Here is a 122,544-nt window from a genome sequence, read left to right on the forward strand (position 1 = left end):
ACTTCTTACCTCTACGACCAGAGAAAAGATCTCAAAGATCAAAGATCTCATTAAATCTTAATACCTGTTTGCTGAGGATGTAAAACTTTAAAGGACACCATGCATTCAACTCTTAATGGTCCAGCACACCAACTCGAACAATGCATTTTTGATTTGGTTCTTCAAATAAGCTACACAAATGCACATATAAGCCCATATACGTCTGATCTGACAGGCTAACATCAAGCCAGCATCTGATCAGACACTTGAAAGACTCAGTTGGGTTACAATCAAAGTTCATCTTCATATGTGTCTGTGATTGCTTTTAGATCCTCAGAGGTGAAGCAACTAGAGGTGGTGGAGGTATACGAGGTCTGGCTACCTCTGTGTAGGCTGCTGCCCTGGACCCTGATAAGCAGTAGAGAATTAATAGATGGATTGAGGGTAGACTTATCTGCTCCGACAATATATATAATATTCATTCATTACATTAAAGCAAACACACCAATGCAAGTTGCAGACAGATACAATCTTATATCTTATAAAAGATCTTTCCTTTTTGGTCACTTTGAAAAATAGAATTGATGCATTTTACTCACCATAACATTGGTAGAGGCACCCCATTTACAAGAAATGTGTGCTACATGTTCAGAATTCCACTCCAACAGCGCTGGGCAGCAAGATAAATAAATTACAGCCCTAATGTGCTAAGTCTACACATATGCTATCAGTGTCATTTATCACCCTCGCTACTAAATCATTGTGGAGTGTATGAGAACACAAACTCTGTGTAGAAAGATTAATTTGCACAGTACAGTAAATTATTCATCTAAATCTACCAGAAACAATAACATTGCAAATCCATATTTGTGTATTTTACAAATGCATCAATCCGTTACTATGCCACAAAATGACAGTGAGGAATCATTATTTTTACCCTCTGGATTTGCATGGGGGTGGGGGTGGGGGGTCCCACATAAGGGAGAAATTACTTCTTTAAAATGCAATGAAAGCAGAGCGATGCATTTTTAAAATTAGGTTATATTAAAAGTATGACATCTTTTGTATGAATATGGTCTGGAAGGAATAGAGATCTTGAGACATGTCAGATATTGAACAGCGATATGAAAATTGCTTGTAAGAGGCAAATCAAAGGAGGCAACTTGGGACTCGTGGGGTCAAGTTGGAACAACAGCCCATAGCTATTAGGGCCTGGCAGCGAGGGAGCCTCTCGCGCAACAGGCCTGACATCAGAACAGAGGCCCAGTGGTGTATCACTGCTGAAGCCCATTAGTAAGACACTGTGAGAACATATTCATCACTGTAAACATGAAGCCCTTCTACACGGGCTCATCTGCAAGGATTCAACCTCAGTGAGCCTTTACTGGACAAACAGGCTCCGCACAGACTTCTGACCACTGTGCTCAGACTCAAGCACCCTCTAAGCCCCTGCTGTCACGTTTTGAGGCTGGGTAAGCATAGAAGTGGGCCTAAATCATGTCAAACATGGCATAGCGCCCACTAATTCGCTGTCCACAGGAACACAAACTGGACGTGCAAATGTATACATGTGCAATCTGTGCGCTGCACTACTGTTAATATCACAGCCAAGCCTTAAGTTGACGTGGATAACAATCACTTTATACAAAAGGGTTTGCATCTGTTGTTTGTCCTGCAGAGTGGAGATGGGTCTGTGTGTGTGCGTGTGTGATGAGGTCAACTTCAGTTCAACTCATTAAACAGAATCCAAACAGAAGGTCACATTTCACTCTGACGGCCGCTGATAGTTTCTGGTAGGACCAGAGAGCACAGCGAGGCCTCGCACTACCTGAGCCTTTCGCCTAATAAGCCACTCATCTCAGTGCATTGCACACAAACATAACTCTCCCACGTGTAACTTCCAGCGGGACAAATTCCCAGGAATCTGTGTTTGTGAAATTGAAAGCAAAGGTAGGAAACTATTCATACATACACCGAAAAGGAAAAGGACAACTAGGAACTTCAAATCGTCAAAGGAAAAAACAACGGACCCTCCTAAAATATTCCTAGGTCCGTCTATATAAATAAACAATAATAAAGTGTAGTGTACTTTAGAGGTCATGTGCCCCCCCCCCCTTGCCCGCTCAGGAAGTGGAGGAAGAACAGTAGATAAGAGATCATTAAGTCTCTTGATAATTAAACCAGAACCACAGACCCTTATCACACAAGATCACAGCATCTAACAGCGTGGCATGCCAAGGTGAAATTACCAGACGCTAATCACGCTGATGGTGTTCAGTGATTACTGAGAATTTCCCCTACGGTGACACTGAGGCCAAAACTCTTGCATCTTTGAAGATTAATATTGCCAATTACTTTGATGGCAGTTTCCCGATTCTCAAAGCACAGTAACTTCAGTGAAATGTGTTTAATAAGAACCATTAAAAAGCTTGTACTGCACAGAACATTAAGGTTAATGCACCTGTTCTCGCCTACCCAATAATAATGAGGTTAGTGTGTGAATTGTGGGACACCAATTCATACTCTGTCTGGTGTCCCCGATTGGCTCGCTCTTGTGGTTTTAACAACCCTCTTCACACCAGCACGTTCTTCCCTCACATCCATTTATCTCTTTCCTCTTCCTGCTGTGCGGTTTTGGCTTGCGTAAAGCAATTATGCTTTGACTTTGGGAAAGGAGGATTTCCTCAAGGCTACAGTAGCTTCTTCCACGCAAACAACTATCCTTGCACTGGCAATCATGCAACAACTGCCTGGACACAAAAACATGTTTGGCTTTCATGCCGTGTCCTTTTCATATTTATTGTCTGTTTGAGGACAATGGTTAAAAAATACAGCAGCAGAAGGGAAATGCATCTGCTAAAAATGCAGCAGGATGTGACACTGCTAAGCTCACATTGACAGATGCGGTGATTATCCAGCATCTCTGCACGTGTCAAAGGCGGAGCTGTTCTGTTGAGATCAATACTGAACATTGAGGGGGTGGTTGGAATAATCACAGACCCTCATGGTGGGAGAGCGGAGTGTGCTATGCCGTTTTTTGGGGGGGCATACTAGCACACAGACAGCTGTTACACACATGATCTGGTCCATTTTAAGCGCTTCAAACTGAGCGGAACCTGTTGAAAAGGCGTGGCCCTGAGTCATAAATCATACACTGAAGGCATGCAGGATGCCTTTTAGCTAACAGACATCTTTTCAGCAAAGCAAAAACCTTTATTGACACCTCCATGGTTCACGACATGGTGCCAGTGACCACATAGTGTTGATTGTTGTGGTGCAAGTGTGGGGGATGGTTTTGTTTTGTCAACAGCTTCGAAGATGGTAGCTGGAAAGTTCCACAACAGCCCCTCGGGCTCTTATTAAACCGGCAACCACAATGTCAGGAGCTTTAAATTAAAGCTGAAGTTTTAAACTGAGTAAAAACAGACATGCAGAGCAATATTTAACATGGTAATTTAGGCCATATGTTCAAAAACTTGCAAACATATGCAGAAGCTGATCAGTAATGACTCTCAGGTCCAAAAGTGTCACATAAATCATGCTGATTTATATTTCATCATGCTAGACATGCACAATCATGCTTTCTTCTCTACAGCTAGAAGCATTTAATCTTTGGCGTAAGCACATAAAATCTCTCTAGAAATTTTTTTTAAGTCTCCCAGACTTACAGTAACGTTTGAACAATTTGGGTTTGTATCCTTAAGGGGGTATTTTCTGTATGTTTAGCGTAAAAATAAGAGCTGCTTAGGCTGTGGATGGTGCTGTGAGAGAATGGAACCACCCCTTGTTTTTCTAATTGCAACAGCAGGTGATTTCTCCTCCCAGCGCGGCATGCTTAGAAGCCTCAGATCCACTGGCAGCGCACATCAAAAGCCCCATTGATTGGCCGGACAGATTGGGGCATAGAGATCAAATGTGCTGTAAAGAAGTGTTAAACTGCTGCGCATTAAACAGGCCAGATATCTGAACTAAAAGGGGGCCATCTGTTAGCTTTGTAACTTTCTACTGCACTTTACTAGATTGTTGATACTACTGGAACAATGGCCAAGACTGTGGTATAATGAGACAAAATAATGTAATGAAAAGAAAAAAAAAATGCTTCCAACTGGATCTAAAACTGACACATGACCCCACTGAGCTTAATGTTTTCATATCAGTCAAGTGGATTTTCACTTAGGTATAAGGTTCATTGTCCAGTGCAAATTTACAGTAAATACTTAGTGACATTTAGCGAATGAAAAATTAATTTAAGAAAGTCTTTGATCTCTGTTAACTTCATGAGGGACACAATAGGCTCGATGTGTTTTGTAAATAACAAGTACAACAGTGTATTGACAGTGGTCGCATACTTTTGAGTAAGCATGCTCCGACTCGTATCCTCACACGTATTTAATAAAAACAAACAAACAAGCAAACCTGCTCTATAAACGTACAAACAGTGCACACCTGATTGGATGGCCGGCCTCTTAAAACCTATAACGTATGAGCAAGGTTTCCTGGGACAAAATGAATAAATAATTGAGACTTCCGATGATCTAAATAATTGCATCAAGCAGTTTCTCACCAATAGCAGCTTGCCAATAAGTCCAAAATGAGTCAGCAGCCGCTTTCATATCTCTTCATTTTCCAGTCAAAATGTTATTTTTAGGATTTGGATGCCAGCTAAATATATACATAGAACAATCACGAGTCGGCTTTACAAAATACTGTCACAAAGAAAAATGATGTCCCAGGCAAGGCCGCAGATGAAACTGCGGTGGGCCGATGTCTGTTTCCATGGTTGTGTTTATTCTAGAGCAGCACAGCAGAAAAGACTCTGTTATCCTATTGTTTGCATTGGCCAGGAGTAAATAACTCATAGAGCTAAGGACTAAAATGTCCGTATTAATCGAGGTCAGGGTTTCTCCCCATTTAGATAATAGTAACAATAATAATATAACGACAGTGATAAAATCACAATTTGTAAATATTAACAAAGTCTGGTGAGTGCATCACCCCAAAGGCACTTCCCCGTATTTCAACCAAGCCAGCGTTTTCACTTGCGTTGCACCAAGACGTTCCAATCCAAGCATCGCTGCGTGTTTAGCACAGTCCAATTACTTTACAAGGAATTGAAACCTGAGCTGTGCTTGAGAAACCTTAGCCAGACTCCATCAAATATTAAAGTGTACGGGTGTTTTGATGTGTATGAAGGGAAGGCAGGCACACCATTACACATGTCTTAAGAGATTGATGAGGCTCTAGAGTCTGTGGAAGCCATATATACCAGCGAGATGCCCTGTAGATAAGCAAATTCGGGTCCTTTTTGACACAAAGCAGAGCAAGAGTGCATGGTTGAAAGCAGGCACTGTACGAGGCTGCACTGATGCACCACTGCAGGATCTGTGTGATTCAGTCAATGGTGGGAACGCCAAATGCTTCAATACAAGAGAAGTATGAGATGTCTGGGTCTATTACTCACACTCCTCCAAACTCAATAGTCCATTGTCTCTGCCCAAAAGTGGAACCTCAAACCTATAAGTCAAAGGTGGGGGGGGGGGGGTTAAAGATGATGTCATCTCTGCAGGAGAGCCGTTCAGCCACACACCTTCATGGCCAGGGAACGGTTACTAAATCCTGTTCCCTCACTGTAAATCCTCCCAGACAAGTTGGCCTGCTGCAGGGGTGATAAAGGTAACAATGCCTGCGCTCAGCGTGAGTTTTCATGAGATAAAATTGCATATGGCGTGTGAATTTATTTGCTCTGCCGCCTTCATATACTGCTTTGAGTTCATTTTTCTTTTCCCTCTTGGAACAATTATGCACACACTTGAAAGAAGAAGACTGTTTTTCAGCTGCCATGTGGATGTTAGTTCAACAAACAGTGCTCAGCTAGAGGACAATCTCAGCTTTGTGTTTGTCCACACATAAGCGTTTCACATGATAACTGCCCATTTATAGAAATGGACTTAATATTTTACTTTATATGAGGGTCTTGGTCTCAAAAATCGTGGGTTCCTCATCTGATTTATGAGTGACACCACGTGTTTAACATTTAAATCCATTTTGGGGAGGGCTGTCTCCTGCTCCATCTTCTAAAATAAACACAGGGGAAAAGAAAGAGACACAAGCAGTGACCCCTGAAGACAGCAACAGTGAATCTAGAAATTCTGGATGCCTGAAAGCTTCATCTATATTAACACTATGAAACCCCCCTCCCCCCTCCCCCAGAAAAAAACCCCAACAACCTACTATTGAATTTTAGTTTACGCATAAACAGCGTATGAAAGCACAGAAAATCGCTTATTTTAAGCAACAAACTCCTCTAAAAATCATTATACATGTTAATGACACTCCATGTGTGAGAGAGAAAGAGAAACACACACACACCAAAAAAAAAAAAAGTGGAGAGGGGAGTGGGCGGTGTTTACCCACTGACATTGTCTGTAACGGCGTATAAAAACTGAGGAGGGACGTCAAGCATCCTTCACTGGGAGTCACTATGCGCTGATGCTCCGCCACATGCCCGCATCACTGTTGGCAAAACAAGGCTCACATCAGCACAGCAAACTCAAACAACAACTAACCGGCACGATGGATGGGCAACATAAAGACCGCAGAATGAGTCACTTGTGGATATTGACGTTACTGATATTTGTCTAACCTCAAGCACACGGATAACTCGGTCTTTTCCCAACTTCTTCTTCTGGATACTGATTGTGGAGCTGGATCTTGTCCTACAGGCTTTGGAGGAAAAGAAAAGGATTCTATTTATTCTGATCACTTTATTTTATCATCACTGCATTTTTGGAATAGGAGCGTCTTTTTGTGGGAGGACAAACTGTTTTTTAAGGATACGCACATAAAACTAAAGGATGGCCGTTTGGTTCACATCTGTCCTCGCAATAGTTATTACAGTATCTACTCAGGTATTTTTGTTTTTTAAATCTTTGCGTTTATATTTTGGGAAAAATGTATTTTTCTGTGCTCACTCTTCATTTCCTTCTAGGTTTTCGGAACGGGTGTGTTCGAGATAGAGCTGAATCATTTTCAGAACACGAAAGGTTTGCTGGCAAATGGGCTTAGCTGCGGCATGAGTGGCTGCAGGACTTATTTCAAGGTTTGTTTGAAGAATTTCCAGAAGGAGGTGTCTCCTGGAAACTGCATATTTGCCAACGCCAGCACACCTATTCTGGGCACCGACTCCTTCAGCATCCGGCCGGACGCCAGGCTACGCCTGCCGCTCAACTTCACCTGGCCGGTAAGAGCACCTGTCCTGTCGGGCGCACTCGTCTGACGCTTTTACGCAGAAACCAAACCAAATCTACACGTTTAAAAATGCGCTCTTCACAGCTGATAAGTGCTGAAAAATGCTTCTACCAAACAACACTCTGAAATGTATTTTGCATATAGTACTTAGCTTTTGTCACACCAATTAAATGCAACGTTTTTGTGCCATTTAAACTACGCTTAAGGGTCAGAGGACTTGTTTTATCCTTTGCCTAAAACTGAGTCTGCGTTCAACTATGTGAACTCATGTAGGACACAATCCAGTCCCTATATCTGTTGCCGGGATCATTTGAATTAAGTGCAACTGCTTTCTTTTATATATATGTAAAGTGTTGTGCCCCAAACCCCGTTTCATCCAAACAAAGCTAAAGATATGAGATCTTCAGGTTGTTTTGTGACCATTGTTTCCCTCATTTGTCCCCACAGGGTGCTTTCTCCTTAGTTATTGAAGCCTGGAATTCTCCTGCAGCGGAGCAGCCCGGAGGTGAGGAGATGTTTATTGGGTTTTCGCCACTAGAGGGAGGCATTGTGGGTGTAACTTGCTTTACTTGTTACTGAAAAGTCCGCTTTTATCAGAAACGTGATGAACGTATGAAGTGCTGGCAAACGCATCTGGTGTTTCAGCGTCATGGGTTCGTGTTTGTTAGGATGTCATGAGTCACACGACAATCCTTTGCAATCAAATCTCGCCAAACACAATCGTACTTCCCTTGATTTATTTTTGGCAGGCATGGGAAAGTGTACATCGCTTAAATGAGAATTTGAACCCTTGCCAAAAGTCCCATGACAGGCTTTTCCTGGATTTTACACCTTTTTTTTTCTTTTTTCTTTTCTTTTTAATCTCTGTAAACGCAGCGCGTAATGGCGAGAAGTGACGGCAAGGGGAATTTGAGGAGGCCTTTTAAGTATGCCTCTTAAATTGTGTATCGTGTTAAAATTTATAATTGTTAGATGTGTTAACGTCATAGAGCAGCCTAAATTTTAAACAGTCTCTCATGTGAGCCAGTTTGTGGCCTAAATAGGATTAAATGTTTTTTTTCTGTTTTATTCACAGATACCACCAACCCCGAATTCTTGATTAGTTATTTTACCATCCAAAGGCAGTTGGGAATAGGGCGTGAGTGGTCCAAGGATGTGCTCAGCGGGAGGCAGACGGAGCTACGTTACTCATACCGGTTCATCTGCAATGAAAATTACTACGGGGCCACTTGTTCCAAAAGATGCGCTCCAAGAGACGACCGTTTTGGCCACTTCACCTGCAAGCCTGATGGGGAAGAAGCCTGTCTGCCGGGATGGAGGGGAGAATACTGCCAAGAACGTAAGCAAGAGTGAAGACACCATATGGGCACTTTTCTTTGTTTGTATAAAAGGTCATGAGTCAGATTTCAGGAAGGCTGCTTGCGCATTAGTCCTAAATGGAGCAAAAAACACAGGCCATTAACAGCTTTATATTAGGTAGTTACAAAGGAAGATAAGGGAGGTTCTGTACATTTGTTTTTTCTCTCAATCCTTCCAATTTTTCTTTTTCTTGACTTCATTTGGCCCATATTAAATGACCTGTTAAGCCACATGATCACAGGTGTGCGTGGGACGCGAGGAAGCAGGGCACAATTTGCGCACAAGTGAGGTTCAGGTGAAATCTGACGACAACTAACTTGATGCTGCTTTCTTTCTGGGCGCGTGAGATTTAATCCAGGGCGGTGGTCGCTCGGCAGCACGCGTCGGGGTTAATCGCGGCATTATCGCCCGCCACGCGCCACTAAATTGCAGGCCCTATTGTGGAGGCGGTGTGGGGCGGCAGCTGCACACGGGGCTCGAACAGTGCGCCCGTAACAATGGGGCAGCTGTCCTGCTCCCCCCCCCCCCCCCCCCCCCTTTTCTTTCTTTTTTTTTAGAGCAAACATCTGCTCCGCTCTAACCAACAGTGCAAAAAATAAATTAATGAAAAATTAAAAATCATGCAAAGTCAGTGTGCCTCGCGACACTCAACAGGAAATCGTTTTTATTGATACACCAGCGAGTAAAATAAATAAATACTGTTTTAATAATTGCCTAATAAGTTAATAACACTAAATTATCCCCCCCCCCCCCCTCTCTCTCAGCAATCTGTCTTGAAGGCTGCAATGAAAGGAACGGAAACTGCACATTACCTGGAGAGTGCAAGTGAGTATTCACTTTGGTTTGGTGTCCCTCCACAATTAGCCAACGAAAAGGGTAAATAAAAGTCAACCCTAGTCATGAGAAATATAAAGTATTCAAAGCACAAGGGGACCTTTTTTCACTATTGTTCCCCTTTTGTCAGGCTTGTTGTAGCTCTTGTATGTGAGTGAGCAGATGAAAGTTGATTTGTGTGTGATCCAGCTATTATATTTTGTGTGAACAGATGCAGACAGGGCTGGCAGGGTCTCTTTTGTGATGTGTGTAAAATCCACCCGTCCTGTAAACACGGTACCTGTAAAGAGGCTTGGCAGTGCAATTGCAAAGAAGGCTGGGGGGGCATCTTCTGTGACCAAGGTGAGTGAATTAGAAAGCGACTCCAGACGTCTTTGTCTCAAAGGATAATGCAAAAAGCAGAAAATGTCTGGCTCATTTGATGCAATCCCTCCTTTTGGTTCCAGTAATCACGTTTTCTCCTGTTTGTTTACAGACCTGAACTACTGCACCCACCATAAACCCTGCGCAAACGGGGCCACGTGCTTGAACACAGGCCAGGGCAGCTACACCTGCACCTGCCTGCCAGGCTTCACCGGGGTTAACTGCGACTCGGAGGTCAGGGAATGTGACAGGCAGACCTGCCACAACGGAGGTCGCTGCCTGGTGAGTCCGGAAGTCTCTCTCTCTCCTTTCCCACAACACAGGCTTTCCTGTTTTTGTTTTTGCCTCCGTCTATCTGCTTGTCCAGGAGGATGCTATCGATTGTCAAGTCAGTGGGTGACCCAGTTCACAGACGATGTACTGTAAATAGAATTTGGTCTAAGGATAATGGGGTTTGTTGGGGCAGTCGTGAACAGGATGTGATAAAAAACGTCTGACACGGAGGGTTTTTAAAAAAAAAACCTTATATCTTTTCTCCTGCAGGACTCTGAGGATGGGTATAGGTGTGAGTGTCCGCAGGGATTCGAAGGACAACACTGTGAACACAGGGTGCTCACTTGTGCAGACAAACCATGCTTCCAAGGTGGCACATGCCAAGAGAAAGATAATGGCCGTAGTTACACATGCGAGTGTCCACCAGGATACACTGGACTTAACTGTGAGAAGAAAGTGGACAAATGTACCTCACTGCAATGCACCAATGGTAAGAGACCAGACGCACATCACTGCAAAAGCATGTATGGTGCTGTATTTCTACATCAGCAGTAATCAATAATGATGGTGTTTTTTGCACAGGTGGACACTGCGTGGTCCGCGGTAACCTCCGAGTGTGCAGCTGTCGCTCAGGTTTCACGGGACCGCGCTGCGAGATCAATGTTGACGAGTGCGCCGCAAACCCCTGCGCAAACGGCTCCACCTGCATAGATCGCATCAACGACTACACCTGCACCTGTCCCCTAGGGTATACAGGCCGCCACTGCGACAAGCCCACAGACTACTGTGCTTCTCAACCCTGCCTCAATGGAGGGACTTGCACCACAGGAGCCAAAGGCCAGTCCACCTGCATCTGCCCGGCCCATTACAGCGGCCCTCAGTGCCAGTTCAACAGTGAGCATCAAGCCAACACCCCCAGCCCCACAATAAGCTGGGAGTCCAGTGAGAAGCAAAAGTTGGTAGCCATCGTTTTGGGTGTGGGCGTAGTGGCTGCTCTGTTGCTTTTGTGCATGGCAGTGGCAGTGATGGGGCACATCAAGAAGCAGAAGGATAAGGAGCAGGACTCGGACACCATGAACAACCTCTCCAAGGTTGACCTTCAGAAGGAGAACCTCATCTCTACTCTAGAGCTCAAGAACACCAATAAAAAGTTTGAATTGGAGGTGGACTGTCCCAGGGAAAAGTCTAATCACAAATGCATCAACCACTACCACCTGGACTATAAACCCTCCGCGAGGTACAAGGATGAACTGTCCCTTGTGGACAAAGATGAAAACTGTGAAAAGTCAATAGAAGACACGAAACATTTAAGTAGAATGTACAGGTAGGTGGATGAGAAGAGATGCATATGTTGACTTATACCACCATGCACTGTTTTTGTGCCGTGTGCCTGACATGTTGTGTCTTTACAGTGAGAGACCAGAGTGTAGAATATCTACAATAAGTTCTTCTGGAGATTCAATGTACCAGTCTGTCTTTGTAATAGCAGAAGAGAAAAATGAATGCATCATTGCAACTGAGGTAAATCTATTTACTTGTTCCAGCCCTTTAATAACTGGTCATTTAGATCTTGCAGGTGTTGCTGTGATTGTCACTAAATGTTTGGACTCTGTCTCTTTCAGGTATAATAAATTGAATATATTATTCATCGTCAACATTGGATTTCTTGTGGACTGTTTACAAGTGTGGAAAGACTGGGATTTATTTAAACGCAAGTTGCTGCTCTTGAAAACTTGATAACTGGATAGAGCTTGTGTGCTCTCTGAATGCAATAGAAGTAAAGCTACTAATCTATGTGCGAATGTAAAGACTGGGATTTCTTTTTTTTTAAAAAAAGGGGAAATAATGAGCCAATCAGGCTTGCTCTCGCAACCTCGTCCGCTCTGTTCAAGTTCCTCCGAGGGCAACGGGCCAAGATGCGTGTGCCCGCATGCTGAGTGGAAGAAGCGGGCTATCCCGATGGACGCTTTCCATCTTATTGCAGTAATCGGCAATCAAACAAATCAACTCACCGCCAACGGGAATGTGGATGGAGCCGGCTTTTTTTTCCATTTCATCTGACCTGCGACGCGCTATGCAAACAAAAACCAGCATTGTGCTAAAGAAGAAAAGAAAAAGGGACTGAAAAAAAGAAAACTACTGAAAACGGTTCATTTTTGAGAGATGTTTAGGATTATCGTTTTAAAATTCAATCCGTTTTATAAAGAATGTATTCAGCCTTGATCACAAAGCCTTATACCCCCTTTTTTAAAGGGAATTGTTGTGCCCTGCTTATCTTGATTTCTTTGTGTGAAAGATCAAATGATGCAATATGCTAAAGCGCCGTGCAGGGAAAACTCATAATAAGGCCTTGTTTTACTTTATGCAAAATCCCCCTTAAATCAAGACAAAGAAATACATGTTGTGACTATCGTACCGAGAACGCCTTTAATGGAAATTACTGAATCAATAATGTTATTTTGTAAGATTAGTATTTCATTAGTAATTTAAGTATATGAAGCACTGATTTTTCTCTTTCTATGTTTTATAAGATTATTTTGTATATAGTGTATATTTATATGTTGAGATTAGAAGTATGACTTGTACATCTGTTTTTAAGTTGATGCCTCGCAAAGGTGAATATATTTTTAAAGTGTTTTTGTTTTGGTGTTTTTATTGTATTGTTATTATTTTTGCTATGAAAAGAAACAAGAACTACATATCTGGTACACTGTTTGTTTGTCGGTCTTCGTCGGTTGAGTGTCCATCTGGTCGAATAGAGATCCTAAATTAAATGTTGGAATCATCTAGAAGCTTTATTTGTGTCGCCTGGTGTGAAAGTGACGTCATTGTCTATAGATGCAGTAATATTTGGCCTGGTAGCTTCTTCTGATGATACTATGTGAGATCTGTGTCTGCGTGATATGAAATCATTGTGCTAGCAATCATTCAGTGGGCAGCATTGTAATTGGCAGGAAATGTAAGAAAATACTCATATATATATATATATATATATATATATATATATATATGTTTATATATATATATATATATATATATATATATATATATATATATATATATATATATATATATATATATTTAAAAGTCTGTATGTCATAATAAAGAGTCCTTGTTGTCTTTTCTGCTTAAATGGATCTTGGAACTGCTGCATCTCTTGATATCTGCGTCTATAATGATCAATAATTGATTCTTGTAGCTGACTGAAAGGTGAAAGGTGTGAGAAACACAGCAAAACTAGTGCGCGGAGAAAATCTATATGTCCTCGAACTAATGGCGCATGATCACAGCAAACAAAGGGCCCCGCAGCCAAGGCTCCATGATGCACACAGGGACTAATAACAATTGCACCCTCTCTTTGGAGATCTAACACTTTACTTACTTAACCCAGCCTTCAGCCAATATCAAAGCACCAGGCTGATGTTTCTCTCAAGTAAAGAGCCATGTCTTTCACAACCACCTGGTGGCAGTAGGTTTTATGTGAAGTAACAAGAAAGTAGTTCTCTCCTTTCTTAACCCATCAAATATCATCCTCACCGACTTACAGAGGACAAACTGATCTCAGTTATCAGCCACTGCGGTGTTAAGCTCGTCTATAGAGAACACAGACACCTAATGAGCTTAAGAGAGCACAGATATAACAGTCCCGGCTATTTATAGGTAATGTGATTACCTCTGCACTATGAGTTTGACCCTATGCTGTATATTGAAAGTGCTCATAAAGATTAAAACGTTAGAAACAAAGACAGTTTCTTTCTTCTTTTCTTTAAAATATATCTGCTTATTCTTCTTATTTCCCTGCCCCGGGTGCTTGCGTGTTCTCATGCGCAACGACTCAAAACTTAGGCGAGGCGTCGCCACAAAAGAGCCCCGCCCCTTCTATTTAATTGGCCAAGGTCGTGTCTCTCTGACGTACTTTGATCAACAAATACACATGTGTGCACGTCGGTATACTAAGGAGGAATGGACAGTATTTGCATTTTGATGACACTGACTAATTACTGATGTAATGATCATTGTGACGTGAAAGATGGTTCCTCCTTTCAGCGCTTTATTTATCTATATATCTATATATAGGAGCAGCCTGATGTATGAGACTCTATGAGGTCGTAGAAGACTGGAAATAACATCGAGCAGCTACTTGTGGACTTTTGTTTTTTCTCTTCCCAAACGAAGTTAAGTGCCTACAATGAAACCTCAGGACATTATAAAGGAAAAGAGCAGCCTGTGGATATTTGGCTATGGCTCCCTAGTGTGGAAACCCGATTTTGAACACAAGAGAAGAAAAATAGGGTACATTAGAGGATACAAGAGACGGTTCTGGCACGGAGATGACTTTCATCGAGGGGACAAGGAAAAGGTGAGATTTGCAGCCACACCTGGAACACAAGTATTTCCTGCTGATTCTGATCCTTTAGGAGTTCGCTCGTGCATTTTTAGATGTAGGCTACAGTATGTTGTTGTGAAGTATGAAGCATTTTCTTGTTGGTTGTTGAGTTCTCACTGTCGGTGTTTTTGCTCTCTACAGCCAGCCAGAGTTGTCACACTAATAGCAGATGAGGAGGTGAGTGAACCACTTAAATATTGAATGTGTAAGTAAAGCAGTGGATTCAGAAATTCTATAACCCTTAAAAAGCAAAACTAAAACTAAAATATCTTAAAAATATCTTCTTCTTCTTCTTTTTTTTTTAAATGTCAGCACAACAAGCCCGATGAGGCTGTGTTGTTTACTCAGACTGGAATGTCTGACTGTGAGTCACTGGTCTTCTCAGATGTATTGCAATACAAGTGACAAATAAAAACAAATAACAAGTAATAACTCTGCTCAGAAAATAATTAGCTAACCGGCCAATCACACTAAAAGAACAACTTTGCTATTTTAAACTTTCCACCTTTCTGATTATGAGTTTTTGTGTGATGTGTTGCAATAAACTGTAACTGTGGCGTGATAAACAGGGAAAATGTTAAACCCATTATTTACTGGTTGTCTACTGTTTGTTCTACTGTTTAATGTTCTAATTTCTATTAAATTCTGGCACTGGGTCAAGTAAAAACTGGACTTTAAATAACATCCTATAGGCTCAATCAATGTTGTTTGACAAACCAAAACACTGTAGTTTTATTTTTAGGTTTTTCTCTCTGAATATGTTCACAAAGTCAAGTCTTGCAAGTGTTGCAAGTGTGTCAACCTCCACCTGTTTGTACTCTGCAGGCTTGCACGTGGGGCGTGGCCTATGAAGTGACTGAGTGCCAGGTCGAAGCGTCTCTTCAGTATTTAAACATGAGAGAGGTTGTCCAGGGCGGGTACATAACAGAGATGGTGGAATTCATTCCTAAAGACGGTCACGGTTCAGTGTTGTCCCTTGTTTACATCGCCACACCTGACAACCCCATCTACCTCGGGCCGGCCTCGGACGGGGAGATTGCCGCCCAGATTGCCATCTGCAGAGGCAACACCGGCCACAACATTGAGTACCTGGTCCGCCTTGCAGAATTTATGAGGCACCACTGTCCGGAGGTGGAGGATGAGCACCTTTTCTCTATCGAGACAGCTGTTTTGAACATTTTCAGCAACTGCAGAGAGCTCAGATCCAACGACAGGAAATCCCTGCTGCTGGAAGTTATATAAAGAGTAAACTCCGCTTTTTATGAAAATAATTTTCATTTTAGTGGAAAAACAAATGAAGTCTTGGTAAATATTTCAAGGGTAAATGGTGCTTTAAAAGGAAATACTTTATTTGGTTTCAACTAAAGGGGAGAAAACTATCTCATGTCACTCGGAAATCTATGACATTCTCATCTCATCTCATTTTTCAACTGTTCACTTTAATATGCAGGCGACTCTCATTGTATTTCATATTGCACACAAAAATCAGCACGTCATGTTTTTAAGATTCCACACTATCCACAGAGAAGGTCTGACATTTTTATGATATGTTATGATATTGTAACCTTGTTAATATTATGAAATGTTAATGCACATTTTTTAAAATAAAGTTTTTGAATAAAAACATACAAATCTGTATGAGAAAATTGTGTTCGGGATTTCCTTCCCTGTTTATCTAGTCTCATATACATCTCTTATATTTTGTCCGTGCATACAGACCCTCCTGATTCATATTCCCACATCATATCGCCAAAGAAAGCCACCTCTGGCATTATGAAAGTGCTTAGTTTTCCTCAGAGAGCTGTTAAAAGCATGGGCCAAGAATCTTTAAGACACTCTTTTGTGAATTTATATTAAATTGGATGTAAGAAACTTCAAAGCCTCTCTATGCATATTCTTGTGACTTATAGAATGCTTTAAAACTATTTTCCTTGCTGCTCCCAGTTTTATGCCTCTTAAATTGTTCCAAGCACAGTGGTTGGTCCAGCTTTAAAGGGTCATTTTTTAATTCAAGGCATTCCTCAAACACACAAAATGCATTAGCATCTCATTTTGTAAAACCTCATAAAGTCTTTTAACCATCGTAAAGAAAACTGACGGTGAAAAATAGCAAAATACTGATAAACATGGTGCAATGTTCAGTGGTGTTGGCGTTGGGAATAATCTGTTTACCAGAGTGCACATAAGCTATTATAGAGGACCCACAGTCCTTACAGTATAGAGGGAGCGTTAGGGGCTCTGCGGGCAGGTGGGGTGCAGATAGGGTTTCTTTCCCTGTCTGGGCTCCTTCCACACAGCAAATCCAGCATGTCCAAATTAACACTGTCGGATTTGATTTCAACACTATTAAAGTGTCTATATGGGTCCACACCAGAGAGTGTTAATTTAACTCTTTTTGGAGAGTTGGTACGTTAACTCTGATTTAGTGTTAAACACCAAATCTGTCTGGAGTTGATAATTTAACACTTGGTGTTAAGAGTTTATATATTAACTCTCAAAGAGTATTTTAGTTTAACTACGTAAGAGTTATCTTCTAATTCATTCTAAAAAGCGGGAATTTTACTGTTCTGAACTTCTAGAAATTTCTTTTGGAAATAAACATTTACTAAAAAGATGCAATGGTTTTTGAAAAACATTTATTCTGAACTGTGCACCACAATTTCAAAACATTTTCTGAAAGATGTAACAGTATACATGTTCTCACTTTCATTAGAATTTTGTTTATCAAAAGGTCTGACATGGTAAATGCAAATAACAGCATCTCATCACTTATTTCTTCAATACAATATGCATGTCCTTCATTCATCCCTCTGTGGAACTTCAACGCACTTCTGCTCTCCCCCATATTCCATCTTCACAAGCATATCCTGTGCGGAGATCGAATAAAAATTAGTTGACACTAATTAATGGCACAAATAATCCAGTAAACAATTGCAGCACAGTAAAAAAAAAAAAAAAGGAATCCTCTTTGAGCCATTAGTTGTGTAAAGTATTTTCCCAAAAGACAAGGACACAGGCAACAGGTAATACTGAACTAAATGTAAAACCTCAACCTTTTTAATTTTTACCTAAACCGTGTGCACAAAACTCTGGAGGGATCGATGCTAACGTAGAATCCAGTCAGGACGTCTGCTACTGCTGTTTGCTCGCTTTTTTTATTTTTTTTTTTTATGGGCGATCGTTTTCAGGCTTCAAGTAGCACCATTATACCAACATTTCACATTCTACACATTGTTTTAGGTGTATTTGACCAAAAGTTTGACTGAAAATTCACATGCAAGCTTTTTTCAAGGCTGTGGTATTTGCCCGCAAACAATACCTTTCAGCTAGCTAAAACAGAATATTATGCTATCACCGAGCAACATGGCTAATGCCTTTCACACAGCTTTGTCTCAACTCCAAAGAGCCACAGAAGTAAAAGCTAATAATAATTGAAACAATCTTTGAAAAAATGACTTACCAAGCAGGGCAAACAACTCAAATATGTAGAGCAAAATGTTCTGAAACGGCTTCACTTCAGCTTCGATTGGAGCCGTGCTGGGGGCGGAGTCTGTGAATTTACTCTGTTGGTGTCATAGCCCCTGTAGGAGTTCAGAGTTAAGAGGTCAAGAGTTAATGTTTCCATTGTAACACCTCCAGATTTGAAATAGAAACACTCATTTTTAACACTCGATTTTAACTACTATCATTTTACACCTCAGAGTTACATTAAAAGAATGTGACTCTGCTTAGAGTAAAATTAACTCTACTTTTGCAAGAAGACTATTAACACCAAAACATTTAACACTTTTGAATTTGCTGTGCATGGATAAACAAGCCACAGTTCTGTCGCACTGCTCTGCTTTCCTAGAACTCAGTCCCAAACTAGGTCAAAGGTTTAGAGCCATGAAAACAGCAGAGCAAAGAGATCTCACATGCACAAAACATGTAAAACAGACAGAATATCCTCTCAGGTAGAAAAATCTGTAGAACTCATTACATAACTCTGTTCTCAGAGATAAAGGTTTCAGTGAAAGTACATTTCTGTCAATACAAGTGCAAGCTCTCCCTCGGACGAATTACTGAACCGTAAATTATGTTTTCCAAGTGCCAAAAAAGGTACATAACAAAGCAGTAAAGGCTGCATATTTTCACAGTTTGTTCAAGACTTTTAAGGTGTCATGTCAGCTGCTAGTCAGAATTTAGTCCTACAGAAAAGGAGATTAGGTACAAATAATAATAATGAATAAGTCTTCAACTTATAAATGAACATATTTAGTGTATTCTGACATATCTGATTCTGTATCTGTCTTATTACGGTCACACGGGATGAAGTTCTGGGTCCAAATCTTTGTGTGCCATTTATTCTCACCGAGCTTGGTCTGATTCTTTGGTTTCTTTGTTTCTGTTTCTAAGTGATTACCCCTGCGCCCAGCATGCACTTTCTATTGTTGTTACTATGCTTAATTTTTCCAGCATTACATTAAAGAACAAAAGTGTTCCTCGAGATTCAGCGCTGGTCTCTGTTAGGTACAAACCACTGTCCAAGGTACAACGATAGTACCTGAAAGAGCATCACCCAAATGATAAGCCGGGGTTGACCATACAGTGACCCAATAAGATACTGTTTGCAGAAAAACAGTAAAGTTTTCATTAAAACTAATGAGATTATCCAGATAAACAAGACAGAGTCATGTGTTTGTTAGTGGTTTTCTACACCCCATGTGGTCACATGTGGTACACAGAAACCTGGTGCTGTGCAGTCCTGGTACAAGCTGTTCATGACAAAAATGTCAGATGACCGTGATGACTCAGAAAATATGAGTACTCGTTTCCCTTCAGTCCACGCCCAACATGCTTTTAATTTTTACTATTCGTGAGTTTACTAAAGAAAGAGACGCTAAATGAATCGAGAGTTTCTGTTTGCACAGCATTCAGTTTCTTCTTTTTTTGATGAGATTTTATTCTTCTTCCAGTCTATTCTTCAACGTATAAGTAAGGCTGCACCTCTACTTCTTGCCATGTTAGGATTTGAAGACACTAATACCTGTTGGGTGCATCCTTCTCCAGCTGGCACAGCAGGCCTTTATCATAAAGTTCTTTCATTCTTGAGTTTTTATTCATTTTTGTGCTTGGTTAGGTTTAAGCATCAAAACTACTTGGGAAAAGTAGTTATTGTAGTATGTTGTAGGAGGGTTGTTTTCACAGTTAAGCTAAGGAAATAATGACACTGACATGGATCTGAGGTCTATTACAGGCTTTGGTCTAACGCTGGGCTGTACACCACCTGATCAGTTTTTCCATGCATTTAATTACAAAAACTCAAGACAGCCTGAGTCACACGAATCATCGGCAATCACACGCTGTGTGCTCAATCTAAAGTATAATTATGGGAGCTACGACGACTGGTAACAGATAACATTTAATGGACTGATAGCATTCAAAGCAGATGACTGCATGATTTACCGCTTACTGTGGCTATAACAATAAAGATAAGTCAGTCAATAAAACCTCTTTACCATACCAGTGTTTGGCAAAGTGCAGAGGAAATGTGAGACCTGGGATCAATATTCTTAGGAGGTAATTCTTCACCAACATATGTGCAAACATCTCCATATGTCTGACATTTTGCATTCTTTTTTTACTCTTAATTGCATTGCTATTTAAGCCCACAGAATTGGTTCTATGAAGCTTTTTCTTTTAATAAGTAAATTAAAAAGTAAAGTGCATATTTTGTGCTCCATGTGCATTGTGAACCACAATTTTAGGAAATTATATTGTTAAAAAAGAGCCCTAGTTGTAAAGAACATTGACAATAACACAAAGAGACTGAGGTCATGTGCTCAGCATGTTCAAGCTGTTCTATCCACCACTACACAGAACAGTTGTCACGTCCCTAAAAAACACTGTTTCTTGTGTTTGGAGCCTCCACCTGCATGCTAATGTGTACTCAATCTGAACTCTTGACCTTGGTTTGGTCAGTCAATGGCTGATGGTCATCTTGGAAATATGTTAAAGAGAAAGTGATTAGGCCGCTAATGGAGTCCATCCACTTTAGAGCCCTTGCCCTCTTACACTGGATGGTCAGCTCTGTCTCCTGAGGGTCACCTCACCCCTCTATGAGAGGACCTGAGTGTTTTTTTGATTGGGAAGGCAACTTCATCGAAACAGGAAGACCATCTATTAATAAGACACAAATAATGTTTCAATCGTCTAATAGACGCAGAAGCTCGTACTTCACGTAGTAAGTGCATTATACGAAATATAAAGCTTTCAGGTTACTCAGATCAAAAGCGTAAATCTGACTTCTGGTTTGGGCCTGAGCTGCGTCTGATCTGGTTACATGTGGCAGAAGAGAAAGATCACAGTTGGTATTCATCCATCATTGTGCGGCAATCAACACAACTCATTCATTATCACTAGCAGTTTGCATGAAAAGTGTTTCTTCTCGTCAAAGCAGAACATGACTCATGTGGGCTGGATCTCTTAATTCAATCTGCACAGAGCAGGAACGGGGACCTGCTGCCTCGATCCCTGAGGAACGTCACTTTTGCACCACTTAATTTCATTTCCCTAATCTCATTTACACCCAAACTCACCGCGGTGTCACTGGTCTGGCCGAGGGGTGTTGTGCACTGAGGTGAGAGTTTCTAAATGTACGCAATCTGACTTTAAATCCAAAACACCACAATAACTGTTAAAATTACTCTACGCTGCTTTGTGTGATGTATAATCATGAATCGGGATGCCAGTGGTAGCAGGGCCAGTCTATTTGCCATCCTAATAACGAGCAATGAACACACACAGCACAGCTGCTCTTGAGTAATTACTGAGGAAATGAAAAAGAAAGAAATGTCACAGATGTTTGCACTCTGTTCTGAGTGACACTGTGAATACAACTTTTCATATTTCCTCTACTCTTTGGCAAAGAGTGTGGCAGGGAGCAGTTATTGAATGTCCTATCTTTATTGTTGTAGCTATAATGAGAGCTGCTGGAGGCAGTCGTAAATTATCAGTGCTCTAATGTGGCTCGATCGAGCTCTTACTCCAAATAAAACAGTCTTTATGAACTGGCAGATGCTCTGGGCAGCTTCAGTCAGTCACACCCAGAATGTACTGTCCCTGACACACATCACACCAAAAAAGTATCGGTGGAGTGTGATACTTGGCATTGACAACAAAGAACAGAACTGGTTTTGAAGGAACAAATTGATTATAGGGTGTACTCTTACAGACAAATACTACATAAACAACGCCTGAGTCATCGGAATTTTTTGGTTGGAACATTTTGTAGCAGGTTTGGCATCTGGTCACTGCATCGTAACACTGGAAAGCAAAACAAACAAACAAGAAAACCAAAAACGAAGTTCACCCACACAGCAAAATCTCCAGTGTTAAATTAACACTGGAGAGTGTCTATATGGGTCCACACCTCTGAGTGTTAAATACAACACTGTTGAGTGTTAAATTAACACTTTTGACAGTGTTATATGTTTAAAAGTAACCTAGTCAGTTTTGAAGATCAACAATGGCTAACACTGAGCAGTGCTGATTTTCTAACACTGGAAAATAACTCAAAATGTTAGAAATATTTTAATTGATGAAATATGTTCATCTACTGGCTCATTTCAGACACTACGAGGTCTCCAAGCTCTCAGGTAGCTTGACTTGATTTCTCAGAGTGAATCAAAAGGCCCTGGAGGTTTCCGGCCATTTTTCTCTTGAGTGTTTTCTCTCAAAGAACAGGAAAGGCTGCTCTGTTTCCCACACACTCACAGAGGTTCCATATCAGTGCTATTTTACAGGACAGCAGTTAATAATCAAGCAGCTGCAGGGTCACTGTAACTTTGTCTTTAATCTGAAAGACTGTGCTTAACCAAAAATGCTGGTCTGAAGTTTTCTAGAGGGAATACTATCTTTAAACCCAACCAACCATCCACCCATTATCTTCCAATAAATCCATTCAGGGTTTCAGGGGGCTGGGGCAGAACTCTACGAGTTAGGTACTCATGGATTTATAAGGGACTTATTTAGCGCTGTTTAATAAAAGCCAACTGTGTAGTTCATATGATAGTGCGAGCATTTCACTCACTTTGCTGTGATATTTGACATGATATTTAAGTGTGTAATCTTAGAAGTGAAATCCACAAATGATACTCTGTGTTTGTCTGTGATGTTGTGTCCATTTGGAAAGTTCATGTTCTCATGTTAGTCAGCCAATTACAGCAGAGCTTCCTGTTTGAAGAGATTGTAATCAGGCCTTGGGAGAACATATGCTGTGTGGATTGATGCGGAGCCAGTTGAAACTAAAATAAGGAGAAAGCACAGATGCTTCCAAAGGCCAAAGGGTGAAACCTCTGTTGATGTTGTTATCAATTTCATAAATGAATTATTGTGATTTGCAGGCCTTTCTGACAACAGGGTTCCTGAATATTATGGCAAAAGTAAGACTGAGATGATGCCATCAGTGACTCACCTGGAAACTAAAAGGTTCAGGTTTTCCATTTCTATAAATGAGAGCAGTCAACAATCCAGATTAAAGCTGTCAGCTATGTGACGTAACCATAAAAAATACATGGGAATATCCAGCAGCTGGTTTTGTATTTGCATTGTGTAGCAGCTGGAAACTTTTCCTAACAAGTGTCTGAGAGAGTCTGCCAGAAAACATTTTGTTTGCAGGTAAAGATAACTACAAAATGGCAAAACAAAGTAACCGAACTACTGCAAATGTTCACAATGTTCCTCACACGAGTTTCTGCAAATTTAGTCAACCTGCGAGTTTTATTACATGTTCACAGTGTGAGGATGATCATGTGAATGTGCCCATTCACAGGCAGCTGGGGGCTTCCCTGCAGTATGTTGAACATGGACATGTATGGTTCATCATGGTGACGCTAAAACACACCTGTGAATCTGAGGTTTGTTCAGATCTGATCCGTTCTTCATCCTTCTCTCGTGGAAGTGTGTGAAAACTAGAATATATACCAGCATCTTTAAAAAAATCAGAAACCTGTGTAAACCCACATTTGTACTTTAGGAAAAACATATATTAGCTCAGCTTATATTTTTGTTACGGAGCCAGGTCACCTGCTGGCCGTACCTTTATACGTACTGCATAAATGTAAGTTCAGTATCAGTATTCTCAACTAAGTTCCGAGGAATTTCAAAACTATACCATGGAGTCCACTGTGTGGAAATATCAGCATTAGCTGACTGATTTTTAGAACTTCATTCAATATTTTTTTTCATTCATATCTACAAAGCTAGTAAATGTGTAACTGCCAGGCTGCACATGAGCTAGTTTAAACTAAACGTTTCTCTGCAAATATCGATATAACATCCATAAATATTGATTAAATGCATGTGAATCAACATAAAAGAAAGCTATTATTTATCCTTCTTAGAGTGATCTAATTCTTATTTTTAATTCAGACAACAAAATCTTCTCATAGTTTTAATATTGCTCAGTTGTGACTCATGTAAAGTCCCAGCAGGCGTAACATGTCGACGTTTTGTCTCGTCCCGCAGCGTTCCTGAGGAACGCGAAAGGAGACCTTCGGCGTTCTTATGGTACGCGGCGGGTTATGGCTGGAATCCAGTGCAATGACGCTCCCGCGGTAATGGACGTTCCAGCCCTAACCATAACCTTATTCCTGATCTTAACCAGGACTATAATGATGTTAAATAGCGTGTTTCGAAGCGATTTGAAGAAAAAGAGCGAACATGTGTAGACGGAGTCCAGACGGTTCTCATGTCCTCTTTTTTCCGAGGTCGTCATTTAGGAACGTGGTGGGTGGCCGAAAGCGTAATATGTTGACGATTTGTCACCTAGCGTAAAATGTTACGCTTTGGGAGCGAGAACGTGTTGCAGAAAGAAGATCAATCGATATCTACAGAAATTCATCAACTTGTCCTAAAGCCACTTTGCATAGAGGATGATTTAGAAAACATTTTTCAGGGCTTTTAAATGTGTGTTAATAATCCACATTCCCATGGTGCAGACAAATAAATATTTTTTTTAGTTTTTGAACAGGTTCATGGGAGAGCAGCTCTTTTTTCACTGAGGGCAGAGGACAGACCCCTTACGATGCTCTCTGGAGGGTAAAGTGGGATTAGTCTGCTGCTTCTGGACCCCAGCAAGGATTTAATGGAGCAGAGGTAACTAAATTGGCATGGGTTCTTGCTGGCTAACAAAAGCCCCCAAAATCATTAAGCTTTACTTAAAAATTGGGGCAGGATGACTTACCATAAGCTGGCTCAGATCCAAATGGCTACAATGTCAATCCAGATTAACTGAAAATGCACTGATACCACAGTGCATCTCAATAACTGGCAACAAGGCAAGAATACAAGCAAGGGTCATGTGCAGAACAGACGAAATCCACACAAGTCTCAACGTGAATCACTTTGTGTGGTGAGCATAAGGTGCGAGAATTTGAGATTCACTGAGAAGAGGGCCGCAAAAAAACTGAAGCGGTATCATCACACTAACCCAGCTCCCTACTATCCCTGCACTACTAAAAACAAGTCCAGGTCTGAAACTCATTTATAAACTGGAAGGTCACTCCTACTATATGAACAGTGCCTGGCACAGACTTCCTTCGTCATTTTTGTCTAGCACTAATAAAAAGTTGAAAGTTTTGAGATGGTGTCAACAACATCAGGACGAAATCTTCCTTTCACTCCCTTGAGCTGGTACGTGTGAGTTCCTCAAGCTTCGCTCTTCTGGACAGAGACCTCGAGGTTGTGTTTTTTATACTAATATGCTGAAGCAATAGAGTAAGTTATGTCAAAAATGTACCTCCTTAACTTAGCATGTTAGTTTTTATGATTGTCTGGCATATCTGCTTTGGGAGTTAGCATTTATTAAAGTATTTAGTACAGCTGCTAGATTAGGTTTTCTCATAGATTCAGAGTGGAGCATGTTAGTGAGGGCCGCACGGAGAAGACTGAACACACAAAGCACTGTTTTGTGAGTGTTTGTAATTGGACTTTTCAGAGAACAGTGGTTTTTACTAGAACAACTTAAGTTTAATGACGTATAAGGTAAAGTGTTCCTGTTATGTGGAGTGTGATGGATGCACCCCTCCTGCTCTAATCCTCATCTACTTAAAATGAGATACAGGAAATGTTATGCAAATGGCTTGTTTATCAATCCATGTCGGCATCAGCCACTTGTTTTGTGGCCTGAGAGTGCCATGCTGAGCTCCGGCTTAGGGGGCAGCATAATCTTTTAACACCTATCTGGCAGAGATTCCCTATTGTTGTCAGATTTGATATGAGACAGGAAGTGCAGGCAGATGTTGAGTTTATTTTTAAAATACTGGGCTAATAGTTTGGGTCGAGACGGATGCGTTTGTGCTGATCTCAAACTATGCCTTTAAATAAATAGACTGCAGTCAGAGCACACTGACAAGATTTATCACTACATATTGAAGGTGTGGAATTTGAAGTGAGCTCTATGCATGCCAGAGGGCTCTCCTAAGCCACACACACAGAGAGTCTCTTCCTAAGCAGATTACCTAAATAAATCTATGTCGGTATTCACTTCTGCATGTCTAGTTATACAAAAATAGACCGTGGGAATGCATAGACTAAACATGTTTATAGCAACGTATGCATCCCAGGACACTGAGCCATTAACACTCTGCTGACATCTGCTGCACGAGTTAAGGGTGATGCAAGCCTTTCACAGACATTTGCTTCTATTTGAAAAGCTCTGTGACAGATCTGAGATGATAAAAGAAAGTTACAGAAAAACAATCTTTGGATGCAAGGGTATTTAAAGACGACTTCCTGCATTTGACATTTACCTTGGATTAAGGAACAGCACATTGTGACTCACAGCTGTCAAAGGTGTAGCATGGGAGTTGAGCAAGCAGAATGATTTGTATGGAGAGGAGGTGGGGTGGGGACCAGATGTTGTCCTCCTACCACGGGGAATAAACTCTATCACTCGCACCGCAGGTGGTGGGAAAAGGGGGGAGAGAAAGGGAGAAGAGAAAGAGTAAGTGAGAAACAACGGCAAACAGGAAGCAGAGACCTTACAACACAATGCTCGCAGAGTTTCCTGCAGGTTCAGACAGATAAGGAGCAACACTTTGTTTAAAGCTGCAGTTTCAACCCCCCAAACGTTTCCCGGGCTCTAAAATATGTTGCGCCGCTTGCTGGTACAATTCTTCTGCAGTACAGCTGTGATATGTTGGAGTGCAAAATTTGGATTGTTTGCGAGGGAAACAAGCTCAAGGCTCAGTGCAAATGTTGCAACAAGACATGACTGCAATAGCAAGTTCAATTAAGGAAAAGTACAGTAAGATAATAACCAATTATTTTTGCAGACATTACTAATATTACCATAATGGCTTTTTTGTAAGGTCAGAGACTGGCCTTAAAAGTGTGGCGTAATGTAATCTAGATGCTGGATCATAAGAAAATGACTCCAGCTGCATTATAAACCAATTATAAATCAGTTGTGCAGAAGAGGTTTTCCAAGCCAAAGTTTTATTAATTTATGATTTTTTGTATTTGGTCAAAACTTCCATAACGTCAGGCTTAAAATGCTTTAAATAACTTATTTAATGCATTTGGTATTTCTGCCTAGAAACACAAATCAAATGCATGATGGGAATTCAGACAAACTACAGACTTCACAATTAAGCAGTTTCCCCTGAACTAAGGCCAGCATGTGATCAAAGAATTATCAGTGTGAGCTCCTTTAACGTACTGTGATTAGTTATACTAGCAGAGTAATATGCTGAGTTTCTGCAGATGTGGAAGTCGCTGAATTGCAGATGCAGTCTGTATGAGTGTGTTTGCAACAGAGGAAATGTAAATATGAGATTTAAAAAATATATATTTGGGATTTGTGTGTGTGTGTGTGTGTGTGTGTGTGTGTGTGTGTGTGTGTGTGTGTGTGTGTGTGTGTGTGTGTGTGTATTTATGAACCCAGTCACCCTGAAAAAAAAAAGACAGATGGGACCTGACGTCACTACTATGAACTGGACTTGATGACAAACAATGACCTCCACTACTTCCCTTCAGCTCTGCTCTTTGCTCTTTGCGTGGAAGAGTAAAGCTGGTATTGAAATGTAATGTATATACCCAATGAAAACAAACCGGCCTGAGAAATGTTGTTTGGAGCTTCTGGGTGCTGAATATTTCGCTGTGTACTGATTAAAGGAATATTAAAATGAAAAAAAAAAACGGTAAGCTTGTTTTCTGTCACTTCAGAAAATAAAAAATAATTTTCTGAAAGTTGTGAATGAGTCAGAATAATTACCTTTTCTGGTTCGTTTCACGAAATCAAGAAACTGCACCTGAGTGAAGCACCGTGAAGTACCCGCTCCATGCTGGAGCAACACTGCCCTCTAGTGGCCGGCGATGGTATTACATCACTGTCGCGCGAACATAATGCATCTCCGCACAGAAGAGAATTTAGGAGTTCGTAAATCTACTCTCGCGATAATATCGACGTTATTACTACAGCTGTTCACGTTAGTATATTCAGAATTGGGCATGTATAGAGTTTGTAAAGTCTTCCACAAATTTGTGTGTGTTAAGTTTACACATTTACAAACAAGCACTCTGCGAAATAAAATTAATTATCCTCTTATGCCGTCTTTAACGTCCAGTTAAGTGACCTTTATTGGATGAGTCACATCGAGTGTTTGGTGGGAGTGACTATGTAAATCTGCATCAAACGGAAACAGTCAAAGTGTTGAGAAGAGGTCACTCATCTGATTGGGCGCCTTTGTTCTTTCAAATCGAGGTGGCCTTCTCCCTTTATTGCCACTAACAGGCCCCCGGGGTGGAAGAAGACATGTTTTACATTAGTGCTGCACTCCTGCATAGACTTTCGCACTGCTGGGATTCTATGATAGTGCAGTGATAATATAAGGGAAGATGGCCTGTCATAGAACTGATAAAGCAAACAGAATGAGAGAAGAAGTGAGCTGCATGCTGGTTGGTGATGGAGCAGTGGGAAAAACCAGCATGGTTATCAGTTACATCTTCAATGGATACAACACTGAGTACAGGCAAACTGCATTTGATGTTTTCACAGGTAAGTGAAGGAGCTCTTTTATTTAAAGGTCAGATATTTCACCCAGCAATAAAGCCTGCTTGTCTCTACCTAACGTCCAGGATTAGTTCATGTGAATGGAATCCCAACCCACATTAAGCTGATAGATACTGCTGGACAGGTAATTATCACATATCACAGTTTTTTTTTTCTAAACAGACAAGTGGGTCCAGTGCTTCTCATCTCTCAATGTTTGATCTATCAGGAGATGTTTGGCCATCTGCGCTCTCTGTGCTATGCCCATGTGGACGTCTTCATCCTCTGCTTCAGCCTCGTCAACCCCATCTCATTTGACAATATCACCTCCAAATGGATCCCACAGATTCGAGCCGCCAACCCAATCTCCCCCATCGTTCTGGTTGGAACTCAGTCAGACCTTCGACACAGTGTGGACGTCCTCATTCATCTGAACCAGCGGGGCACCAGACCGGTGCTCTTTAACAAGGCCAGACGGCTCGCGAGCAGGATCAGAGCTCATGACTACGTGGAGTGCTCGGCTCTCACACAGCACAACCTTAAAGACGCCTTTGACTGTGCTGTATTTGCTGCCATTAAGCACAAGCACGGTGGCACTAAATACAAAAAGCTCAATTTGCTTAACAGTTTAAAGTCTCTTTATGATGGTGGATGGAGGAAAATCTTTAGATTCTTGTGATCTGAAATCCAAAGTGCAGAGCGGGTATCCTCACTCGACCGTAACAAACCATGATTTTTGTTTTTTTAAACAAAGTGTCTGTCTACAAATTGTGGGCTGTGGATTTAAAGAACTGATCTCAAAATCTCCATCTTTGTGTGAAATGTGACAAACCGGACAAACGGTGACTTCAGCCAGCTACACTTCCTCTCTTTATACCTTTGTGTTTCTTGTTTCATATTTTGGCTGTTGTTGTTATTATTTATATTTCTGTGTGCTAGGTAAGTTTTGTAATAAATGGATTAAGAAATGCAGTGGTTGTGATTTGCTTGCTTTCAAAAAGACAACATCAAATTTAAGGATTTGCCTTTAGAAGTTACTGTCAGTGAAGAAACGGAGGGAAAGCGCAGACTGGCATTTAGGACAAATGGTCCCCTGCTGCTGCTTTGAAGTGCTACTTTACAAGATAAAAGCCATTTAAATCCATCCTGAGCCTGAAGCCTGATGATGGGACTTGTTTCCCAAACCTACTTTTAAAACACCCACCCACATTTTCCTAGCTATGGCGATGATTGGTAATGGAGTTTTAATTTCAGTGATTAGATTAAGGATAAGATTTGGCCAACTAGAAGCAACAGGTAGATTTGGATTAGATATTAATTTAAAGAGATATTTAGAGCTTTTCACAATGTTGTGCTTAACAGGACATTATCGTAGACCATGGGCTAGACCAACTGGTTGTTCTGTCAGTGTACGGTAATTTAAATGCACTTTTAAGATAAGAGAGAGATAAGATAAGATAAAACTTTATTAATCCCTCGGGTGGGTTCCTCTGGGAAATTCGGTTTCCAAAAAAGCACAGCACCGACAGAAGTTACAGAGTTACAGAATATTATATATATATATATACACATATATAAATACAGAGACATATATACATAAAATATACACTGATTCTCTCCTCTCTTCTGGACTTTTTTTTTTAAACTTTGTTTATATTATATTATCAGAATCAGAATCAGAATACTTTATTGATCCCTGGGGGAAATTATTTTTTGTTACAGTGCTCCATTTTAAACCAACATTAAGACAAGACAGACAATACACTAACTATGAATAGTACAATATATACATATATATACATACATACATACATAAGTCACTCATAAATAAATAGTTGGAAAAGAAACATGTGTAGCTGTAGCAGCAAACAGTGTGTTAAGTGGATGCGTTGTACAGGGAGATGGCCACAGGCAGGAATGATTTCCTGTGTCGTTCAGTGGTGCTTTTCGGTAATCTCAGTCTCTCACTGAACGAGCTCCTGTGACTGACCAGCATGTCATGGAGTGGGTGGGAGGTGTTATCCAACATTGTCTTTATCTTGGACAGCATCCGCCTCTCCGACACCACCTTGAGGGAGTCCAGCTCCATCCCCACAACATTGCTGGCCTTACGGATCAGTTTATTAAGTCTGTTGGCATCTGCGACCCTCAGCCTGCTCCCCCAGCATGCAACAGCATAGAGGATCGCACTGGCCACCACAGACTCATAGAAAATCCTCAGCATTTTCTGGCAGATGTTGAAGGACCTCAGTCGCCTCAAAAAATAGAGACGACTCTGGCCCTTCCTGTAAAGTGCTGTGGTGTTTTTAGCCCAGTCCAGTTTATTGTCAATGTGTACTCCAAGGTATTTATAGTCCTCCACAATGTCAACACTGACCCCCTGGATTGAAACAGGGGTCAAGTGTTTCCTGGTCTTCCTGAAGTCCACGATCAGTTCCTTGGTCTTTGCCACGTTGAGCTGCAGATGATTCTGCTCACACCACGTGACAAAGGAGTCGACCACAGCCCGGTACTCTGTCTCATCATCCCTGCTGATGCATCCAACCACCGCAGAGTCATCAGAAAACTTCTGAAGATGGCAGGTCTCTGTGCAGTGGCTGAAGTCTGTGGTGTAGAGGGTGAAGAGGAAGGGGGAGAGGACAGTCCCCTGTGGTGCCCCTGTGTTGCTAATCACCTTGTCAGACACACACTGTGGGAGACGTACATATTGTGGTCTTCCTGTCAGGTAATCAACAATCCAGGACACCAGAGAAGCATCCACCTGCATCGCTGCTAACTTATCACCCAGGAGGGTCGGCCTGATGGTGTTGAAAGCACTGGAAAAGTCAAAAAACATGACCCTCACAGTGTTCGCCGGCTATATTATATTATATTATATTATATTATATTATATTATACAAAAAATTCAAAAAGAAACGTTTTAATATGTGAGCTTTTAGGAGTTGCACAGAATGTAAACAGAGCAAACTATTAGCAAGAACTACGTTTCCCATGATGCAACGTGGCGTCACCCTGCTCTGACCCTGTGACTGAAAATAATCTGATCAGCTGATCTGACCTGGCAACAAAATAACGTAGCTAGAGCAATCTATCAGGGAGGGGGGCTGAAGAGCAAAACAATGACACTGCTTGGAAGAATTTAAATACAGTAACTCTTCTAAAGACTTTTAAAACCGAATCGCGCCGATTTCCCTCCCGGTGTTTAGTGAAAGAGCCCACAGATATTCGAGCTTTTGACATCGACTAGCTGTTGTTTGTTGATATGTTGTTGCTGTTTAGTTGACAGACTGGAGGCTAGCTGCTTGCTTGGACGGCTGTGAGCTGTGGTGGTTTGCTGGCTCGCTAATTGCAGCTTTTGTTTGAGGTGGGGGGGAAAAGTTGAAATTGTCCGGCTAAAGTAGCTAGCTCTAAGCTAGCTGTTCACATTTGGTTGCCAAGTAATTTACTGAATTTGCAAGGTATAGACCCACAGAGGGTCAGCTTGCTAGTTAGCCTGTTGTTAGCATTAACATTTGCTCATTTTTGTTTTGGTATTTTTTTTCCCCAAGGAGGGTTCTTTGTGTCGTTAGGTACTGGTTACCTGTACACACTTATGTGTTACCTAACTGTTTCTTTCTTGCCTTAGATATATATTTTAGGTAATATTGCTGCTAAATGCTAACTTTAATGCATGAACAAGCTAACAGGATCAAAGGATATTAAACGTTACTGAAGAAGACGACGGTTTTTACTTCACTGCCTTTGTTAGGTGCACTAAATGGCATTAGATCAACCCGTTTAGGTGTCTGAATTTCATACCGCTAAAACTAATTTGATCACTTACATCAGTGTTTAAACTTTGTATTAAATCAGTGTGATAGCTGCCCTGTTATCATGCAGCTGTCTTAAGTTTATTTCATTGTATTTGAGTTTTTCAGTATTACTGCACTGTGCATTTTTCATTAACTGCTATTGGAAGTAGCTGGTGCTGTTGTCAAAGCTGTTCCAATAAGCGCCAGTCTGTATTCAAGCTCACTCCTTAAGAAACGATGAATGGGTATGGCTCATCTTCAGAAAAGGGAGTCAATACTAGTCTGATATGTCAGGAGAGTTATTCCTGTGGTGGCTCTGAGGAGGCGGCATTTGAGTGTGTTGATTGCAAAAGCCTGCAGTGTGTTCGCTGTGAGCTCGACCTCCATAGTCATGACCGGCTAAAGAACCACAAGCGGGTCCAGCTAGGTCCTGGACATGTCCCATACTGTGACAACTGTAAAGGAGGTAGTGGGGATAGTGGCACGCGCCATCGGTCTGTGGTCCGTTGCCAGAACTGCAAAGTTAACCTGTGTCAGGACTGTCAGAAACGTACCCACAGTGGAGGCAACAAGAAGAAACACCAGCTTACACATTATCCTCCACCACCCAAACCTGCAGAAGGCAACTCTGTCCAAACATCTGCCCAGCCTGCTGTCTGTATAGCCGATGAGACCAAATCTCAGAAGGCTATACTTCTGGAGAAGGTATCAAGCTTTCTTCTGGTTGATGAGAATGAGGAAATGCAGGTAAGTTGTGCAAGTGGGCATTAAATAGGACTGTATTCCATTTTCTTTGTTTATGCTTTAAAGTTTTTACACTTGTTGTTTGTCCTAAGATAAAAGATGAAGCTTCCTTCATGAAGAGCCTCAGCTGCTCGCCCGACCAGCTGCTGAAGGTGGTGTCCATCTTTGGTAACACTGGAGAGGGCAAATCTCACACCTTAAACCACACGTTCTTCATGGGCAGAGAGGTGTTCAAGACTTCTCCTGCACAAGAGTCATGCACAGTGGGAGTGTGGGCAGCATTTGATCCCATCCATAAATTAGTGGTCATTGATACAGAGGGGCTGCTTGGGAACAGTTCCAAACAAGGCCAGAGAACACGTCTCTTACTCAAGGTGCTCGCCATCTCTGACCTCATCATCTACCGCACCCATGCTGACCGTCTCCACGATGACCTCTTCAAGTTCCTCGGAGATGCTTCAGACGCATATTTGAAGCATTTCACCAAGGAACTGAAGGCAACGACAGCACGCTGTGGCCTGGATGTTCCACTGTCCACCCTGGGTCCCGCTGTAGTCATCTTCCATGAAACAGTCCACACTAAGTTGCTGGGTTCAGGTAAAACACCTCCTCCTGTTAAAGGGTGCAATGCAATAACTTAAACCTTTTTAAAAATAACTTTATTTAACATTTTCACTCTGACACTCTGAATATACAGTAGTTATGGATCATTGCGTCAAAGGACTACAAGTGGCCCCTTTAAAGTCAACTGAGGGTTAAGCATTGCATATAATTTGGGGTTTAGCAAATATTAGCCTTCTATCCCTGTTATCTGGAGGTCGAAATCAGCTTTCCAACTTTAGTTAAATCTGGAAATGATAAAGAAATGTACATTTATAGCTGTAGTCACACCAGTTTTTACACATTTACATCTAGTTTTAACACCAGGTATTGTACATTATTGGGAATCATTATTTGAATTTGTCTAAACTCTAATAGTGTGATGTGTTTTCCAGTCCTCAGTATCTACTGGTTTGTGTTCCTCTCGCTCTGGTATAATAATCAGCTTGCAGAGACTTGCAATTTGCTCAAGTTAGATAAGCCCTTTTACTGAGGAAGACTGCCTGTTTTTACCATAGTCTCATATCTTTCATACTCTTTCTTTAAAAAAAAAAATCCTGTTTGTCTGGCAGCTTTTGCATTCAGAATTGTGATTTGAATTCACCGTTGTGCCAAACACATTTTGCTTTTCCAAGATGAGCTCTAAAAAATCTCCACAGGTTCCTCCTGTTCAGGGTTTATTTCTTCATTTCTATTCGTGTTTATTTCAGGTATTACATTATATGTGGTATACCTTGCTTACCATATATTGCTCTTTGGTAGATGCAGGCCATTTTATTACCCACTCTGTTTTTTTGGAATGAAAGGCACATTTGTATTTCTTATAAGGCAAATATTGTCTATTTCCCCTCACATGTCACATGCATTCTTTCAAGCACACTATTTTAAGAACTGTCGATAAATGCTAAATATATCTGCAGTATATTTTAGCTGATGTTAATAATCATTAAATTTTTGTCCTGTTGTAGATAAGTCATTCGAGTCAGTAGATCGGCTGCTGTTGGAGCGCTTCAGGAAGCTTTCACGCTTTCCAGAGGCCTTTAGTTCTGTCCACTACTGGGGTACGCAGACTCTCAGTCCTCCTACTGACTTTCGCGGCCTACAGAATAAACTGGAGCAGCTCCTGGATAACAACGCCACCCGTTCTCCACGCACACCTGTGGTCATCTTCAAAGCCCTGCAGGTAGGGCTGCATTTAGAAGTCTGCTTGTTTCTGCATCACATGGAAATGTATTTTTGAATTGGTCTGACAGCAGTTTATGGATTAATATCTGCTGATCTTTAATTTCCCTGCAGGCACTGAGCGAGCGCTTCAGTGGGGAAATCGCAGGTGAGCTGGTAGCACACAGTTGCTTCTTTCCTGATGAATACTTCACCTGCTCTAGCCTGTGCCTCAGTTGTGGGTAAGTATTTCTTGCCAGTCTTTTTTTTTTTAATCATTTTTGCTTCAGTCTTTTTCTGTTTTTGCTGTTTTACATTCTGTGTTAATACGATTACCTCAGCTCTGGCTGCAAGAACAGCATGAACCACTTAGGAGAGGGAGTGCGCCACGAGGCGAAGCATCGCTGTCGTTATTCTGCTCAGTATGATAATCGCATTTACACCTGTAAAGTAAGTGTGGTGACTCAGCTTTGACTTTTAGCTTTCTCTGTTTTGACCATAACACTGTAATTACTTCTGTGTCATTGCCAAAGAGCCTTAAATTGAAATCATTTATGTTGTGCATCAAATCAGGCTTGCTATGAAGGAGGAAAAGAAGTGATAGTAGTCCCAAAGACCTCAGCCTCCTCGGATTCTCCATGGATGGGCCTCGCAAAGTATGCCTGGTCTGGGTAAGTAGTAAGGAAATGACCTGCGAGGGCATCTGTACCTAGGCTTTGGTTAACATCATTTTAAAGCTCTGGCCTAAAATTAAATTCTTCTTGTCACTCCAACATGCATGCTCCACATCAGATTACATACCAGATTATTGTCACAAAAAATGAGTTTCATTTTTTTAAATATATGTTCAGGTATGTTATTGAATGTCCCAACTGTGGAGTGATCTATCGAAGCCGACAGTACTGGTATGGAAATCAGGATCCTGTTGATACAGTTGTCCGCACCGAGATCCAACATGTTTGGCCGGGAGTAAGTGATGCCAAGTATTTAATTTATTTATCAGATGCAGACTATATTTCACTGATTTGCATAGACCTTAATTATGGCTACAGATAACCTGTCTGTTTCTTGCAGTCGGATGGCTTTTTAAAGGACAACAGCAATGCTGCACAGCGGCTTCTGGATGGAGTCAACCTAGTGGCCCAGTCTGTGTCAGAGCTCAGTGTCAAACCCGCCAAGGCCGTCACCTCTTGGCTGACAGATCAGATCGCCCCAGCCTACTGGAAACCCAACTCCCTCATCTTGGTGAGTGACACACACAGCCCCATCCTTTGCCACCAGCTACCAACGGCCAAGTCAACACTTTCATGTTCACAAGGATGTTTACTGTCTGCGGTGTGCCTATTACACAATCTACATTTGCACGTCTCATGATGAAACTTGGATTCGTGTTGCATCCGCACTCTTTTAGCTCTTGCTCAATACAACACGGACTGTGATTATTTTTCTCTCATGCAAGGTGTGCCACAAGTGTCACACAGTCTTCCAGGATAACGACACCAAGCATCACTGCCGTGCCTGCGGGGAGGGCTTCTGTGATGGCTGCTCTTCCAAAGCTGCACCCGTCCCCGAGAGAGGCTGGGGTCTTGCCCCTGTCAGAGTGTGTGATGTCTGCTTTGAGCAGAGATCTTCATATGCAGGTACACACACTCTAAATAATGTCAGATCTCCTCTGTTTTTCTCAAACCTCTGTTATGCTGCCATTTAACATCTATGAGCATGGCTTTAGTAAGGGTCTTTTTTTTTTTAAAATTTATCCAGAACTACTTGAAGCAGAGCAAGAAGAGGAAGAAGGTGGAACGCTTGCTAGGAAGGTTGGAGAAGCTGTCACCAACACATTCGGAGTCGTGGTCACTGCTATTGACATCCCACTAGGTGAATGTTTCCCCGAAACAAAACCTAAAGGGGAAGGGTTATGCAACCTAAACAAATGACCCAGTAAATGGTAGTACACCAGAGCGATGCCCTCTTGTGGCGGAGGCCCATTCTGCTTAATTTCAGTTAAAAAGAAATGAAGTCTTTTCCCTTTATTTATGTCATACTGGAGTCTCGCCAGGAATATGAGATGCCCTAATGGCCTAGTTTTAACATAACATGTACTGCTATGAAAAGCAGGTCTCTATGCCGCAAATCAAGGAAACAGTTGAGCCATCTGAAGTGTTTTAAGTTAATGGCAGTAAAATGATTACATTTATATGGAGATTGCATTTTCCTGTAACTAGTTCCTCTTGCCAGCAAAAAATATTTATAAGCTAAAAAACTGAAACCCTCCCACACACACTGGCCACCGAACCTAAAAACGCCTTGGACACTCTGTTCAGGACATATCTGTGGCAACACCTCCATGCAGAAGTGCTCTCCCATCTAATGTTTAACACTGCCAGTGTTTCAGTTCTTGTATCTACCAGATGTCTTTAGTGCAGCGATGTGATCGATGACCAGTTATATTGTTCTTTTTGTTTATGAGACTTTGCCAGGCTTGTGAGTCTCCTTTGCTTTGTACTTGTTTAATATTGATGTTAGGTTGCCTACACAGCATACATCTGTGAGAATTCCTCAGTGATCGTTTAACTACTCGGGATCAATCATTTCTGTACCCTTTGAACTAACCTCCAGGATGCACTTTGGCCAGTGGATATGAGAAAAAGCTTTTGTTAAGTGTGTTTGTTAAGCCAGTGTGACAGGATTCTGCCAGGATTATCCAACAGAAAGAACAAGTTCTGCTTTATAAGAAGAGAGTGTCAACTTTTGTACTTTTTCAGTTAGGCCACAAACTTATTCAGATTTCTTTATTAGCATTCAAAACCAAAGTATTTGTGTAATCCAAACACAAGTTAAATATTTATAGATGTGAAGATACTATATATATACCTGCAGGTCTAAATTTACTGGTAAAGGGCATAGATAATTATGCTTTGGACCACATGATATCTCGCTGAAGATATCTCCATATCTGTGACTACCCCAAAAATACCACAGAGTGACGTCCTCTCCAATCACAACAAAATTAGCCAACTTACTTTTAAACCCAGCTCTTGTTTCTGTGTTCCCGTCACAACTTGAAACAGGGCTGCACTTCAGGTAGTACTGGGGAAAGCTAAACATGGGGAAAGCTCAAAAGATTTAAGCCGTTTTAAATTTACAGGACTGAAAGGAATAATTTAAAGGAGATTAATGTGAGTGTTTACTGACCACTTGCTCATCACCCAACAGAAATTCAGGGAAAACATTAAAAGAAGGCGACTGGGACTAACCCCATATAAAACATTATGTTTTACTAAAATTTTTGTATGAATTAATCATGGGTATAATTAGATCAAATTAGAGAGCATTCATCAGCTGGATCTGTTGACATAGTTTATGGGGAACTTCCAGTGTTGCCAACAGATATCCAGGCCAGGACTGCTCAGTCAGCTCTGACCAGCTGTTCAGTGTTGGAGAATGCAAAAAAATAATGGATAACGATTGGATGAATGTTTTCAAGAATGCAGACTGCATGTAGCCTAGATCTGACATTGGTCAGTATTACTATAACAAGACTACAAGTGAAAATTTGAAAGAATTTGGTCCCACAGTTTTTGTCCCTTGCCTACATATTCATATGCAGATATCGTTTTACAGACAATTATTGCGTGACAGAGATTTTATTAGGTTATATTGCAGTATAAACTTAAGCGAACAGGATGTGGTGTCATATAAAGTTTCCAGACCTGTGAGTGTGGCGCATTTATTTTCCACCCTCCTTTTAGGCCTAGTGAAAGACGCAGCTCGTCCTGCCTACTGGGTTCCTGACCAGGACATCCTGTCGTGCCACAACTGCCAGCGCGAGTTCACTGCCAAGCTGTCCAAGCACCACTGCCGCGCCTGTGGCCAAGGAGTGTGCGACGACTGCTCCCCCGAGCGCCGAGCCGTTCCATCGCATGGCTGGGACCACCCTGTGCGCGTGTGCACCAGCTGCAACCAGAAACCCGGAGAACTTTAACAGGGACTGCTTTCCTTCCTCAGAACACCGTATTGAACCGCTCACTAACTCAGCAGCCTGTCTCTGCTAAAGTATACCTCTCTTGCTCTACCGATTCTGTCTCGTATCAGTGGAAGGGAAATTTTTAGGCATATATGTAGGACATTTAGCAGATTTGGGATTTCAGCGTTCCCGTGGCCTTTGTAGAACAGCCAGAACGTGTGAGCTACTCGACTCGAGTGTGAAACCTGCGTTTCTACTCTGATCATCCGCGGTGTCAATGTTTTGATTCTTATTGACACGAATCCCTAATTTTACATGTAATAAGGCTGTCGAGCTATTTTTCTACTGTCAGAAAATATAACGAAAAACATAATTTAAATAATAATAATAGCTAGTTGAGAATGCTGGATGGGTTGGTGTGATTAGTTTCCAGCAATTCCTGTTATTGAGCATTTTCTCTGATGTCATACACGTAATGGCAAAGAGATATTTTAAACATATGCAGCTGACTGCAGGTTCCTTTGCATGCATGTACTGCAACATTTTAGTTTTTGCACTACGCCTTGTTCAGCTGTTATAGGCTGTTGCTTACCATGGCCAAAAAGCCAGATATCCAGGTGACAAAGCGGTCGCTGCAAACTCAGTTGAAATCTACCGCAGGAGGTCTTGAGTTTGGATATCTGGCGTGCCAAAAATCATTCAGGTCACTGTGTCTGTGCTGGTATTTTATCATGTAATATGTGGTCGTATGAAGACGTAGAACTATGTTAGAGGAAATGTTGAAAGTTATTTAAGTATCGACAATTGAAAAAAATATATATATTAGCACTCTGGCATGCATGACAGTGTGAGAGATCATGGCCTTTAATTTGTTCAGAGGACGGTCTCTGAATAAACCTCACTATCTCTTTTACTTAGCGGCATTTCAGTGTTCTTATGTTACAACATGTACTTCATGTTCAAAATGTTTTTATTGACAACTTTTGTTTGAATTATTATATAAATATTTAATATTTGCAGTTCCTGCCTGCGTTGCATATGGATGTTGTCTTTCAGAACTCAAAGATACACAAATAGTCTTCAAACTGGTTTTACTTATTCCACTCATGCCTCCAGGTCGCTGTAGATGCAGTCTGTCATGATAAAGCCTCTTGACAAAGCACAATGGTATTTTTGTTCTGCTTATAATGACTTGTTTTTTCTGTTACTTTACATCCGTTATTGAAAACTGTTTGCTTTAGCTTTTTTTTGGTTGACATCATTCACTGTATGTATATTTATAGACTTTGTAGTGACACTTTGTGAACCACCCTTTTTCTGTCTTGTTTGTTTTTGTGTTTCAGCGTTACGCAGAAATACTAATGCTCGAATGTGTCGAAGGCGAGACGTCGGCCCATATGTAGCGACTGAGAGCTTTAATTGTGTCTTTCATCATTAACTAGTTTTGTTTTATTGAGTATTGAGACCATTATCATATAAAGCACATGGCGATGCCTTTTAGACGTATGCTAATATTTCATTGTCAAAAAAAAGCAACAAGGAAAAAAAGGGGTTTGTCGATTGTATGCTTTGTAGATAAAGTTAATTCTCCCTGTTGGAAACTAACTTGAAGAAATGGTGGAAGATTTGCATAAGATTAAAGTTGTATCAGCTCCCGTCTGTTAAAACATAATCTGCAACTGCCTCCATGTCTTAAGTGTGTGTGTGTGTGTGGGGTTTAAATCTCCCTGTGTCAAACCACTTACTGTACTGTATGTGGGAGGAATAGATCGTGTGCAACATCCTTGTGTTATGAGCCTTGCTTTCATTCCCTCCAGCACTGCAGTTTCAGATAAACGAGAGAAAAAAATCAAGTAATACTTGCTTGGTGCTTATTGATAATAATAAATGATTTATAATTATTTTAATAAATAATTAAACCCAAGCTTCCATGTTGATATTCTGTGCCAATACACTGCATGGTATCAGTGAGCCAATAGAGGAAGTTGCATGTGATATCTATCCAAAGCTACAGTAAGGGTCTCTTTAAAAGTGCTGTTATTCAGTTGTGTACAATATAAATACAAGGGAAAACCCTTTAAAATAATTTTGACAGTTTACCCCATTAAGCCACGCCCTATCCGCTCATGCTGCAGATGTATTGGTCCACGAATTCACCCTGAGCTCCGATTGGTCAATTTCCGTAGGTTTCCCTCAGAACTGCAAGACGCCGATATTGCGTTACATTGTAGCAAAATGGCGGCTGTCATTCAGAATCCACTAAAAGCGTAAGTAATTTAGACATTGAGGAAATTGTGAATATCTACTTTGTTGCCAAGTCGTACATTTAAACTGAGCGCTAGCGCATGCCATTTCCAGCCGTGTGCATATGAGCTATTAAGCTGTCCAAATTCATTTTGTGTACTTCTTGCATGGCAAAGTAACCTCGTATAGTTTCTTTTTTATTTTTTTAATTCCGCTACATTTCAACATTTGGTTTTAAACAACGTGCGTTCGGCTGCTTGACATTTTCGCTGTACTAGCGGGGCTTTTCCTCTACGGCTTTGCATACAACACGGGAGAGTGTCGTCTTTTTCTGGGCTGTAAATTTATTTGGAAAAAAAAACTGTCCACAACGTGCCTTTGCGCCGTTACGAATAATTAAAAAGCCGAATTTCTTCCTTCGCTCGGTGGGGCATAGCGGCGGAATATCATCGGACATTCCGAAAGTCCTTTATAGTTGGTGTGAATTGTCGACATGTCAACTTTGGCTCCTCCGAGCGCAGACGTGGTCAGGACCCGGTAAAGCAAGGGAGGAGGCATTTTGTATTTGCATGCTTGCTGGCGAAATCGACAAAAGTGACAGCAGTTGACTCCGCCGCTGAAAATAGGCTGTCACCCTGCGCTCAAATAGTGCATGCACGGCCGTTTTTTGTCCCTCAACTTCAAAGAAATACTCCACCTTTCCCTCCCATTTTCTCCTTTGTTCTTCTGTATTGTTTTACCAGTTCCTACTGGTAGACGTATCACTGCAAGTTAGACACACTTGGCCTCTCGCTCCTTGTCATTTTTGTACTGCACATTGTGGTCTGTTAAATCTTTAAATGCATGTTAAGTTGCGCGGCTGTCACCAAGCAGTCCGCCTGTATTGATGTGTTATAATCACGGGACTGTGGAGGTATAGTGCAGGCTGTCTCCACTGTGGCTTTAAGTGGAGGAGTGCTGGAGATTAGCTTGGTCCAGGATCCTGGGCCCATCTGTCAGAGAGATGCTCCGACAGAGAGGAAGTGTTGGGCACAAGCAGGAGAACCATCTGCTCCTTCACAGAGGTACCCTGCCACCTCAGTGGACTGTGAGCACAAGGAGTGGACCTCACAGCACCTTGCACATCCATGCACCCCATGCTGCCATTGTTATTGAGGCATTATTACACCTAGGAAAGGATGCTGTAAAGGATGGTGTTTTTTGCACCATCTAGGGAGAAGTTAATTTTAAGCATCCAGAGTATATATGTATATGTATTTGTGATGATCCAGTAAAGTGGCCTCCTAATAAGATAACCTCCCTGCACACAAAAAAAAAGAAATTGGGGGGGCATGTTGAATCGTTATGTACTCCTCAGTCGACTGCGCATGCTCTCAATTTTCGCTCAAACTGCTCAACAGTTTTACTCACCGGGGAATTGCCCGGTGCAATCACAGCCTCCTCCTGCTGGCACCTGAGCAGCTCAGCGAACACACTCGATGTTCATTGCAAATGTTCAATAAATAATTCCCTCCCCATCTAAACTGCTGCTGTTCTCGTACCTCACGCCTTTTCACGAGAGCACGCAGAGGTGCATTTCATGACTACCGGTGTTGGGCCATTTCTCTTGTGTCCCAGCAAGCCTCGGTATCTGTCTGCTGTCAAGCCGCTGCTTCATCTCACTGACGTTTTAGCATTCTGATGTGGAATGTCTCCTTGCTATAAGCTGTGCTTAATGAAGTGTTTCAATCTGCTATAATTAGCCTCTGTCTCGGGTTTCTGACTTCATTTCACACGTTTGTCAGATTATAATTAGTCACACTTGACACTAATTGGATGTCGCTCCCGTAGACCAGTTTGACCTTTTTTTGTATTAAGATGATTCACTTCAGGGAAATGGAACTGCTAGTTTGACTTTGTGAGGATGAGGCTGATGGAGCAGGAGCATGCAGGCCCGCGCACGCCTGGTTGAGGTCTGTCCCCTTCTCTGAGCTCTGTTGGACGACAGTAATCTCCAGAATCTGCTGATTAAAATGGAGGCTGGAATATTTAATTAATAAGGGGAGCGCATAAAGCTGCTCATTAAAATTTGAGCCACAGCTGGAGTTTATCTGCCGCCTGGACACATCTTCCATCCGCAGCTCTCCTGACGTTCCACCCGCCGGATTCGTGTTGTCAGCTTTCTTGTCATTTGCTGTTGAGTAGACTTTGAGTGAGTCAGGCTTGCTGTTTATTGGTACTGCAGTGTGGAGGTGTATGGTCTGTTTTTTTTTTACCCCTGCCCTCAGCCAGACTGTGTTGTTCTGATTGGTGTAATCAGAGGTTGCTATCAGGATGCAGTCACTCTGTAGGCCCTCCCCCTACCCTTGTTATGTGGTAGCTCTTGCTTCCTGTGGAGCAGCAGTGCACCTGCAAGTTTGAGATACCTTCTAAATAGAGCACACGAGACAGAAGTTGTTTTATATCAGATTTTTGTTGTTGTTTTGTTTTTGCTCTTACATATTCTCCTTACAAGCCGGGCTATTGTAAAGCACTAGCTTTTTGTCATGACTGCAGCTCACTCGTAGCTCTCCTGCTCTCTCAGTTTGTCGTTAGATATGCAAAACGTGAGTTGACACACGCTTACATTACGGACGCAGCCATGTGACACGGTGAACCGTTGACAGGAACACGCTGATAGCGGAGGCCCCACTGGCCACAAGATTTGCTTTTGTTCTTCACCCTCATGCGCACACTCACCTTCTCTGCTCAGCTGGAAGACATCGGGGATGTGTTGTACATACCTCTGAGGCTGTGGCATGCACACAAGTCTCAAGTGTTTATGGCTAATTCTAACAGCTAAATCTGGTTTAGTGCAAATTTGAGCTCATTTTTGTGTATTTTTCTTCTGTGTCTTGTAATAGAAAACAGACAAGCTAAAAATGTAGCCAGATTGTCTAAACCAGTGGATTGCACACCTCTCTAAGGCTCCAGAGATACATTTTAGTTGTCTGTAGTTGGTCAGAACATAATTGTATTATTCAGCTGCATACTTGAAAGCTTTATCCAATCATCTAACTGCGCATGTGTGATCAGTTCTTCTTCAAACTGTTGCTTCATTCTCTGATCTTAACTCGATTATGAAAATAATGTCCAAAAATATAAAGTTGAAGTTATCTTTCAGCCAAGTCAACAGACTAGTCTCTCAGAACAAGGCGGAAGGTTGTGAATACTGAGTTGGAGGTGGTGTCTGTATGTGTGCGCGCCCCCCCACCCCCCTCCTGAGTCACTGGACATGTGGGTCTTGTCACTCATTACAGGTGTCAGAAAGTTCTCTCACCTAAGCTGGAACACCTGCTGCTGGGGGAGGCAGGGCTCTGATGCAGCTCGTGCTGTTGCGCACACAGCTAGCAACCACCAGAAGTCTTTCACCCACTTACATGTTCAGATGCTCCACCATCCTCCCTCCTCAAACCCCCTTGCACTCCAGGATTCACTTGAGACCAACCGGCATCCTCTCCCGCCTTCATTCAACTCGAGTAATCGCAGGGGTTTCTTGGCACTAGCGTGCGCCCGTAGCTGACTTCGGGGAGCACTCGCAGCCGATCTGCTTTTAGTAAACTGATATGTCACACTATGCCCCATCGCAGCTGTGTGTTGATATCAAGGAATGCCACTGAAGCACACAGGTTAGGTTGACAGGGATTTACTGTTGGAAACGAGACACTCCGCACATGGTACACATTTGACAAATCTAATTTATGCGTTTTATTAGCAAGCCGCATGCTATTATTTTTTTTCATGAGCTAAACATTTCTCTTAAATCCTCGATGAAGCTACTAGCAAGCATGTCAAACCGCTGATCCTGTGTGGTCATGCTTTGTGGCAAATCTGTTTTGAGTCTATCCCTGTGTGAATACGCTTGTAAAAATTCCTGCACCTTAAAGCCAGAGAAAGCCCTGCTACATGTGAGAAATTTATGTTGTTTTTGGCTTTGTATGCAACGCAAATCAATCAGCTACGTCTTTATTAGGCAGGGAGCAGTAGTAATGCAATTATTCATTAGAATAAAGTCCTGTGTTTATTAGTCATGATCTGCTTGTTAGCTTTTCCTTCCCTCTCCCTTTTCATCTCCCTCACACTTTTCCACCCCTCCCTGCGCAAGCTCTGTACCTGCGACTGTTTACTCTTCTCAATCACACTGACACGAAGCCTGTCCTTCCCGGAAACTTCACACACACACACAATCTGGTTTTGTCTCAAATGCATAGCTGGACGTTGTCTCAAGGGTGGTGGCAAAGACGGAGGTAAAGGAGGAGTGTGGGATCCGAGCAGCACTGACAAATCAGCCTTCCAGCACCTCTACCTCCGCTTTAAAATTCCAGCCTCGACTCACAACCCGCAGCTCATTAGTTTCACTTCAAAATGGCCGTCCTTCTAATGCTGTAATTGAGAACACATGGAGGAACTTCATTATTTGGATGTGGGGATGTTTATACCAGAAGAACCAGTAGCTATTATTGGGCCCTCTTGGCCCTGTGATATAATAGCAAACTGTAGAAAACGCATCCAAAGTACCGTGTCATGATTTCAGAGTTGAAGCAGTTACCTTCGTCTTTGATATAGTCAAATTAGAACCTGCCCTTGTGCTAGGCACTCTGCTGAGATTAATTAAGTAGGCTAATTACCATACCAGGCGTGTGGCAGCGATTGAGGGCTTGAATGTGAAATTTCCTCCCCCATTTCACTCTGAATATTAACATTGAAACCCTCGGGGAGTGCCAAAATCTCAGCAGCACTAAGAAAAGTGGAACTAAAGTGCGAGAGTCTTGGCTGCTTGCTGGTCGGAGGAGTGACTTTATATCAGACCCCAGATTCAGTGTTTGCGTGATAATCTAACACAGTCAGCGTCAGTGTAGCTCACAGCCTGTCTTGAATCAGATCAAACAAAGAGCCCACAGAGGTAATAATATGTTTAACCTCAGGAGTGGGAGCAGCAGAGTGGTCGAACTGTTGTAAATGGGATGCATTGTTTTTTTTCTCTTTCCACAAATTCCCCCTGTTGGCAAGGTGGAGACAGCAGTGAGAAGCTCAGCTGTCAGTTTGATCCCTAAATTGAACAGGGTTTGATGCTAACAGCATTGCTGGGTTCTTGGGGACTTGAATATACAGGAAACAGATAGTGTGAAAGATGCACTTTATCTTTGCGGTCTTTTTTTTTTTTAAAGAAGCAACGTGTTTCTTCCCTTGTTTTGTTTTGATCTGGCTTTCTATCAGCTTATAGCTGCTTCAGCTAAGTGATCTGCAGCCAGCAAAGCAACAGGCCTTTATCGTAGCATTTGTACATGATGAACATCTTGGATGTCAGATGCTGCGTATGTATAGTCGCCCTTATTGTTAGCAGCACAGCACTTCTTGACCGGTTCTTCAAAGAAGCTTCCACATCAGTGTCCCAGCTGTGTCAACAGTGGTGAGAACTACAAGAGTAGATTTACTCAAGTCTGATTAGTAGTTGCACTTTAAAAGAGCATCCCCATTTTCTACAGTCTGTTTCTACTCCACTATAGTGCAAAGGCAAATATTGCATGTTTACCGGATATATCATTATTAAATTCAGTCCCACTGGTGCTAGCTGTAATATGAATTGCTAATAAACCGATCTGTTCTGTAAGAGTTGTTAAGCTTTTTTAACTTTTGAGTATTTTTAATATAGACTGTTTTCTTGACTTTTCTGTGCTCCTTTTTTGTTCTTCCACTACTCTACATAGACTGTATATAAAAGATGGATGTAGCTTGTGGGTCTTGTGGGTTGTGGCCAGCAGAGAGCGACTCCACCGATTGTAAAAAAAGTATTCTGGAAGAAATACTTTGATGTTGAAATTAGGGCTGGGCCATATTATACCGTTCACGGTAATACCGGTATAATGTTAGGCAACGATAGGAAAATGAAATATCGCGATAGAATGGGAGTAAAACGCGCATGCGCAGTGCCTTTGTTTTCATACGCACATGGCCGATTGTTGAGTGAAACAAATGAACCAGAATTGGTTTGTAAAAATGGTGCAACTTCAGTGATGTGGAACTGGTTTGGCGTTTGTCCGTCAGATACACAACAAAGCACATTTTTTGCAGAACATGCAAGCGGCCGTCGTTATTGTCGTATTTGTCGGACTAAGATGCTCTTAAATCTGGGAGTAATCTGGGTCCTAAACTCCGTACCTTCAGGTCAAACGAACACTGCATCACCACTGAGAGTTTAAAAACTGTCTAAATTCTTTCATCTTTAATAAAACGATCAGCATTGCTGCTTTACCAGGTGTAACTATGAAGTTTAACTTCCAGGCATCCATGAAAACAAAATTTATTACATTTAACGGAGTTAGAAGTTAGCAGGAAGCTAGCGGAAGTTAGCTCGCTAGTTTCGCTAGTTACCCAAGCATGATATAGCATGTTCTGACTGAGAGATTTCTGAATAAATTCAAACGTACAGCTCTGCTATCACTTCCAACATAAATGAAGACAGGAAACTAAACAGCAGTGACGTTTGTAGGGTTACTGAAGTTGGGCTAGCTGCTATATAATGATGTGCTACGTGATCGCTAGCGACACAGCTATGTTAGCATGACATAAACAGTGAAGCTGGAGGACGAACACTAACACTTTTCCACTTATAAAAGTTAACGTGCCTGATAGTTAGAGACAAATGCAATCGCATGGCAGGATGCTGTAAACGGACCAAACTTCAGTCAGGAGAACAACTGAGATAATCCATCCACAATACGAGGTTAGTCATTAATATACTGCAACAACATGGGAATAGAGCAGCTGCCAGAGAATTCAACATTAATGAATCAATGGTACAGAAGTGGAGGAAGCAAGAAGAATGAGTTTAATAAAGTTTGATTTATCTGACTGCTTTGTTTCGCTTAATGTGCCTTATAATCCCGTGCACCTTATGGTCCGAAAAATACGTACTGCACACTGCAGTTTAATGTTGCAAAGCACCTCTTTTTAACTTCAGTGGATATTATACATGGTTATGCTCAGGATATGTCAGCCCATTTCTACTGGAAATGCCTTTTGGTTAAACTTTCAGCAAGGAATTTGTATTCGCACTGTTAAATTTTTATAAAGCTTTAATGTACATAAAAACCAGCTTCTTGTTTAAGTGAAAATAAAAGGAAGGTTGTCTTTTTGCACTAGTAATGTTGTGGAGTTGTATTTTGTCTTGCATCAATTATATCGTCAGTTATATCGTTATCGCAAATTTTCAAATATATATCGTGATAAATATTTTTGGCCATATCGCCCTGCTCTAGTTGAAATTATACTTCAGCAGTGGTAGCACAAAGGCAGTCCGTGGGCAGTCGTAGAGTGCCCGTCTACCTGCAGAGAGTGTTCTGTTGTCCATAGAGGCAGTGTGCAAAGTATGTGGTGCAACCGGTCTGTGGGCTACTCTTGATGTACTTTTGTTGGTCCATCGGCCAGCTGTGGAGAAGTTAACATACAAAGAACTGAAGTGAAACCTAGACTGTTAAAAGCAATGAAGTGTCCACTGCAGCCACAGTATGTACTTTTCATATTGTATTTTTGGCTCTGTGATGGAGTTTTTTAGACTGCCTTTCCCCGGTGAACTCCACTGTCACTCCCTTCCCTGTCTGGGTCCACTTGTCATTCATTCAGCATTCAACCAACACACAGGTCACCCACATCCAGCGATGTGCAGTTGAGTTTTTTTTCTGTGTGGAAATTCATATGCAAAAGGACACATTTGCTCTACCATATTCATGTACAGGAAACACTTTACTGCTGGGGCTATGGTCTCAATCCCTAGTTTTTGTTGAATACAATATGTTTTTATTGGCTGATTTAAATTTCTAAAAAAAAATGTAACATTAATAGTAGGGATGGGCGATATATACGATAGAAACGATATAAATTTGGCCAACGATATAGAGATTTTGACTATACCGCTCTACCGCGATAGCGCATGTTGATGATGTCATCAAGCTGTGCCTGTTTTGGTCGAAAGCAGGGGTGCCCAATCCCAGTCCTCGAGAGCTACCGTCCTGCAGCTTTTAGACGCATCCTTCTTCTGACACACCTGAATCAACTGAATGGCTTGTTATCAGGCCTTTGCCAAACTTGATGGCATGCTAAAGAGTAGGGCTGAACGATTATGGAAAATAATCTAATTGCGATTTTTTGCCCCAATATTGCGATTGCGATGCGATATGCGATTATTTTTTAAGGTCTTTGTCTTCTGTATTATTAAACAAAGACAAGCAATACATCATATAGTATGGCCAATACTATATTACATTAATTTTAAACTGTTCTTTCCTGGAAGACAGACCTCTGTTATGATGACATGAGGTGATGCATGAATTGATGACTGACATTTTTATTTAACTTCTTCAATCACAACAGTATATTTGAACATACACAATAGTTTATTTTTAGCTTACAAACATCTGAGCATAAAGTGCTGACAAGGAACCCTGGTGTAAACATTAAAATGAAAGTCAGTACAATGTGCAGATTGCAGAAATATACATAAAAAAAATCAGTGGCTTTACCACACTCAGTTTTTCGACATCTGTGAACTACTAGACAGTCATTCAATTAAAAAATAATATTAAATAAATAAAACTAATAAATAAAAAATACACACATCTTACTGATCTCTGCAGTCAGTAACATTACACATAAAGTGCAAACATAATAGCAATTGTATAAACACACACACAAACACGCCTTTAAAATTTAAAGGCGTGAAATTGGACGGTCTAGTTCTGATTAGCGTCACCGCTGTCTCGGTGGAGTTTAATAAACTCGGCCGTCTGCTTCTTGCTATCTAAAATATAACCAGACACTGGTGTAAATTCTCGACTGTCTCATACTTCTGTTTAATAAGTTTTCTGTTTGACGTTTAGTCAGCTGTGTGAAAACCAAGGAGGAACCCACCCGGGGGATTAATAAAGTTTTATTTTATCTAATCTAATAACTTTAATCTCAGCCAAACCGATTTACTCACGAACAAACAAAACACTGAAAAAAGCCCAACAATAACATTTTTAGGTTGTCTAAGTGACTTATATATTACGTTTAACCCGAGCAGCGAAACTCCACGGTGATCTGAAAATGATGTGCCGGGAGTTGTGCCGCTCTCGGCCGCATCAGTAACCCTCGAGCTCCCGGCTAGCTGTCGAGCTGGTGGGTAGCAGACGCCTCTGAAAACGTCGAAGCACTTTTGCAAATATGGGATATCTTGATAAACCGAGCAGATATTTGATGTTTACACAACTACTTTCTCGCCTGAAAATATGTTAAAAGTTTATTTTGTGACCCAGAAAGATTAGTATGAGTAATTTTAAAACTTAGTAGCGGCCGCCATTGCTGGAAACTGGAGTTTGGCTGGGCCGCGCTATGAATTCTGGGATATGGTAGTAATTTGGACAGCCTTCGGCACGTCGCTGTGACGTAATCGGTCTACAAATGCGGCCTCAGGAGGATGCAGCCCATGAATTTGGACATGTCCAGAGTATAATCGCAGCCTTTGCGGTTAGAAAATTGCACTTGATCATGTCGCGATATTATCGCAAATGCGATATATCGTTCAGCCCTACTAAAGAGGTAATCACACCATTTGATTCAGCTGTGTTGGAGTAGGGATGCATCTAAAAGCTGCAGGATAGTAGATCTCGAGGACTGGGATTGGGCACCCCTGGTTGAAAGCATCGCAGCGGCTACAACCATTAATCACGTAGCACAACATTATATAGCAGGTAGTCCAACTTCAGTAACCCTGCAAACGTCACTGCTGTTTAGTTTTCTGTCTTCATTTATGTTGGAAGTTGTAGCAGAGCTGTACGTTTTAATTAGCTTCAAAAATCTCTCAGTTAGAACATGGTATGAAATGTTTAGGTGGAAACTAGCGAGCTAACTTCCTGCTAACTTCTAACTCCGTTAAATTTAATAACTTCTGTTTTCATGGATGCCTGGATGTTAAACTTAATTGTTGCACCTGGTAAAGCAGCAACGCTGATGATTTTATTAAAGATGAAATAATTTTGACAGTTTTTTTTTTTTTTTTCCCTTTTTCCCTTTTATTTTCACAAATAGTACATAATTACATAACATAATACAGTGTACAATTCAAAACCAAAAAAATAAACAAACAGACAAACAAACATAAAACAAACAAACTGATAACTAAACACACAAAAAAAAACCAAAAAAAAAAAACAGCTCAGTTCCATTACAGTTTAAACACTCAAGAGAATCCTTGTAACATAATATTAGAAACATCAGGTTCCACATAGTTCAAGTATGGTTCCCACACCTTAAAGAATTGATCTGTTTTTGAATGCAATATACATGTAAGATATTCCAGTGGCACTAAATCCAACACTACTCTTTTCCAACCTTTAATAGTTGGTACTTTTTCATAAATCCATTGGAGTAGTATATTCTTCCTTGCCGCATAGGTGAGAACACAGTACAATCTCCTATTATTCTTGGATATTAATCGCCGGCTGGGGAGGCCCAGTATGAGAGACAGAGGGTCCATCTCCAATTCACAACCGAAAATCTTCTCCATTTCAAATAGCACATTAGACCAATATTCTTGCAATTTCAAACATGACCAGAAGCTGTGAGTTAGGGTACCAATTACTGTCTTACATTTAAGGCACATGGGTGAAAGGGTAGGATTATATTGATGTCTGCGAAACATAGATATGTGCATTCTATGTATAATTTTTAACTGTATTGCTTTGGTACGATTACAAACTGATATTGATTTGGCGTAACTCCAGACATCTTCCCACTCCTCATCATCAATTACTATACCTAATTCCTTTTCCCATTTGCCTTTAAGCCTCTGTGACGTCCCTGAGAGTACAGAATATAAAGCCTTATAAAATATCTTCACAGGTACCTCTTTGTCTGTTAAAAATAATAATTTTTCAACAGGAGAGACTTCATGACTCTCACTAAAGTTAGTACTATGCAAAATATAATGCCTTATCTGTAAGTAACGGAAAAAGTCATGCTTGGGGAGAGAATATTTCTCAACCATTTGGTCAAATGGCATAACTACATTATCGGAGAATAAGTCCCTCAGTCTCTGAATTCCTTTGTTCTTCCATTCCTTAAATCCTATATCAAACATCCCCGGTTGAAAGTCAAGATTATTCACAATAGGAGTAAACATAGATGTTAGCTTCAACCTTCCCTCAATTCGACATACTGACCGCCAGGCCTTAAGTGTATTAAGTGTGACTGGATTATCACAGCTCAATCTAATATCTTTAAAGTTCTTGAAAAACAATAGGTCCCTTAATGGATACTTTGAAAGAGAGGTTTCAATCCCCAACCAGATAGAGTGTGAATTATTTGTGACCCAGTCATGAATATAACTCATGTGAGTACTCAATTGATATGTTCTAATATTTGGTAAATCTAGACCTCCTACTGAACCTGGGAGCTGCAGTGTAGCCATCTTAAGTTTTGGTCTACGTTTGCTCCATATAAAAGAGCTTAGCCAACTATTCAGATCCTTCATCACTCTATTTGAAAATATAACCGGAATCATTTGGACAGGATATAACAATCGAGGTAAAATATTCATCTTAATCAAAGCTATACGTCCTAGCCAAGAAACAGGTAGGGAATTCCATCTCTCCAAATCTTGCTTTACCTTCTCGAACAGAGGGGAAAAATTTGCTTTATACATTTCTTTAAATTCTGGAGTTATAAATATCCCTAAGTATACAAAACCTGTGGGGGACCATTTGAAGGGGAAAGAAAACGGTCTAGTTGGCACTGAATTAAAGCTCCCAATTGGCATAGCCTCTGACTTAGTCAAATTTACTTTATAGCCAGAAAATTGACTAAATGTATCAATAATGTTAAGTAAAGCCGGTACTGATGTCTCTGGATCAGAAATAAATATTAAAACATCGTCTGCATATAAACTGATCTTATGCTCATAATCGATTTGCAAACCCCGTACATCAGATGCCGTCCTTATAGCCTCAGCTAATGGTTCGATAGCCATGGCAAACAAAAGAGGTGACAGTGGGCAGCCTTGCCTCGTTCCTCTATACAATGGGAAACTATCTGATTTCAATCCATTAGACAAGATGGACGCCTGGGGATTATCATACAAAATTTTTACCCACTTAATGAAATTATCACCAAGACTGAATTTATTTAAAGTATAAAATAAGTAGGTCCATTCTATCCGGTCGAAAGCCTTTTCAGCATCCAGAGAGAGCACCAAACCGCCTATGTTCCTTTGCTGAGCAGCCTGAATTAGATTGAGAAGGCGTCTGACATTATTACGAGAATTACGGCCTTTTATAAAGCCTGTTTGATCTTCTTTAATAATTACAGGCAAAAGAATTTCGAGTCGAGTAGCTAATATTTTAGAAAGTATCTTCCGGTCCACATTTAGAAGAGCTATCGGTCTATAAGAGGAGCAAGACTCTGCGCACTTCCCCTTCTTCAAAATAAGAGAGATATTAGCTTCCCTTAGAGTCTGAGGTAATCTATTATGCAAGAACGAGTAATTAAACATATTAAGTAACGGGTCTATTAACAGCTCACTAAATTCTTTATAGAATTCACTACAAAAACCATCAGGTCCTGGGGCTTTGCCGTTCTTTAAAGTTTTTATAGCATTTAGTACTTCCTCTCTAGAAATGGGAGCATTAAGGGTAGTCTGTTGTTTATTTGTTATAGTAGGCAGACTAAGCCTGGAAAAGAAATCCTCCATTAATTCCAGTGCATTAACTGATTGTTCAGATGTATATAGTCTACAATAAAATTCTTTAAAAATGCTATTTATAGTTTTACTATCATATACGCGCTCATTCTGACCATCACAAATAACTGTAATAAATTGTGTTTGAGATCTTTTCTTGATAAGGCATGCCAAGTATTTTCCAGGTTTGTTTCCATGTTCATAAAATCTTTGTCTAGTAAACGTAAGGTTAAGCTCTTCATCTTGCGTAAAAAGGCTATCTAAAGTTGATCTGACTGCAGATATCTCTTGTAGTAAAGCTGGGGTTGGGGAGTCAGCATAAGTCCTTTCTTTTGTTTTAAGTTCTACCATTAACTGATTCTGCTTCCTCACTTTTTGCTGCCGCTTACTGGTTGAGTAAGAAATAAGAATCCCTCTAGTGTACGCTTTAATAGTTTCCCACAGTAAGGCGGAGTCATTTGTTGACTGCAGATTAATGGACAGGAAGTATCTAAACTCAGTGTTAAAGTAAGATATAAATGTATGATCCTTTAAAATAATTGTATTTAACCTCCAGTATTTTGCTCTGTTTGCCATATTTTTGAGAGAGAGATCGAGCATTACATTAGCATGGTCTGAGATTATAATACTACCAATCTCACACGATAAGACTAAGTGCAATAACAACCCCGGTAAAAAGAAAAAATCAATCCTAGTATGGCATTTGTGTGGTGCGGAGAAAAAAGTGTATTCTTTATCTAAAGGGTGTTTTATTCTCCATACATCTACAAATCTCAAGTCTTCACAGATAGAATTAAGTGCCTTAGCTTGTGGTGAGAGAGGCGAAGGTTTGTGGGGGAGCCTGTCAAATTTTGACAGTTTTTAACTCTCAGTGTTCGTTTGATTTTGGGACCTGAAGGGACGGAGTTTTGGACCCAGATTACTCCGCGAAGCTTCTCACTACGGCAGCCGTAATGCTCTGACAATCCATCAAGCAGTGCGGCTTACCAAAGTTGTACTAAAACATTTTTTAACAGATTTCTGCACGCAGAAATCGGTTCGAGGTCAGTAAGCACAACCAGAATTCATACATAAGGCACACTCTCGATTTTTGAGAAAATTAAAGGATTTTAAGTGTGGAAAATACGTTATACAGAAGAACAGAATATATCACGATATATATCGTTACCGCACGTGCTTCAAATTATATCGCGATATGAATTTTAGGCCATATCGCCCAGCCCTAATTGATAGCGTGTCCTGTCAGTACCAATTTTTGTTGATCCCAATTTTCTTTCTATGAACCTTTCGCGTAACTTTTTTTAGATTAAAAGACATTAGTACACGTTACAGTTTTCCCCAAACTGCAGCAACTTCCTGGATCTCCTCTCATTTAAACCCCTGACAAAAAAGTGCTGAAAATGAGATGCACCTTTACCTACCATGTTCTATCTTACCAAACAAAAGCAAATGCAATAGATTTCACCAGGTGTGAATTTTGTGTCTTCACTCACAGTGAAGTGAGTTTACTCTGATGACATCTTAGCACACGGCTGTGAGTTTGCACGTGAATTGCTTTTTGCTCATGTTGTTGTGCACGAAACAGTCCGGCTTCTAATTGGACATAAGTGAGATGGGTCAGGGGTAGGGATGGGTATTGATAAGATTTTAACGATTCCGATTCCATTTTCGATTCTGTTTAACGATTCGATTCTTTATCGATTCTTTTTAAAAAAGGAGAACACTAAGGTCGATTAGCTTAGAACTTTGTTTTATATCTTCTCTTTGAACAAGATAGAAATTTAGGAGTAACATGGCCTTACAAACCCAACAGTGAGATCTTAAGAGATCCAGCCTACGGCTCTTCAATGGGGCATCACAGGGTCCCCAGGAAAAAAAATTGTAAATGTAAAATAATAAAATAAATATTCTTCTGTAGCAATAACAAAGTATAACATAAATTGTTCTGTGGCAATTACACAAGAATATCCAGTAATGTCCCTGCCTACAATTAAACACATTCACTTACCAAAAATCGGGGCATCTGCTGTGGCAAATGGGTGCAAGGCTTTGACCACAAACTTAGACACTGCTCGGTGACATTCGTCTATCCTGGCCTGAAAGGAGACGCTACCGGTAGACTGCAGCGAGAACTGCCAGCGAGCGCCAGCCAGACTCTGTCTGTCTCTCTCATCATGGTCACCTACATGTACAGTAATGGCAGGTCTTGTAATAAGGCAGATTGCGCTAACATAATATGCACTGTTAGTTGATTATTTACCTGCCGCATTAACGGGAGAGGACGTGCAAACGTTACCGCTGCTGCTGGGTTGAGAGTCACGAGTCCGGAGCGGAATTAAAAACACGTGTCATTGCGTGTTTTGTGAGCAAATGCTTTTGCATATTCGTAGTGTTTCCTCCCTTAAATGAAATATCTACTTTGCAAGTATTGCAAGTTGCCCTGTTGTCATCGGTTCTCATAAAGTATAATCAAACTTTTGAGCGTTTGAGCCGCTTAGGCGCCTTGTTTCCTGCCAGGTAAATGACGCTCCGCAACGTGGTGACGTCATTCGGGGCGACTGGAATCGATAAGGGAATCGTTTGCAAAAATGGCAAACAATTCCAAGGAATTGAAACAGTGGGAACCGGTTCTCAACAAGAACCGGTTTTCGATACCCATCCCTAGTCAGGGGTCAGCATGCTAGGATTGGACCGATCCTGGTCCCTGACTGATCAGTCGGTGCATCTCTACAACACGGTGTGTCTGTTTGCACATTGTCTGTTGTCCCCCTAGAGTCAAAATGAATGATAAAGCAGAATGTGCTTTAAGGCAAGCATACATTTTGATTGATCGCTTGGTATTGTTTGAGCAAGTAATGTTCGTCACATCCACCCCTTAGGAGTCCCATGTAGTGAAGGTGTGTTTTAATGCTCGTAGGTTAAAAACAGGAGTTCATTAACCAGCAGGTGATGTCATTTACAATTAGTTAAAGTTAACCAACCATATCTACCCTTGTCATTGATCTTTGCTTATTTTTGACAGGTTGGGCGACCAGTTTTATAAAGAGGCCATTGAGCAGTGCCGCAGCTACAATGCCCGCCTGTGCGCTGAACGCAGCGTCCGCCTGCCATTCCTGGACTCTCAAACCGGGGTGGCCCAGAACAACTGCTACATCTGGATGGAACGTCACCATCGCAGCCCCGGTGAGTGAAAACACCCACACTATGCATGCAAAAAGAAAGAAGACTTGGATCAGTTCGACACGGTTTTTAGTGTTTCCATTATTACCTGGTACCAGGTACTTTTCAAGTACCTACTTGACCGGGGTTCCAAGGGATCCGAGATGATCCGAAAAGGAGACATCAACAGACTGAATTCCACCGATTAGATAGTCAGCGACGTCACTCGATGAGTCATGAGAGCGTCTCCTTCATGAAAATCAAAACGGCGATCTTGAAACCCAGCAGTGAGAGAAATGGCTACACAAAAAAAGTTTGACAAAAAGCCACAGACCGAGCAGCAGTTATGCCATCGCCTTGACTTCCTCCTTTGTTGTGGCATTTGTGTCCCAAACAAATGATGTCATGGGACGTTCGGTCACGTTACTGTAATGAGCCCTACGCATATTCGGTGGAAAACGAGTCGAGCCAATCAGAGTATATACTAATGGAAAAGGGGTATTAGTGGTTGGGAGTGGCAAGTAACCTTCAGCTAAAAGACATAAAATACATTATTAAGTGCTTTTTAGTGAAGTTTAGGGAACAAAACTACTTGGCTAGGATTAGTAAATGATCATGATTTGGTTTAGTTTGTTATGGTTTGGTGGTTTGGAGACTGTCCTGTCAGTGTCAGACAGAAAAATTGGTGCAGGCATAGAGAAAAACAAAACGTTTGAAGGACTTTATGTCGAAACAAACAAATTGCCATGAGACTTGAATTTTCATTCATGGCGTCCATTCTACAGGTGTTGCAGCCGGACAGATGTACACGTACCCCGCCCGCTGCTGGCGAAAGAAAAGACGGCTGCACAACTCCACAGATCCCCGCCTGGGCATTTACGGCCTCCAGCTCGGTAAGACCCTGCAGCCTCTTCTCGGCATGTCACCTGCCCACCGCTCTCTGCTCCACTCAGCTTCTCCTCCCACTCAGCCGGCTCCCCCTCGATCTCCACCCACCTCCTTCAGCTCATGTGATTACTGGTGATGATCTGGAATAATCTCACTAAAAGCATATCAGTCAGTCTCAGCGCAATGAGCAGAGCAGGCTGCCAGTCATTTTTCAGAGGATGAAATGTGGCTGTGTTCACCACGGCTGGTAAACTTGTTTTGTGAGAAGTAGAACATGTAATTAGATTTACCGCTGCTGGGAGCAGCGAGACAGAGTTTGGCCACTGCAGACAGTATTTAATAAATGTTATGGAATGAAGTTTGGTCTTCTCTGACTGCCACTTGAAACAGCTCACTCAACACATTTACCCTCTCTATATTCTCACTCCATCTTATTTTCTACTTGCCACCTCCCTTGCTGATTGGGTTTGTCTCTTTCTCTCTGGCAACTCTTTCATCTTTCTCTCCCTGTAGCCTGCCACGCAGTGTGTCTGTGTTTGGTGGCCAGTCTTTCTCAACACCGAGTAACAGGTCCATTCTGTGCCCAAAGCTTTCATACCCACTGGGAGGTTACACTATCCTAAGGAATAAACACAGAAATGCAAGGTTACATCTTTCTCTTTCAAGTAGTTTCTGCAAAAAGAAAATGGCATAATGTTTTGACAGAAACCTCCAAGATTGTGGTGCTGTGTTTATGTGTTTTGCATGTTAGAAGGAAAAATTGTTGGGATGTTGAGGAAGCGAGAGAGAGCGAGAGAGACTGGAAAGAGAAACCAAGATGTAGTGACAGCATGTGAACAAAGCCTTTGTTTCCTAAACACATCCCATTGTAGCCTATTGTTTTCCACTGAGCTTGTGCTTGCCGAGACCACACCACCACCCTGCTGTCCCTTCCCTTCTCCAATAAAAAGTGGATTGGTATGCGCTGTGTGTGAGTGCCCATCAGAGGGGAAACGTACCCCGATTTAACCTGGCGTCTCTTATATGGAGCACATTGTACAGCTGGCCAGAGGTGGCCAGCTCAGGGCAGCAACCAGTCTGTCTCACTGTCTGATGGTGTGCTAGAGGGACTGGGGTTGCATGCAGAATCAGCTCCCTGCTGCAGGCTGCTGCCGGCTCTATTTTTAGCCCCCCCCAGCTCCCATGGGTTGAGAGAGGGAGGGAGGGGGGTGAGGGGGGGTTGTCTCGTCGCGGAGAGTTGAAAGTCAACGTGTGCAGACACAATGGTGAGGGGCTGCTGCCACATGGTGGAAGGGCCAATTTTTAAGAAGCATAGAGCTTTCTCCCTCTCGTACCTATCTCTTTGTGCCTGCCTCTCACCTATGCAGTCCTGCTGTTTCAGGTCCTACGTGCTCAATATTCTGCAAAAGCTGGGGCTTTGAAGTATGTCCTCTTCAAAGACCCACAAAGCAACTGGATGATCATGAAGCTCTCTGTAGAGGAGATTGTGCAAATAAGATGTGTGGATCCGACTAGCTGTCAAAGCTTTTGTTTGTTCTGCTTTGTCTGCTCAACCTGCTCGCCTCCTACACTGTTTGTTTAGATCGTCAGTGTAGGAGGAGATATCTGCATGTGTTCAAGTTAAAGTGATAAGCCACATAAGTACATTCCTGTGGACAAAGTCAGCATAATGTCCGCATAGGGCAACAGTACCGAGAGCTCAGTGACTGTGCAGTCTTCCTCAGAGCCAGTACATGTATGTTTTGTTTTTTGTTGTTTTCCAGCAGTATATTGTTGTGGAAAAATGGCTGTGATGACACATTCTGCTGCAGGACAAAGAGATGATAAGCATTAGAAAAAACAAATGCTACACCAAATTGCCACATGCTTTCATGAGTTCTAGTAAGAGTGGAAGAGAAGGAAGATAATGGAATTATGCTGATAAAAGCTGCTCATGCAGGTCACAGTTTGTGACACTGCTGGTTCCTATCGAAATTATAGTGCTTGATGGTGATACACTGCACATGCTGTGTATTAGCACTCTGATGTTTTCACTTAAAGCGCACAGTTGACAAACACGAAGCCGGTGTTGTGATGACTCATCACATGTTGCCTGTTATTTGTCTTCATGCAGACGGCGGTCTCATGTCAAAGGACACGTTGCCGACTCAGAGCACTACACTGGAAGCTCTGCTTCGTGGAGAGGGCCTAGACAAGAGGAACGCCTCCAAGAACGACGAGGAGAGCCTGCTGGAGATCCAGGTGGGTCCAGTCAAACTGCGTGTGGATCAGTGCGGTTCATAGCATCCGGTAAACATTTTAAAATGTTAATCTTGTGTGGTATCAGTTAAACGATCGAAGGCCTTGGCACTCACAGTGATGTTTAGTGCCCCAACTGGTTGCCAAGGCAACCTGCCAAGTTTTTTCAGCTGACCTGCGGTGCTTGTTAGATGACTGTTGTCTCGCTGAGAGGCATTTTAGGAAAAGGGAAGGTATAGAACTTGAGTTTTCAATGCAGTAGCTCTGCCTGTGAAAAAAAGTCAGTATCTTTATTGTTTCTTGTTGCAAGTCAAAAGCAGGTATATCTCCTAGCATCACACATTCCACTAAAATACTCTTGTGGAAACATTCATATTTATGGAAAGAGGGTGCTTGGAGCATAATGGCCAAGTCCTTTCAGAAGGAAATCTTGCCACTCTGCAGCCGCTCTGGTAATACTATTTTGCGTGAACAAGACCAAAGCCCTTTCCAAATAAATGAGGAGAGCCATAACTTTCAGTAGTCACAACAACTGCACGTATAAAGACATTAAATCTTTGGGGGGGGGGGAAATGTGCTCAAAATGTTTTGTTAATGCTTCAAATGTTTGTTCTAAACTAAGATTTTGAAAAGCTGTATAGCTTTGTTGTTGGGATCGAAATGAAAATGGAGATGTATTAAGATGTCAAGGTTAGGGCTGAGGGCATTATTGACCCAAATCCTCACAGGCTTTGCAACTGATGTGATCAAAATCAAAATGTTGCCTCATCACAGTGTTTTTATTTATTTCCCCCCCTTTCCTCTAGCTAGCTAAGCTCTAATCAGTACTGATCATCCATTACTCTATCTCTCTCTGTCCCAGAGGGTTCTGGAGGCAGATGCAGCAGAAGATGCTTTCAATGACGATGACGACTACGAGGTGGACACTCCCAAGCGGAGACATCGGGGAAAAGGAAGAGTAAGTGGCTGGAGAAACGATGATGGACACATACTGGAGATGCAGTTTAGAAAAATCAAAAAAGTCAAATCACAGTTAACTCAGGCTGATCTTTTATGTGTTACGTCTGTATGTTAAAAACACAGATTCCATAGCAGACAGTCTCATTGAATTTATTTATTTTTTTTGCCTTTCTTCAGGGTCGGGGTTCAGGTCGCAGGAGGACAGATCTAGATGATGATAAGCCATATGTCTGTGATAGTAAGTCGAGACAAATTCTTAAATCATTTAACCGTCATACAGATGATTTGTAGATAATCTGCTGAATTCTTTTTTTTCTTCTTCTTCTCATTTTGTTATCTAACGTTGTAACCTTGTACAGTCGAGACTAACAGTTTCCTAGAGTACTACTGTTTACACTCCTCACTGATAAAATAAATTGGACAGGCTTTTTACAGAGTCAGTTTGTATTTTAGACCTAATTGGAAGAATAATGTTTAAGCCGCTTTCACACTTTGCTCATGAGCTCATGTGAAAAAAGGAGCAGGTAATTGTTTGATGAATTCTGTGAGTGGGCATCATGTGTCCTGCCTCCTACACCCTCTATCCGAGCTCTGACCTAAACCAAGCTAGGTATTTTCAGTAGCGAGAACACGTCTGATGCAGAGATTGTCTTGCTGTGTGTGAGAAAGGATAAGAAAAAGGCTTTCCTTGGTTGTGAGGCTGTTAAGAGCACCTACAGATCAAGATTTCCTCTTCAAAATTCTGTCATGGTCAACAGCAACCCTCAAAGTCAGTTACCAACAATATAGCTAGACTTGTTAAACTTTAACAGTTTTGTAGGTTTGCTATTGTACACCACCACAGTGGACTTTACAATTCGTCCTGTCTGTGTATCAGCAGTCACATCATCAATTAACACCAGTGACCCAATACTACCAGCACCTCTACATGCCCTACTATAACATTATCTCCACTACAGCTGACAGAAAGGGATGGGAATTGATAAGAATTTAGCAATTCCGATTCCTTTATCGATATTACTTATTGATTCGAATCCTTGTCAATTCTCCCATTGATTCTCATTGGGCTCTCACTAGCTGTGCTTTCAGAGTTACTGCCATCATATCAAAGACATTACATTCGTGCCAATTAATTGCATGTCGTGTGATCAACTGTTTGTGCGTGTTGGATGCATTTCCTCTCTTTGTTGTGAATAATTTATTTCACATATTACACAGAACACTTTTATTAAAAGTAATGCAGTACATTACTTAATTAAGGAGAAAATAATTCACTATACTACTTATAACATTACTTTCATGTTGCTCTGTAAAATGACCTGAAGCACACTGTCTGTTCATTATCATTAAACAATATAAACCTGAGGCTACAGCCCAACACACAAAAACAAATCCCTGTCCTAATGAGGCCACACATATGATCTTTCTTAGTATTTAGGTATGAACAGAAAGCAAACAGCACAAAGCAAAAATGAAGCACAAAGAGACTTCAAAGCAATTGCCACAGTGATTTTACGTCCCATGAACAGGTAGAAACGGAGGCTGCAGCTTGACTGCTCATCCTTTTGTTACCTGAGGAAGTTTAGCGGCGACTGACTTCACCGCTGCTCCCAAATGACGAATTACTTGACTCCTGTCCTGGGCTGGGATCGTCATTCACTCGGCTTTAGCACCACTCTGGGTTTTTGGATAGCTTAGCATTAGCATGCTGTCTGTACAGCTGCTTGCTAAGACCGAAGGTGTGTTAACAGTTTAATACAGTTACTTCTGTCCTGGATGCACTTTGCTCTTTACCATTACACTCTTGTCCTTTAGTGCAATAAAATTAAAAGTAATGTCCATATCCACTCTTTAAACTGCTCAACTATTTACCTCCTCCGACAACTGACATCAGCAGATTGTAGCGGAAGTGCAAGAACTGATAAGTGGGATCTATAGGCGGGCAGACTAACAATTCCGAGGAATTCAACTGCTAGGAGCCGGTTCTCGATTTCCATCCATACTGATAGATGATGTGGATTGCTTCAGATCATGAGTTGTTTGTCTTGTTCTCCATAGCTTTCTGTTTCAGTCAATCTGGTGCAAGTTGACCTTGATTTCATCTGTAGAGATTTTTTTGTTTCAGAACTGTGCAAACTCTTTTTGATGTTCTCTCACAAAGTCTAATCTGACCTTTGTAATCTTGAGTGTAACCACTGGCGTGCAGCCTGCGCTATTTTTCGATTCATGAAAGCGTTTCATGGTCGTAGATCTTGATAACGATGTGTCTAGTTTACCTCCTGACTAGATGTGAAGCTGGTTTTCTGAGCTATGGAAATAATTCTGTCATCATGCGCTTTTCTGTGTTCTTTCAGAGGTTTTGGTGTTGCTGAGCTGCCAGTACAGTGCATTCATTCTTTTGAATCATGCACCAGATTGTTGATTTGGCCACTTGGAAAGTTTTTCCCATCTCTCTGAATGTTTTTTTTTTTTTGGGGGGGGTATTTCAGCCTCATGACTGCCTCACTCACTTGCATTAACATCTCATTTAAAATCACAGTGGAACAAAAAAAATAGAAATTTAACACTTTGAATGAGCTTCCAATATTATATCCAGGGCTGCACATAAGTGGTCCGCAGGTGCGCATTTGCTGTCAAAATAAAAGACGCGCACCAGATAGGAAGTTGCAACGCGCGTTTGCGTCCATAAGATTTTCTGGAGGAGGACAGACATTTGTTTAGAACTCGTAAAGATGTCGAAGAAGCTCCTTTAAGCAATTACTTTGGTGTTCCTCCACCTCCAAAGAAATGTCAGGAGTCTGAACCACAAAAGAAGCGCGTATTCTCGGAAAAGTGGTTGCAGGAGGTGAGCTGGCTTCAAACAAATGATGAACGCACAGAGATGTGGTGCGGAATGTGCCGTGAAAATCCCACTCTAGCGGACAAAAACAGTGCCTTTTATATGGACGCAAACGCGCGTTGCAGCTTCTTATCTGGTGCGCGTCTTTTATTTTGACAGCGAATGCGCACATGCGGACCACTTATGTGCATCCCTGATTATATCTGCTTTCTTATTAGTCATAAAATAACAAGACAAGTACTTGTCAGCCAATTATCCAATTACCAATGAGACCATGTATTGAAATGGCTGTAATTCCTAAACAGTTGATGCACAATTGTTGTAAAACCTGCTTATTTTAAACCTGAATGTTTGCACTTCAACGACATCTTGATTGTTTAATTTAAAATCCACTCGGTGATGGTGCACAGAGGCAAAACTACAAAAAATGTGTCTTTGCAAAACAAATTATGGACTTAACAGGATAAAACTTTGTGAACTACTGCGACTGCAGTCTTAGCTATTCTTGTACATGCAAGTTGCATGTGGAAAATCCAAGTAAGGGGTATTGGATTTGACTCCATTTGCTGACTCTGTGTGGAAAAACACACCCTCATCTTTTCTCTTTCTTCTTGTGTTTTTGTCTTTTCTGTTTCAGACAGATACAAACAAAGGCAGAACTCCAAATCTTCAACCTCAGGTACGTTGATTTGTTGTTCTGACTGTAGTTCTGTAGATATTTATTTTGATCGGTTGTTGAGTGGTATTGTTGCAAGAGTTGCCATTATAGATTTAGCCCTTACATTATGTTATTTTTCTCAAGCTGAAAGGTGCCCTTGGTGCTTTGAATCTGAGCCACGGTTATTATGATGTGTGGCTTGGTGTTTTATTTGACTCACTGTTGTAATCAGATCTTAAAGTGCTGGTGCCAGAAGTAGAATAGTTAGCTCCATTAGATAGAATTTCTTCCATTTTCTTCTATGCTCAATGATGCTATCAGTCTGCACTTTGTTGTTGCCTATAAAGACAAAAGGGTACATACAAATATTTTGTAGCTATGTTTCTTTGACATTATTACCATCTAAGCAGATGCTCTGTGGAATTTTAACTCAAAAGCTTTGTGAAGGTCTCTATGAGAACCAGCCATAATCCTAAAAACAAATGGCCAGATGATGCAGGGGGGAAAACACCTGCCCAACTCCACGTTTAGAAATGCTGTGTTCCCAGAATTATATTTATATAATGAAACGCAGCCACAGTAGTGAGACTGATCATCTCCCCTGTGTTTCTTGCAGTCTGTGCAAAGCGCTACAGGAACCGCACAGGACTAAGTTACCACTACACCCATTCTCACCTGGCAGAGGAGGACAGAGCCGGGGAAAGGAGCACAGTTGCCTCCCAACCCCCCACTGCACCACAGACTGACAGACACAAACGTAAGTAAATGTGACACCTGTGGCTCCTGTTTAGGTTCCTCTTTTTTAACACTTTAAGTTATATTTAAGTTATATTCACCCCGATTATTTTGCTTCTTGTCAACCCTGTTCTGGTTATATTTTAAAGTTGTTGTTTTCTTTTGGGGGGGGTTGTTTTGTTTGTTTTTATCCCAATGCAAAATCCTAATCCTTTTTTTAGGTGTAGACAAATGTAATTAAATTAAATGTAATTTTATTTAATGCAATTAAAATTGTAGAACATTTTTTTCTGCAAACTGGCTTCTTCAGGACAAATGTCACCTGGTTTTCACTTAAGTTATATTCTGTTTGTATAAGTTGTATAGGTACCTAACATAATCTGGGTTAAATCAACTGTCATTAAAACTTTGATTTCTTTCTGGAAATTCCTGTTTAGGTCCAAAGGGTCCAGGTGGGACCAGCATTCCCAACAGTTACTGTAATAAATGCCAGGGCTCAAACAAGAAAACGGGTAAATCTGTGTCTCCCTGCTCAGCCTGCCAGTGCACAAGTATGTTCACATATATCTTTGCATGATTTATTATGCTGTGATGATTGCCATATGATTTTCTTTCTTGACTCTGTTGCTCTCCTGTCCGGTGTTCCAGCTGACTGTGGAGAAGAGAAGGAAGACGGGACTTTTACTGGAGCTGAGGAGCTCTTCGGCACCACCTCAGAGAGCGACACTTCCACTTTTCATGGCTTTGAGGACGACGAGCTGGAAGAGCCGGCTGCAAACGGCAATGGGATACCCGGCCGTCACAGATAAAGAAAATCTTTTAGATTTAAAGAGACATTTTTTTTAATATGGATTAACCTCTGGCAAAAATCTGCTGCTTCTTTTTCAATGTTTTTTGTTTTTGTTTGCGGAAAGCACAAAGTGATGATTTCAGGACAGAAATGCAAGCAAGTGGTATTTCATCTACTGAACATTGTTAATTAATTTATGAACACCTTCTTATATATATATATATATATATATATATATATATATATATATATATATATATATATATATATGACATTTAAGGTTACAAAGGACTGTCAGTTTTTCCTGACAAGTGACTCCGTGCAGAACGGAAGATGTTTTTGGAGTGTGGCTTTTTTGTTTTTTCTTCCCTCACTGGAGCAGAAGGGTTATGAACAAAAACACTGGAGAAATTGGAAAATTGCAGACAAGACTTTTTGTTTTTTAAGTGAATGATAAGTTTGGTAGATGATTGAATGTCATTGCAGACCCATACTTGCATTGCAGAACTACTGGATATTTTTGAATCAGTAGTCAGTGTGACTATGAAGACCTCTTCTTCTGCTCTAACTCTGAATTGAACGTATGAAAATGAAGGAACCAATGAAAGGAGTGCCACAGGCCACTGGAAATGTTTGGATGAAGAAACCTTTATAGTCTTTACACAAGGGGGACAAATCAAATCGAAGGTAAGCGTTTGTGGTACCTTGTCAGAGAACAAGTAGATTACAAGACAAGAATAGATGGTATGCGAGTGATTGTTACCAGTTTAAATCTGATTTAGACAAACTGCATTTTGCACATTGTACTGGACAATAAAACTAATTAAGGGTCATGCACGAGCATTTTGTAGTCCAACATTGGTCTAGTTTTCAGACATGCTTGCAACACGGCACAGTGGACCACTTGTGGTCCAGACTGAAATCTCCCAACAAATCACAGATGTACTGCCGTGACATTTGATGCATCCATTCATGACGCTTAGAAGTTGAATCCTAATAACGTTGGTGCCTTGAGTAGTAGTAGTAGTAGCACAATGAGTTCACATTTGTGTGTTTAGTAACTATCTGAAGAAATATTTGATGAACTGCCAGGAAATTTGTCTGGTAATATAGAGTTTTAATTACCTCATATTTTGAGTTTGTCCAAAAACTTGCTTTATGCAAAATAAATGGCATTCCCATCGTATTGTACCAGAGCTGATGGCGCAAATATTCCACTTATGTTTCTTTGACATGCAGTGATATTTAAAAGGGTAATTATGTTGATGACTATCGGAAAACGTAAAACCACAATTGCTAAGAAACTGGGACACTCTGAAATATGTAAATAAAAATGGATTGAAATGATTTGCAAATCTCATAAACCCGTGTTTTCAGAAAGGTCAGAGCTGCAGGCAGCACCTGGACTCTTTGGCTAACATGCCATGCCGTTGTAATAGATTCTGTATGGCTTAGTATTGTCTTGCTGAAAAAAGCAAGCTCTTCCCTGAAAACATGTTGTTTGAATGGGAGTATATGTTGCTCTAAAACTTTTATATGTCATAGCTGATGTTTTTCCAGATGTGTTACATAGGCACTAATGCAGCCCCATACCATCAGAGCAGCAGGGTTTAGAATGCCGTGCTCTTTAGAAGAGAGGAGGCGGCATCTATGTTTTCCAAAATGAAATTCAAATTTCTGTCCATCTGAACACTAAACAGTTGAGTTCTATATGTGTTTCTGAGCTTGTGCAGTGATTTCCATGACAGTCATGCCTGTCTGAGTGCCTGAAGGTTACAGGCATCCAATACTGAAATCTTGGAGGATATCTACAGATTATCAGAATGTTTTGATAATATTAAATATTACAGATGATGAAATGCTTTATCTTCACTTGTAGATCATTTTTTGCAGAGTGGTGAACTTCTCCCACCTTTACTTCTGAGGAACTCTGCCTCTCTAACATGCTCTTTTTATGCCCAATCATGTTACTGACCTGTTGCCATTGAATCTAATTGGTCGCCGTTTCTTTATAGTACCAATTATTTTTGCAGCCTTTTGTTGCTTCCATCCCAACTTTTTTGCTTTTCAAAATGAGCAAATAATTTTCTTGAAAGAGAAACATGTCCCATGTTCTGTGTGTTCTATTGTAAATAAAATATAGGTTTATGAGATTTGCAAATAATTGCATTCTGTTTTTATTTAATAATAATAATAATGGATACTTTATTGATCCCCATGGGGAAATTACTTGTTTTTCTCTGCATTTGACCCATTCACTCTGTGAAGCAGTGGGCAGCCCACTAAGCAGGCGCCCGGGGAGCAGTGTGTAGGGACGGTACCTTGCTCAGGGGTACCTCAGGGTAGCCGTTAAGTGGATTCGAACCGCCGACCTTCCGATCATGGGGCGACCACTTTACCTACTGAGCTATCCCTACCATTTTGTCTCAACTTTTTAGAATTGGGGTTGTAATTTTTGAAGGTTTTCTGTGGACTTCACCTTATTAGCGTATAGCAAAAAAATGTTGTTATGATTTGGGTACCTCCATAACTAAGATTTGATGTTTCTTTTTTATTATAGATATCCGCTATCAATTATTATGGCCGTGACATTTTTTTTGTAGAAATCTGATGTTTTGACAGCCCTGCTCCTGTTGTATTTGTGCTAAGCTAGTTTGAACTTGAAAAGCTGCTAGCATGGCTGCAGATCTTAACTCTTGCTCAGACATATTATGCGTGAGGCTTACTGTTATTGTCTGTGTTACATAGGAGCACTCAGCACATTGGCATGTGGCCCAGGGCTGGGGGGTGACCAGTGAAGAAGAGGATTTTAACCCTCAAAAACTAATGAGCCTTCATGTCCCTCCTGATTTGGGCCTGAAATAACTGACTGAAACGGATGAATAGGCATCCATCACTTCTCCCAGCCATGTGGCTTAATTGAAGCAACTGCTCCCTTGACAGTATATATCGACCCCTTGTGAACATTTGAAATGTGAGTATCCGGCTTCATTTTATCCTTTCTGCACTGTGCTGGAGCTCCTCTCAGAACTATGGGAACACTAAAGGCCAGGCCTTTGGACTGTTTGTGCCCAACGGGTGCATTTGGGGCCCCTGCGGCCCAGCCTGCCCACTCCTGCTCTGCGACTGTGTGTCTGCTGTGTGATCTGATGTGACACTAAGACGTCATTATCCTCATCACTGTGCCAGCTTGCCGCTCTGCACTGGAAATCAGCTCTGACAGCCATGACCCTCCAACCTGATTGGACCAGTGACCCTCTGACCTGCAGCCATAGAGATGGTGCTCAAACTCACCACTATTACATGCAGACCTCTGGACTACTGTAACAATACCCCGGTGTGGACACAGGTTTTCTGCTTCTGGCCCTCAACCTGTTTTTGCTCCCTTCTTTCTCTGCCTCTCTGATCTCAAATGGATGATTTAGCTCACTTTTTTTTGTTGCATATTTTCTCTGTTGTATAATATTTCTATGTTTTAAAGTTTGATGGTATGACTTCTTGCGTTTGCTCAGACTGTATTGATACCTCTGTCCTGATCAGGTGCATAATAGCCACAACTACTCAGGCATCTTTTCACTTCATCTGCTGTTGATTGTTCAGCCACTCAGCCCTGATTTTATGTGATTGTTCTCAGTTGGCAGAGTAACACACGTGGATCCCGACTGCCAGTAGGGCCTGGGAATACTGCAGTCTCATGCTATAGGAAAACATTGCAATAATAAGCTTCAGCTCTGTCTCTTCTATGCTCGTTCTACCTGCTGTCATGCATGGCATGCAAAAACTCTACAGAGATCGTGACACAGTGAGATTCATCTCGGATTTGCATTTGGAATTATCATTACTAGAGTGACATTACTCCGCTGGGATACAGCTATTTACTTAGAAGTGACGAGTGTAAATCCAAGTTACTTGTGACATTTCCATTGAGTGCTTTAGAGGGCCTAATTGCTTTATGACATTTAGAAGGAGCTTGAAGTACTGTATCCAAAAGCTTTTTTAGGTCCGCTGGTTGCACATGCTGTCTGAGAGGTCTGTTTTCTTCCATGTGATTATTCAGTATCGCTGCAATGTAATAACAGCTGCTCCGTTTTTGAAGCTAACCATTAATCTTAGATGTGTCTGTTATGACTTGCGTAAGTGCTTCAAACCATCTTTCTTCACTTCCCTCAGGGACCCTCCACACACAGCAGTTTATCTCCACTGGACAAGGAATGCATCTGAGACATGTCGGTTGTCTTGTTTTCCTCAGTTACGTGTTGTTTCCACAGTTAAAAAAAGAAAAACTGAAAAAAAGTGGGTCATCGTGTCATTTATCTTCCTAAGTCAGTCATGCCAGTAAGTTGAAGCATGTGTCATCACTCATAATCTGCTAAGTGTTACCTACCGTATACATGAACGGGCCAAGTGCGGTGCAGTTCTGAACAAAAGGAGAAGCTCCCGAGTGCAAAAGTTAGCGATGCCTCCGTAATTTAACGTGTCACCAATCATTGAATAGCCTGTATACCTCGTCAAAGACAGCAATAGGCCCTGGTACTCTCTTGTCAAGCCTGCAAAGGAGGGTGGAAAGGGAGGATCGGGGTGGGAACAGAGCCAAGAGGAGATGAAATGGACATGACCGTTTTAGGGGTTTTGTTTGTTTATTTTTAATTTGTTTGGTTGTTTTGTTTTTTTCATCTTCTGCTGTAAATAGTCAAAAAAGAGAGAATGAAGTCTTTGTTAAACTATTTTTATTGTTCTGAAAAAAATAAACAAAAAAAGGAATATTTTTGCTTGATGCTGTTTTTCTGCAAAAGGGAGATGGGTCATTCTGATAAGCACAGGATTCCTAGACTGGATCGATAAGCTGGAGTGACTCAGAATCTGTGAGCAGACAGAGCGAGAGGAAAAACATCTCTTGAGTGTGTGAGAGCAGGAGGCAGTGCTGGACTCTGTATAAGACAAAGATAACAAAAGTAGATCTCACTCACAGAGATCTTATTGATCAGTAGGTGCTGCTTGATAAATAACAAGTGAGTCTGAAGAAATGGGATGAGTAACAGAGTCTCCTGACAGGAATGTTTACTGGTGGCAAAAACATCATTTGAATGTTAACTGTGGTACACAGAGGAGATAAACGATTCCAATAAATGGCAGTAAAACAGCGTTTTAGGCAGCAGGAAGGAATAAGATCACAATACGAGAAACGTCAATAATATTTTTTTTTTTTTAAGCCAGAACTCTGTAAAATTTTGGGATTGCAGCACGTTGCTCCAAAACATACTACTTTCTTGTGTCGTGCATGCTAATGCCATCTGAACTGTGCTGAAACCAAGCTAGGTTTCTCCTCTGTGTGTACAGAAAGCACAGTTCAGATGGCACGATGCAATGCCATCTGGTTATCAGCAGCTTCATTTTTCAGCATGACAATGATCCCAAACACTGCCAATCCAGTAGCAGCATACTCACATAGAAAAACCCACAATGGATCGCTATCAGTCATTGATTTTTAGTCATGAATAATTTTCAGTTGTTGCTGATCCTCCATATACTTTCTGCACTGAATGTTATCTATCCAGATGTAGTATTTAGTGCTCTGTTTTGCCAGTTTTTCTAGCATAACGAACATGATCACAGTATTTAGATTAACAGGCTCTGGGATGTAGTCGGTTTATCAGGTGGGCCTCTAGAATGGTTTACCTCCTAACTTTCTGGCAAAACATTCAATGTTTTTGCAAACCAGTCTCCAAGAGCCTGCTGTGTGGGGTACCACAGGGCTCAGTCTTGGGACCTATTCTCTTATTTTGCCCCTAGGCCAAATAATCAGGCAATTTTCTGATGTGTAATAAACTGTTTTAGTAGTATTAACCAGAGTCTGTCTGAAAACTACTTGTAGGTGAACTCTGATAAAAAAGAAAAAAGAAACCCTATTTATTCCCCGAGAGAACCAAATAACTGAAATCAAGCAATACCTTGGTCTATTGCCCTCTTCTGTCGAACCAAACCTCAGAAACCTTGGCATCATTTGTGGATTAATCAGAAACTGTTTTTTTTTTCCCACATGAGAAATGTTTCTAAGCTTTGAACTCTGGTGTCAAAAGCGGATTTAGAGATGATTATTCATTCCTCTTTTCGTCTTGTCTTGATTATAGTAGCAGCCTTTTTTATGTGTTTGAATAAGAAGGATCTTGACCGTCTCCAGTTGGTACAGAATGCTGCTGCTACACGAAAGAAACAGCACTCCAGTTTTAATCTCTTTACGTTGGCTACCGGTATATCTTAGAATTCATTATAAAATTGTAGCCCTGTGTGACCTTCTAGAACCTACACGTCTGAGATCTTCCAGTCAACAGCTGTTAATGGCCCCATGAACTAATTTTAGGACCAGAGGGGATAAATAAAGTTTATTATTATTTTTATTATTACACAACACCACTTAAACTAACTGTTATGCTTAAAAAAATGCCAATGCAGTGTCTCTTTAAAAGCCTGTTTCAGATTCCTTTAGCTAGTAATTCAATTCAGTGATGTCAAGATGATGAATCGATGTTATAATATTAGGTCCATATTTCCATTTTGGACCTAATGGTTTGTTTTTTTTCTTCATGATTTTGTTTCCTTACACCCCTACAGTGCAATGGGGAGTGCGTATAAAAACAATCCCTAAACAGTTAATGTAACACTTTTGTTACACCTTTTAAAATCTGCACTTCAACCTCATCTTGACTGTTTGACTTAAAAATCCACGCTGGTGTATATAAAGGCAAAACTACAACAAACGTATGGCTCGTTTTGACTCCACATATCTACGGCATGAAAACTGCTTCTCTAAATCTCTGCCAGAATCTTTTATGCTTTATGGCTCAAGGCAGTAAAAACACCCAGACAGCAGCACAAAGCAGACAGGTCCATAGTATTTATTATTTGGTACCCATGAATAGACAGCAGGTGCTTGAGTGTTTCAGAGTGCCAGTAGTTATCTTGCTGATTGCGAAACTAAAAGCACAAAATGCCCTGAATATGTTACATGCATAGTAATGTGCCCATATCATAATAAAGTGTGCTTTTGGTTAATGAAATTTAGCCAATTTACATTTACAATGCACTTGATACATAGTGTCATTGTGTCTTGTGCTGAGGATAACATTTGGTACATCGACTCGAGTTAAGCATATCTCTCTACCTTATACTCAACGAGGTTACTGGTTTATGTTAACAATAATTACTAATATGACCTGTACAGTGCATTGCAACGACTCTAATACAAAAGAATAGATGATTGACTCATTCAGCAGCGTAGTTTATCTCTATAGCAGTCACTGGCCTCATGGGGGAGCTGTGAGACCATAATCTCCTCAGTCCAAGCACTTTCTGTATGTAGAAGGAGTCTGAAGCCACAGTGGAGCAGAGAGGCCTTTTATCTTCGGTGTGCGTCGTCTATCGAGGGTCAAATATTGTTCCCAGTTGCAGTTCGGGGCTTAGATGTTGATTCGCTGAGGAGTGTTGCTCCGGTGCAGGGCTGGTCCCTGTCTGTGTGCCCTCTTTGGAGAATCCAACCATCCTTCCCTAAATTAGCACTCCATAATAGTCCAGCATGCAAATATTTCTTTTTTCCCCCCATAGTCATTAAAACACGACAGATAATTCGTGGAGACAACAAAAAAAATGTTTGTTTTTTAAATGATCAGGTAACATTTTGTGATTAAAAAATATTCATGCAGTTTAAAAAAAGCAATAAGTGATCCTATATTGAGTAGCAGGCCTTGTAACGTCTCCAAGACGGGAGATCAACTTGTTCTGATATCATGATATGAAGACAGCACAGTTCAGTCTTTTAACACTCTGGTTTCTGGTCCTGTGGTTCAGCCACCACTAGATGGACCCATGGCACTGGATACTTTAAATACTACAGCAGAAGCCTAAAAAAAAACCGGAGATGCTATTTGGCCTGTGACTGTGTACGTATGGCTGTGACTAAACGGCGCTGCACACCACAACTGTTTGCACAGCCACGTTTTTGAACCTCTCAAAGCAAATGAATAATTTGCCAGCCAGAAGAAATTAATCATCGCCACGCGTCTCATTACAGAGCAGTGTTGTAGAAATGAAACATTAATTCTCAACACAGACGTTTGGATGAAGCACGCCACGGTGCAGTGTGAATGCTACATTAAGCCCTTATGTCAAATTTTGGAATGTAATGAAGCATGAAAAGTTATACCTCTAAAAATCCATTTTGTAGATGCCTCTCAGCGTGGAGAATACAGGCTTTGTACTGCGTCTTTTCACAGTGCTAAAGCTGTGCTCGCTGTTTAACTGACACGTGCTTCGCTTAGGACACAAATATAATAGAAAGATATAAAAAGAGGTTGGATATTTCTAAAAACAAAACAATCAAAAAAAACTGGACAGGCTTTATTTATTGCTGGCTGCTTTGTGAGTACAGAGGCAAATGTAAAACAGATTTGTGTCTGTGCTGATGTGCCTCTTAGACTTTGTATTTATGTCCGAGTTAGGATTGGCTGCAGCTATTTTTGGATCCCGAAATCATAAGACGATAGTCATCACTGCAAACGTTGTGGCGAGTTACACGCAGTCCTATCAAAGAATATTTAGCAGATGTTCTTTTCGTTTCTAATAACGCTTAATATAAAACAACCTGAAAACAATAAACTGATCAGCTTCATCGAGACTCACAACCAGTTTGCCGCCTAAGTGATGAAGAGCCCTGCACTGCATTTGCTTGTACTGTACGCTGCATGCCGTGCTGTGTGTTGGCTGAGGTTCCCCTTGTCGACATTGTCTCATCATCAGTGTTTCAATTTGGGGTGTTCACCCCAGCAAGCCCAGTGCTGCAATACCAATATGGCAGCAGTCCTCGGAGCAGTGTCTGAGAGCCTCCACAGCAGCCCTGTCCAGCCCAGCTCCACTGTCTGTGCCCGTGCCCCGGCCCCTGTGCGGCAGCCACCCACCCGACAGGGTCTGGCTGTGCCCCTGCAGCACAGGCTGTGTCAGGATGACTGCATCAGGCCTGTCAGGCGTTTTCCCGTCAATGACTTGCCCTGGAAAGTAGATTAAAACGAAAACTCGTTACCAGTCTGAGGTTCCGACAGCAAAAGTAACACAAAGAATCTCTACCAGCAATGTGGTTTGATCAAAAAGTGTTAGGTTGTGACCATTCAAAGTGACTAGGGTGTTAACTTATTGACACACACACACACACACACACACACACACACACACACACACACACACACACACACACACACACACACACACACACACACACGTCCTATTAAAGGTCTAAAAAAAATTCACAACAGAGTGTAACATGGTTATAACTGCAAACAAGCCACTGATAGTGAGCCAGCCAGTGTGGTTTGTGATATGAACAGCCCCCAGCTCCACATGACTTACCACACTGCGGGTGAACTTCTCCAAGGAGGTGCGGCGGCCCTGTTCAGTGTCTGCTGGCTGCTGTTTTGGAGGGGGGGGAAGCAGGGTGAGTGTTTGGGTCAGGTATGGGTGTTGACGAGGGAGTTGGGAGTGATGTTGTTAGTGAGAGAAAAAAGGGGGGCCAAGCATTGCAAAATAAAATAAAAAATGAGGGCCAACGGAGAGTGCAAGGGGTTGCATTTATTATTTTTAGGGAATGAAGTGGAATCAGTGACAGGCCAGCACAAGGAGCAGTGTCCAAAGGGGGAAAGGGCAGAAAGGCTAGCATGAACAGAGAAGCTGTGATTTGCTGAAAAGCTCTGCATTACAGTTAAACAGCTAAATGAGTGCTGCTACATGAGATTTAAAGGTTACACTGAAGGAGACAGACAAAAGTAGCATAGAATTTTTATATAACACGGTAATACTTGTGCTCTGTAAGTTTCTTTTTCAGGCTGGCTGTTGTTCCTCTTTTACACAGCGGTTTGTCTGTGTTTGGCATATGATCTCATGTTTTTTTCAAGACTGTTCCGTTGACATTTTAAATAATTTAGCAGTTTCCTTGCACCTGCATTTTGGGCACAGTGGTTGTGCCTTTTTGGGGCTCTGCTTGTAGCCTTACGGTGCTTTGAAGACCTTATTAAGAGCTGTGAAATGCTGCTACGTGACATTAAATGACCCACTTTATTTCAATGTGATCCAAATACTTCAGTAAGTCCCAAACCTTGAGTTGCTTGTTTGAATATGTTTGTTTCCCATGCATATATTCTTCTTCTTCTTCTTTTTTTAAAACAGTCTGAATCTTTTGCAATTTTTTTGTTACTGCAAAACAATAAAAAAAAGAAAATGCATATTTCCTTTTGTTTTTCTCCTAGTGCTTTTGGAAGGGAGCTGCATACTGGACTAGTATACGTGTGCATGTGCTAGCAAGATAGCAGAAAGGACAGCATTTACATTGAGGAAGTATTTAAATTTTTTTGTCATTTTATGGGTGAAAAGGACAAGAAGAACATCATAATGTAAATTCTGCCTGATTATAAGTTTTTCAGAGGTTTTGTGTGGAAGCATAAAAGAACCCTATCAAGTAACATTTTTAATAGAAACTACAGTAACAAAACATCACGTTTAAAAGTGCAATATCACCCAACACTACTGACTAGTGGTGGAAGAAGATCATTACATCCAACAATACCACAAAGACTTCGTTACCTAAAGTCATGTGAAAAAACGAAAGTACACCCTCAATTCTAAAGTTTTACATATGAGGGCATAATAAAAATTATCAGCTGGTCCTTGACAGGTTGTAAAATGATTAAATATACACCAGACGAACAGTTACACATGAAATATTACACTGTGTCATTATTTCATTTACAAAAATGAACATTTGTCTCCAGAATACTCTGATATACGAAGGAGTTTATGGTCGACTCGAAGTCTTGTTGCTGCAGAACAAGCTTACATCATCCCTCCACCACCGTGCCTGACAGTTGGTATGAGCTGTTTGTGCTGATGTGGTGTGTTTGGCTTGGCCAAGCACGGTGCTGAGCGTTAGGGGCATAAATCTCCACTTCTGCCTTTTCTGTAAAAAGGAAATTGTTCCGGACGTTTTGCAATTTGTTCAGATGCAACTTTGCAAACTTATGCCACACTGCCATGATCTTTTTAAAGAGAATAGGCTTTCTCCTGGCAAATCTTTGAAACAAGCCGTACTTGTTCAGTCTCATTCTGATTGTATGCCATGAACCTGAACATTTAGATGTGAGCATGTTTTTTGTTTCTTTGTTTTTTGAGATTTCTCAGAGCATTGCAAATGTGAATCTACTCCTGGGAAGATTCCCAGCTGTCACGAATGCTTTCATCGTGTGAATAATCTTCCTCGCTGTATTATGATGAAGGCAATGACCTCACAGCCCTTCCCAGATTGATGAATTGTTTCTCTAAGGTCGCTGTTCATGCCTTTCTTCCTTGGCATTGCGTTAATACATTCTTTAACATCCCAGACCTGGAAACTGACAAAACACTTGCAGATTGGTGAGTTAGTCGAGTATATTTGATTGGCAGGACCTGGCTGCTACTTACCCTCTAAATTCCGATGGAAGCAGAAAGCGTTCGCTTAGTTTTTCACTCACTGCTTCAACATTTTGGCTTAATTTTGTTAAAAAAATAATGGCACAGTGTAATATTTCATGTGTTGTTAATTATCTGAAGTTGTATCGTCTAATTCTAAAACCTGGTAAAGGCCAGATGACATTTTTATTATATTTCAAACCTTGACAGTGTAGTGTATCAATATACAGATATAATACCAATAAGGACCAATGATTTGTAGTTAGCACTAATGTTGCATAACATGACATTGTATCATTATTTAAAGATGATTGTGTGTTTTTATTAATATAAAATGAAGCAGAAAACCTGAAATGTAAACGTAGTAATTTACATTCCATTTACCTTGCAGCATATAGTATAGATAAAATATCTACTTTTTGATTGATATACATAAAGTGATTATAAACCTGGCATGTTTATTAAATGATAGAATAAAATCAAACCAATATGAGGAACGCAAAAAGAGTGATTGCATCATGTTAAATGTGGAGCCGAAATCATGGTCAGCGAGTGCAGCTCACCTTCTTTCTGGCCAACAGGAGGTCTTGGTAGATGTTGGATCGCAAAAAGCGTGCATAGCTGTCACTTTTCATTAACTTGAATATGTGCTCCTGCAAGATAAAGAAGGCCACATAAGCGCGCGTTGGTCTGTGAGTGATAAAGGAGAAAGTGTGGTAAAGAAAATAAAATAAAATAAAGAGAGGCCTGATTATGGTAATGCAATGCATGCAAGAGGTGATGCAAACCGAGAGTACTGACATGAGCAACAAAGTCCTGCAAGACAGAGCTGAGTAATGTCCTGCCAGTGAGAGGCGTTGCACGTCACACATCACCGACGCACTTTGAATGCAGAGGAATCTACGGTGAACCGACTCAACCACCTATTCATGGAATTAGTCGGCTCATTAGCTCCCCACACAAACACACTCTGTCATTCCTCCCTTCTCCTCTTTCTTTTTATTCATCCTTGCCCTCATTCATTCCGTTGTGTAACATGAGTATGGAGAATTTAGCCAATTAGAGGGAAAGCAAACGAGTTTGTGCGTTGTCACTGGGGATGCAGTGTAAAGTAAATTTGAGGTGAACTCAAAATAGATCTGGGCGAAGAAGAGCGCCAAGATAAATCAAAAGTGAGCACGTAAAGCCACGTGAGTCCATCTGTCCCCCCCCCACCTGAGCGTCCTCGTAGCTGTATCGTCCGGGGTCTTTGAGGTTCTGGCTGGTGCGCTCGTAGCTGTGAGAGTCCAAGTTGATGGAGCTTGGAGCTCCTTCAGCCAGAAACTCCTGCCAGATCTCCTGCGCCCTGGAGGGAACTTCATGGAGTGGCCGTCGCTTAAAATCCTGCACTGCTAACCAGAACCTACAACAGTGCCATACACAGTCAATAACAACTTCCAGAAAATGTGTTTACAGTGTCAATTTTACATTTTTTATGACTTCTTTCACTCTTATCACACATGCCTTGTTTTCTTTAGCCACTAAAAAGCATAGCTCTGCATTTTATAGCAGCAGCATCATGCTACTGCAACATACCAGACTGCAAAAAAACATAAACCTTTACAGAAGTCAAATAATAGAGATTCTTACCGCAGGTTTTCTGAGCTGAATTCTGATTCCAGGAACTTTAGGAACTGGTCTCGACCTGCTGGGTCCTTTAGCGCCTCCTCCAGGGAGAAGCCCCATTTCTTCACACGCTGCTGGGTGGGTTCGCGACTGCTCACATTGAAACACATCCGAAAAAAACAGAATAAGATGGGATAGAATAGAATAGAAGGTCTGGTCACTTGGCCTACAGAGAGTCACGACCAGCAAGTCAGGACAGAGTGAACCTTTGGGAATGCCAGTGTTAGTGTTCATGTGAGATGAGATCCAAACAGACAGATCCCAGCTAATTCAGGATAGCAACAGTTCATTAGCACTGAGACCTCTACACTCCACCTGACCTTAGTGTGGGTTTAAAGCATCATTAGTTCCTGGCACACTCTCAGGTCACATCCCAACATGCTTTCCCCGTTTCAAGCCTCACCTTGCCTCCAAGTCCCAGAAGGTAGTGTCGTCACTGATCCATGGGTTCGAAGGCTCTACGGCTGACACAAAGGGGTCATATTCCATGAACTGCTCGGTGTAGGTCATGAGACTGTCGGCCACTTTGGAAACTTTCATACAGTGTCTCTCCAGCTGGATGTTCAAGAAGGTAATCTGTGGGAGAGGGAGGAGGAGTAATGAGGAGGTTAAATAAGGGAACGGCTCATCGGTCTACGTCCCCAACCGCGGCTATGTTATGATGGATGAGTGAGGCAGGCTGACGGTAACAACGCCCTGGCTCACCTCCTTCTGAACATCGTCTTTGGTGGTCTTCCTGGTCGGCTGGGAGCCGATGTGGACAGGACTCGGTTGGCTCTGGCCATCATCTGGTACTCCATAGACCGACTAGAGCGGGCGAGTGGAGACACACGTGGGACACGGTTTCAATTTGTTACCGCTGCCATGTTGTTAACCCCATTTTGATGTATGTCTGGTGATTGTTTTGGGAGCAGGACTCAGTATTGTGTCAGGGAATAAGGGATCTAAAGTGTCGAAGAGGACATTTTCACAGCTGCACACAAAGACCACTTAGTAAGCTTTGAAACAAAACCGAAAAGGAAATATTTTTAGATTAATTTTAATAGAAATAATAAAAATGCCATTTATTTTTTATTAGAAGTTTTTTTATTAGGAGACCGATGCTGATAACGATATGTGTTGAATTAAAAATCTGATCAGCCGATAGGTTTTTGTTTGTTTTTTTGAACACACAAAAGATGATACTCCAAGCAACTGATTCTCATGTTTATAATATTCCAAACAAGCAAAATATATATGTATATATTAGGGGTGCAACGATACTCGTATCGATATTGAACCGTTCGATACAGTGCTTTCGGTTCGGTACGCATATGTATCAAACAATACAAAATTTGTAATTTATTTTATCAACTTTCCTTCTGACGATGCTGTCTGTGTTGAGCGCTCAGTGAATCTGCGTTCGACTACTCCGCCTAGGCTGCACTGTCGAGCGCAGATCCACTGAGCGTTCAACACAGACAGCATAGTCAGGAGGAAGAGCGCAGGGCAAGCTAGCGAGACAGAAGTTAAGCTCTCCTTGCAACATGGCAAATTAAACCTCCCCCACCCTCATTCAGATCTGGCGTTTGGAATTATTTTGGTTTTCATGTGATGTAGCGAGAGGGGTCACCCGTCACTATGGCAACATAAACAAAACATAACTGTACAAACAGAACCCCGAACAGCCCTGACCCGCTACATTATGCTACTGAGAATATAGCCCAGGAGAAGCGTATAGTATTGCTTTTATTTTGGAAAGAGCCATTTCTCTGTAATAAACTCTCTTTTCCAAAGATGAGTGATTCCTCAATCAGATACATGACCCTGAAGGTAAGCGTGTCATGGACTAAAGTAAAACAGTATGTTGGATGTGCCACGCAATCCTCAATTACATGGGTGGGAACTAGTGTGTTAGCCAGTTAGCTCATTAACGGAGATTTGCCGTGTTGTGGCGTTAACGTCATTTCAACGACATTAACGCTGACAGCACTAGTGGGAACACAAGAATATGACTGCACATTTACTCCGACATCATCCTAGTGCAAAGACAAGTGGAAGCAGACAAAAACAACAAGCATGCATGCTACAAACTTTACCCGAGTCATTTAGACAGCCGTTAGCACATGATTCTCAAACAAGGAGGAGACGGAGGTGTCGTTTGGTCTTGCTTCCCGTGAGCTAGCCAGGGAGCACAGCTGTTTATTGACATCTACAGAAGAACACTGCCGCTAGCTAACTGTTCAGCACAGCAACCGCACAGCAGCAGCAACAACAACAACAACAACAACACACAGGGCGCCCTCTGACCCCGGAAGGACACACCGTCCAGCGAAAGGGGTCACCCGTCACTATGGCAACATAAACAAAACATAACTGTACAAACAGAACCCCGAACAGCCCTGACCCGCTACATTATGCTGCTGAGAATATAGCCCAGGAGAAGCGTATAGTATTGCTTTTATTTTGGAAAGAGCCATTTCTCTGTAATAAACTCTCTTTTCCAAAGAGGAGTGATTCCTCAATCAGATACAGGGCTCCCAAAATTGCTAGCCCGACATCCCGGAGCTAGCGATTTTTCCAGTCGGGCTACCAAAATCTATCTCTTCCCTGCCCGTGGGGCTATTGTAGGAAGGAAAAATATATGTCAATGCTTTTGCATTCTTTCAGAAATGTAGCTGGGTAATTATGTCATTGGCATCGGCGAGCCACTGTCAATATGTGACATATTGAAATCGCGTTTGAATTTGCGCTTGTTTTTTGCTTTCACTTTGCAATCGCTCGACCTGTGTATAGAGAGCGACAGCACTGATTGGTGAGTGATGATAATTTGTGCACCAATTCCTCTGACATCGTCTTATCAATCGTTAGCTTACTATGCAAACATGACAAGTGAAATCTCCCGCAGCAAGCTTAAACATATGAGAGGTTGATCGCGCAGAGAATCGCTGAGCGTTATGTGAGTGCATGTGTAAAAGCAGCAGGATATATATTTTAGTTCTGCTGAGCCAAATAAGACAGGTCAGGGTGAAGAAGTGACAGCCAAAGAAAAGCTTACCACAAAACGGAGAAGTTATGAGAAATCAGACTATGAGGCAAAAAGAAAGTGCAGCTTTATGGTTTCATGGACAAAAGAATTTCTGTGGCTGCGATATGACGAGCTAAATAACCGGGGCTGCACATAAGTGGTCCGCAGGTGCGCATTCGCTGTCAAAAAAAAAAAAAAAAAAAAAAAACGCGCAACGCCTGTTTGCATACATAAGATTTTCTGGAGGAGGACAGACTCTTAAAGTTTAGAACTCTTAAAGATGTCGAAGAAGCTCCTTTAAGCAATTACTTTGGTGTTCCTCCACCTCCAAAGAAATGTCAGAAGGAGTCCGAACCACAAAAGAAGCGCATATTCTCGGAAAAGTGGTTGCAGGAGGTGAGCTGGCTTCAAACAAATGATGAACGCACAGAGATGTGGTGTGGAATGTGCCGTGAAAATCCCACTCTAGGACAAAAACTGCTTTTTATATGGACGCAAACGCGCGCTGCAACTTCTTATCTGGTGCGTCTTTTATTTTGACAGCGAATGCGCACATGCGGACCACTTATGTGCACCCGTGTAAATAACATAATGTTCTGCCGGGTGTGTTGTTGGTTTTCTCTCGATTTCTGAGTCGACAAGCGCCTTTGTTACTGGGACCAGTCATTTTAAGAAAGCCCCCCATTAGAAGCCATGAGAAATGCAAGAAATGCATTATTGCTCAGTCTGCAATATCTTTCCCAGAACAAACACCAATTGCAAATAACATACTAAAAATAAACCTGAAAAATCTGTTTAGAACAGCTACTATGTTGCAAAGAGTGAACTACCACTGGCAAAATTTAGCAGTCTTTGCAAACTTCAAAAAGCAAACGGCCTCGATCTTGGTTCCACTTGTCTCTTACCCGTGACTTCAGCGGAAATTTCAAATCCAGGGTCTGACACAGACGGATTCATGTCCTACACAGTTCTTACAAGTTCATAGAAATTTCTGTTCAATTAGAACCAAGTATTTGAGTTGATGATTGTAATTTTTATACAATGTTGTAATTTGTTTTTCAACAATTTTTTGATTAATGTTTTGTTTCCTTTACAATATTATACTTTAATGTATAATATTGTAAAGGAAACAAAACATCAATCAAAAAATTGCTCTCTTTTTTATTCGGGCTACTTACATTTATTTTGGGCTACCAAAAACTGAAGAGTCCCTGCCCGAAGGGCTACCAGGGATTTTGAAATTTTGCGAGCCCTGAGATATATTTATTTTTTTAATTACTTTTGTTTCAGCAACATTAAATTTAAAAACTGTACTTTTGAGTTAAAATATATATTTATAATTTTAATAAATGACAAATTAAAAAGGCATGAACATTTTTTTGTATCGAAAAAATATCGAACCGTGACACCAAAGTATCGAACCGAACCGTGAATCTTGTGTATCGTTGCACCCCTAATATATATATATATATATATATATATATATATATATATATATATATATATATATAAAACTAAGCAGCAGAGTTAATAAAAAAAACCTTACATTTAAAAATGAACGTGGTTGGTGGCAGCTTGTCTCTTCCTCTCACCTTTTTTACCCTGTGTGGGTTCTTCTCTCTCCGGCACTTGCGGATGTCCATCTCTGTGGTGTTGACACAGCCTGGCTGTGGGAGGCAGCAGCAGACAAAGCATGTTTCTGGGTCAGATAAGACTGTTTCTCCAGCATGTATTGTCTACACTTGTGCTGCTCACACAATACGGTGCTGGTGCTCTATTGAGCAACGCCACACTCACAAAAGACTCTTATGCAAATTGACTGGCACCAAATCTGATTGTGCTACCAACAACACAACATGGCTATCTGCTGGACAGTATGTGGAGCTAAATCTGCTCTTTTCAGTGTTTAAATGCTAAAACTGTCTACCTACAAAACATCCCTTCTTTTCTGTTCTTTTGTTGAGTTCATTTCCATTTTTTAGTTGAACCATGTGACTCTCTTTTTCCTTTCTGCACTTTTTCTTTTCCTTATTTTGGCTGTTACTCACCACTGGCCGATGAACGTCCCAAAATGCCCTCTCCTGGCTGTCAAGGATCTTCCTCTCCGCCTTGTCCTTCTTCCTGTCAATCCTGAGAGCAGAGGATACAGGTCTTTAAAATAAAACGCTCACGGCTCTGAAATATTAACCCTCTAAGGTCCATACTTGCTCTCTGCTGCCGGCATACGTTAAAAACACAGACAGGCCAGACAAAAGAGCAAAGAAACTCAGGAGTGTAGGTCTTAACCTGTCTGCTCAGTTCACCAAGAGAGGCCTGGTGGGACCTAGCTCTTACATAACTGACATTTACCAGCTGGCATTTGCTTGTTGTCGTTACTCTCCAGACATAAGAAGACTTTTTTTTATATCCTCACGTTTACAGCCACAGAGCAGCAACAACTAAATGATGCCAAGACTTTGATTTTCTATTTTAAAAGACAAGAAAGGACAGCTACTGTATGCCATTAACTGCAGGACTATCGCTGCACTTGCACATTTCAGCCACCAGGTGTCAGGCTTACAAAGAACACAAACACTGTGCAGGCAGCCAAAGCTCAGCATTCTCTAAACCTGATTGTATCAACATCTATCCTGTCACATTAGTGCTGAAGTTAGAAAATTAACTGATATACTCACTTGACTTGAGCCTCAGCTTGCATGAAGATAAATTCCCACTTCCTGGCGAAAGCCCTCTGCAGCCTGGCGAGGTTCTCCTGGAGGAGCCAATCAGACACGGTGTAAGAGGAAGACTTAAGGAGTTTATCTTCAAGGGCTTGACTTTGATTTCAAGGCCCTTGGATTTTTCACTCTGATGCCTTCACTTTTATGACAAGATGCCGATACCACATGTAGTGTGAGTTTCACACAGGTATATTGTTTCAGTATACAGTGGGGCAAAAAAGTATTTAGTCAGCCACCGATTGTGCAAGTTCCCCCACTTAAAATGATGACAGAGGTCAGTAATTTGCACCAGAGGTACACTTCAACTGTGAGAGACAGAATGTGAAAAAAAAATCCATGAATCCACATGGTAGGATTTGTAAAGAATTTATTCGTAAATCAGGGTGGAAAATAAGTATTTGGTCAATAACAAAAATACAACTCAATACTTTGTTATTGCCAACAAAGGTTATGTTACAGAGGTCAAACGTTTACTATAGGTCTTTACCAGGTTTGCACACACAGTAGCTGGTATTTTGGCCCATTCCTCCTGCAGATCTTCTCGAGAGCAGTGATGTTTTGGGGCTGTCGCCGAGCAACACGGACTTTCAACTCCCGCCACAGATTTTCTATGGGGTTGAGGTCTGGAGACTGGCTAGGCCACTCCAGGACTTTCAAATGCTTCTTACGGAGCCACTCCTTTGTTGCCCGGGCGGTGTGTTTTGGATCATTGTCATGTTGGAAGACCCAGCCTCGTTTCATCTTCAAAGTTCTCACTGATGGAAGGAGGTTTTGGCTCAAAATCTCACGCTACATGGCCCCATTCATTCTGTCCTTAACACGGATCAGTCGTCCTGTCCCCTTGGCAGAAAAACAGCCCCATAGCATGATGTTTCCACCCCCATGCTTCACAGTAGGTATGGTGTTCTTGGGATGCAACTCAGTATTCTTCTTCCTCCAAACACGACGAGTTGAGTTTATACCAAAAAGTTCTACTTTGGTTTCATCTGACCACATGACATTCTCCCAATCCTCTGCTGTATCATCCATGTGCTCTCTGGCAAACTTCAGACGGGCCTGGACATGCACTGGCTTCAGCAGCGGAACACGTCTGGCACTGCGGGATTTGATTCCCTGCCGTTGTAGTGTGTTACTGATGGTGACCTTTGTTACTTTGGTCCCAGCTCTCTGCAGGTCATTCACCAGGTCCCCCCGTGTGGTTCTGGGATCTTTGCTCACCGTTCTCATGATCATTTTGACCCCACGGGATGAGATCTTGCGTGGAGCCCCAGATCGAGGGAGATTATCAGTGGTCTTGTATGTCTTCCATTTTCTGATGATTGCTCCCACAGTTGATTTTTTCACACCAAGCTGCTTGCCTATTGTAGATTCACTCTTCCCAGTCTGGTGCAGGTCTACAATACTTTTCCTGGTGTCCTTCGGAAGCTCTTTGGTCTTGGCCATGGCGGAGTTTGGAGTCTGACTGTTTGAGGCTGTGGACAGGTGTCTTTTATACAGATGATGAGTTCAAACAGGTGCCATTCATACAGGTAACGAGTGGGGGACAGAAAAGCTTCTTACAGAAGACGTTACAGGTCTGTGAGAGCCAGAGATTTTCCTTGTTTGAGGTGACCAAATACTTATTTTCCACCCTGATTTACGAATAAATTCTTTACAAATCCTACCATGTGGATTCATGGATTTTTTTTTCACATTCTGTCTCTCACAGTTGAAGTGTACCTCTGGTGCAAATTACTGACCTCTGTCATCATTTTAAGTGGGGGAACTTGCACAATCGGTGGCTGACTAAATACTTTTTTGCCCCACTGTACATCATTGATTTCATCTCCAGTAAACTGCAATGATTAAACGCATTCCCCACAGGGATAACTGTGGGAAAGTTAGATGCGCTTTATAATTAGGCACAGTAGATGCTTTCTCAAGACCTGACATACACGGGAATTAACTTGCATCAATAATTTTTAACATTTTATGAAACAAATTTAAGTTGCTTGGTTCTAAAACATAACATTAGAGTTAAGGGTTTACAGTCCTAACCAATCAAGGTATCCTGTGGTAATAAGAGAGGTGATAATGTGCTTTTTGTGGATTGTTTATCTCTCAGGTTTATTTATTACTATAACAATGATCATAAACAGTATTTACCTGTAGAAATTGCATTTTTTGGTGCCTGTGAGTGAACATTGGGTTCCAAAAAGCTATTCAAGCATTAATACAGTATGTGAGCTTGTTACAAAATCAGAGGGGGAAAAAAACTACAGAAGCAGGCATGTTATCAGTGAAAGCAATGAGGCCTGAAGGCATAAAGTGACCTGAATAGGAGTGAAAGGAAGTCCACTGGACAATAGTTGCAGAGTCATTTAGAATATTAAAGTGTAGCGGATTGCTATTGTGTAACAACGAGATCAGCACTGCAGCAATGCCCCTCCTGAGACTGTATCGATCTGCTGATGCAGGTATACCTAAAGATATTTTTATTTACATTTGGGGGCCGGTAAATGACTGCATTGTATTCCTCAAAGTGGTGTTCCTGGAAAAGAAATCTACCTTTCAGAATTTGATGTTGTTGTTCTTCTTTTTTGTTGTTTGTTTGTTTTCCTTTTCTTATCCTCTTGTAAATACATTTTGTTATTTTAAAAGCCCAGAAGAGACTGCTTCAGCACGTTTTTGGTTTTTCAACAAAGTGAAGGAAAACAGGAAATCGAGAGCATCATCATACTATGGTTCATGCACTATGATGGAATTGAATTAGGAGCTTTCTGGCGATCGCTAAACCAAAACGACAGTTTACTTACAGCCTCGTAGTCAGCGAGCTCAAGCCTGGCTTTATTCTGCATCGTGCGCTTGCACAGGTAAATGGCTGCAGGGTGACAAAGACAAAGAGTGAAACATAGAGAGGGGAATAAGCACTGTCATAACTACAATAAAACAACAACAAAAAGAATACTTGCAATGCATGGTGGGATTTCTTTGTTTGCTTTTTTTTTTTTAAACCAAGGCCGCAGCTGTGTGAACTAATGCACATCCTGCCAGAGCAGCCAGGCAGGCCATGTGTTCTCTTTTGAAATACCAAACCTCGAGTAAATGCCATGCAGATAGCCAGAGATGCTGTCAAAGCAGTGACTGTCCCTTTATTTTGTTAAGCTAATTGTATCCCACAGGATTCTCCCTGGTGGTGTTAGGAGGGAAGGGGGTGGTGGTGGGTGCGGGGGTGGGGTTCCTCGGGGGCCAGATACATTACAGGGAATGGATCAATACTCAGTGAGTGTCAGCCACAGAGCTACAGATGTCAGTTGTGGAGAAAATGAGACAGCTGAAGGCATTAGGGAGATCTCACCGATGGAGAAACAGGGAATAGCGTGTGACTCACCATAGTCTGTGTTCTCGGGTTCCCAACAGTTTGAAGGCCAGAAGTATGGAGACTGATGAAAGCAGGAAGAATAAATAAAAAAAAGATTTTGCTTATTTACACAAATAATCAATTTTTTTTATCATCACGTAAAAAAACAGCAAATACTTCCACCACCCCTGCCCCTTTTATGGATGAGTACTCTTTGTTTGATTGTGACCTTTGACCTCTGCGCGCTCCAGGTAATGATCTGCAATGGCAATGGTAGCTGCAGTCTCTCTATCTTAAAGTCTACTACAAGTGATATTATGCATTCAAAGTTCATTCTCAAGTCCATTATTAATGGATCATTCACATCTATCATACGCTCTTAATAACAGGGCAAAATTAGAACTTATCATGGACATTTTTCATTCGCACTATTTGTCATAAAAGCAATTAGCTCGGGAGCAAAGGCCCGGCACTGATGAGTGTGCTGGTTTGAATGTAATGAACAGAAAAGTTAACGTGCTCTCATTCAGCGGTGTCATTTGGATTCGGAGAGGAAGAAATTATGACAAATCAAAAGAAAGTCACCACTCTGTGCACAAAACTGTGAATTTGTGACAAACAGCAGAAGGCACATAATCAAATCTGGGTCTTCTCCTGGTGTAGCACATATTTAAAATTTCTTTTTTTTTGTAGACTAGCAATTCAAAATTCCCCCTGACACTATTTCTTGCAATGTAGGCTGGCCAGCGCATTTCAAATCCACTGTGGACTCTTTTCAGAGGTTCCGATGACGCGAGCCTGTTGCATCACGACAACATCAGAGGGAATATTTTTAGCCTCTGCTGAATAAGGAAGCGCGGCATTCGCTGCCCTCGCTGCACAGCCGCAATAATGGCTTTTAATCTTGAGCAATAGGTGAAGATAAATGCATCCAGCGGTAGACTGAGGAGGGGCCGAGGGACGGTTGGCAACAGCAAAAAGTGCAGAGCCAGCGTGTAGCCAGCTCAGCGCTTCCCATAGGGGAGCTTGCCTGGCGTAGCCTGCTTGCTGGATTAAGATGCTAATGGCCCAGTCACAGTAATGAGTCATAGCAGAGTCTGTAGCCATCAGACAGATCTGTCAGTGTTCGTGCTGTATAAGAAGAAGAAGGAGCAAAGGAAAAAAAACAAAACAAAACCACCAGACTGACAAGCTGCATTACTGACCCATCGGCCCAGTTCTACAGGCCACCTCCTGCTCTGATGAAGCATCCAGCAGGGGTACACAGTATCGACCTTGGTGGGATGAGTAATAGGCTTAGGAGGGATTGCTCTCATTAGTATCACGCAATAAACACATCCCTCTGATAAACTGCCATCAGCTCATTATTCTATATTTAAAGGCCTTCTAACACATATCAAGGACAGTCCCAAGGTGGATTTTTTTTTCGTACCTGGAAGCGATAAAGGGTTCCGTCATCTTTAAGCGTCAGAACGTGGTCAGAGATGGGGAAGACGTATCCATGGGCAGCGATCAAACTGCCCAGATGGATGGCTTCAGCTGGTGACATGAAAGAAAGCAGACACGTGAAGCTGCCGTCGTCTTCGATTGGAAGCTCTGCTGTGCTTACATGTACTGACATTTACCTGGATCTTCTATGGAGAGGTTTTTCATCAGCCACTGAACAATGTCCGCCCCTGTTATTCACAGAAGGACACGGGTTAGAAGAGGCGTCACAATTCCAGCTCTGCAACAGTTTCAACAAAAGCCGCAATGTGGAAAACACAAATAAGCTTTGTGATTCACGTCCCTTTGAAGCTGTGGGTCAAAGCTGAATAGGTGTGTAAATATAACGTTAAGTAATCAGGGTGCGGTTCGTTCTCTTTTCGCTCCTGGACGGCTCGTTTTTTGGCCCCGTCTTACACATAGCAGAGGCTGGAGAGAGAAACCGCGAGGCTGTCGGTCCTGGGGGAGCCATGTGAAGGAGTGACTCAGAAACAGCCTCGGGACGGGGAGCAACCCCCTCGTCCGTGAGGGGTGACTCACTTCATACACGGGCACACAGGAGTACAAACGTAAATGAGTACAGTTTGTGGAGACAGAGAGAAAGAAGAGAGGAGCTTTTCTGTGATAGTTACAAGGGCAGCACGGCACCACGGGCAGTTTCCTCAATGGCCAAGGTCTTATTGGCAAAGACATCATCTGCCTCTAACAGTAGTAGCTGCAATTTAAATGAGCCCAAAAGGTCGTGCTTTCTTCACTGACTGCCTCACACACAGATAAACAGCCGCTGAAAAAAACAGATCCATTTAACCTGTATTATCTTACTTAACCAAAAAGGTGACATTTCAGAGTGGCAGGCACACTTTGCTTCCACCCTGACCACAGAAACTCACTCTGACACCTGCCTTCATGTGCAAAACGCAAGAGGAGAGGGCGCGAGTCTGCATTGTGTTCCTGCAAGGGATGTTTGACATTTGTGAATACTGCAATTACAAAAATATCAAATATTTTATGCAACTGTTCTTATATCTTAAATCTATGGTAGCATCTAATGCTCTTCTAAAAAAGCAAAGCCAAAGTCCGCTAAATGAGGCCCAGCATAGGTAAAGTTGGCAAATATACAAGTCTGTGCAAAGTCATCTGGGGGCAATCTTGGAAGATTAGTCGAATTTTTCCAAGTGGATAGGGAGGAGTGCTTTTGCTTGAAATGCCCCAACCCTAATCCCTAAGCCCACCTTTTCCTATGTTCTGTTTTTAGTCACTGATTGTGTTTGAGCTGAACAATCTGAAATCAGTCAACAGCAGCCAAAGTGTGCAGACACAGCTTCCAGTTAGACTGCACTAACAAGCGTTTACTTGTTTTTTTTCCCCCCAGTTGCTGATTTATGATTTTGTATAGATGGGGGGACAATTTAGAGGAAAAGCCAACATAAAGTGTCTTAATAAGATGCTGGTCCACCATGTGCCACTAATAACAGCTTTATCGTACCTTAGGATTGACTCTACGAGCCTCTTTCTTCAGAAAGGATGGTACGGTATTCTTCCCTCATGTTGTGTCACACTAATGGTGGTGATAGAGTACTGACTAAAAGGTTGATCCAAAAATCTCCCAACTCCCCAATATGGTGTCCCATCTGGTATCTGACAAAGTGACTCACACACCAAACCATTGTGCCTTGTGGTGGTGGACATTGTCGTCTGAGTTGGGATGGATAGTTATGTTTGATCATAGAATAAATCACTTGGGACAAGTTTGTGCTGATTAGCAATGGGGATCACACACATACACACACACATTCTCGTTTTAATATCTTAGTGAGGACATCTAATTGACATAATGCTTTCCCTAGCCGCTTACCCTAACTCTAACCATCAAAAATGAGTGCCTAACCCTGACCCTTATCCTAAACCTAACCATAACCTAATTATAACCCTGACACTAAAACCACATTTTGAGTCTCAAAAATGCCTTTAAACTCATGAGGACAGGCACCTTTGTCCTCATAAGTGACTGTTGGTCCCCACAAAGATGTCTAAACAGGTGCGTGCACACACACACACACACACACACACACACACACACACACACACACACACACACACACACACACACACACACACACACACACACACACACACACACAGTGTAGCAGAGCCAGCACTAACCTGTAAGCATCAAGGGTTTAGCTTTTCCCTATAATCAATCACCAAAAAAATGCAGTGTAGCAAAACCATAATATTTCTCCACTTGCTCCATTAGTTGGGTGTCTATGTGGATACACACACACACACACACACACACACACACACACCTTTGCACACAAATACTAACCTGATACCACACTTGGGATCTTGGAGAGGAAGCTTTTGACAGTCCGTATGGCTACACCTCCTGCTTTCTCATCTTGGATTCGTGTAACAATGTCTTCAATCTGTGGGGAGGCCAGATGGAGGATTTCAATGAAATAGATTTTCTACAACAGCCAGCATTAACACAAAAAATAGAGTAACACAGTTTGAAAGAAAATATGTTGGCTGCCTTTTGTTCTATTCCCTTCTTTTGTTCTACCAACATGATCTCACACTGCTTCAATAATGTAGGTCTTGGGAGGACAGTCTGTGACCAATAGTGTTCCACTGTGTGTTTTTGTATCAAGGTATGCTTTTACTGCATTGGCAGTGTGTTTGGGCTCATTGTCATACTGCAAAATGAAGCCATTGCCAATTGGACACCAGATGGTACTGCATGGTGGAGTAGCATGCAAGTCTGATGGTATTTTTCTGCATTCATAATTCTATCAATTTTGACAAGATCTACAACATCACGGGCTGAATGCAGTCCCAAACCATGACAGAGCTTCCTGTCTGTTTTACAGATGGCTGTAGATACTCAGTGTCGTACTCTGCACATAGCGACAACCATTTGAACCAAGCATTTAAATTTGCCGCTGATATTCAGTCCAGGCGTTGTCATACCTCAGCCAAATTAGTGAAATTTTGAGTCTGGCTTCTTGGAAGCAAAGAGTAAAGAAAGGAGGCGTGCCTCCAGCACTACTATAATTATAGTACTAGAAGGGACAGTAATCAAAACCAGTCTAAAAGTGGCAGCATGAATAAGTTAAAGCTTCACTTTGCAACTTGAGGGCAACATAACAAGTAGTAGTAGTAAACACATTATTATTGTTATTATCATTATTATTATTTGACAACCAGCCAAACACAAATGCCATCTAATACCTGTTGGAAGGACTGATGCTGGAAAATGACCTGAGGTCAGTCTAATCCAAGTCCACGATCATGAATCATCACATGTGTAGATGTGTAGTTCTTACATTGACATAAACTGGCACCCTGTGACATGTTCCACTCTATAAAGCTCAGTCTTGCAAAACAGGGCAAACCTGGACCAGAGGTTTGGTAGAATTCAAGTATTTATTGAAACATATGCAGGCACGATATTTGAATGGCAATATAAGCACACTGTGATAAAACTTACAGCAGCAACAGCAGCATTATTCAGAGGTTTTGATCAGTTGAAAAAGGATGTCACAGCTATTCCTGGAGGTAGAGATAAACATCACACCTCCGACGCAGCTATACCCCCAAACACATCACATAACAGCCGCCTATAATTAGGAACGCTCGACTGCTCGACACAGCACATCATGCTGCTGCTCCACAGGGAGAACATATACAGAATCAAGCAAACATCCATTCTCAAACACACACTTAAAGAAACTGAAATTTACACTAAACTGTTCTTTTTTTATTTAAAAAAAAGGTCAATTATAGTCACAGAGTCCATAATTTATAGGAACAGTCGGGTCATGTATTGAGCAGTGAGTGCTGTGGTGCCTGGTGGAGTCTCACTAGAGTCCAAAAGAAGCTGATTTTGCACACTTAACTGGTTCATGAGCAACCAGCCAAATGTAGGTTGTTTAGATGGCTATTAAATTCTTTATGGCTCTCTTAGCTTCTGTCTAGTAAGTAAACACACTGAAATGCTCACAGACATAATCATGCACACAGCTACTGTAAGAAAAAAGCTGATGAGGTGAATTCTGAGTGTCCAACTCGTAGGCATGATAACATTTTAGCAAAATTATTATGAATGCAGTTTATAAGATTAGGCTATATTTTGTCTCTTGTGCTAGCAAATGTCAACATGCTATAAATAATTTAATCATAAAAATGCACCTAATTGTAGGGAAACACTAGTGTTGTGTCTACACATGACAGACAACTTTGCAAAGAGTTGGTTTGAATTGTATGTCAAACATGCCAACAAAATGCCAAAGATAACACAATTTGACAGGCGTAATGAGCGTTTTTGCAGCACTAAAGTGATTTCCAATAACTTGGCATATCTCAATATGGCATGCAGTGAAACTAGACATGTGGAGGACAAAGGAAAATGTGGTAGCCCTAAAAAACAATCTATAGCAGATGAACACTATCTGAAAGTCATGCCCTTTAAAAATAAGAAAAAGAAATCCAGCAAATACCTAAAAAAGGACCTGAGAGATACATCTGACCCATAAGTTAATCCATCTACTGTTCACTGAAGCGTTATCGGAAACGGTCTCAGTGGAAGAGTGCCTGTCAAGAAGGCTTTCTTAAGGAAGAGAAACGGGGAGAAAGGGCTTTTACGCCAAATTACACAAGAATTAGACTGAAATTTGAAAAGTTTGGTTCAACTTGTCATTATTATGTACGGAGGAGGTCAGGGAGAGAGGTGAAACAGTCCAGATGCAAACAGCACTGATGCAGTGTATGATCAACATCGACAAGAGAACAGAACAAAAGGCAGCAAACATCCAAAGAAGAGTTTTGAATGTCCTTCAAGAAGCCTGGAGAACTGTTCCCGAAGACAAATTTCAAGAAACTACGAAAAAGCTTTTTAAGAGAGTTCAGGATGTGAGAAAAATAAAGGTGGTCACACCAAATATTGACTCTGAAGCTCTTTAGAACGATACAAACTTTGTGTTTATCTTATATGCTGTATTTCCTTTTCTATTTGCAAATGTATCAAAACATTATTGAGCCTTTTGCAGTTTTCTAGCAAAATACAAAGAAATGAGGGGTGCCACAAGACTTTTGCACAATTTATATTTGCAAAGTGATTAAATCTTTAATGGGATAACCAGATAGTAGATTTTATCTTCTCAGCTGTCCATCATCAGCTGAATAAAGGTGGCTGTGTACTTTGTATTTCACCTTTTTGTGAGATCAAAACCATTTCTTGACATTTTCTTAATTTAGCAGAATATCTTTACTAAGATTACCACCAAAACTTCAGAAACGTGCCCCGGAGTGTAAAGAGAAAGAAAACAAGCAGAGAGTTTTCCCACGGTACTTCCTGCCTACTCAACCACTTTAAACAAGGTAACCATCCTCCCTGGCAAAGCTTTAAATGGATGGTTCATAAACATACGCCATAAATCTACAATATAAGATGCAGATGTATATGAATTAATATCATACATAATGCAGAGCACAGAGATGATTGAAAGCATGACGACTGTGTGGCAAGACAATTACCAATCTCTCACCATAAGTATAAGAGAGTGTCTCGGCATAAATTATTGAGCATCCACAATGGAGACTGACTGCTTCATCTCTGTTCATAAATCTCTCACAAAGGAGCAGGGAGAGATTAGAGGAGCTGCATCTGCTCTACGTTTAAACCTGCTTTTACCTGCACGTGAGCCCAAACAGCACAATCAGGGCGCAGGGATTAGAAATGGGAAACATCACAATGTTGAAGAGAAACTTTCAGCTCAAAGGAGCAGGAAAGAAAAACTTTGAAATCAACTCTGAAGGACTCCTCAAATCCACTGAGGCACAACAACACATTAATTCCTTTTCTTTTCCTGTGATTACAGGCATTGGTTTGAGTATTTCTCCATAGACAGAACTCATTACCTCCCAGTAGCAGACAAGAAGCTCTTGGCACAGCTACAGAAAGTGCACATTGTATCTCCTTGATGCACAGGCTAATGGCGTTGCAGCGTGGTGTGGAGGGTTGTTTAGCACCTAACATTGCTGCTCGCGAGCGATAACAGCACTTTGTCCCTTGCCACCGAGCTCTATAAATGATTATCAAGAGAACACTATCTTGTGTATCCTGCCACCATATTGTATGTTTGCATTCGCAGCACGTGTGTGCGTGCACCTTTGTGCCAGTGTATGAATGCTGTCACCTGTCCACCTTATCTTAAGGCAGGACCAGTAATTTGTCTGGCACCGGTAGCAGGTTAAGGATGAAGGGAGAAAGTGCGATGGAGCTTGAGGTGAAATATGGCAAAGCCAACACAACAAGAACATCAGAAAAACATTAAAAATTTAAAAATCCCATTTACTCCACGTTATTTAAAGAACATGCTTAATGAAGTGACATAAAAGCAAATGGGAGCATCAGCGGCATAAATAACCATCATGTGAATGCAATATGTTGCTGGGCTTTAAGTGTGGAAACATTCATTTCTCCTACTAATTGAAAATCTGGGCCCATTTTTTTTTTCTTTTTCCAAAAATGGCCAGAGATGAAGCTATTTAAAACTGGCCCAGCCTTGAGAAATAAGAGCGCCGCTGTTAAAAGACGGATCCGGCAGTAATAGTGCCATTAAAGATTCAGCAGTCATCAGGAGACTCGGGCACATACTGTGTCATTGTTGGAAGAGATTTGGGGGCAGTGAGGAAAATGACCGATGTCTAGGTGGTGGGCAAAGAAGAAAAATGTCTGGCCTGGAGATGATTCTGACATCAGTGTTAGGGTGTGTGACAATGAAACAGTGATGAGGCTTTGAAAAGTTTTCAGGTTTTCAAGTTTTTCCCTGAAGCAGCCCTGCTTTTGTCTTCTTTTCAGTATCCAAGCATTCATTTGTGTTTGGAGATGGCATTACATTCTCACTACAGAAGATTATGAAAAAAGATATTGTAAGTGAAAGCAGCTGGATTTCACTGCCAACTTCATGCTCCTATAATGTGACTAAATAAAAATCCACTCCTTATTTCTTTACTTATTTTACTATAATCTATAGGCAATCTGCTGACTTTACCAGGACCTCAACAGTCTGAAAAAATATGAATATGTCTCAGAAATAGTACAAAATATCTGACCTTAGCACAAACACATTATAAACCGATAAACCTTATTGTTTTTCGTCCTTTCTTCACCCACCGATCTAAAGTCAAGACCACATCTGTCTCTTCACAAACCTCCAGAAAACAAAGCTTTTTCATGACTAGCCAGGATTAGCACATCAAAAGGCTAAAGATGGCCACCATCGTGTCATCATTATGTTTTTCTTTTATCCTAACAGAGCTTCCCTCAAAGCTGCTAATTTGCCATTGCCCCACAGCATACTGGTTGTTTTTTTACTTCCAAATCATTTGTCGTGTCCGTTCGGTTACTACGTTCACACTTTCTTTCGACATATTGTTCTGGATTGCGCTCTGCTGCTGTGTGCCTGTGCACTGCTTTAAACTTGAACTCTGTTCCTTCTCAGCAGATGGCTGCACTGACCCCTTTTCTGAATCATAGAACAGTGACCTTCATGCTGCTTTCATTCCAACTGTGTTGTTATAATCTCTGTATTTTGCAGTACCTACATTTCCAGACACTTGCAGGCTAGCAGGACACCACTGGCATATTAATGTGGCCTGCATCCTTCCATTTCATTTTACATATATAATCTCTGTTACCACTAACTTTTAGTATTTTGGACTTATAAGATTTAAAGTAAGATAATTGTTTTAATACAAAATTATTTTCTAATATTTAACTTTTATTTCCTATATACTGGAGCTGAATTAGCTGCAGTATCAAATAATAACAATAAGTTCTGTTAGTTGCCAGTTACGACTAGTAGTTGTTAGCTTTATTAGTTCAACTGCTAATAAATGCTAACGATAACCAACCATTTAAGCCTGTGCTGAAGATTAAACTGAGCATCAGATTGAGGGCAACAGTTTATTTAAATAGATATGGCGTGATGTTGGCTGTTCTGAGATTTTCAGAAACTGACAATTTTGCTGTGCAACCATCTCAGGGGTTTGCAGATAATGGTGTGAAAAAGAGAAATTATTTGGTGAGGGCCTTGTTACCAGAGGTTAAAGGAGAATGACCAGACTGCTTCGAGCTGAAGGATGGAAACAGTAAATCAAATATTCACTTACTATGAACAAAGAAGAGCATCTCTGAATGCACAGGACACTGAATCTTGAAGCAAATGAGCTACAGCATTAGAAGACCACACCAGGTACTCCTGGTGTGTGCCACAATTTCCATGGGCTAACCAAAATGTGACAATGTAGATTGGAAAAGCGTTGCCTGGTCTAATGAGTCTCAATTTCTGCTCTGACATTCAGCTGGTATGGTGAATCGTCCTGCCTTTTATCATTGATTCAGACTGGAGACGGTGTAATGGTACAGGGGATATTTTTTGGCACACTTAGGGCTCTTTCCTAATGAGAGTGTACCCATCTTCCGATGGCTGCTTCCAGCGGGACACTTTACCATGTCAGAAACCTCAAACTATCTCAAACTGGTTTCCCTGTACTCAAGTAGCCTCCATAGCTACCAGATCTAAATCCAGTGGAGCACTTTTGGGATGTGGTGGAACAGGAAGTTAGCCAACAAATCTGCAATAACTCTCTGATATTATCAACCTAATATGGACCAAAATCTCTGAAGAGGTTTCCAGCACCTTGTTGAATCTATTCCAAAACAATGAGGGCATCTATGGGTCCAGCTCAGTACTAGCAAGATGTACCTAATATTGGCTGGTTGAGTAGAGTTGAGTTGCTCTCATATGAATAAAGAACACAATTTAAACATGTATGTAAGCACATATATACTGCAAAACAATTGCAACATTCTTCATAAAAATCAGTGTTCTCATCCACAACTTGGTGGATGTTGCTAAATAACTTAGACTGTCATATAATACTCCTCAGAGTGCCACTTTGACCTCTGCGCCAAACTGGGTGCATAATTAAGCGAGTTCCAGCTGGTGTGCGGTGCCCTGGGGAACGAGGTGAGAATAAAGCCTGCTGGAGAAAGAAGACGCCCCTTCTCTTTCCCATGGAAAAGCCCTGCCAGGAAATTGTGATGGCTGGAAACTTGGATGGTTTTAGAGATGTGTTAATGAATCACATTTGAGTGAACTCCCTCACACACTGGCACATAGCCGTGCGCAGTCATGTGGACAGGAAAGACACCAAATCACCTGCTACGTCTGGTATTGCAATTCACTGAGGCGTCGGCGGCCCGAAACAGACATATTCAGCGATCCATTTCTTCTCTAAATTGCCATCTCCATGGGAATGCCCTGCAGAAAAAGCCATTTCTTTTCTGCAATAAACAACTGTTTTCCCATCAGGTCCTGCAGCTGAAAAAAAATAGCTTTTTACACCCTAGTGAAGCCATTTTCACTTTTGCCAGCGCCTTTCATACGTAATTCCTGTAATCATTAGCGATAATGGATCATAAATGCACTAAAGTTAATTGCTAAACACGGAGAAAATGAACCCTATTCACTCAAATCTGCACTCTTAGTAACATTATTTCATGAAAGCCTGTTGAACGTTATGTGTGCACGTCCGTGGATCAGTGAAACGATCTGTGAACGTGTCACTAATCAATTAGTTTTTAGTGATTTTAAAAAATATATATATATTTACATTCTCTCCATGCAAACACACCCTGCCCCTTCAGGGGAATTTTTGCTCCAGCTGGGTGGATTCATTTGCAAATGAAAACGTAACAAACATTAAAAGTTTCTTGAGCTCCTGTCAAGGAGAACTACGTAGGTATAGGGTTGTATGGAAAGTCCAATTAGCCAGTACTGGGCTGCCCATACTGCCGGATGCTCTTCAGGGAAACTGATGAGATCCAGAAGTGTGCAACTGTGATGCCTAGCTTCACTTTAAACCAGTCAGACCCATGTGCTGGAACAGAAAGTGTTGATGAGGATGTTAGCTGCTTGTTTGGGCCGGTCGAGGATCCCTTATGGAAACTGGCGTACGTTTCTATGGCAACACTGGTGTCAAGAGGAGCAGAGCAATTAAAAGTTTGCCAAGTTAAGCTCAAATGCTGGGCAGCGTGCCAGCCTGACTAAATTACAATTACAGATCCACTTCTTTGCACAAGAGGGATAATCTTGTTTTCAAATCATTCTTTTACATTTTTGGGTTTTCTTTCTTTTTTTAATAGGAATTAATAAGCTACTTTTTTGTTCTCCAGCGTCAAATGAGATGCTTACAAATCAAAGCTTTGGGGCTGTGAGCAAACTGCAAATGCAAAGACGGCTTGGCTAAGACAGCCTATAGTCAGGCGAGCGTAAGCCTGCCCACAAACCATAGTGACTCATCAGGTCACCTTTCTGTTGATGAGACTCAAGGAGGACAGAAAAAGATCATCTCCCCTCTTGTAAATGTCTGTTGTTAGATACTCCATGGGTTGCTAAGGGCTCGAGTGCAGTGGGGGGGGGAAAAGGAGTCTGCTGCTGCTCTGAACAGATTGTCCACTCTAAAAACAAAGTGCACTGCACAGATACAGGGGCTACTTTTAAAACAAAAACTGCCTCAAATGAAGGACAACAGCAGCCTCGAATTGGACTAGCTGCTTTCACAGGCTTGCTCATACTCTGCTGTGTATGAGATCAGACATGTCAGAAATGAGCAACAGCCACAGGACCAGTGGGGCAAAGGTAATTTTCCCGACTGGGAGTGAACTGTGTATTACCTGCAGTTCATTCCTTTGCGAGATTTACCTCAGAGATCACTTGCTCATGGCAATTTAAATGCAGGGGTGCAACTTTGAATGCAAACACCTCTAACGGCACCTGCATTTTAAACGAGGGACTCGGTGTATGTCAATGTGGGAGCAGTAGAGGAGAATATCTCTGGTCTCTAGTCTCTAATTGAGACAGAAAAGCAATACAGGACTGTGGCATGTGAGAAATGAAAATGAGAGACGGAGAGGGCGGTGGTATGATGCAAACAAATGCAGAGAAAGCTAACAGTCTGCACCACACAGAAAGCATCTGCGACTGTCTCCCTGACTGCTAGTTTCAAAGATCTGTGAAGAGAGGGTTTTCTGTCATTTAGCGGCTTTTGATTTCTTCGTGCACTCGCTGCCGTAACGTCTCAGTCACCGGAGTCTAAGGCTTGCCTCCATGTCACAGAGTGTTCACTGTAAAAGTGGAGATGAAAAGGGTATGAAATGTTGCGCTATTCTAAGGGTGCGCAGCGATTAAAGCACCTGGGAGTGGAGGGGCTCAGGTCTGGTGTGTGTGTGAGACAGAGGTGGTGCTGAATTCGAGCTCTCTTTGAATCGCTCTCATCTTCTTGATCAATAGCCTCAGTTCATCTTCAGATCTGGGGCACTGCAACTGTGTAATAATGTCCGCATGTAATTGGTTTGAGGTGGTACCATCTCTCTATATTCATGTTGTCACTGCCCCCTGACATGCCACTCTTTGAGGCCTCAGTCCCATTCCTTAAGTCCTGGTGGGAATTGGGTTAATAGGAAAAGGATGAGGCATGCCCAGGTTGGCCTTGTCCCTCAGTGGACACACAGGTCTGCTCTTGATGTGGGAGACGCAGGAGACTTTGCAATGCAAAGCTTTCTCAGGGGGAAACCAGAGGCCGTGGGGGGGGGGGTGCCTTGATGACATGTTTTAGCTTTAGAAGTTGAAAACAGTGAGTAATCATTTGATCCCGTGCTGAATTTGAAGGTTTATTCTCACTTACAAATCGAGAGAGACAGAATATCAACTATAGATTTAGAAAGAAGACATTACATAAAATCTATAAATTGCATAGCATGTTATTGAGTGAAATAAACATTTGATCCCCAAGCAAAACATTACTTAGTGCTTGATGGAGAAATCAATATTTGCGAACAAGTTGGTCATCAGGTTTGCACATAACTGAGGAGGGATTTTGGTCCACTCCTCTCTACAGAAACTCTCTAAATCTTTTAAAACTCAAAATCAACTCCCTCCACACATTTTCTGTAATGTGCTTCCCCTTTCCATTTTACCTTGGCGGTATGTTTTGGATCATTGTCATACTGGAAGACTCCTCTTCAGTGTTCCGGCTGAGGAAGGGAGGTTGGCGTCCAAGATTTTTATGGCCCCAAAGCTCAATGTTTCCATGCTTGACTGTATGGATGGTGTTCTTTGTGTCATACTCAGCATTTCTCTTCCTGCAAACATGGCGGATCAACTTGATGCCAAAGAGCTTGATTTTTCATCTCTGGTGTCATCTGACAACAGCACTTCTCCCAAGCCTTCTTTGACTCATTTAGATGTTCAGTGGCAAACCTATGATGGGCCTGTACATGTGCCTTCTTGAACAGGGGGCCTGCAAGAATTTAATCCATGGTCCTGCTCGCAGTGGTGGAGAGGCTGGAATGGAAGAAACTGATTTGGTGGACAGGTGTGTTATGTATATCCAAAAGCTGAGAATAGGAACACCTGAGGTTGGTTGCTTGCTTGCTTGATTAGTTGTTTGATTGATTGATTGATTGATTGACTGGTTGGTTGACTGATTGATTGATAATTGATTATATGAGCCACTGGGGCATACAGGGAGATCAAAATCTTATTTCAGTCAACCGCATGCAAACTAATTTGTAACTTTTAAGTGGTGTGTGTGGTTTTTAAAAATATAATGTTGGTTGATATTCTGTCTCTCTCCAGTAAAATGAAACTGCCATTAAACTTACAGATAAGCAAACTTACAAATTCATTAGGGAGTCTGTGATTTCCCCAATGAACCTCCTCCTTACTTGTAATATTTACTCTGGATTCCTTCTTTAGAAATTGGAAGTAACACTGACTTGTTCCATGTTCCTTTTTCAAAGTGATAATTTGATATTTGATCGACCTGCAACAGAAAAGACATGGAGCCAGCTCCCTGGGGCTTTAGTTGAGATTACATAGTGTTCTTTAGTAACAGTATAATAATAAAAGTCGACTCTCTGAACTCGATCCAAACCCATCTCATCCACATGCGCATCTATCCAATTCACAAACGCACTCACGCCTACATCGTCCGTACATATTCTGTATTAGCCTATCACCAGAAAACTGTTGAATCAGTGATGCATGCATGTGCATTTGGCATATAGCAACACTTCACAGCCAAATGATGTATCACATCTTAATCAGCTTAGCCAAGTTTTGATCCAAAGGATTTTTTTCCTCCCTTTCTCGTTTCATGTCATAATTCTATAATGCCATCTGCTCGACTGCTCCACATTCTTTCCCTCCAGGGACACAGAGTATGGCTCAGTCCTCCACACGTTTTATACCTCGGCTCATAACGATGCTGTTTTTCGTCTCTGTTCCTTTTGAATTCCTATGTTTACAAGAAATTCTCCTGAAAGAGAGGCCCTTGACCTCTAAAGATGTATAGGAGATGCTCTTTACAACAGCACTTTGTTTTATTAAGCGCCCTCCCCTGCATGCCCTTCCATTTTTCCTCATTGGCTTCTGTCATCCACACATTTTTTGCCTCTCTTCATGCACAAGGATCCTGATGGGTTTTTAGAGGTAAAGGATGTCACAGTGACAACAGAGGGACAAATTGAAAAAGGACCATAAAGGAAAGAGAAGGTGTTGTGGAACACAGTGGAGGCGGAAATGAACTTTAGAACCCACACAGATGCTGAGACACTCACACAAGTCCATCCTGCTATCAGACAGCACATTCACCAGCAGTTTTATTTGTAATATCATGCAACATTAGGCCATTTTTCTTAGAGGAGTATTTCAAGTTTGCCGAAGAGCTATGAAAACAACTCGACTCTCGCTGGCAATAAAGCCTTGTTACCTCCAACTTGCAGCTACAGGTGATGAAATCCAGGCAGCTGGGCGTACATGTGGTGATAAAATCTCATCTCGCAGTGCCGTGGGGCATCAAGCGGCGGCGTACACTCGTAATGTTCTTTGCTGCACTCAGTCCCTGAGGGCATGCCTCCTCTTCCTGATAAGGAGCTGCCACAGAGATGTTCACAGTTCTGGCCTTTGTCACCCTGTCATCCTCGCTCTTACACACCACTCGTCCAATTGTCATCCACTAATGACTTTTAATGAAACTACATGAGTCCTGAGGAAGCTCGCACAACTGCATTGCAGGCAAAAAAGGATATGTCACAGAGCTATGTTGGCTAATTGACTGAATAATGAAATCAATAGATAGTAAAACACAGAAGCTCCAGTCTTTTATAGCATCAAATCTTTACTTACTGCTCATCGATTGTCTATAACGTCAACAGACCACCTTTACTGCTAACCAAAGCATTAATAGGAAGCAACCAAATTTTCTCATAAATCTTTTATTGTTTCACCCCAGGCGAGCCAAAAATGAACCATCTATTACGCCTGCAAAGCTAGAACTTGCAACCTTACCATCACAGCCCCCTTGAATTATTGAATAGGCTTCTTAAGAAGAGACTAGGCATGCTTTGTGATCTAAAATCCTCTCAACATATTTCAGAATGAAGAGTGGTGTCCGTTTGAGTGTTTTTTCCCCCCACTGCACGCTATCTGCTTGTGACAGCAGGCTGTAATGCTGAGAAGGATTGTGGAGGGATTGCTCTGCCACACTTGCTTTGGAGGACATCAGAATTGTCTTACTATTTCCTAGACAGTGTTAAATCATGAAGGTTCTTCTTTGACCAGGCCTTAGGGTATTAGCAGCTCTGTAGTGCAATGGCTTCCACGTTCACCTTACAAGCGTAAGATCCCCGGTATGATCCTGAGAGGACGCACAAATCCCTTCGGGGGTTGCGTCGGGGAAGAGCACCCAGCATAAAAATCTGCAAACATGCGGAGTCACCTGTTGTGGTAACCTCATGTGAATAAGGGAGCAGCTAAAAGTAACTTCATGCTGTAATCGGCTATGAATTATTTTATGTTGATGTTTAAACTTTGTTTAAACTTTAACCATCGTCATTTCCATGGAAACACCTTGGAGAGGTGCGCCTTTTCTTTTTTGGACACTATTCTTTCAGGCTTTCTCTTGTTATATTTATTTATTTATTTATTGCCTCAAACTTATATACATATAAAACAGATTAAAGACTATATAGAAGAAAAAGGAAACGCTGTTTTACCTCTTCCAGCTTGTATTAGTCCACTTATGTCCACTAATCAAAGTACAAGTGATTCATGTTGCATGTGAACATGGCCTCGTCTGCATACAGCTGTTCTCTCTGTGCCACCATGCACAAAAAAAAAAAAAAGCTTAAGCTTATTTTATCTTTCTGCTATATCGTGTTATAGGCTCAGCTATGTCCAAAAGGAAAACAAATCTTTTGAATGAAGCCTCTCTCTGGCTGCGTTCCCGTGCCTCCGCAAACTCTCGCCAAGAACTCTTCTGCATATCTTAGAGGAGATAAATTATGCAGTTGGTGATAACAATGCACACTGTTAGACAAGGCATTCATAGGTTTGCTGTCAACTATGCACGCGAAAACAGATGGAAGGAGCTGAATAAAGCTGATCTACAACAGATTGCGACTATTTTTCAAAACTATATCTGTTTTTCTTATGTTCGCGCCTGGCTTGTCATTGTGTGAAGTAAGCATGGATTAGTAGACTCTTCATTATTTTCAAGTCACTGTGATTCCTCCACTGTAGCTGTTAGAAATGACAAACACGTCACCTGAACCGCATAAGGCAGGGGTGGGGGAACTCCAGGCCTCAAGGGCCGGTGTTCTGCAGATGTGTCCTTGATCCAGCACAGCTGATTTAAATGGCTGAATTACCCCCTCAACAAGTCTTGAAGTTCTCCAGAGGCCTGGGAATGAACTAGTGATTTGATTCAGGTGCGGTGACCCAGGGTGAGACCTAAAACCTTGCAGGTCACCGGTCCTTGAGGTCTGGAGGCAGTGCTGTGAGTAGACGGCAATGACATTTTTATGATTAGGAAAAAGCCTCTGAACATCCAGCCACTGCGATGAAGCCAGACTGCATGATTTAAAGTACATTGCTATGTTCTTAGCTGCCCTGAGAGTAATTCTTACAGCATTGTGTGACTGATTCTTTTGGGAGAACATTAACGTCACAGCAAAACCAACAGCGGCCGACAGCTCTTTTTGTGGAAAACAAATCCACACATTTATCAATACACGTTTTCTGCCTTCCACCAGCTGCACTTCCGAAATGTGGGAGTAACCACGTTGGATTCCTCTGGTGATACCATCCTACTCCACCATCATCACCGCCTTTGTCCCTCTTGCCCCGAGCCTGATCGATTCTGATGATTACGACGAGCTTAAAAGCTTCGGCACTCCCTTCCTCTCTTTTCTGCTAATAAAGACCAATCTGCAACTAAAGCAAATGCCGCGGTGTCAAATTAAAGGCAGGATGCCGGAGTGTCTAAATGAATTAAGCTCACACTGCATCCAAGTAACTGGTTGTAAAGGAAGGCGTGAAGCAGATCAAAACAACTACTTTTAAAAACCCTGAAAGACCAAAGTTTAAGAGCAGGTTTAACTTTCACCCAAGCCTCAGATTCAGGTTCACTTTCCCTCCTCTCACTTAGTTTGATAAAAGTAATCACAGCTTTGTTTTAAGCACCGGGGGCCTCTGCTGTATAAGTTATTGACAGAACAATTGGAGTGGAAATAGGAGTCAGCACACAGCAAGGTCTCCCGCAAGGACATTTCTATTATTTTCGAGCTGAAAAAAGGAAACAAGGAGAAATGTGCCAGTGATTATCTAACATAATGGAAACTTGTACAGCCTTCCTAATGTCACAGATTCAGTTTGAAATCCCCCCACGTACCGCGGGACAACAGAGTCGCTTTTGACAAATGGGTTATTTAGACCTTTATGACTCTGGCGGCAACTGCAACGGACAGATGTGCAAGGACATCTCAGTCGTTTGGCCAATTAATTTTTAAGTGATGGGGAAGTGTCGTGACAGTGCACAGCTCAACACAGGCATCCCAAGAGGCAAAGTTACTGAATCGGGGTGGTCTAAAGTGAACCCAAGTAGAGGGGAATGTGTTTTGGGGGATGCAGGTCCCTGCTCTGGAACAGAACTAAATGGTCTGGTCCGACCTCCAAGCCATGTTTAGTCAGACGAGCTAGCCAGGGTAATTAACACTTGGGGCATGGGTGACTCATCCCTGCTTCAGCCTTTACCCAGAGACAATTACAGAGTCACACCACTCTACCAACTGACACTCCATCATTACCTGCGAATCAGCAGAACACAGATGATACTCGCCGTCTGTCTCTTGCTCATCTGAGTCAGAGCTTTTATTCTGAGCAACGCGTCTCTCTATCGACCCATCAGATGTGTCTGTAAACAATATAAATGGGTGTGCAGATGGTGCCACAATTGGAGTACATTTGTATGGTTGCTCAAAGTGCTGTCGATCGGTATATGTCAAAGTTGTAATTGTGCAGCAGGCTGAAAGGTGCCGCATTGTGCTCGTCTTTGTCAGAAGTAATTAACGGCCATTTGAAAGATGTGCCTTCTTTTGTTGTTTTTCATTCTTTGAACGCTTCTTTTAAGAGTCTGAGCAGAGAAAGAGGCGTCTAATGAAGCATTCAGTGAAATGGCACATGCAGCGAGCTTCGTTTTTTTCCATCAGGGAGCCGTACTTCATCAGCTTGATTCAGCATATTGAGGACATATTCATCACTTGCCGATCCACCGGCACAAGGATTAAATACACCATCAGTGGAAAAGAAAAACTGTCTGCAGTGATAAAATCCTCATTCCACTTTGATGAGACGTGAAAATGGGACAAGATGGAGCATGGAGCAGTTCTAGAGAAGATCTCACTGGGTTTAAAGAAAAAGTCAGGTGACAGTTACAGCTGAAATTGACACATGCAGAAGATAACGTTGTAAAAAAGGAAGAATGGAGCGGTAGAAGAATACAGTCGCAGGGTCTCGTTCATAGGAAATGTTCAGATCCTTTTTCCATCTTTAAATGTGGAAAATCTCCACAGTGGACTATGGACATTGATTTTTAATGTGGCTTTAAAGGTCGTTTCGGACAAATGAGCGGTCTGCTTGTGCATCCTTATTAGCCAATCAGCTGGCTAATTTAAGTCAAATGTGACCAATGGCTAATTATTCTCATTCTGTACGCTGCATGCACAAATGTACTCACTGACCTCTTAATACAGGTATAACTGTCCAACCAATCACATGACACAAGTATTTCAGGAACTGCTGATCCACTTTGATTTTCCCAAACAGATGCAACATAGAAAGGCAACAGTAACTTAAATAAAGCACTCGTTGTGACCAAAGTGTGCAGAAGAGCATCTCTGAAAACAGAAACAGCATAAGACCTGTTACACTTGCCACTCCTGTCAGCTAAGAACAGGAAACTGGGGCTACAAGTAACACAGGAGACTGGAAAAATGTTGCCTCCATTTCTGCTCTGACAGTCCGATGGCAGGGTCAGAATTTGGGATAAACAACATTTAGGCTGCTGGTGCTGGTGTAATAATGTAGAGGATAATTTCTCGACACGCATTGGCTATTATTTAAATGCCAACCTGAGTCTGGAGCAGGAGATTCACATCATGAGAGCAGCAAACCTGCTGCAGCTGTGTATCTCTGAGGAGTGTTTCCAGCACCTTGTTGAATCTCAGTCATGAAGAATTAAGCACCAGCAACATGTACCTAATAAAATAGCCTGTGAGTTGTTTGTTTGGTGAGACATTTGAATGACCTTTGCTCAACAAATTAACAAAGTGAATCTATCACTGGCTTAATGACAGCAGTTGTAAAAATAAGAGCACATAAAAGCAAAATTCAATAAGTTACTGCTACAAATGCATTTTGATCTTTCAAAAGGAAGTAAGAAAAAACAAATTCACAGGGCAGATGTCACCTGTCAGGATCCTTCATGTCTCTCTGCTTCTTTTGTTGTCTCCGCTTCACCTCTTGGCAACATCATCTCAAATCGAGCATGGCTCAGTCTGACCACATCAATCCACAGCTGACTTTTTACTTTTGTGTCAGCAAGAATCCGGCTACAGATCCCCGTGGCTGCTTCTCAGCCCACCCTCATGAGGTGTGATGTTTCTCAGGAGGACATCCCTAAATAGAGGGCTCTTACCATGACTTTAGAAGTAATCATCTTTGAGTCTGTGTTTAATGTGTCTCTCATCTGCGACATCCCTTTTAATCGCTTGTCCTCCTGACAAGCGCTTTGCACACTTAAGATAATATTAATACAGATGTGTCAGAAATTATTATTTTTGCCGCAATGAATGCATTTGTTTTGAAAAATGTGACAAAACCATGTTGTGCAGTAATAGCCTGCTCTCTCTTTACATTTTCCTAATTAAGCGTGTCAGCGCTACCGTGGGGCTACAGCTTGATTATCAAGTGGAGAACCAGCAACTTTTCACGCAGCTTACAAATGTCACAGCTGGTTTCAGTAACCCACTAGGATTTACAGCTGTGATTATACATCAGTTGATTCTAAAGTTAGCAGAAAACGTAAGGAAATTTGTGCTTGGTCGATTATTTCTTACAAATGGGGCACTATTTAAGGGGACATAGACAGACTTTCCAATTATATAATATAAGCTTTATCGCCATAAAGGAAGCAAATTTCCTTATTTTTTATGCTAAGTTTATATATCAGTGTCATTAAAAGCGGTTTAACTGGACAACAGTGTCCTCACTGATGCCATTAACCATCAACCCCCACTTAATGGGAATTTTATCTATTGTGGAAATCCTCTCTGAGTCAATTGCTGTAATTTTATTCATATTTCCAGTATTTCCATGTCATCCGCTCTGCTAGAGAGCTGTGAGTAGCGCCAGCCGATCCACCCCATCAAACTCACTATTAACGTCACTCTGTATACACAGCTTTATGCTGCGAGCCCAATAAAAAAAAAAACCTCAACGCCGGCCGCATTTATTAAATGCGCTTCTTTAAGAGCACCTTGTTAGCGATGTTCAAACAGACGGGCAGAGCAGGAGAGGCACTGGCGCAGGGAGGACTATCCTCACTGGAGAAAAGCCTTTTATTTTAGTCACAGCGATTTTTCTATGGAAGAGGTGAATAATCCTGTCAACACGAGGGGCAGACTGCCAAAAACGCCAAATTATTATCCAGTTATGATTTGATTTCGGTGGATTTTCATGTGTTGCTCCATCTGCTTTACTGGAAAGAAGAGACTGGCTTACGTATTAAACACACCGGAGCTGGTTATATAAGAGATAAAGCTTTGTGCTGTTACTGTTGTTTTATGTTATTGACCCAACTAGGAAAGCAACCCACACTGACACTTAGCATACAGGCACACGGGCTTCAGCGTGACCCTGACAGTTCAGCCCATGCCAGCGCCTCAGATAAAGACTCCCATGCTGCAAGGGGAGACAGTGTTAAAAATGGTAGTTGATATCCAGAGTGTTTGGCTGGGCCTTTCTATCTTGAGTGCATACTGGAACAGTAAATAGTGGCTCTAGACACTTCGGATGGAGGTTAGCTTTAAAAGAGGAGAGATATACCGTTCACGGGCCCCCAGGGGCACTTAAGAGTGCCAAGAGAGTGTGACGCACGGGCAGCTACCTTCTGACCAGTGCAACTAGAGTGTCCTCGTGCCCCTTCAGATCCAAGCTGCAGTAATTCCCTGCTAGAGCTCGGGAATCAGTAGTTCAGGAAGTTGCCATTTACAGTAATTTCATCTTCTGCCAGTTGAGGGAAAGTTAATGTCCAACCAGTCGTGTGATTAGTGTAATTTTACACTGATGATGTAGGAGTGGAGCAGACCCCCTGTCCTGTTTCTAAAAGGTCTTAAACCGGACATTACTCTGTCACTGCTCCCATCATGACGTATCGTAATGCTGCACACGTGCAAGCAAATGTGAAGATGTGTCCAAACGATCCAGATACGCAAGTTTCTAACCCTTCATGCTAGGGCTGGGACCCAAAATTCATATCTCGATATTTTTTAACTGGATGGCGATATACGATATATATCTCGATATATATATTTTTTAAAGCCATACAGTAAGAACAAAAAGAGAGTTCATAGTCAAAGCTGTGTCCCAGATGTCACACAGGCACTTTTATTAACATACAGCATAGATGTACATGAAAAAAACTACTCAAAAATAAATTAGGAGCATTTATTAAATAATAATGCTCCATAAATAAAAGAAAACTGTTGTTTTTGTGCATAACAAAGAGCTCACAATTGTGCAGTCAGAATGTAAACTAACAGACGCTGAGCACAATAACAAAGAGACAGATTTCACAGCTGCTCTGTTCCCAACTTGTACTGCGTGACTGACAGCCTGGAGTTTGAAATCCGCTTCGTAACCACGTCTCTTAACAGGTGCCATTTATGGTCCTTATACACACACAATACAGTAATATTACGTTGAAGCACAGTACGTATCACTCCACGAGGCTCCTCGGTAGGCGTAATGCTCCGACAATCCATCAAGCGGTGCAGCTCCGTAGCTTAGCAAAGTCGTACTCAAACATTTATTGACAGATTGCTGAGCGCCGTGTACCACCTAAGATCGGTTCGCGGCCATCAAGCACAACCAGAATTCATACATAAGGCGCACTGTCAACTATTGAGAGAATGCAAGGATTTTAGGCCGTGCAGCCCCTCTGGGCTGCATGGCGTTAGCGTGGTTAGCTCGTTAACACGTTGACGGCGTCCAGCCCCACGCACGGGGCGATGCGCAATAACTCGTTAACGGAGATTTGCCGTGTCCATCATGTCGCTTCCTGCAGGTGAAGCGATGGGGGAGGAGGGGGAGTTGTGTTCAGTGAAGGAGGGGCGAGGCAGAGTAACGTTGCGTAGAGACGAAAGAGAGGCAAACCTGCGGCTCCACAACTATAATTATAACGTAACATAGACTATATCGATATAAAGGATATTGTCACATCTTATATCTCGTATAAAAATATATCGATATTTTTTTTTAAAAAAACTTCAATATATCGCCCAGCTCTACTTCATGCTTATACATATATCGTTTTCCAGCCTCTCTTCTTTTCCCCCAGCGGTCCGACTCTCCTCACGTTTAGAAGCACACACAGGAACAAAAATACAGAGCCATCACAAAAAAATGTGCTCGGTATGAATAAATGAACGGTGAGAGAGGGGATATGATGTCTCAGAGGACCCGATTTTTTTTCCAAGATGGAATGCTTGAAATGGACTTTAATTATTAATCATCAAGAAGCAAAAGAAAGGCTGAAATAAAGAAATAGGGACAGTGGAAACTAAAAGAAAGTCGACAGTCTACGGCAATGCTTGCAGCTCTGCGAGGCCGGGCTAAGTGGCACTTTCACTGTAGTTTCGTATTATAGCATGCTAATATTTTTGAAAACATTTCTGGTATTTGATAATAAACACAAGTAGTACATATAAACAACTTATGACCTCAGATGTTCAAAATTAAAAACAAAGCACCCAGTGATCTATTTGGGGCGATCGTGGCTCAAGAGTTGGGAGTTCGCCTTCTAATCGGAAGGTTGCCGGTTCGAGCCCTGGCTTGGACAGTCTCGGTCGTTGTGTCCTTGGGCGAGACACTTCACCCGTTGCCTGCTGGTGGTGGTCAGAGGGCCCGGTGGCGCCAGTGTCCGGCAGCCTCGCCTCTGTCAGTGCGCCCCAGGGTGGCTGTGGCTACAATGTAGCTGCCATCACCAGTGTGTGAATGTGTGTGTGAATGTGTGGATGACTGGATGTGTAAAGCGCTTTGGGGTCCTTAGGGACTAGTAAAGTGCTATATAAATACAGACCATTTACCATTTACCATATAGAGGAAAATTAACAGCTGCTTTGGAGATTATAGCGCACCGGCTGATTGAAAGAAACACATCAGCACAATAAAAGTACTGCCACCAGTGTAGACAAGTATCTGAGGTTCATCCACCTCTGTAGATGCAGTGATTAAATAACTGATCGGACACAGATCAGTACTAGACCACTGAAGAGAAAGGAGACCACTGTGGCTACAATCACCATGAGGCAGCGCTTCAGGTGACCAAAAATATCTGACAGACAGTTCATCCATTCACTAACCCACCCCTCACTGTCCTTGACAGTGTAGATTTTCTGTACTTTATCTTATGTGAGGCTTTTCTCGCACTAATGACGAAAACTTTTGGAGTGTCTTCACCACTGTAATTGGGAACCAGACTGCACTGTCTCTTAACAGACTGTTAAAGCTTACACGCACATCCCAAAAGTCCACTGACACCAAGTAGTGTCTTTAAACTTCCTGGTATGATGGTTCATTACTAATATTTCCCCACTAAGCCACCCTTAATTCCATCTAGATATAAGTCTCGTGGGCTGTAACACACACAAAAAGCTGTAAAACTCGCCTTTGGGTACATGTAGACTGCCAATCTAACATTTCATAGCCTGACTTAAGCGAAGAGGGAGGTGGGAAGCAGTCAAATCCTTGACTCTCCCTGGGCAGGACAGGGGTACTTTAATTCGTCTAATTAGCTGCGTGTGTCAAAAGCCAGGCAGGCGTCACAATTCGGAAGAGTCTCGGGCCGAAGCGTGGAGGAGAAGAAGCGAACGACACGCTCAGGGACGAGAGATGTTGGCTATTAATAGTTTGCGAGCAGTGTGTGGCCTCTCTCCTCAGAGTAATTGCATTTCCCTGCACTGTAGTGTTTCTCGTGGCGCTTGGAGTTTCATTTTTGTGCCCCCCCCCCCCCCAGTGCCAGTCCTGTTCATCTCCACCATATGAGCGTGGCAGAGGAAAACACAACAATGAACAGGTAGCGTGCATCAAGCTGTCTCCAAGGGTGTGTACGTCTTTTTTCCCCTTTCCTGCGAGCTCCCGAGGTAATAAGACATTCTGCAGTTATTGGATTGTTTTGCTTCACTTCCCCTTCTTTTCATAGGAGGACAGAGACAGAGTAAGATAGTACTGCAGCACCTACGCCGCACGGACAGAGACAACCTCCTCTTCTTCTCTGCGAGCACTCAGCCTCTCTAATGGCTAAATACATCACTTTCACCTTTGTCTAACTGCCCACACCGATAACTTAACACTTTTTGCAGTAGATGTGGCAGCAGAAGGGAAGGCGTTTTAAAGCATCCATGCATTTTGCACTTTCTCTTTGCGATATTTTTATCCTTTGATCGAGTCTGCACAGTCCTCCTTGCAGAAACATCCTGATGTCTCCCAGCTGTGGGTTTGAGCCTTGAGGATGAGGCTGCCAGTGTTTTCCCAGGCGGCGCAACATATTGGTGGCCATCTGCCTCTCTGCATGCAGCACCTTCACACTGAGCCAGGCTGCCCACCCACTGAGTCCAGAGGCCATGCGCGCTGAGCCCTCAAAGTCCCAGCACCTCTCTATTCTGCTTGACCTATTCGACATCTTAAATTAGACAGGCACGTAGGTAAAGCAACGATGCAAGAAACTCCACCAGGTTTAGACCGCAGCGAATGCTTTTAGTATTTAATCCTTTCCAAGATTTTGTCAAAGATACCTTCGATTATCCGGCTGCTTGGCTTTTTTCTCAAAAGCTTCAAATCAAAAATCGCCTTTTCAAAAACAGGAAAGGCGGAAAATCCTGTCATCTGAATCATCTGTCTGTTGTCACTGCATGTGAGTAAAACATGGAATGATGAATATTCCCTAAGGCAGCATCCCAACAAGCCTCTTAAATACGCCGCCTCCAGACATGTGTAGCATTACGTAACGAAGCTGTACAGTGAAATCCGTGGAAGTACCCGGTGTTACCGCAGCTATATGTTCTCCTCTACCAACTCGAGAGCCTCTCAGAATGGATGAACATGAACAACGCTGCATAAATAACCTGCTGCCGTGTAGAAGAGCCACAGTTATGACACATGGCATGAAATCTAGGTTTGGTAGCGCTGATTTGACGATCATTATGGGAGATTGTAAAACGCCCCCGCTGCTATCCGAGCAGGCAGAGTGTTTACAGTACGACCGAGTTGTTGCTGGCAATGCACTTCCACCGACTCTTATCTCGCCAAATGCATGTGACACCATCATAGCACAAAATGCCAACGGCATCATTATGAGAAGTGATTCATCAAGATTCAGCCTGACACTTTTTTCCAGGTGAGTGGCACACTCGAGTGTTTATTACAAAGATTTCCTCAGGCTGTCACCAGGCCTTAAAGCTCCACAGTGGCACATAGTTAACAACATGCCTAAAAGGAAAACATTTTTATCAAGCGATGCCGCTACTGTCAACATCTATTTCGCACCTGCTCTTCTGGATTTCTTCCCTAATCTGTTTGCCTGGACATATGAAGGGACGGTGATTAAAAGCAGGATGAAACACGAGACTGGGGGCAGCTTACAGAGGCAGGCTCGTAGCTCATATTTTACCATAACCAAGACCGATCCTGTAGTTAAAGTCTGATCAAATGATCAAAAGAAGCTGTATAATTCTTTTTTTTTTCTTTTTTGTTGAGTGGGCTGTCATAGTGCTCGCAAAGGAATAAAGAAGTAATTCGTGGGTTGAGGAGAAAGAACCAGCCCTGGAGAATCAGCCGCTTCTCCCCAGCCGAAAAACTCGACACCATTAATCTCCAATACTGCTGAACCTTTCCAATCAAACAGCAGCTAGTGGAAGTGAAGGCACTATGGGGATGTGGTAATTACACATGTCACCGAAGGCCCTCTTGCTGCCAAAACCATCCACCGAAGGGATTGAAAACTTATTAAAACTTTGCTGGGCTCGGGTTTGCCAGTGTTGGGATACAGTAGTAGGAAGTGGGTCCCGAAGAGACAGGAGCTTGTTGTAAGACAGTGGAAAGAGGCTTCCTGACACCTGACAGTGAAACCAGTGTGTGTGAGGTAGATACACATTCATACAGACCAGTGAGCTGTCAGGAGCCCGTATACGGGTCACTGCCTCTCAGCAAAGTCTTTTTCCCATCTCACAGAAAGCACACGCAGACTTGCCTTTCTGTAGACGATCATATTGGGGGAGTCCTCCTCGGGATCAGCGGTGCCCGTTCCTCCCTGGTCTTTGGACCCTTCTGCCATTTTCTCTAAATCCTGTCAAGAAAAGCAAACGCACCATTAGAAGACAGCATCCGGCATCCGCTGAAGGGTCGAAGAAAACAAAATGAAAAACGACAAACATCAGACGATAACTGCATTTCCCCCGAGAACCAAAAGTTCTCCAGCCTTTATCGGAGTGACATTCAGCTGTCAAAACGCATGCTGCTGTCTCAAAAGCAAAAAAAAGAAAGAAAAGAGGACGCCTGTCATAGCAGAGGCAGATAAAAGGGCCCAGGTAGGCCGATGTAGGATGAATAATAAATAAGCCACAAAGCCAGATCGTGAACACACAATACCTTAACCTCAGCGGGTGTTTCTGCAGTTGCCAGGGGCTGTGCGAGAGGTTGCGTGTAGCTCTGTTTAATTTGAAAAATAAAGACTGTAACTACATAAATAAAGTCAGTGCTAAGGATGTGGTAACAGTTGAGCTGGGAATGCTCAACAGTTTGTGGATAAAGGTTGAAATAAATAGCTGGAAATAATGGAAGGACAACTGGAATAGTTAATAATTACCTCAAAGGAAATACTCAAAGTAGCCCAATGAAGAAGCGCTGATGTGGAAGAGTAGTGGGCTCAATAGCATAACAAAACACTGACGTATGCAGACAGGTAGATGCACAAGATATTTGCAATTAACACTATTAGATAACCTCATCTGAGTTCATCTTATATAAAACTGCCACTGCAGTAAAGTGTGTCAGCAAGGAGGAATCAGGAAGGCACTAATTATGTATAAAGCACAGATGTCGGTGTCCTCAGCACACACTGAGTGCGGCTGCGACGTTGATGACTCATCTTAACAGAAAGCTGATGTTCATAATGAATGAACCTTCACCGAGGTGATACCGATAGTGGCTTTGAGCGTGGTTAGCGCTGGCCACTGTGTTTGTTGTTGTTTTTATGCTAAGCATAAGTAAATGTTGACTCCATTAGCTGCAATCATACAATGGTTACCTCTGATCTGCCTGCACTCCCAACATTAACCTCCCCCAGGCTTCATGCTTTGAGAGCCGCTGTTAAGGGATTTATTTACTTTCTCTAAGCAGACACACACACACACACACACACACACACACACACACACACGGAATTAATTCTGCTTAAGTAAGGATTTTCATAACCTGGTGACTGGTGCTTCACAAGCCCTCTCAGCTCCTTTTGCATTCGAGGTACCTGTAAAATGTAAAATGGCTTTTTAACCATTTGCTGGTCCTTTAATTGGGAGATGAGACTGGTGAGGAAGTAGATCACATAGTTTAACACATCCTTAATTTTTGGTGTGAGAGAAGAAAGCTGCAATTCATTGTTGTTGACAGTTATTCGTGTTTAAACAGAGCTGTGATAAGCTACCGAGGGGCAAAGAATAGTGGATACAGATGGCATTTTATGACAGGGACACGTGAGCGTGCTCAAATGAAACCTTCATACATTAAACCTGCAGCTGGCATGGGGGATTTGGAGTGGCTGTATTATATAATTGCAACTCGCAATGTTACAACTTACTTCAACTTTTGAAGACAATAGCCGTGACGGAGACAGGGGGGGGGGAATCATCGGTGTTACCGGTTCGAACGGCAGCAGCCGTGCAAGGTGGCTTCGTCACTGTAGCTTTCATTTATTACACCATAGAGCATGGTGATGCGCATGAGTGAATAAGTAATCATCCGCTCTTTCCTCACTGTTTGTTATTGCCACCAGAAGTGCAGAGTGCAGCACTCCTCATTGGCTAACACGTCTGTGCTCTTTTTAGAGTCTGAGCACATTAGACAGCTAATCTTTGCGCCTGCCTCAAGGGTCGTATACAGACAGAGGAGGTATGGATTGCATAGCACCTGTTCGAAGAAAACAATAGTGTACCAGTAGTTCAAAGCTGTAATTCTGGAGAGCAACTTCCTTCTAATGAAGCTGCTCAAACATGCAAACCCACAGACGCCTGTCCAAGAGAAACAGATGAAACAGGCATACTGAGAGCTGCTGAAAGAAACCCAAGTGGGCCACATATGCCCTCATGTACACCACATGTGTGTATGTGTGTGTGCGTGTGTTTCTACCCATGCATATCCACAAATCTAAGCACGCAGCAAAATCCAATTCATGAGGAAACACAAAAGGACATTGCACACACACACACACACACACACACACACACACATATTCACAGAGGCAGACCCCCTGTGAGTCCACAGATGCCCGGTCAACTGAAACAAACTGGAATAAAACTGGCAGAGAGCTTGCAGAAAGAGCCACGCAACAAGCCGTGCTCCAGTTACAGCCAGAGCCATAAAAACAGCGAGTCCCAAAGCCCTGTTCACTTGAGGCAGGCGAACGTCTGCAGTGCAACATCTGTGACACCTGACAGTTGCTGATACTGAAGCGTTTTATTACCTTAACAACAAAATATCGCCCGGTCCACTCGGCTCCCCCTGGCTGGCTTCCCCTTAGCAACAAGCAGCAGGCAGGTTCATGGTATAATTGGCACAGGGAGAGAGAAGGGGATGGAAGCAGTGGAGCAGCGAGAAAAGAGAGAGAGAGAAAGAAATACAGAAGGGAAAAGAAGCTGGTTGGCCACTGCAGTATTCCTCTAGTTCTCCTCCTCCTCCTCTTCTTCTTCTCTCTTCACCAGCCCTGCCTTGCCCCGGCAGTTCAGGAGATCCTCATGTGTGCACCTCGTTCATCCCCCCTCTCCCTCTGTCTGCATGTGCACGACTCAGAGCGAGAGCAAAAGAGAGAGTGTGTTAGGGAGGGAGGGAGGGAGATCAAGTTGAAAAAAAGGGGGGAGGGATGAAGGAATTAAAGAGAATATAAAGAGGAAAACAGAGGGAGGAGAAAGACGGGCAGGAAGAGAGAGCGAGAGAGGGTGTGCGTGCATGAGAGAGAGAGAGAAGTGGATGCACAGCACAGAGAAAAGGAGGACAGAGAGATGCACACTGCAGCAGCAGCAGCGCCCACTGATGCTGAAAATAAGAAACATTTCATTAAGCGGATATTGAAATGCTAATATAAAAACAAGTTAGTGAGCACACACTTACACACACACACACACACGCTGGCTATAAATACATATCCCAGACTCTTTGAGCAAGCAACCTCAGAGAAAATGCTTTCATTATGCATTCAAAGCTCATGTATGAGAAGCCGCCCGGGTCCCAAAATTAGACTTTTTCTTGTATTTCTTAGTGGGGTGGGGGTGTGTTTCTTTTATCACGGACAAAGTCCACTTTCCATGTCCTCGAGTACGCCGAACATCCTCTCATGTTTCTTCCTCCACCCATTCAACCCATTCTAAATGCATGTTCTCCTCCCGTCCTCTCTTCATGTACACTCATTCAAGCTTAAATGGCAAACCCAAACGAATGAACCTTTTTCTTTTTCCCCCCGTCCGCCATAAATTAGATCCCAAAAGCCCCCGAGAAACACAGCCCAGAAATACATGGCATGGCCAATTTGTGAGTGCACGCGTGCAGAGTGTGCACACACACACACACACACACACACACACACACACACACACACACACACACACACACACACACACACACACACAGATGCCTGGGTTTGACAAAGCCGGTTCACCAGCTATCAAAGAATTGTGTAGCCTGCTCCTCTTCACTGCACTTTTCCTTCTGTTTTTTCCACAGCGTGCTGTTTGGCACGGACCTCTCCTCGTTGCTTTTTGAAAATATTTGAGGAAGCTTCAAAATGTTCTTCACAACACGCAGGTTTAATCAAGCCTGAGAGATAAAAAGCCGCACTTCTCATTATTAGAAGTACAATTTGTTCGGTGTGTGTTTCTTCAGGCAAAGAGCAGATTAAAATTTGAACAACCCGAAGCTGCTACTGTTCTCTGTAAATGTTGTAACCAAGGGAAACTGAGGTCACAGATACTCACCCTTACCCTGCACATTTTCCCACTACTTATAGACAGGGAAAGAGCAGGAGTGTTACATCCTCCCAAAACTACAAAACTACCATGATAACTACACATTTACCCTTTTCGTACATCTGCAGTGATACATAACACACCTCACCCGCAGAATACAAACTGCATATGATCCATGTACCATCTTTAACAAGGTGACAGACAGGCAGCCGGCAGACAGGCAGGGACTCTAATCTGCTTTGAGGGGGCCAGTCCTGCCATAATCTGCATTAATGCTAAATTATTGAACAGCCTGCTCAGATCCACACTACTGCCAGAGACCAACAGTGCTAGCCACACACAACACAGCAAAGATCTCGCTTGCTTTTAGAGAGACTTAAGAGGAATGTTTTTAGGCTTTTTGCCAGATTTTACATCTAAATATGTGGAGATACACAGAATAGATTCATTATTTAAAGAAATTATTGTGGATTAGTTTGCTGTTTTTTAAGGCTGTCTGAAAATATTATTTGCATTACTATTGGTACCATGGGAGTGTCATGCTAGTCTACAGTACTGTGCAAAAAAACCTCTCAATAATTAGTATAACCACCTTTATTCTACAAATCCTGAACTCTCTTCCACAAGCTTTGTTCAGTTTATTTAAGTAGTCTTTAGGAGTAGTTCTCCGGGGTTCTTGAAGGACTTTTTGGGTGTTTTTCTGTTCAGATATCATCTTACTGCATGACCACTGAGATTATTGTCATGCTGAAAATGAAGTTGATATTAAAGATGCTTTCTAGATGATCAGCTACAAGGACTGAACTAGAACATGAGGGAAAGGGCAGCCAATGTCCAAAGACAACATTTGAAAGACTTCAGAAAGCCTAGAGAACTGTTGCTCAAGACCGCTTTAAGTTTTAAGTTACAAGAAAATCTGCTTGGAGGTAAAATATAAAGAAACGAAGGGCGGCTCAAGACTTTTGCACAGTACTGCATATGCACTACTAGCCTTGCATGTCTGGATGCAGTTTTAAGATAACAGTGACATTAAGAAAAAGTGAAAGATTTATAGGGTATAATGTTAATAATACATAATTATCAATTATGTAAATGTTCTTGTTCGTTTTAGGTTTAGTTATGGTTACAGAGGCCTAATCTGTACACTCAACAACACGGCCTCCAATCACAAAACAAAAAGATGAATTTGACTGCTGGATATATACAATGTGTGTGTGTGTGTGTGTGTGTGTGTGTGTGTGTGTGTGTGTGTGTGTGTGTGTGTGTGTGTGTGTGTGTGTGTGTGTGTGTGTGTGTGTGTGTTAGCGATTAGCTATGAATTCTTTTAAACATGACAATTTGTTAACATCTGATCCAAAATAGCCCAGGAAGATCAGTCCTAAGCAAATGCGGCTTCAGCAGTCTGTGTAACACATTGTCATCATCTTACACTGATAGTCTTTCAAATACAAATTCCCTCTCCGCCGCCATGCTAGCAGCAGAGCTGTCATTGCCGGGTAGACAGCTACAATATATTACATTTCATGACTTTTGCAATAATCAAATCAGAAGCAGAGTCCACCCCACTCTTACACTCAACAAAAATATAAACGCAACACCTTTGTTACTGCTCCCATTCCCCATGGGATGGACGTAGAGACCTAAAATTCATTCCAGATACACAATATAACCATCCCTCCCAAACAGTGGTCACAAATCAGTCCAAATGTGTGGTAGTGGGCACATCTGCTATATTGAGATAATCCATCCCACCTCACAGGTGTGCCACATCAGGATGCTGATCTGACAACATGAGTAGTGCACAGGTGTACCTCAGACTGCCCACAACAAAAGGCCACCCTGGAATGTGCAGTTTTGTCTCACAGCAAAATGCCACAGATGCCACAAGCAATGAGGGAGCGTGCAATTGGCATGCTGACAGCAGGAATGTCAACCAGATCTGTCGCCCGTGCATTGAATGTTCATTTCTCAACCATAAGCCGTCTCCACAGGCGTTTCAGAGAATATGGCAGCACATCCAACCGGCCTCACAACCGCAGACCTCGTGTAACCACACCAGCCCAGGACCTCCACATCCAGCAGGTTCACCTCCAAGATCGTCTGAGACCAGCCACCCAGACAGCTGCTGGAACAATTGGTTTGCACAACCAAACAATTTCTGCACAAACTGTCAGAAACCGTCTCAGGGACGCTCAACTGCATGCCCGTCGTCCTCATCGGGGTCTTGACCTGACTCCAGCTCGTCGCCGTAACAGACTTGTGTGGGCAAATGCTCACATTCGATGGTGTCTGGCACGTTGGAGAGGTGTGCGCTTCACGGATGAATCATGGTTCACATTGTTCAGGGCAGATGGCAGCTGAGAATGTCCCAGTTCTTGCATGGCCAGCATACTCACCGGACATGTCACCCATTGAGCATGTTCGGGATGTGCTTGACCGGCGTATACGACAGCGTGTACCAGTTCCCACGAATATCCAACAACCTCGCACAGCCATTGAAGTGGAGTGGACCAACATTCCACAGGCCACAATTGACAATCTGATAGACTCCATGCGACGATGTGTTGCACTGCATGAGGCAAATGGTGGTCACACCAGATACTGACCGGTTCTGGGTCCCCAGACCCCCAATAGCGCAAAAAACTGTACATTCCAGGGTGGCCTTTTGTTGTGGGCAGTCTGAGGTACACCTGTGCACTACTCATGATGTCAGATCAGCATCCTGATGTGGCACACCTGTGAGGTGGGATGGATTATCTCAATATAGCAGATGTGCCCACTACCACACATTTGGACTGATTTGTGACCACTGTTTGGGAGGGATGGTTATATTGTGTATCTGGAATGAATTTTAGGTCTCTACGGCCATCCCATGGGGAATGGGAGCAGTAACAAAGGTGTTGCGTTTATATTTTTGTTGAGTGTATGTCCCAATAGTGCCAAC

The 122,544-nt window shown here is 41.9% G+C and overlaps 6 protein-coding genes across 8 annotated transcripts; 5 read left to right on the forward strand and 1 right to left on the reverse strand.

Annotated features, from left to right (window-relative positions):
* The first annotated feature begins 6,435 nt into the window (after positions 1-6,435).
* Positions 6,436-13,024, forward strand: LOC308389295 (delta-like protein 4). Its single transcript, XM_080870600.1, has 11 exons — positions 6,436-6,887; positions 6,968-7,219; positions 7,675-7,732; positions 8,303-8,566; positions 9,351-9,411; positions 9,632-9,762; positions 9,896-10,065; positions 10,327-10,546; positions 10,639-11,380; positions 11,469-11,577; positions 11,679-13,024. The coding sequence occupies exons 1-11, from the start codon at positions 6,834-6,836 to the stop codon at positions 11,682-11,684; spliced, it is 2,067 nt and encodes a 688-aa protein (XP_080726726.1). The 5' UTR covers positions 6,436-6,833; the 3' UTR covers positions 11,685-13,024.
* Positions 13,025-13,987: 963 nt separating this feature from the next.
* Positions 13,988-15,964, forward strand: LOC308389251 (glutathione-specific gamma-glutamylcyclotransferase 1-like). The gene is made up of 3 exons (XM_080870490.1): positions 13,988-14,416; positions 14,585-14,620; positions 15,269-15,964. The coding sequence occupies exons 1-3, from the start codon at positions 14,246-14,248 to the stop codon at positions 15,683-15,685; spliced, it is 624 nt and encodes a 207-aa protein (XP_080726616.1). The 5' UTR covers positions 13,988-14,245; the 3' UTR covers positions 15,686-15,964.
* Positions 15,965-28,166: 12,202 nt separating this feature from the next.
* Positions 28,167-29,443, forward strand: LOC308389400 (rho-related GTP-binding protein RhoV-like). The gene is made up of 3 exons (XM_080870798.1): positions 28,167-28,484; positions 28,565-28,623; positions 28,708-29,443. The coding sequence occupies exons 1-3, from the start codon at positions 28,325-28,327 to the stop codon at positions 29,155-29,157; spliced, it is 669 nt and encodes a 222-aa protein (XP_080726924.1). The 5' UTR covers positions 28,167-28,324; the 3' UTR covers positions 29,158-29,443.
* Positions 29,444-31,533: 2,090 nt separating this feature from the next.
* LOC308389995 (zinc finger FYVE domain-containing protein 1-like) lies at positions 31,534-40,656 on the forward strand. Its single transcript, XM_080871639.1, has 11 exons — positions 31,534-33,016; positions 33,106-33,610; positions 34,582-34,796; positions 34,910-35,016; positions 35,116-35,224; positions 35,348-35,445; positions 35,626-35,743; positions 35,849-36,019; positions 36,234-36,414; positions 36,536-36,649; positions 38,524-40,656. The coding sequence occupies exons 1-11, from the start codon at positions 32,507-32,509 to the stop codon at positions 38,754-38,756; spliced, it is 2,361 nt and encodes a 786-aa protein (XP_080727765.1). The 5' UTR covers positions 31,534-32,506; the 3' UTR covers positions 38,757-40,656.
* Positions 40,657-40,936: 280 nt separating this feature from the next.
* LOC308389603 (zinc finger protein DPF3-like) lies at positions 40,937-72,046 on the forward strand. Its single transcript, XM_080871095.1, has 11 exons — positions 40,937-41,005; positions 56,735-56,895; positions 57,657-57,764; positions 59,873-60,000; positions 60,860-60,955; positions 61,135-61,195; positions 64,434-64,475; positions 65,071-65,211; positions 65,627-65,740; positions 65,838-66,666; positions 68,728-72,046. The coding sequence occupies exons 1-10, from the start codon at positions 40,974-40,976 to the stop codon at positions 65,996-65,998; spliced, it is 1,044 nt and encodes a 347-aa protein (XP_080727221.1). The 5' UTR covers positions 40,937-40,973; the 3' UTR covers positions 65,999-66,666; positions 68,728-72,046.
* A 127-nt stretch (positions 72,047-72,173) lies between these two features.
* LOC308389602 (regulator of G-protein signaling 6-like) lies at positions 72,174-118,417 on the reverse strand. Of its 3 annotated transcripts, XM_080871093.1 has the most exons (17): positions 118,106-118,417; positions 115,619-115,714; positions 92,007-92,106; positions 89,818-89,868; positions 89,625-89,731; positions 88,223-88,274; positions 87,648-87,712; positions 84,808-84,884; positions 84,181-84,262; positions 83,725-83,799; positions 79,831-79,932; positions 79,529-79,701; positions 79,090-79,215; positions 78,676-78,862; positions 78,024-78,113; positions 75,373-75,432; positions 72,174-75,017 (listed from the first exon to the last, which is right to left on the reverse strand). In XM_080871093.1, exons 2-17 carry the CDS (start codon positions 115,700-115,702, stop codon positions 74,967-74,969), a joined length of 1,482 nt encoding a protein of 493 aa, XP_080727219.1. In that variant the 5' UTR covers positions 115,703-115,714; positions 118,106-118,417; the 3' UTR covers positions 72,174-74,966. The 3 variants fall into 3 exon arrangements, with proteins under 3 accessions (XP_080727219.1, XP_080727220.1, XP_080727218.1); XM_080871094.1 differs by lacking the exon at positions 75,373-75,432; XM_080871092.1 differs by lacking the exon at positions 72,174-75,017 and having other exon boundaries at positions 75,193-75,432.
* Positions 118,418-122,544: the final 4,127 nt, after the last annotated feature.

Source organism: Rhamphochromis sp. 'chilingali' (genome assembly GCF_963969265.1).
Source record: "Rhamphochromis sp. 'chilingali' genome assembly, chromosome: 21".
NCBI lineage: Eukaryota > Metazoa > Chordata > Actinopteri > Cichliformes > Cichlidae > Rhamphochromis > Rhamphochromis sp. 'chilingali'.

Excerpts from the sequence above, each read along its gene's own strand:
- LOC308389295 (XM_080870600.1), top strand. The coding sequence starts at position 6,834 with ATGGCCGTTTGGTTCACATCTGTCCTCGCAATAGTTATTACAGTATCT. Across the intron at positions 7,733-8,302 it reads TGCAGCGGAGCAGCCCGGAG|ATACCACCAACCCCGAATTC; the intron begins GTGAGGAGATGT and ends TTTTATTCACAG. Across the intron at positions 9,763-9,895 it reads GGGCATCTTCTGTGACCAAG|ACCTGAACTACTGCACCCAC; the intron begins GTGAGTGAATTA and ends GTTTGTTTACAG.
- LOC308389251 (XM_080870490.1), top strand. The coding sequence starts at position 14,246 with ATGAAACCTCAGGACATTATAAAGGAAAAGAGCAGCCTGTGGATATTT. Across the intron at positions 14,417-14,584 it reads ATCGAGGGGACAAGGAAAAG|CCAGCCAGAGTTGTCACACT; the intron begins GTGAGATTTGCA and ends TGCTCTCTACAG. Across the intron at positions 14,621-15,268 it reads CACTAATAGCAGATGAGGAG|GCTTGCACGTGGGGCGTGGC; the intron begins GTGAGTGAACCA and ends TGTACTCTGCAG.
- LOC308389995 (XM_080871639.1), top strand. The coding sequence starts at position 32,507 with ATGAATGGGTATGGCTCATCTTCAGAAAAGGGAGTCAATACTAGTCTG. Across the intron at positions 33,611-34,581 it reads CACTAAGTTGCTGGGTTCAG|ATAAGTCATTCGAGTCAGTA; the intron begins GTAAAACACCTC and ends GTCCTGTTGTAG. Across the intron at positions 36,650-38,523 it reads TGCTATTGACATCCCACTAG|GCCTAGTGAAAGACGCAGCT; the intron begins GTGAATGTTTCC and ends CCCTCCTTTTAG.
- LOC308389603 (XM_080871095.1), top strand. The coding sequence starts at position 40,974 with ATGGCGGCTGTCATTCAGAATCCACTAAAAGC. Across the intron at positions 41,006-56,734 it reads ATTCAGAATCCACTAAAAGC|GTTGGGCGACCAGTTTTATA; the intron begins GTAAGTAATTTA and ends TATTTTTGACAG. Across the intron at positions 60,001-60,859 it reads AGAGCCTGCTGGAGATCCAG|AGGGTTCTGGAGGCAGATGC; the intron begins GTGGGTCCAGTC and ends TCTCTGTCCCAG.
- LOC308389602 (XM_080871092.1), bottom strand. The coding sequence starts at position 115,702 with ATGGCAGAAGGGTCCAAAGACCAGGGAGGAACGGGCACCGCTGATCCC. Across the intron at positions 89,732-89,817 it reads CCTCTCCATAGAAGATCCAG|CTGAAGCCATCCATCTGGGC; the intron begins GTAAATGTCAGT and ends TCATGTCACCAG. Across the intron at positions 78,114-78,675 it reads ACAGCTACGAGGACGCTCAG|GAGCACATATTCAAGTTAAT; the intron begins GTGGGGGGGGGA and ends TTTATCTTGCAG.
- LOC308389400 (XM_080870798.1), top strand. The coding sequence starts at position 28,325 with ATGGCCTGTCATAGAACTGATAAAGCAAACAGAATGAGAGAAGAAGTG. Across the intron at positions 28,485-28,564 it reads TGCATTTGATGTTTTCACAG|GATTAGTTCATGTGAATGGA; the intron begins GTAAGTGAAGGA and ends CCTAACGTCCAG. Across the intron at positions 28,624-28,707 it reads TGATAGATACTGCTGGACAG|GAGATGTTTGGCCATCTGCG; the intron begins GTAATTATCACA and ends TTGATCTATCAG.